We start from the raw sequence: 121896 nt of genomic DNA, 5'->3' as shown, positions 1-121896 counted from the left end.
CCGGCGGGAGCGTCCCCGGCCGCGAGTTCAAGGAGGAACCCGCCCAGACAGGCTTCCCGCTGATTGGCCGAACGCGAGGAGGGCCAGAGGTGATTGGTCCGGCCGGACGCCTCTCCGCGCGCACGCCGCGGTCGCGCCTTCTTCCGCCGCCACAGTCTGGTGGGCGGACGCGATTGGAGCAGGCGCGTCGGCCCGCCCGGGCGCGCCCCGCCCCCGCCGGAGAGCGCGACGTCACTACCCGGCGTGCCGCGCGCGGCGCTTCCCCCACCCGCTAATGTTTTGGCCGATTCAAGATGGCGGTGCAGGAGTCAGCTGCTCAGCTTTCCATGACCCTGAAGGTGCAGGAGTACCCGACCCTCAAGGTGGGGTCTGCGGGCCGGGGTAGCGGCCGCGCTTGGCCGGGGCCCGCGGGCCGCAGGGGTTCCGAGGAGAGGGAGGTGGGGCAGGGTGGGGGCCGGGGCGCGGCCTGGGGCACCGGGCGGGGTCTGGGGGTCTGCGCGTCCGGGCTTCCGAGGTCTCGGGGTCTGCGGAGCTGGTCTTCCGGGCTCCCCGGGGCCTGGGGGTCTGCAGGGCCGGCCTCCCCGGGGTCTGGGGGTGGTCTGCGGGGCTGGGCTCCCCCGGGTGTGGGGGTCTGCAGGGCCGGCCTCCCCCGGGTCTGGGGACCCGCGAGACCGGCCTCCCGGGCTCCCTAGGGCCGGTGGGGTCTGGGGTCCTGCAGGCCCGGCGGGTGTGGCGTGTGGCCGCCCATGCCCCTGCCCGGCCTTAGAGGACTTCGTGGCAGGGCGTGGAGCGCGTCTGTCTGGCGCCCCGCTTCGCCCTCTGGAGTCCGATTGTGGCCCCTTCATCCTAAAGAAAAAAACAAACAAACAAAAAACACAAAAAAAGCATGAACTGCCCCAGTGACATTTCCGGCGGTAGGCAGGCTGGTGACTTTGAGGGCCGGGGTGGAGGCCGGCGTTTCCAGGGTGTGGGGTCGCGGGCGCAAGAGTGCCCGATGTGGCTCGCGGTGGGTGTCCCGGAAGCTTAACGTCAGAGGGTGTTGGTATGTTGGCTTCCAGTCGCTAATTAGGAGCCTACAGGGAGAGACCTAACGACCTAATGGGAACCCATCTTGTGGGGCGTCACCAAACCTGAAAGACAGCCCTTGCCACTCGGTTGCCGGTTGTGTGACCTTGGATGGCCACTTAGCCAAGTCGCCTTCCTTGAGCCTGAAGCCCGCGGCTCTCATAGGAGGGGCTGCACTGGCTCCTTACCTAGTTCGCAGAGGAGTTGATGAGAACAAAGCATCAGGAAACAAGTTCCTTAGGAGACGAAGGCCGCGACATTCCCAGGAGAACTGTGGCTAGGCATTTGTGATTCCAAATTCCTTTCCTGAGAGGCCGGGTAGCTTTTTCCTCCTCGTGGCAGAGCCCAGAGCCCAGTGTCCCCATCCACCTCAGTGGTGACAGGTGGCGGCGATGGGTGCGGTGAGCGCTGAGCCCGGGGAGGGGGGCGGGGGGGGGGCTGGGTTTGAATACTGCCCCGCCTTGCTCGTCACTTACCGAGAGACCACTCTGAGATCGAGAGACCACTCTGAAATCGTTTACTCCTGTCAGAGGCGTGATCGCAGCAGCGTCACCTTGGGTGAATTGAGGGACCCCGCAATGCTTGCAGTGGTGCCGGCACTCTTTGGAAGGTACACGGGATAGCTGTCGCTATTCGTCGGAGGGTCCTGCACAGTCCTCACCAGAAAGCAGAAGTGAGGCTTTGTTGCTTTTCTTTAACCGGCTGTGGAGCGGTGGTGTTTCTCGGCGCCTTGTCTGACCCAGGAGGACAGGAGAGCGCTGTTGACACGAACCAGCTGCCTGTTCGCCAGGCCCTTTCGAGATTAGGTGCTGGGCGGTGGTATCTCCAACTCCTTGAAGGCCCTGTGGCTCACATCGTGCCACCTGAGGCCCCGAGCAGGCATCATTTGGGTTGATGTTTATCTCCCTCCACCAAAAACAAACAAAAAAAGGCTTTATTTGGGGAGCTGTTGATTGCTGGCCTGTTGTCTCACTCAGTCCACCACCAGGCCTGTCGTGGGGCTGACAGAATTGTGGCAGAGTTCGTCATTTGTGGTGCTGGCTGGTGAGTGTGGGCAACATCAGGCAGGAAGGGATTTCCCTTTCGAGTTCTTTCTGTTGTTTCACAGCCGTGAATGTGATTTGATTTCTAGAATTATTAAATAGTCTTTGATTAAAAATAGTCCTGCAGGTATTCATACAGGTGAGGAAATATTGTAGTGTCATTTCGAGTGAGCTCACCAGATTGAAAAGAGTTTTACTTCTGCTTTAGATGGATTTTTTTCGGGTGCGCTTGCGGGGCTCGGTCAATTAAGCCTCTGAATCTCGAGTTAGGCTCGGGCATGACCTCATGGTTTGTGAGTTTGAGCCCCCATGGGGCTCTGTGCTGGCAGCGCAGAACCTGCTGGGGATTCCCTCTCTCCCTGTCTCTGCCCCACCCATGTTTTTTCTTTCTCTCAAAATAAATAAACTTTAAAAAAAAGGATTTTTCAAATGTTTTTGAGAGCACGCACACGCACGCAAAAGAGAGCATGTGGGCAAGCGAGAGGGGGAGGGGCAGAGAGGGAGAGAGGGAGAGAGAGAGAGAGAGAGAGAGAGAGAGAGAATCCCAAGCAGGATTCTGCGCTGACAACACAGAGTCCCACACCGGGCTCGGTCTCACCAGCCAGGAGATCACGACCTGAGCTGAAATCCAGAGTCGGACACGTAACTGACTGAGCCACCTGGGCACCCAGCTTTAGAAAGCTTTGAAATTTTTTTTTAACGTTTATTTATTATTGAGAAACCGAGAGAGACAGAGCATGAGCGGGGGAGGCACAGAGAGAGGAGGAGACACAGAATCCGAAGCGGGCTCCGGGCTCCAAGCTGCAGCACAGAGCCTAACGCGGGACTCGAACCCACAAACCGCGAGATCGTGACCTGAGCTGAAGTTGGATGCTTAACCGACTGAGCCGCCCAGGCGCCCCTAGAAAGCTTTTAGATGAATTTTTGCGATCAGAGAAGCTATTTCCACCATATCCTCTGACAGATTTAGATCACCTATGACAAATTTTCTGTTGACACGTGTGTCCCTGTTGAGAGTTAACATTTTTTTCTAGAAGTTTTCGGGAGTGATTCCTAGTGCATGCACCATGAGGAAGTTTCGCCGGGAAGCTAGGGACCCTTGCCTTAGGAACGCACGCTAATACAGAATTCCAGAGAATTGCACAGAACGCTGGAAGGCCTGACACTTCGGAGCTGTGCCGGTCACAGACACAGGTGCCGCGGGCGGGAGGGACACCGAATCCACGCCAGGGCGAGGGGAGTGAGGGCTGAGGGGCCGGTGCTCGCTTCTCCGGTTCAAGGGTGCGTTGTGCAGCAGGGTGGGGGGAGCAGGGCCGAGCCCCCGTTGCTGTCCCGACGGCCGTTCCTCCTCACACGTGACGGGACAGGGGTCTTCGCGATTCAGAACATCGGCCAATCGGGCCAGGTTCCCCACAGCCTCGGGGCCGGGAGGGGGCTCGTGGGCCCTGGTGGGCACCGCGCTCATCCGCTGGCGAAGCGGGGCGAGAATGGCATGGCCGTGAGGCGCTGCTGCCCGCACGTGCCCACCCGGGCACCCGCTCCTTCGGGAGCCCTCCGGTGTGCGGCGGGCGACGTGGCCAGCACAGGCGCGTTCGGGCTGGGCGACGGCGTAGCGGGGGCCCGGCAGCGCCTCTAGCTTCTGCCCACCAGATGCCAGCGGCATGCCCGCAGGATGCCTCCAGGTACTGCCAGACGTCCCGGGGGGGGGGGGGGCAGAAGCGCCCCGGTGAGAGCCACCGGCCGGGAGTTGCTCTGCGGAACCTGTTTTTATGTTCTGACCACAGCAGGGAGAGGGGGGTCGGTGGGACACGAGCCCTGTGTCCTGGGCCTGGTGGAGGCTTTTCCTGTCAGCGCCCTGAACCAGAGGCCCTGCTGTAATTGCATTTTAAAAAGCGTTCTCTCATAAGAGTACCTTATGTTTATTTTCCAAATCATTCTGATCATCCTGTTAATATTTTGACGCATTCTATTTTTTTTTTTCCCCTCAGAGAGCTGAACTACGATAATTTTTTAGAGACCTTTACCACTACCCAAGTTAGGCGGGGTTTTCATCACAGCCCGGGAGAAGGGGTCTAGAACCGGTCCTTGGGAGACCTGGCTCCGGACCCTGATTCCTCATCTGGAGTCTCGCCTGGGACCTCGTCCGGGCCCTCCCAGCCAGGGGGTCCCCCACCTGAGCCAGTTCAGTGCCCCCTCCCAGCTGGCCCCTCTCCCTAACTCGTGACAGGCTGGGACCTGGGGCAGTGCTCCCAGCGGGGTCTGTGGGCCTACCTCCTGGGTCCCGGGTCCTCTATGGCAGTGTTTCAGCGTCCCGGGCTTATGCCAGCGCGAGGCCCAGAGTTCCAGCTTTCGGTGAACTTTCCCAGACTCAGCTGGGGATTTAGGGACTGCGGGTTCTCAAGTTTGAGGAAGGGTGGTCAGCACGAGTGTTTGGTCTTAAGGGACAGATATCCTGGGGCGCCTGGGTGGCGCAGTCGGTTAAGCGTCCGACTTCAGCCAGGTCACGATCTCACGGTCCGTGAGTTCGAGCCCCGCGTCAGGCTCTGGGCTGATGGCTCAGAGCCTGGAGCCTGTTTCCGATTCTGTGTCTCCCTCTCTCTCTGCCCCTCCCCCGTTCATGCTCTGTCTCTCTCTGTCCCAAAAATAAATAAAAAACGTTGAAAAAAAAAATTAAAAAAAAAAAAAAAAGGGACAGATATCCTGATTGTGCTGAGCCCTAGAGAGTGGCAGTCGGCTGGGTCTTTACTTCCTTTCCCTTGAGATCGTTTGGTTGACCGAGTGAGCCCTTCCCTCCCCCAGAAGGTGGTTGTATTACTTGAATCCGGCCTGGGGCCTGGTTCCCTTCCTCTGGTGGGACCTCCAGAGCCTTCTGGAGTCCCATCTGCTCTTCCCTGCAAGAGCCCCGTGTTGCCTTCGCCTTCCAGAACCCCCCAGAGCTAGAGCGTAGTCGAAATCCTCCCAGCCTTCCGCTCTGGTCTCTGCACCGCTGCTCAGATCCTTGACCACAGACAAGACACTTGGGGGCACAGGTCGATGTGCCCGCTCTGCTCATGATGCTTGGAAGCAGCCTCGTGCTGGGAGAGGAAGGGCTGTGGCAGCTGGAGGCATGGGAAGCCCAGCGCCAGGCAGGCAGCAGCCAGACGTCCTGGGCGTGAGGTCCGAAGGCAGGGCTTGCTGGTACCGCCCCCCTCTCGGAGCCCCCCTCCGCGAGGCACCCCAGGGTAGAGGTGCCAGCTCCTTCGGCCCGCACTCCTTGCTGCTCCCGGAGAACTCTGTCCCCATCCTGGTGCCACCGGGCTTGGCGGGAGGGAGCTGTTAAACAAGTAGGTGCCAGCCTTTCAGATCCCGGAACCGCGCGTGGAGTCAGGCGAGCGTGGGGCCGTGGGGGGTGCGATGGCCCTCCGGGGGCGGCCAGGGCACGCGCACTTGGGGGAAAAGCTCCGCGGGCTGTGTTGGAGCCTAGGCGGACCCTGGCACCATTGGCATCCAGTCCCACCGGAGCCGTAGGGCCCAGGATGTCCCCAGAGCCTCACGGAGGTTGTGACAGCGGGGCCCCGAGGGCCCAGACCTCCCCACGGACCGCGTGTGCGGCTCAGCAGGAGTGGGGAGCAAGCTGGGAAGACCCCCGAGCACTAGAGGAAGGAGGAGGCCGGCCGGTGTGTGTGACGCGGCACCCCCCTTGGGGCTTTGGATGAGTGGGGCCGCTTGGTGCTGACCTAATCAGGGCAGGGCACGGTCTCCAGAGGTAGCTGCTGGTTTTCACGGCTGTGCGTTGTTTTAGTCTTTACACTTGGGGGCCACTCTTGAAAGCTTTCTGAGGAAACCGATGTATTCGCTGTTTGGATAACAACTAAGTAATAGTAACTAAGTGTTGTTAAGTAGTTTACTAAGTGAAGTGTGGCCGAATGTGGCTAAGGGAGGAACACACCCAGCTGTGCAGATGGCCTCGCTGACTGCCCCCTCCTCGTTGTGCCCCCCGCTTCCCGCACGTTCCTCCCAGCTCCTCCCACACGACGGTTGCCCCCCTCCCCTCGTGGTCCGCTCGCCCTCCTGGCCCGTGGCTCCCACACTCTCGTCTCTTCCCTCCTGCCTCTGTTTCCCCTTTTCGCTGGCTTGCTCCACCAGCGTGCACACGGCTCTGGTCGCCCCGTGCCCTCCAGCGGCTGCTTCCTCTCTCTGCCCCCTCCTCCCGCATGTCTGTTCCGTCTGAGTCAGAAGTGCCCCGAGGCCACAGTCCCCTCGCCTTCGGTATAAGTGCCAGTCGCTTGCCTCCTCCTCTCGGCCCCCGGGGCGCCATTCTCTCGCTTCCTCTCACGGTTTGTCTTCGGCAGATGCCTTTGCTCTTCCCTTGGCATCCTCCGGCCCGGGGTGACCGTGGCAGCCGCCAGCCCTGGGGAGGTCTCTGTGCCGCGGCCTGCCACTCCCGCCTGGCCTCCCCTGGACTCCTGCCTGCTGGGTCTCTTCGTACATCTGGGCAAGGCCTGGAGGACACGGCCCGCAAAACCATGCCCTGCCCTGCTCCTTGGCCCCCGGCCGGCCCATCCCATGTGGAGCCCGCGCTCTCCTGCCGCTCGTTCAGGGTCCCTTCAAAATCTGGGGGTGTTCCTGACGCCTGTGTTTCCCACGATCCTTGTGATCCCCTGCTGTTCTGCCCTGGCTGTGGGACCGCGGCCGCCGTGGCGCGGGCAGCACAGAGAGGGAGAGGAGGGGAGAAGGTGCCAGCTCCCTCCATGGGGCCTCCCAGAAGTGCTGTTCAGCATTTGTGCTTAAGCTCGGAGGCCAGGGCTTGGGCTTGGCTGTATCTAGCTTCAAAGGGACCTTAGAAAAAACAGCCTGGCTGTGGGCTTGTTGCTGCCCTGGGCCTGAATGAAATTGGGGTTTGTGGCTCCTGCTGTGATCTGTCCCTTCCTCTGTTTTGCTTTCTTTATGGCTTTAATCACAGCCTGACGGAACTACCTCTGTCTGCTTGCTTTTGTCGGAGGCCCCATTAGAAGCCATGCTGCCCGCCGGCGCTCTGGCCGGGCCTCCCGTGATCCTGATGGTGTCTCCCAGGGAGCACCCACTGATGGTCCCTCCTCCCTGCACAAGGTCCTGTTGGGCCCCCAGGACTGCACCCTGGCCAGGTTTCTCCCCAGCTCACAGCTGCCCCCTCCTCCCGTCTGTGACCATGCGCCGTCTTGGTGATCGTGTGTGATCTCGTGCGCTCCGAGGACGCTCTGTGCGTACCAGTCACTGCCAAAAGGTCATCTCCCCCACCCCGGAGCCCAGGGTCCAGGGTCACCTGGATCTCTGTGACGTAGCTCAGCATGAGTAGATCCGAACTTCTTAACTTGTCTGCCTCCTCCCCGTCTTCCCGGTCTCAGGCTAGGGCCGTGACCCCTCTGTCCTCACAGCTTAACATCTGTATGTCGTTCTGTGGCTCCCCAGCGTCTCAGAATCTCCTGCAGCTCACTGCCTTCCTCCTGCCACCGTGGCCGCAGCCCCCATTGTGTCTGTGGGTTGAGGTGGCCTCCTAACCGGTCCCTGCTCTGCCCGAGCCCGGCACAGCTACCACAAGGCCACCCCAGACAGCACCTTCCCTGTTCTCCGTGGGTCCAGAGTGGGTTTGGGCCCCGACCCCTGCCTCTGCCCCCACTTCCTCTTCCTCACCCACCTCTGCTCCCCTGGGCATTTGCCACGGTGGCCTCCCTGCTGCTAGAAGATGTGCTGGTGGCTCCTCAGAGCCTCTGTACCCGTTTGCTTTGCCCGGAACCCTCTTCCTCCAGGGGGTCATCTGTCTTGCTCCCTCACGGTCTCGGATCTTTGCTTCGGGATCTCCCTCAAGGTGGGATCACCTTATTTCAACTGGGAGCCTCATCATCTCCCTCTCTGTTTTTCTTCTTTGCCATTACTGGCATCTGAGACATTCTGTATTTTGCTTCTGTCTGTTTCTGACCCCTGGGATTGTAAACTTTGTGGAGGGCAGAGAAGAAATAATTCATTTAACAAGTGAACCATTAGGGGCACCTGGGTGGCTCAGTCACTTAAGCATCCAGCTTTGGCTCGGGTCATGGTTTCGTGGTTCATGAGTTTGAGCCCCGTGTCAGGTGGAGCTTGAATCCCTCTTCAGGATTCACTGTCTCTTCCTCTCTCTGCCCCTTGTGGGACGGTCTCTCTCTCTCTCCCTCTCCCTCTCTCTCTCTGTCTCTCTCTCTCTCTCTCTCCCTCCCTCCCTCCCTCTGCCTCCCTCCCTCCGCCTCCCTCCCTCCCTCCCTCTCTCTCTCCTTCCCTCCCTCCCCCACCCTCTGTCTGCCCCCATGGGATGCTCTCTCTCTTTCCCCCTCTCTCTGCCCCTCGCTCACTCGTGCTGTCTCAAAAATAAAAACAAACAGGGGCGTCTGGGTGGCTCAGTCGGTTAAGCATCTGACTTCGGCTCAGGTCATGGTATCACGGCTCGTGGGTTCGAGTCCCACGTTGGGCTCTGTGCTCATAGCTCAGAGCCTGGAGACTGTTTCAGATGCTGTGTGTGACTGTCTGCTCTTCCCCCACTCGTGCTCCTTGTCAAAAATAAACATTATGAACATTTTTTAAAAAGATAAGTAAGACATTAAAAAATGTTTTTAAATAAAAACAAACAAAAAAGGAAATGAACTATTAAACATTATTTTGGCATTTCTGTCCAAAGAAGTAAAAACTGAAACATGAGTAAATGTAACTCCGAATGGATGAGACGTGTTTATGTACTCAGAAAACACAAGCAAACTAACTGGAAAATTACTACTCCAGTTAATGAGAATGTTTCACACAGTAACGGGCACACGAAAAATACCCCCAAATCAGTCACTTTTCTGTGTCAGCAATAACCCGTGAAAGCGCCTCGTGGAGAAGCGCCTCGTGGGGAATGTTGTTCACGATAACAAAACGGCAACAGAGATAGTCTCACAGTGAGCTTTGCCGGTGATGGACACCGAGGAGACACCACGTGGTTTCTCAGGAAAGGCCTGGAGGACGACCTTGGCACCGGCAGGGAACGTCGTGTCTGTCGGAAGGACGCTGACGGCTGAAGATGCCCCCGATCGCATACTTCTTACTTGTAATCGGAGGCGCCCGTCGGGCCGGGCCTGCCCGACGCCGAGGCACGTGCGGGCCTCGTGCAGAGCTGCTTCCGGGTCCCCGTCGCAGCTAACCAGCCGGGAGGCCCGCGCTGCCGGAGCCACCGACGCGAGCGGATGGCGGGGCCTGCCGGCGGGTGGCGTCGCCTTGGGTGGGCGAGCCCGTCCTGAGGGCCGCGGGCGCTCGACCACGTGGAGCGCGGCCCCGGTGCTCCCACCGCGGTGGTGCTGCTCGGCTGCGCCGTGCGCGCCGGCTGACTCGTCTGACTCGATCTGGAGCTCGCGCCGCTTTCCTCGTACCTCCCTTTCTAAAACGGGCCGGCGCGGGAAGAGATCTCTGCGAGTGCCCAGCGGGCGGCAGGTGAGACGGTCGCGCACCCGGAGAAGAGGTCATGGGGGCGCTGGCTGTGCTCTTCCCCCTTCCCCGCGATGGCCCCCGGAAGCTGACGGCAAACGTCTTTTTTCAAGAAACCCACTGGAAACCGGACGAGCCTCCCCCGGGGTGTGTGCAGCGCTCGGGAGGTCAGCCCAGGGAAGCAGGGAGCTGCTGTGATTGGGGAGACGTCTCATGCCACACGCAGGAACGTGAGACAGAGATCTCTGGGATGTAGAGAGATGTCTCCCGCCATTCAGGGCTCAGTCGAACGCTTTAGAAGATGTCACTAGCTTTGGAATAAATACGTCGAGACCCCTCGTGAGGTTTCTTCATTGTGAAAGATAAGGCCTGTGCCGTTGGGGAAATACTTCCTTCCTGTGCTGGTAAAAATGGCTGCAGACGTTATGATGACAAACTAAAGTGCGTTTCTTTGTCAGCAAATACTGTCAGCAGTCCCAGAGCAAACACTGGAGAAGGTTTGAACAAACACACACTCAGGCAGATGACATGGTGTAGGAGGATCGCTACAGAGCTGGAGGGAAGTACAGATGTTTTCTACAAAACTTAACTTACGGTGTTTGCCAGATTCTGTTTCAATCATGAAAACAGGAAGGATACTTTTTATGAGTCACCGAAGGGGAAAAATGTACTGGAGGAAGTATAATTTAACATCAGCTAACTAAACAGAAATCCTGTGATCTTAGAAGTTGTCATGCAACATATTAGCAAGGAAAGACTGAGTACATTTGATTAATACAAATTTAAATCCTGGGGATACCCAGATAAATATAGAACCAGAATTTAAAAGCAAATAACAATTTTATTTGGGTGCTGGGTGGCTCGGTTGGTTGAGCATCCGACTTCGGCTCAGGTCTTGATCTTGAGGTTCGTGGGTTTGAGCCCTGCATTGGGGTCTGTGCTGACAGCTCAGAGCCCGGAGCCTGCTTCCGATTCTGTGTCTCCCTCTCCACCCCTCCTCCCCCCCTCAAAAAATGAATAAACACTAAATAAAAAAGCTTAAAAAAATAAAAGCAAATAACAATTTTTAAAAAATTTACCAAATATGAACCATAAAGAACTGATTCACATTGATGAGAAAGATCCAAAACCTCTTTTTCTTGTTGAATGTTGGGCAAGGAGCACAAAGGGAAAATGGATCGGGTCGAACCATGTAAAATTGCTATTTTGTAGGTTAAAAAACGATGGCTGAACAGGCTATGACATGAAAAGAGGTTAAAAAAAAAAACAAAAAACTTTCCATAAAGAAAAAAGCCCAGGATCAGATGGCTTCACTAGTGAATTCTAGTAAATGTTTAAAAAAGAATTAACACTGATCCTTAAACTCTTTCTAAAAAAATAAAAACGAACCTTTCCCAACTCATTCTGTGAGGTCAGTATTACCCTGATAGCAAAATCAGACATAGATATCCAAGAAAACTATAAACCAGTATTTCTTATGAATGAATATAGGTGTTAAAATCCACAACCACATGCTAGCAAACTATATTTGACAACATACAAAAAGGTTTATGTACCATGACTAAATGGGATTTACCCCGGGAATGCAAGGTTGGTTCAACATGCAAAAATCAACGTAACATACCACGTTAATAAAGGGCACAAGCCATGTGATCATCTCCATAGACACGGGAAAAAGCACATGACAGAATCCAACACTTTTTCATGATAAAAACCCTCCATTTATAGGAAAAGGAGAGAACTTCCTCAACTTAATGAAGAGCATCTATGCAAAAACCACAGCTAATGTCATGCTTAGTGGTAAAAGACTGAAAACTTTCCCCCTAAGACAGAGGTAAGGATGTCCATTCTGGCCACTTCCCATTCAAATTTGTCCTGGAGGTTGTAAGCAGGGCAGTTGGGCAAGAAAAAGAAATAACAGGCACTCACATTGGAAAGGAAGAAACAAAACTTCATTTGCAGATGAAATGATCTCGTATATGGAAAGTCATGAGGAATACACATACATACCCACACAACTCATTAGAACTGATAAACTAGAGCTAGAGCCGGGTTGCAGGACACAAGATAAGTATACAAAGACGAGTTATACTTCTACACCCTGGAAACGAGCAATCAAAAAGGGCTGGAAAAAATTTTTATAAGAGCATGAAAGACAATAAAGTACCTAGGAATGAGACTTCACCGTTAAGACAGCACTAGACTCATCTACAGATTCGACCCAATCTGTATCAAATATCAAAATACTAGCTGGCTCTTTTGCAGAAATTGAGAAGCCAATCCAAAAATTCATATGGAAATGCAAGGAATCCAGAATAGCCAGGACAGTTAATTATCTGAGTCCAGTCAAGCTGCTATAACAAGAGATCATAGACTGGAGTGGCTTAAACAACAGACATTTATTTCTTACAGTTCTGGAGGCTGGGAGGTCTCAGATCAAGGTGCCAGTACATTCACGTTCCCGGTGACCCTCTTTGGTTTGCAGATGGTTGTCTTGTCACTGTGTGCTCACATGAGAGAAGATGCATGCTGGTCTTTTCCTTTCATGAGGACATTGATCCCATTGTAGAGGCCTCACACTTGTGACCTCGTCTAAAGCTAATTATGTCTAAAGGCCCCAATGCCAAATACCATCACATTGGGGATTAGGGCTTCAACATAGGAATTGGGTGGAGACCCAAACATTCAGCCAATAATGATCTTGAAAAAGAACAAAGTTGTAGGACTCACATTTCCTGGTTTCGAAACTTAGTACAAATTACACTTAAAAAAAAATTTTTTTTTCATGTTTATTTCTGAGAGAGAGGGAGCAAGTGTGAGTGGGGGAGGGGCAGAGAGAGCGGGAGACACAGGATCCAAAGCAGGCTGCAGGCTCTAAGCTGAACTCACGAACCATGAGACCATGACCTGAGCTGAAGTTGGACGCTTGACTGACTGAACCACCCAGGTGCCCCCAAATTACACTTCTTGCTTATTGGCTAAATGGCTAAAAATAGATTCGTGGGCTACAACTGAAAGTCCAGACATAAGTCCATACGTAATTCTCAATAAGGGTGCCAAGAGGGTTCCATAGGGAAGGGAGAGGGTTTTCAACAAATGGTTCTAAGACAACTGGAGATCCACTTGCAAAAGAATGAAGTTGAATTCTTCCTTCACACCATATGCAAGCACTAACTCCAAATGGATCAGAAAGCTAAATGTAAGAGTAAGAACACCTAAAGCACAAGAAACCAAAACAGAATTCTTGGTTGTTGAAGGTTGGACTTCAAAAGTGAAAAGCTTGGGGCGTCTGGGTGACTCAGTCGGTTTAGAATCCAACTTCAGCTCAGGTCATAATCTCACAGTCCAGAAGTTTGAGCCCCATGTTGGGCTCTGTGCTGACAGCTCAGAGCCTGGAGCCTGCTTCCGATTCTGTGTCTCCCTCTATCTCTGCCCCTGCCCTACTTGTGCTCTATCTGTCTCTCTCTTTTTCTCTCAAAAATAAACATTAAAAAGATGTTTTTAAGTGAAAAGCTTGTGCCTCCAAGGACAGAATGATGAGAAATGTTTTCATATCACATCTGATAAGAATCTAGTAGTATCCAGAATCTACAAAGAACTCTTATAGTTCAATAACATAAAGACAACCCAGGTTTAAAATGAACAAATGATTTGAATAGACTTCTCCAGAGAAGATATACAAATGGCTAATAAGTATGTGAGAAAATGCTCTATATTATTAGTCATTAATGAAATACAAATTGAAAACCACAGTGAGATGCCACTTCATGTACACTGAAACGACTGTAATTGGCAAGATGGACGGTAGCAAGTGTTGGATGATGATGTGAACGAACCGGAACTCTTCACGGACTTCTGGGGAGCATAAAAGACACTTTGGAAAGCAATCTGGCAGTTCTTTAAAAAGTTAAACATAGAGGGGCGCCTGGGTGGCTCAGTCGGTTAAGCGGCCGACTTTGGCTCAGGTCATGATCTCGCGGTCCGTGAGTTCGAGCCCCGCGTCGGGCTCTGTGCTGACAGCTCGGAGCCTGGAGCCTGTTTCAGATTCTGTGTCTCCCTCTCTCTCTGCCCCTCCCCTGTTCATGCTCTGTCTCTCTCTGTCTCAAAAATAAATAAACGTTAAAAAAAAAAATTAAAAAAAAAAAAGTTAAACATAGAGTTTCCAGCAATTCCACTCCTAGATATCGCCCCCGAAGAAATGAAGAGATGTCCACACAAAAACCTGTATGGGAATCTTTGTAGCCATATTATCCATAATAGTCAAAATGTGGAAGCCATTGAGATGTCCATCAACTTATGAGTGTGTAAATAAATGGTGAATTTGTGTGGTGGAATACTATTCAGCCATAAAAAGGATTGAAGTACTTACATCATGGTGTGGAGCCTTGGGAACTTGCTAAATAAAGGGAAAAAAGCCAGGGGTGCCTGGGTGGCACAGTCGGTTAAGCGTCCGACTTCAGCTCAGGTCATAATCTCACGGTCCATGAGTTCGAGCCCCGTGTCGGGCTCTGCTGACAGCTCAGAGCCTGGAGCCTGCATCGGATTCTGTGTCTCTCCCTCTCTCTGCCCCTACCCTGCTCATGCTCTGTCTCTCTGTCTCAAAAATAAATAAAAACATTAAAAAAAAGAAAAAGCCAGGTAAAAGGCCGTAGAAGGTATGATTCCATTTATGTGACGTATCTAGGGCGGGCAGATCCGTGTAGGTAGGAAGCTGGCTACTGGTGCTTGGTCGCCTCGCTAAGGGGAAGACTTCAGTAGGTAAGGGATTTCTCTCTGGCTTGATGAGATGTTCTGGAAGTGTTTGTGGTGATAGTTGTACAACCTTGAGATAACATTAAAAGCTAAGTTGTACACTGTCAGAGGGTGAGTTTTATGATATCTGAGTTGTATTTCAACTAAGAATTGGGAAGTTAATGGCAGCCTGTCAGCATTTTGTACAGCCCATCTCAACAGACGATTAGGGAGCCCTCCTGCACGGCACCACCAGGCTCGGGCCGGTGCCGGTGGCCCGTGGGTCCACGTACGTGTGCTGGTCGGCCTTTCGGATGGACCCACAGAATTAGAACGGCCGGGTCAAAGGTTCGGCACGGTTTGGGTGGCGACTGTCAAGTCCCCCCCGCCGTCCATCTGCACTCCCCGCCAGCCGCGAATGGGGTCCGAGTTTCCCCAGACCTCACCCCGGGTTTTCCGTGGCGGCACAATCCAGCGCAGCCGCCCTGAGCCCCGCGTGGCAGTGAGTGCTTGCAGGGCTGCTGGTCCAAATACGTGCTCTAAGTGTGAAATAGAACGTACACTCACTCGTAAAGATTTAGCACAAAAAAAAAAAGTAATGCAAAATGTCTGTAAATATTTGGGGGGTGTTGGATTAAATAAGATCCACTAAAAATCCGTTTCATCCCGCTCTTTTCAGCAGGTGACTGGGTGGGCTCTGCCTAGCAGTCTGGGTGAACTACTAGAAAACTTAAAATTGCACGCATGTGCGACTCAGAGTTGCGTTGGGCGGCCCCGCTCTGTGGCTTTCTCCTTTCCATTTGTCTTTTGTCTGTCTACTTACTCTGTTTCTGAGAGGTGTTTTAAAAAGAAAAAAGCCTTGCTCCGGTGTTTCTTCCCACGGCCATCCAATTCACAGTGATTACTAATACTGTGGGCGTATCCTCACCCCTTACTCTGTTTTCTGTCTCCTGTGCTTTTGTGTGTCTTCTGTTTCCTTTTTGTAAATTGATAAGGTTTTCTTTGTTCCATTTAATTTCCTCTTGTGGTTTGGCAGGCTCACAACCACACCCCAGTCGTGACAGATCAAAAAAAGTCTCTAGACACTGTTGCCGAGTAGGGGGGGGAGGGGGTAGTCGACCTGGTGGAGAAGCCCCCCTCCCACTGGTCCCGGTGTTAGAACATCACCTTCTGGGTCTCGCTTGTCCCTCACCTGTGTCGGAGCTTCAGCGTGCTGCACCCCACATCAGCGGGCACCAGGTTACCATCCCCGTGGGTGGGCGTTCAAGTTGGTTCCGGTCTCGGGCTTAAGAATAAAACTACTATGAGCATTTGTGCACAACTGTCTTTGTGAATACTGTGTGTTCATTTCTCTTGGGATTGCAGTTGCTGAGTGACACGCGTGTGTTTAGTCGTACTAAACAGCCAGACTGTCTTCCCAGGTGCCAGCGATGGCATCCAGGTGTCCTCGGCCTGGCCAGCAGGTGGTGTGAAGTCTTAGGGCTCTCCAGAGAGACAGAGCCGGTAAGGGAGGGAGAAACGGAGAGGGGAGGTGAAGAGAGATTGAGACCGACCGGAAGGAATTGGCTCGTGGGATTACGGAGGCTGAGGTCTGCAGTGCGCAAGCTGGAGCCCCTGGAGAGCCGATGGAGCAGCCGGGGTCAAAAAGTCGAAAGCGCCTGGGGGCCCGGAAGAGCTGACGTCCTAGCTCTGCCGTTGAGTGGGGAGAGTCCCTCCTCCCAGCCTCTTACTCCCTCCAGGTCTGGGTGGATTGGAGGAGGCCCACCCCGCTGGGGAGTCCGCCTGCTCTACTCAGCCCATCACCCAAATGCTGATGTCCATTCATACCGAGAGCCGTGTCTCCCCCAGTGTCTGCGCACCTCGTAGCCCAGTCAGGTTGGCAACACATAAAATTAACCCTCCCAGGGGCGCCTGGGTGACTCAGTCAGTTGTGCATCTGGTTGAGTGTCTGGTTCTTGACTTCAGCTCACATCAAGATCTCACGGTTGTGGGGCGCCTGGGTGGCTCAGTCGGTTGAGCGTCCGACTTCGCTCGGGTCACGATCTCACCGTCCGTGAGTTCGAGCCCCGCATCAGGCTCTGTGCTGACAGCTCAGAGCCTGGAGCCTGCTTCTGATTCTGTGTCTCCCTCTCTCTCTGGCCCTCCCGCCGTTCATGCTCTGTCTCTCTCTGTCTCAAAAATAAATAAAAATGTTTAAAAAAAAAAAAAAAAATCTCACGGTTGTGAGTTCAAGCCCCGCGTGGAGCTCTGCCCTGGTGGCACAGAGCCTGCTTGGGGTTAACTCTCTCTGCTCCTCCCCTGCATGTGTGTGCGCGCTCTCTCTCTCTCTCTCTTTCTCTCTCTCTCTCTCTCTCTCTCTGTCTCAAAATATTTTTAAAAATGGGATTGTTTTGGTCTTGAGTCGTAAGAGTTCTAAGTATGTTCTAGGTACAGGTCCTTTGTCAGATTTCCATATGGTAAATGTTCTCTCCTAGTCTTGCCATAGTTGTCTTTATTCTTAAATTGTCTTTCAAAGAGCAGAATTTTGTTCTGATAAGGTGTAATTGATCAATTTTTCTTTCATTCTATATCCCTTTAGGAAACTTTGCTTGTCTTAGGGTTATGAAGATTTCCTTCTATGTGCCCATCTAGAAGTTCTGTAGTTGTAGCTTTTGTTTCGGTCCCTGAGTCCATGATCTTCTAAGGGGGGGTTTATGGACCACCTGAGGTATAGACTGAAGCCCTCCCCCTCCCATGTCACTGTCTACATGGTCCTCTCCGCCCTGGATTGCTTGTCTCCTTGGACAGAACACGATGAGGGTCCATTTCGGGGTTCTCCACACTCCGCCGGTCCCTGTGTTGCTGCACGAAGGCCACACTGTCTTGATCGCTATAGCTTCACGGTTAAGTCTTGAAATCAGATAGCATTGTCATGTAGCATCAGTATCAGGAATATCGTTTTCATTGTGGTGAAACGTGACGCGAACTAGCCATCTCAGGCCTTTTTAAGTGTGCGGCAGGTGTCCAGACCTTTTTGCCTTGCACAACTGGAACTATGTACCCGTTTGTCTCAGTCAATCCAAAGTGCTGTGGACCACGTGCTTGTAAGCCACAGGAAGGTATTCTCCAAACTCTGGAGGCTAGGGCATTGGGCCGGTGTGGTTCTGGTGAGGGCCTCCTCCGGGTTGCCGATGGCCACCGTCTGTCTGCATTGTGTGTGGTGAAGAGTGAATGGTCCCTGTTGTAAGGACGCTGATTCCAGTCTTGAGGACCCCACCCGGGTAACCCAGTCACCTCCCAGAGCTCCCGTCTCCATACGCCATCCCACTGGGGGTGGTATTTCAATGCACAAACTATGGGGGACACATTCAGTCCCGGTTGCACATTAAACAGCTCCCCCTGCCCCCCAGCCCCTGGCAGCCGCTCTTCTGTGTTGTGCTTCTGATCACACGGCTCCTCTGTCTCATGTAGGAAGAATCACACAGCTTAGTCTTCTGTGCCTGGCTATGCCACTTGGCACAGTGTCCTGCAGGGTCACCTGTGTCACACCAGTTGTCAGGACTTCCTTTCGTCGGGTGGACCACGTTTTCTTACCCACGCGTCTGTCGATGGACTCTGGGTTCTTGCTCATCTTAGCTGATGTGAACAGTGCTGCTGTGAACGTGGGGTGCACACACCTCTTGGAGACCCTGCTCTCAGTTCTTCTGGGTGCACACCCGGGCCAGATGTGGGCTTACTGGATGGCAGGGGGAGGCAGGCGTGGGCTTGCTGGATTGCCGGGGGAGGCAGGTGTGGGCTTACTGGATGGCGAGGGAGGCGGGCGTGGGCTTACTGGGTTGCAGGGGGAGGCGGGCATGGGCTTACTGGGTCGCAGGGGGAGGCGGGCGTGGGCTTACTGGATGGCAGGGGGAGGCAGGCAAGGGCTTGCTGGGTCGAAGGGGGAAGCAGGCGTGGGCTTGCTGGATGGCAGGGGGAGGCAAGCGTGGGCTTACTGGATGGCAGGGGAGGCAGGCGTGGGCTTACTGGATGGCAGGGGGAGGCGGGCGTGGGCTTGCTGGATGGCAGGGGGAGGCTGGTGTGGGCTTGCTGGGTCGCAGGGGGAGGTGGGCGTGGGCTTACTGGATGGCAGGGGGAGGCGGGCATGGGCTTACTGGATGGCAGGGGGAGGCGGGCGTGGGCTTACTGGGTCGCAGGGGGAGGCGGGCGTGGGCTTACTGGATGGCAGGGGGAGGCGGGCGTGGGCTTACCGGATGGCAGGGGGAGGTGGGCGTGGGCTTACCGGATGGCAGGGGGAGGCAGGCGTGGGCTTACCGGGTCCCAGGGGGAGACGGGCGTGGGCTTACCAGATGGCAGGGGGAGGCGGGCGTGGGCTTGCTGGGTCGCAGGGGGAGGCGGGCGTGGGCTTGCTGGATGGCAAGGGGAGGCAGGCGTGGGCTTGCTGGATGGCAGGGGGAGGCAGGCGTGGGCTTGCTGGATGGCAGGGGGAGGTGGGTGTGAGCTTACTGGGTCGCAGGGGGAGGTGGGCGTGGGCTTGCTGGATTGCCGGGGGAGGCAGGTGTGGGCTTACTGGATGGCGAGGGAGGCGGGCATGGGCTTACTGGGTCACAGGGGGAGGCGGGCGTGGGCTTACTGGGTCGCAGGGGGAGGCGGGCGTGGGCTTACCGGATCACAGGGGCTCCCTGTTTGATTTTCGGGGGACCCGCCACATTGTTTCTGCAGCGGCGGCACCAGTTTACGTCCCCACCGACAAAGCGCGGGCTCCCAGTTTCCCCACACCCTCGCCAAGGCCCGTGGACCCGCTTTTCTGAGGGCCGTCTTCCCCCGGGGTATGGCGTGGGGTCTCCTGGTTCCGCTCTGCATTTCCCTGAGGCTCGGTGATGCCGAGCACCTTTCCGTTCATGGGTCGGCCACGGCGTCTTCTTTGGAGAAATGTCTGCTCCAGCCCTTTTCCTTGGGTGCTGTCAGCCTGGTGTGGTCCCCATTTGTCTACTTTTGTTTTGTTGCCTATACATTTAAGAGTACGTTTTTAGTATTTGCCTCTTATTTTGGGATTCTTTCAAAATCTCTGAAACTTATCGTCCCCATATCCACCTTACTTAGGCCATGGATTTTCTTTTTCCTTTTAAACTAACTACCTGTTTTTTTCCTCTCTTGGTTTGATTGTATTTTTTACTCGTTTCTTTCCCCTCAGCTCTTTCTTGTATCTTGTTATTTCTTCTCATTCATGTGGTTATTCTTGCTTCGTGGAGGACTCTCTGAGTCGTTTCCCTCCGAGAAAAGGCTGTGGGTGCTCAACTTGGCAGTGTCTCCGTGTTTGAAAGTGTCTTAATTTTGCCCTCCTTCTTGAATGATGGTTGCTTGGTTCAGAATCTTCAGCATTTCTGAAATTCCATTCCTTCATTTGGCAAAAGGCCTTTTGGAAGGAGCCTGTGAAGGAGCCGTTGGTGACGGAGCGGCAGGGGGCAGCTGGGGAAAGGCAGGGAGCCCAGGCTGCGGGCCCTGCGGGCAGAGGCTGAGGAGCTTTCCGGGGTCAGCTGCCCTGTGTCCTCCGGCCGGAAGTTGGCCCAGGAGGCGGCTCCGTGCTCTGGGAGCTCCTGCGGCGTGTCTGCGGAGGGGCGGTGGCGGGCGCTCACATCCCTGGCCTCGGTCCCACGCCGACCTCCGGGTGCGGCCCGGGCTGGTGGGGGGCTTGGGCAGATGGGGGTGTGGGCAGCAGAAGGTGAGGCCCTCACAGGGGCCGGAGCACGGAGGGCAGGAGGCCCGTCCTCGGGTGGGAGGAGTGGCGCAGGAGGCACGCGGCAGGGCCATCCGGAGGTCAGAGCCAGGAGCGGCGGCTGAGGGGCTGGCTCGGGTCGGGTCACACGGCGGGCAGGAGAGGAGCACGGCCGGGCTCGGCGCCACCAGCAGTGCTGTCACGTGGTTTTGTTAGCGGCACCCAGAAGCGCATCAGGTCGTCAAGAGAGTAATTCACTTCGTCACCTCACAACATGCGTTGTCGGGTCTGGATGTTGATGACACACTGAAGGTGAATGTCAGGGCGTTGCTGGCTTCCTTTTTGGATACAAGATACAAGTGGAGGGCTCAAGCCTGTGGCACCTGCTTGGGACCCTCCTCTTGTGTCCCCTTTGGCCCCGTGGGACGAGCCTCGGGCCGGGTGTCCCGAGCGGAAGGCGGGATGCTGAGACACGTCACTCCTGTGAGTCCCGTGCTGTCACCCGCCGAGCGCGGGTATGTCGACCACGCAGAGTCTTGCTGGCACTTAGGAGCACGACCGTGTCCAGCGTGGGTGACAGAGCACAGTGGTGCTCTCCTGCCTAACAGCCGCGTGGAGCGGGGACGCTACCGTCACCTGGCGCGTGCTCGGACTGACCGTGTGTGCGGATGTGTGACTTACTCTCTTTTCCTTTTGACCGCGTTTATTGAAGTGTAGTTTTAACATCTGAATCTGAGAGTAAAACTTCGAAGCGTTTGTTACTGTGCATCACGGGATTTGTCTCAGTACATTTTGCAGTAATCCTGTTTATTGTGTCTCACGAAAGTGCCGGCCGGGTCAGGTTAGACACACACCTGTCCTCACACGGTCGGTCTGCGGGGCCGCTGGGGTGGGTGGAGGCTCTAAGTTAAACAGCCCGGGAATCTGAAAGGGAGTCTGCTCGCGGCAGCATCCCAGCAGCACCCGGCTTCGGCGCCTCCTCTGAGGTTGACCGGAGTCGAGCAAGCGCGAGCACCCAGGTCTCTGTGCTGTGCTTTGTTACTCTCTTGCGAGGTACGCGTGGCAGAACTGAGGCTCGGCGCGGGGTGTCTCTTCCCCTGGGTGCGGGGACAGGTGCGTGTCTGCGGCCGGCCAGCCGCCTGCAGCTTCCCCCTTGTCCACGCCCGTCAGGGACCGTGAGATCAGGACAGACCTGGTTGGCCGTCGACCTCACGCAGCTGAAGAGGCGCAGGTGCCGTGGGTGGTCGTGTGTCACCCCACGTTGGGGACGGCCCTGCTCTGTTTCCTCTCAGAGACTCTCGCGTCTTGCTCGTGCCGGACCCAGCGTGGAGGCTGCAGGGGACGAGCCCTCCCCGTGTGGCGCCTGTGGCTTGTCTAGTGGTGTTCCGCCTCTTGGGCTGATAAGACCCAAGGTGTGGACAGGAGTGTTTGCCCACTGCCACTGTGTGCCCAAGGGAGGCGAGGTGGGAGTGGCAGCTGGGACAGGACGGCGGTGGCCTCGCCGGGTCCCGGGCAAGAGTCCTGTTGCCGTGGCCCTCCTTGGCCGGGTCCGGGCCCTTCTGGTTTATGCTGTCACCTTGGTGTCTTCGCCCCTGGGAATCCCGGCTCCTCCCCACCGAGCGCGGTGCCCCTTGGGAGCGGATCCTTCCCCGTGGTCGGGCACCACCGTAGGGAAGGTGTGCACTTGGCGCGGCTTGTCACAGACTTCTGCAGTGACTGCTGGCCTTTGGTGGGTGGGAAGTGCTGGGCCCGCAGCCGGGAGGAGGGCTGGGAGGGGTGTTCTCTCTGGAAGGACACGCCATCCTTGGTGGGTATTAGGGGAAGGCGGTTCACGTAGCAGTTAAACGCGCGCTCACGATTTCCCGTAGGTGCTGGCGCGCCCTCCCCCTCGTCCCGCGTGACCCCCCGCTGTTACGTCCCCGCTGCCCCCACCGGGCCCATCGTGGGCCCTCTGCAGCCCCCAGCACTACGCGTTTGCGGTCGTTTCCTTAACTGTTTGTCATTCTGGATGAACTTGGGGATTAATTACTTTGTCACAATGCACCCGTAAACGTTCTCCAGAAAGAGTGCAGCTGCACTACCTCTGTGGATTTGGGGACAGGACACATCCTCACATTGGTGTCCTCGTCCAGGAACACGAATGGTCCTCGGTTCGCACAGGCCCTTTGTGGGTAGTAGACGTGTGTTTAGACCCCTGGAAGCCTAGGACTTCTGCCTGACGAAGTACCAGGAAGGAGGTCTGGGGTCCCGCACGTAGGACGGCGGGTGCTCACACGCCAGCTGCCTCTCTTCCCTAGGTGCCCTATGAAACACTGAATAAACGCTTCCGGGCTGCTCAGAAAAACATTGACCGAGAGACGAGCCACGTCACCATGGTGGTGGCCGAGCTGGAGAAGACGTTGAGCGGCTGCCCCGCCGTGGACTCTGTGGTCAGCCTTCTGGATGGCGTGGTGGAGAAGCTCAGCGTCCTCAAGAGGAAGGTGAGTGTTGCTTCCGGACCGTCCCGTCTGCCCCCCGGTGCTCGGGCTGCGGCGTGGGTCCGTGGCCCCGGCCTCACCGTGTGCCCGGGCTGTCCCAAAAAGGGGCCGTCTTCTGTGGGATCGGGGCCACAGCAGAGGCCAGGCAGCCCTGAGGTGGGGAGGTGGGCTTTCAGGGCCAGAGTGCGGGAGGGGCGAGCCACTCCATGCCGTGCGTGCCCCGCGCCCTCTGTGGGAATGGCAGGCCGGCTTCCAGTTCCACGCTCCCCTTCCTGTGAGGCCGGGTCGTCCTGGCACCAGAGTGTCCCAGGTGCAGATGGGGAGACAGATGACTTCTTACTTCCAGAATCTCACCTCAGAACTTTGTGTCGGGTTTCTCACGAAGCTGGGAGAGCTAGGAAGGGTGTACGCTACGCCCAGCGAGAACAACCTGGAAAATACCAGAAGCTATTGTAAAACATCTCGCTGAACGTGTCAAAGGGCTCACGAGACAAAGTTTATCGCCAGAATCGGAGGGCAGGGGACAAGAGGAGAGAAGGGCGGGACCCCCTGCCGCCCTGGGGACTGCATCACACAGGTGAGCCCTCTGAGGGCCTTGCTTCCCGGGGCCGGGGCCCGCTAGCACTGCTTGTCAGGTGAGGGTGCCCCAGGGGCAGACATCGCGGCCGGTTTCGGGACAGCCAGGTGAGCCACGACCCCTCCTCTTCAACTTGGTGCCAGCGGTCCCCGCCGGTGGTACCTCCAGGCGCCAGGCGGACCGCAGCGCTTCTCGGGCGGGGGACAGCTTCTGTCAGGGCGTCACATCTGTCGAGTAAGATGACCGGGCACACGAGACGTGTGGCCGAGGCACGGCAGAAACGGTGGACGCCGCGCAGTCTTCGGGGGTACGGTGTGGAGGCTGTCGGGCCCCGCCCGGCTCTGCCGCATCTGAAGAACAGACAGCTGAGACCATCCGCGGGGGACACAGGGGACGGGAAGTGTACAGTGTGAGTGGGTTTAAAGCGAACCAAACAGAACTTCGAGAGATTAAAAGTATAATAACTGAGACGAAAGACCCAAGTGTTTGCTTGTAACAGACTTTTCAACATTTAACAGTCAGACCAAGCTAAAGAGAGAATTTGTGAACTGGAAGGTAGGTGTGAAGAAATTATCTAGAATGCAGCACAGAGAGCAGGAGAACGCGAAAATGCATAAGAGGGTAGGAGGCCTGGGAGAATAGAGCAAAGACTTTGACCAAAGCCAAGGGACGGTGCAGGGGGAATGGCTGAGATTTTCAGAACTGCGGGAGTCGCCAGGTCAGAGTCCTAAATGGGACAAATAAAAATAGACCTACCTAGGATTTCACATTGTGAAAGTGAAAAGAGAGACAGAAAAATCTGAAAAACAGCAGGAGGAAGAAAACCACTTCCAAAGGGTTAGCAGCTACCCTGGCAGCAGGCGGAAGCCGCAGAGGAGCGGACCGTGCCCGAGGAGAACGCGGGCCCGACGAGCGCCAGCTGGCTGTGACACCGGCGCCACGGTCGGTGGCGCCGACCGCACCTCAGGTGCTCGAGAGTCGGCTGCCGTCGCGGACGGCGCTGGCACGTAACACTTCCGGGGAGCCGCACAAAGTGTCACGAGAGGTAGTCGTGACATAACAGGTGGTTTACTTAACTGGGAAGCGAGTTCAAAACTACGCGTCTGGCAGCACAGCAGCAGAGCACGTTGAGCAGAAAGTCGCGTCGCGGAAGAGCAGGTGGGGGCCCCAGAGCCGTGGGTGTTGACTTGCCTCCTCCGGATGACGGATGCAGCCGCACCTGCCTCCGGGGCGTGTGTGGGACCCTCCCTTTGGCCCCGTCACCGGGCGGGCCCCGGGGCCGTCCCCTGCCGTCCTCGTCCTCGGATTTGTTCTTGTTCTTGCCTCCCGTCCGCGGGTGTTGGGGGCGGGGCAGGCTGGCCGCCGCCCCGTCCCGAGCGCCTCTGCGTTGCGTGTCGTGTCGCAGGCGGTGGAGTCCATCCAGGCGGAGGACGAGAGCGCCAAGCTGTGCAAGCGCAGGATCGAGCACCTCAAGGAGCACAGCAGCGACCAGCCCGCGGCGGCCAGCATGTGGAAGAGGAAGCGCATGGACCGCATGATGGTGGAGCACCTGCTGCGCTGCGGCTACTACAACACGGCCGTGAAGCTGGCCCGCCAGAGCGGCATTGAGGTGGGCCTGGGCGCGGGGCGGGGCCGTGGGGCCAGCTCCCTGGGGCAGGTCCTCCGGGTAGAGAGGCCGCCACCCGCACGCACACGCGCTCCCCCTCCGGTGGCTCCTGAAGTGACAGGCGGCTCCGGGGGAGGCCTGCCGAGGACCCCGGGACGTGCGTGCAGCCATGTAGGTTGGCACGCAGGGCCCTTGCTCCCTTTCCGGGGCCTCACAGAGCCGTGTGCACGTTTCTCTGGCCTCCGGGCCGGTTCAGCTGGGGGCTGCCCCTCTGCCGTTGGGCGGCGGTCCCTCTGGTCTCCTGAGGGCAGCGTCTACCGTGGCGGGGGGTCCATAGCACACCCGCCTCCCCACCCACCAGTCTCTGCGCGGCACTCAGTGGTGCCTCAAGCCTGTTCCTCCCACGCTTTTCTTTCCCTGACCTTCCCTGCCCGGTACACCCAGCTCGTGCCTGACTGTCGGGGCGTCCTGTCCTCCTGTTTGCCTGGCATGGCCTGTGCATCCGCGGTGGTCGTTGGGCTTCTCACAGACACCCCGCCCTCCGTCTTCCTGCCCCGTGAGGGAGTGGCCGAACGCTCCTGGCCCCGAACGTGTGCTTTGACGGGGAGAGAGGCATGAGTCAAACAGGATGTGTACGGGGCGCACAGGGCACAGGGGCAGGAGGACTGGTGATTTTCAGAAGGTTGGTTTCGGGGGGCACCTGAGTGGCTCAGTCCAGCTTCTGATTTCTGCCCGGGTCAGGCTCTCACGGTGGTGGGTTTGAGCCTTGTGTGCGGCTCTGTGCTGACAGGGTGGAGCCTGCTTGGTATTCTCTCTGCTCCTCCCCTGCTCCCCCTCAAAATAAGTAAACATTAAGTTAAAAAAAAAAAAAAAAAAAGTTGGTTGGGGTGGGCTTGCAGAGATGAGGGGAGGGTCCCAGGCCCGGGAGCTGCCATATATTTGGGGCGGGTGTCTGAGCCTATGCGGAACTCATCGACTGGGGTTTCCCCTCAACTGAAATGTGTGCATGGTGGGGGGGTGGGGGTTGAGTTGGAGGCATTGCTTTTTTTTTAATGTTTGCTTATTTTTGAGACAGACAGAGCGTGAGTGGGGGAGGGGCAGAGAGAGAGGGAGACACAGAATGCGAAGCAGGCTCCAAGCTCCGAGCCATCAGCACAGAGCCCAATGCAGGGCTTGAACTCACAGACCGTGAGATCATGACCTGAGCCGAAGCCGGACGCTCAACCGACTGAGCCACCCAGGCGCCCCTGGAGGCATTGCTTTAATAGGCTCACCCTGGTTGCTCTGTGAGAACAGACTGTGGGCGGCAGAGGGGGACCGTACTGTGATTCACGGTGATGGCGGTGGTCAGACCGTGGACATCCTATGAAGGGGGCCCTGCAGCATTTCCAGGTGGAACCCAGGCTCGCAGCTGTTTGCAGCGGGAAGTGTAGGAGGACCCTCATGCCCTTGGGTGGGGGGAGGGCTCCCAGCAGAGTAGGGTGCCGTCACCGGCGAAGACGCTGGTGTATCAAGGTTCCTTAACGTTTAACTTCCGTCCATCCCAAGACACCGTGGAGAGAGAGCTTGGGGGCCGCCCGGATGGGGCCGCGCGCCCCACGCGGAGCCTCGGTGTTGGAGGAGAGGCACAGCCCCAGGGCTGTCTTTGTGCGCCGTCTGGCTTCTCACGCGGGGCCAGCACCTGATCGTCTGGGACGGTTTCCAGCTTCCACGCGTGTTGCGCATGCTGGCCCACCTCCACCGTCTGGCGTGGCGCCTCTGGTGTGACTCCCCCAACCCAGGGGCCACGCGTGGACCTCGGAGACCCCATGGGCAGGAAGGAGAAAGATGCGAAGGATCCAGACTCAGAGGCTGCACCGGTCAAACACACAGGTGGACCCTGACACGCGAGCAGGGAGACCGCCTCTGAATTCAGAGCGAAGCTCGCAACCAGAGAGGGAAGTAGACAAAGACGATCCTCGTGTAGGAGACCCAGCGTTTGCCCGTTAGGGAGGTTCTAGAAAAGAGAGAAGAAAATGCCAGAGAAACGGCGGAAGGAGTGGCTCAAGAAGACAGCCAACCTCTGAGACGCTGTGCTGGCCCTCGCCCCGCTTAATAAGTAGGAACACCAGCGTGCGAGGCGTGTGTGTGCGCGGCGCTTACCCGTCAGCTCGTGTCGGGAGGGCGAGGTGTGGGCAGGGCGGGAACCCGGGAGCACTGCGGGAGTCTTAGCTGCCCCCCACCGCCCCTGCGTGAGGACGGAGCCCTCTCTCACTGGGCCGGCCCCCCTCCGAGCTTGCTGTCCTGCTGCTTGCTCCTGCCCTCACCCTAAACTTGGCAGTCAGGACGTGGGGCAGGGGAGCCACGGTTGGGTCTCCGGCCGTGTGAGCTTGGGGATCCGTCCGGTGGCTCCTGACGACTTGGGTGAAGCGGCCCTGGGGTGACCCACCCCAGACTGCCCTCCGTTAAGCTGCTGTTCGGAAACCCGCAGAGCTCACGGGCCGTGTCCAGGGCGCCGACCCCGGCAGCGGCACAACCCCTGCCCTTAGGTCAGCTACTCTTCTGCCCGAGCCTAGCTATTGCCTTCCACAGCGACATGCCCCAGCAGTCCCTGTGCTGGCCTCGGCCTTGGTGTGGCTGAGCCCAAGGGTCGCTGTGTGGTGGCACTCTGATTAGTATGTTCTCTGGTTACTTTTGCGATAAACATCCGGTGTTAACGATACTGCAGCATCGTTAGCTGTAACGTACTGTTTTTCTTTTTTTAAGTTTATCTGTTTTTGAGATTGAGTGCCTACGCATGAGCAGGGGAGGAGCAGAGAGGAGGAACAGGAGAATCCCAAGCAGGCTCTGCACTGTCAGAAAGAATCCCGAGGCGGGGCTCAAATTCACACACTGTGAGATCATGACCTGAGCCAAAACTGAGTCGGACGCTTAACCACCGACTGAGCCACCCGGGCCCCTGTCCAGGATGTACTTCTTAACGTGCAGAAAGAAAGGAAAGTTTCTGGCTTTCGCTTTGGTCACGTTTACTTGAAAGTTCCCGTCTTCTGCCACAGTCCTCCCTTCTCCAGACACTGCTTGTGCGAGAAGCAGGCCGCGGCCCTGGCTGCCGAGGCTGGGAAGCTCGGTGGTGAGCTCCTGACTTGGTTGGCCCCAGGGCAGACCTTACGTGGAGACAGCATGGCAAGAAAGCGGACTTGTCCCACACTTTGCCGTGCCAAGTGGCTCCGTGTGAGGCCTGCCTGAGGACACCGGGATGTGTGTGCAGCCAACGCTCGCCTGCTGGCCACAGGACACTGGCATGCAGAGCAGCACGGTTCCCCCGAGAGTTCAAGGGGGTTCGTGCTGGACGCTTCCCCTCCGCTTAGCGAGACACTGATCTTCAGTAACGGCGTTTGCTCCGGTCGCTCCAGAAGGGGGAGAAACTTCCCGCTTGACATTCGTTTTCCTCACGCTTGTCCCTTTGGTGATGTGCAGGCATCCACTGTCCCTTCCCAGCCTGCATGGCCACATCCTTGTTGTTGGCAGTGCTCCAGCCCCTTGCTGGGGACGTGCAGGCCCCAGGCACCCCGTGGGCTCCTTCACTCTGGCAGACATGTGACAGGGCTAGTGGCTGTACTTACCCCGAGTCCCTCGGCCTGCCTAGATCCGCCAGAGCGCAGCAGATGCGGCTGTGTAGGCTGCTTCCCCAATTGCACAGGCACCAGAGAAGGGGAAAGAGCAAATGTGACACAGAGACCGCCCTACTCATCCACCCTCACTGCCCCTTCTCAAAAATCTCATTCAAATAAATCTTCAGAGGAAAAAAAAAAAGCCCAGAAAATGAGGGTATGGATTCCCGGATCTAATTGTGAAGGGGTGAAATGGGGTCAGGCCTATGTTCCCGCCGGGAGGGGGATGGTTCTAAACTGGGGCTTTGGTTTGGGGCCCACAGCTGCTCTTGGGAGACCGTATGTGGGCGCAGAACAGGCCTTGGGCGGTGTGTTCGGGCCGCTGTGCTCGGCCCAGTGCTGGGGCTGGCGTGCTGGGGCCGCTGTGCTCTGGCCGCTGTGCTCAGCCGGGGCTGGGGCTGGTGTGCTCGGCCCGGTGTGCTGGGGCCGCTGGGCTCAGACGGCCCACAGCAGCCTCCGGCAAAGCCCTTCTGCCAGGCTGGGCCCCGCCGAACCGGAGGTTGCACAGAGCACATGGGCCTGGGTGCGGGGGGTCCCAGAGCCCAGTGCACTGAGCTCACGCCGCTACCCTCCCCTAAGGACTTAGTGAACATCGAGATGTTCCTGACTGCCAAAGAAGTGGAGGAGTCCCTGGAGAGGCGCGAGACAGCCACCTGCCTGGCCTGGTGCCACGACAACAAGTCCCGGCTGCGCAAGATGAAGGTGTGCGGGCGCGGGGCGGGGCTTGCGGGCACGGGGCGGGGCTTGCGGGCGAGCACCGGCGGGAACCAACGCTTCTTCACCTGTTGGTTCAGAGTTCTGTGCTTCCGGTTGGTAGGGTGGGGGTGTGGGGTTTGGGTTTTGGGTAAAATCCCTGAAAAGTGCGCCCCCTCTGCATTACGGTTTGACAAATGGCCTGAGCATGAGGTTCTGAAGGGGCGAGGTGCCGACTGCCTGCGTGTGCCGGGTCCCTCCGGCTCGCCCAGCCCCTCAGTCACCGGTACAGGAGAGCCCCGCCGGGAAGCGTTGTCCACCTGCCAAGGTGCTAAGTGCTAGGTTTTCTTGAGAGCTACAATACAAGCAGCTTAAAAAAGGGACACTTAAATTGCAGAATTTAAACGTGCTTACTGAAAGGTGTTGTCACCATGGGGCTTGCAGAAATGTTTAACTTCTATTAACCTTCCCCTGCCTCCGTTAGAAAAACTGTTTGTTTTCTGTTTTCTAAACCGAGCGCCTTTAACCTCTCCCCGGTTGAGCTTGTCGTGTGCATATAGTCACCAGCCAAGGGTGACGCTCTCTGCCACTCAGGGCCGCCAAAGCGAGCACGACGCGAAGACGGGACGGAAAAGTAGAGTGGCCAGTGGCTCCCCTAAAGAGAGTGAGGATCTTGGTATGGAAACCATAAAAGGAAAGCCAGAATTGGTATGTAACACTTACCCTGCGCTCCTGCTCCAGCCCCCACAGCTGTGCCACACGGTGGGAACCAGGCCAGAAGGAACGTAGGCTTCCCGTCCTGACAGCCAGTTTCTGCAAGCCCCGATGCCTCCAGACAACACTGCTGCTTGGCCAGGGCACGTCCCCCTGGGCCGGGTCTCAGGCGGGGCCTCACAGCCACTGTGGGGGAGGGCGGGTGGGCAGGCGGCCGAGTCCGCGGCTGGCAGCTTCTTGTCACCGGCTTGTGCGCTGGAAAGCACGTGGACAGCCACCCCGAAGTGCGTTGGGCGTGAAGATAGGCTTGTTACGAAGTGCCGGCCGAACAGGGTAGAACAGCGAAGTACCCGCAGCGCCCGTATGTGTGGGTACACGCGTACGCGCACGTACAGGCCGGGGAGGGGCCGTGCTGGACCACAGCAAAGCCCTCGGAGCAGTCAGAGACCCTAGGCGAGAAAACAGATCTGAGACCCGAGTTTCCCGACGGGTGTGCCGAGTGGGCGTCTGTTGACTCTGGTGTCCAGACGCTTCAGGGCCATCGGAGCGGCCGCACACGGACTGCGTGTCCGGAAAGCCAGTGGAGTCACAACCGTGAAGGCGCCAGGCCCCCCCCCCCCCCCCCCCCCAGGTAGCACACGGGGGACGTTATTCAGCCGTGGGCGCTTGGCACGATCGCCTAGAATTGTGCTGTCTTATGCTGGACTCTGGGCACCCGACTTCCAGTTCGTTTGTATTTGCCGATGTCCGCAGTGCAGTCACTGGAGCTGTCGTGGGACGCGCCGTGGCACTCTCACCTGGGACATCCGCCTGGTGGCCCCCCCCCTGTTGTTAGAGCTCCTGGCGTCCCCCGAGCCCAGAGCGGCGATCGTCGGCCGCCCTGGGGAGGCAGGCAGGGCATCTCCCCACCCCCCGGGCTTCCCCCACTTGGCTTCTGCTGGTCCGACCTTGGAAGGGAGCGCGTCAGTGCGGGTGGGACCTCCTTTCTGTTTACAGTTGGTGCCGGGCCCGCCACTCAGCACGTGGCATCTGCTCCATCCATTTGGGGGCCAGGACAGACCGCTGCCTTGGTGCAGAGGGCAGGGGAGGTGGGGTGAGGGCGGGGAAACCGCTTGCCCTGAGCACCTGTGTTGTGGACGTGTTGGGCACCAGGTAGGTGGTTCTCGGCACCTTTGCCTCCGACGGCCTGGCGGGCCCCAAGGTAGGTCCCGTCAGCCGGTGCTCTGCCCTCGTGTCCCTGGAGGCACCCTCGCAGGGGTCCGGCTGAGACCCTTCGTCAGAATGTCCGTGTGCGCGTTCGGAGGCCCGGGTGGGAAAAGTCCACGTGATCGGTAGACTCGAGTTACAGTTGAGACACTTGGGGCTGGCTGACTGACTCACCACGTAGAACTCTGTCCACACCACCCTGCGATCCAGGTACTACAGAAGGCGGAGTGACAAATCGTGGAAAACCCAGAGATTTTCCTATTCCGTTAACTCCACTTACTCTGTTTCTGGTTGGAAATACTGAGTGTTTTCTGAAACCACAACGATACTATAGTTTAAATTACTACTTTTGTAGAATAATCCAGCTTTTCATCTTAGGTCACAGAAGTTAATTTTGCCTGCCTTCACCCATCCCCAGTCGTAGAGTTTGAACCCAAATTGGACTGGCATTGTTGAGATTTCAGAGTTAGCGTTTGGGCTTCCACACAAATGACCGTGCTGGTGCCGCACCCTGTCAGCTGCCCCTCACTGCCCCACGAGGCCCACCGGCCACTGCTGCCCCAGACCTCGCGCCCCCTGTGCCCTCTGCAAATCCCGGCACCCCCGCCCTCCCCAGGGCCTTTGAACTGGCTCTTTCTCTGCCTGGAACACGTGTCCCCGGCGTCCCTGTGCACTGTCCCCACCCCCACCCCACCCCAAGGGTCCTCACCCGTGTCCCTGCTCGGGGACCTGGGTTCTCTCCCCTGCTCCCCGCTTGGCGCTCCTGCTCCCGCTCCCCTGCGAGACACCACCTCCCAGCCTCTCCCAGCCGGGTGTCGGGGCCTCACGTGGGGAGCAGGTTGAGGTGGACAGTGCCACACGGGATCCTGAGGCCAGGTCCCCGGGGCCGAGGCCGAGGCCGAGGCCGAGGCCGAGGCCGGGAAGTGCAGCTGGGCTAGGAGAAGGCTGTGACAGCGTGCCCACAGGCTGACGCCTTCGTGTGGATGAAGCAGCCGGGATTGTGAAGGGGCTGGAAACTTGTCTTCGCGGGGTCGCTCACTTCACGCACACGGGAAGTCGTGCCACGGGCCCTCCGAACCCTCAGCCTCTGGCATCCTCGCCCTCAGGGGCTGCCTGTCCCGCCATCCCCGAGCCTGGCCCACGGGTGCGCACGCAAGGCCCCGGCCCCCTGGGTGCAGGGCTGCTCCCGCCGTGCTGGGGAGCCATGGGCTGCCGCTGAAACTACAGCTTTGGCATCCGTCCCGCCTCCCTGCTGGCTCGAAGCTCCCTCGGCAGGGCGTGCGGCGTGCGGCCCGTGGGCGTGGCCGTGTGGGGACGCTACCCAGGCCTTGTCTCGTCTTTGCCCCCAGAGCTGCCTGGAATTCAGCCTCAGGATTCAGGAGTTCATTGAACTCATCCGGCAGAACAAGAGACTGGACGCCGTGAGGTACGTGGAGGTGGTCTCCCGGTTCTCCGCAGAGGGCAGACTCCCTCCCTGACTTCACGGGGCAGGCCTTCTGGGCTCTGGGGGGTGAAGCACGGAGTGTCCAGCAGGCCTGCCCTGACTGGCTGGGCCCTGCCTGTGACTAGAGGCCTCTCTCACCGTCCCCAAGCAGGACGCTAGGGCCGGGCACCCAGGCTCCTTCTGTCTGGTGCACACGACCGTTCTGACACCATGAGGCCGACTCACCGCGTGGGCACAGGGCCGCGGGTTCTGCTGCGTCCACCTGTCCTGGGACGCTGCCGGCCCTGGGCTGGAGGACGCTCCAGGCACAGCGATGTGCCGTTTAGGGGGTGGACTGGGGGCATGCGTGAGGGCAGAGGGGGGGCCTCTGGGAAGGAGGCTGGCACGCAGGCACGGGGACGTGGGGTCCCCAGGTGCGGCCTGTGCGGGAAGGCACTGCCCTGGGGCCCGACCTGTGGGCTCTGTGTCTCCTGAGAGTCAGAACCCGGGGGGGACGGACTGTCTCTGGGGCCTCCCAGGGCTGTGCCGGGGGCGGGGGGGGGACCGGTGGGCCTTCTGGCGCAATTAGTGTTGCTGGGCTTTGGGTCCGTGTATGCCAGGGTCACTTGGAAGAGCTTGGGCAGGTGCCCTTCTCAGCTGGGTCGCTGCCTCTGGGTGTTCCCTGAGTGGGATTCTACGCTCGGTGCCTCGAACCTCACCTCCGACCCTGTGTCCGTGAGGAGGGGGCCCTGCTGAGCTGAGCTCCCAGCAGACCCTGGCCCAGGGCACACGAGGAGGGGGCTTCTTCGGCACTGAGGCTCCGGCATACACTGTGAGCGCAGACTCTTAAAGGTAAAGCTGCAAACTTAGACGGCCCCAAATGTTGTTTTCTAGACACGCGAGAAAGCATTTCAGTCAGGCCGAGGGGAGCCAGCTGGACGAGGTCCGCCAGGTCATGGGCATGCTGGCCTTCCCACCAGACACGCACATCTCGCCCTACAAGGTAACACGTGCCCGTGGGCCCTCAGGGCTTGGGAGGACTTCGTCTGTGGTCACTTCCACGTTCGGAGTGTGGCCAGCACCCCAAACAGGCCCTTTCCCATCTTGTTCCTGTTTGGCCGGGGAGAAGTTTGGATCGGAACGACTCACGGGGGTCTCAGCCTAGAAGGCCCTTCGGCTCTGAGTGCGTCACCTGCGCCCCTCACCTTTCTCCCTCACTGCCAGTGTCCTTCTTGACCTCCGTCCTCTCTTCGGGGTCTCTGTGGGTCCACGTGGGGTCCGGGCAGGGCGTGGTCATGCAGCATCGCTAACCAATCCCCTTGGCTTTGCTGGGTGCTGGGGCAGGGTGTCTGGCGTCTTGAAATCAGGCAGTGCCCCCTCCCCCCCCCAAAGCCTAGGAGCAGCCCTGGCGATCTTTGATCCACCTTTGGGTTCCTCCTTCTCTTGTCTCGAAAAACATCAACGTGTTCACAGCTGAGTCACTCACGGTCCCGTCTTGGAAGATCTGGGGATTCCAGCAACTTTCCCCCGTTCCTGTGGCTGCTCCCCGTCGGGGTCCCTTGGCCATCAGTCTGGTCACGCCCACACGAGTGTCCTTATAAAGGCCGCTTGGCTGGACCCTTAGTGCTCTTTCTGAGCAGCCTTCTCGTGTTTTGCAACACGGACAGAAGTTTCCAGATCATAAAGTTCTGCTTTCTTTTGGTGGGCAGTTCCGCCCTTAAGTCATTTTTGTCTTCACGTGTGTTACTGTAAATGGGACTTTGCTTAGAGACCACCTCGGTCGGACTCTCAGTGTCCTCGCACATCTCCGTCCTCCGGGGTCTCCGGGACAGCAGCACAAAGCCGCCGCACTCTCTGCCGCCTCTGACAGGGCTGGCCTTTCCTCGGCCTCCCTGCCGCCGTCCCGCTCCTGACCCCCTAGCCGCTCGCCCTCCATGAAGACTGGGGCTCTCAGTGTGGGACCAGTCCCATTGCCGCAGCATGGACTCTGTGTGGTCACACGTCCACACTGTCCCAGCTGTGGCCCCAGTTCTGGGTGTTCGTTGCACAGCTCCTCCCTTGGTTTTCCGTCGTCGTCTGTCTGGGCTCTGTGACAATCCCACAGGCTTGGCGGCTTAGTCCTCACAGTCTCGAGCCTGGGAGCCCTGGATCGTGGCACCAGCAGGGTCTGGTGAGGCTCCCTGCCTCCACCCCCTTCCTGAGCCTATGGCTCCTGGAGGTCCACCTGCCGACACTGTCACGGCGAGGGACACGGCACTCGACCCTGGTGTTCCTCTCGCTGTTGTCAGCCTGTCCCCAGGAGGGAGGGAAGTGAACTGCCTTCCCCGTGGGCTGAACCCGCCTTGTTCTCTGAGCCTGGACGTTGGGCTCTGAGGTCCCACGTGCCCCATGTGGTTTTGTGGGCCGCCAGCGCCTGACCTGGGCACAGCAGAGCAGACCTCGCCCCCACTTACTGAAGTGCTTGGCCGCAGGCCTTCTCCGGGCTGTTGGAAGCTGCTTCTTTGTCCTGACTGGGTGCACACAGTCCCAAGGTGTCAGGCATGTCCTGTGATACAGCCTCTGTTCACAGAGATCTTGGGTGTGATCGCGTGTCTCTTCCCTGCTCTGGAGAAGGTTTGCGAGAAGTGCAGAAGGGGCCTGCCCTTAGTGCGTGAGAAGGCCTGCTCGGGATGGCATCCGTGGGGCCCATGCCCACTCTCCTCCCTGGAGAGGCCTCACGGTGGCAGGAAGGAGCAGGGCCAGTGCTGCCATCGCAGCCGGAGGACCGGAGGGCTGACCGTCTGGGAGACATCCTGGCGGTGTGGAAGAGGAACCACGGCAGCCAGTGCACAGCCAAGGCCGGCTGGGGGTCAGGGAGGATGGGCGGCACAAGAGAGGAAGGCCGGGACGTGCACAGTCTCGGCGGAGGGGCACGGGCCGTCAAGGGAAGTGCTGAGGCGGTGGCATGCCCTGGGGTCCGTGTCGAGGGGGCACAGCCCTGACCCCTTGTGGCAGGAAGTCACAGGTCTAAGTGGGTCACGTGAGAGGCAGGATAAAGTGCTCTGGTCTCGGAGAGGTGGCCACACCAGTGGCCCGAGGCCAAGGGTCTGTTGAGAGAGGGGTTTGCAGAGCCTCTGGACTGTGGGCTTGGTCCTCTGTGGGCTTTGCTGTGGTAAAAATAACATTAAAGACACGTGTTTTTAACATTGGAGTGAAGTGTGCTATTTGCCCCGGACTTGGGCTCCCCGTGGGGCTCCCACCCAGCGGTTGCCTGTGCCTCTGCCTTGACGCGGGGCCCCTGACCCTTGTGCTTGACGTCCAGGGTTTCCCTCCTGTTGGTGTGTGCCCTCCCCTCCCTGCTCTTGTAGGCTCTGAACTTGGAAAGCTCTGGAGACGGGCTCATCAGGCCCGGTGTTCTGTTCTGCGGTTCTCCACCCTGAGCTGGGCTGCTGGGTCCCATGCCAGCAAGTCCCTTTCTGGAACGAGACTTTTCCTCTGGAACCTCAGTGCCTTTATCCGTGCCCAGCTGTCTTTAGACCCACTGAGTCCCCTTCTTGCCGCGAGGCCACAGGACCTGCACCCTCTACCATCCGTCCGCACAGAACACACTGGCGGTCCCGTGGGCAGACGTGGGGTCCGGGCTTCGGGCGCGCTGTGCCGCTCTCCGGCTGGCGGCTGTGGGCTCGTGGGGGCCCACCTTCTGTTGCCAGGGACTGCAGTGGGCCCCGGGGTGCCCCCAGCACGGCTCTGCCCTGTCTCTTCCAGGACCTGCTGGACCCTGCCCGGTGGCGAATGCTGATCCAGCAGTTCCGGTACGACAACTACCGGCTGCACCAGCTGGGGAACAACTCTGTGTTCACCCTGACGCTGCAGGCTGGCCTCTCGGCGATAAAGACACCGTATCCTTCTGGCAGGCAAGGGGCCCCGCGCCAGCTCCGCCCTTCCGAGCCTGGGGTTCCCGTGCCCTTGCCTCCCCCCGGGAAAAGCCGGGGGCTGTGGCCCTCCCAACCCGAGCCCCGTGCTCTTGGCTTGTGTTGTGGGGGCCCCGCTTAGGTAGTCGGGTGGTGGTGCGGGTGTGCCCGGGGCCCCGCTTGGTCTGTGGGAACCCGGTCACGGAGCCACACTTTGTGTTCTCTCGCCCCCAAACGCTGCCTGGCACGCCGCACGCCGACCGGACGGCCGCCAGTGCGCGCAGCCTTCTGGCGGCTGGGACCCTCACCATGCGGAACCGTCGTTGCCCTGTGTGATTCCTGAGCATCCCCTCCCAACTTCTGCGGGTCTGAGCCCAGGCTGCGGCCGAGCGCTTCGTCTTTCTTCACACGGTTCCCACCCCAAGGCCGGAGGGCCCCTCTCGAGTGCAGCACGTGGGCCTCCTGGGACCCCGGGCTGTTTGCTTTAGCGTGTGAGGGGACCGGCCCTGAGGGCCGTGAGTGGGAACGTGCTGGGGTGGCCGGGACGTGCTCTGGCCGCCTCCGTGGGGCCATTTCCCCGCCAGCTGCCGTGTTTCCTCTGCCGTGAAAGAGAGCTCTGGGCTTGTTTCCTGCCCCGCGCCCCTTCCTTAACCCGAGCACAGACAGTGCTACAAGGAGGACGGCAGCTCCAAGAGCCCCGACTGCCCCGTGTGCAGCCGCTCCCTGAACAAGCTGGCGCAGCCGCTGCCCATGGCGCACTGCGCCAACTCCCGCCTGGTCTGCAAGATCTCGGGCGACGTGATGAACGAGAACAACCCGCCCATGATGCTGCCCAACGGCTACGTCTACGGCTACAACGTGAGGGGCGGGGCCGAGGGGCGGTGCTGGGGTGGGGCGTGGAGGGGAGGGGAGGGCCGGAGAGGAGGAGGGGGGGGCGGGGGGGGGGGAGGGCCCTGGAAGTTGGGGAGGCAAGAGGTCCAGGGGAGGGCCTGGGAGGGGGTGGGAAGGGGAAGGGCCCTGGAGGGGGAAGGGCCCCGGAGGAGGGGGAGCCTGGGAAGGGGAGTGGGTAAGGGGCAGGGAGGGGGTGGGGGGCGGGAAGGGGGGAGGGCCCTGGAAGGGGGCTCGGGAAGTGGAGGAGCGGGGCCTGGAGGGGCCGCGGGAGGGTCGAGGTGGCGCCGGAAGTGGGAGGTATGGGGCCTGGAAGGGGCTAGGGGCGGCGGCGCGCCTGGCCTTCCGCCTGCTCTGCGCCAGGTGCTCTGCGCCAGGTGCTCTGCGCCAGGTGCTCTGCGCCAGGTGCTCTGCGCCAGGTGCTCTGCGCCAGGTGCTCTGCGCCAGGTGCTCACGTCTCGGCCCCGCGCTGCCCCCGGAGAAAGCTGCAGGGTCAGGGGTTCGCGGGCAGGGCTCAAGGGGAGCGGAACTCTCCCGCAGCTGGCGGCGGTGGTGGGCGCGCCCGTCTACATGCTCGCGTGCGGCCCGTTGTCTTTCAGTCTCTGCTGTCTATCCGTCAAGATGACAAAGTCGTGTGTCCGAGGACCAAAGAAGTGTTCCACTTCTCACAAGCCGAGAAAGTGTACATCATGTAGGCCGGGCCGCCCCGCGCCCCGGGCCCCCGCGCCCCCGCCCGCCTGCGTTTCTGTTTCTTGCGACCAAAGATCAGTGAGCGACGATGGGCCCCCTAAGAGGAGAGGAGTCAGATCAGCACGCGTGTGCTTGGGGACAGCCTCTCCGCTGGTAGGACTCCGGAGCGCGCGCGAGCTCCTGGCCGCCTTCCCCTTACAAAGAGAGACCTTCTCGGCTGCTTCGGAAACAGGAGTCGGTTGTTTTTCCGAGCCCCGGACCCTGTCTCCGCCCGCCGAGCCCCGGGGCCTGAGCCTGGGCCGGGAGAGGTGCCCGGAGGCGCCAGGACCGCACTGCGGGCCCCAGGACCGCGCGCCGGGGCGGGGTTAGGGTGTGCTAGGTTCAGTGTCACGTCATTCGTGCCGCCTTATTTCCTGCTTGAGAATGTATTCACGTGGAGACCCACTGGACCGAGTTCTGCAGAGGCCTTGCCGATGGCTCCGTACCTGTAGACGTAACGCTGTTCGTTACAGAAGCTAGTAGTTCAGTCGAAGTGACCGCCGGTGACTTTCCAACCCAATGAACCATGTGGTTTACGCGAAACCGTAGAGGTTTGTACTTAGCGCTTATTTTTGCATGTTGATGTCGATTAGCCAATAAACTGTAAACGTAAAACATGTTAATAAAAGGGTTTTCTATTTCTTACGTCTGTGTGAGGTGGAAGCCGCTGTGCACCCCGGTACCCTCACTCCTGTCTGCTCACCCCGGGCCGCCCCCGGTCCAGGACCTTTGCTCGTTTCTGCTCACCCCGGGCCCCCCCCCCCCCCCGCCCCCCAGTCTGCGGCCGCACTGCCGGTGGGGCCGGGGTCCCGGGAGCAGCCCCCGCAGCTCTGGCCCGCTTGTGCCCACATCCCAGAGTCCCGCTCCAGCACGCAGGTGGTCGCCCTACTCTGCTCAGGGAGGCAAGGGTGGCAGGGTCATCCGAGTGGGGTCTCCTGAGTCGCCGGCACACGTTGGCGGCATGCTGCCAGTGAGCGCCAGGCACACACGTGTGACCGTGGGCGGCCTCTTCCAGAGCCCCTACTCGGAGCTCAGGGTCAAAGTAGTGGCGTGGAGGCTCCTCCCTGCCGCGCCCTCCAGTCCTCCAGCCGCACTCTGACCACCACCTGCGCCGCCTCCCCTTTTCCTTCTTCCCAAAGGCGTGTGTACGCACGCGTGTGGCCACGCACCCCGGGAGCCCCTTCCGGTCCTCTCCAGCGACCGCATCCACGGCGAGAGCGGCTCAGCCATGGGGCAGCCACAGGGTGGGTGGAGCAGGGTGGCTGGTCCCCGCTATGCTGGGACGTACAGGCTGTGATGGGTGATGCCACACAAACACGCTCAGGTGCTCTGTGGAGCTGCCGGCCTGCTCATTAATGCAGGAGGCGCCGGTGCCAGCCCGCACCCACCCGCCTCGAGGCCGCCCCACCTGCTCCTCGTCCTCCCCAGAGTCCTAGGCTTGCGGCCTTGTGCTCATGGGAGTTTTAACTGAGGTACGAATCGCATCCGTTGAAACACGGCGATCTTCAGGAAGCGGTGTGAGCAGGTTTGATAACCGTGTGTGCAGGTGTAACCCCCGGGCCCAGGCGGCCAACATTCACCCCCAGACCCCAGGAAGCCGCACCTCCGCCTTCTTCCAGGCTATCCACACCGTTTGGCTGCGTGCAACGAGCACTTGGGCTTTGACCACCAAGGATTAGTTTTGCCTTCGGGTTATATGGAGACAGACGATGTGCTCCTTTGTGCCGTGCTCGTTTCAGCAGGTGCCTGAGGTGCGTCCACATGCCTGCGTGTATCGGCGCTCCTCCCGGGCGGTGGGGTTGCTCCCGGGCATCTGCGGTCATCCTGGCATCGGCGCCCCTCCTGGTGTCCGCGATGCTCCCGGCATCAGCGATGTTCCTGGGCATCTGAGCTCCTCCTGGCGTCGGCGATCCTCCGGCGTCTGCGCTCCTCCAGCCGTCGGCAGTGCTCCGGGCATCCGTGGTCCTCCCCGCATTGGCAGTCTTCTAGCATTGGTGCTCCTCCCGGTGTCGGTGGTGCTCCAGCATTGGTGTTCCTCCCGGGCATCTGCACTCCTCCCGGCGTCAGCAGTGCTCCCGGGCATCCATGGTCCTCCGGTGTCGGCAGTCCTCCCGGTGTCCACGGTGCTCCCACATTGGTGCTCCTCCCGGGCGCTGGCAGTCCTCTGAGCATCGCTGAGGAGTTAACCAGTCCACAGACCCCATAGGCTGTCCATTCTCTTGATAGACCTTTGTGTTTGCATCATTCTTACTCTGAATAAAGCTGCTACAAACATTGCTGGACAATTCTTCGTGGACATTATTTTCATTTCTCGTGGGTAAACATCTGGACATACGGTACCTGCACCATGGTGTTGTATACTTAACTTGACAACTGCCAAGATTTTTCCCAAAGTGGTGATAACAGAGTTCATGCCCATTGGCAGTGCGTGAGGGTTCCAGTTTGTCCACATCTTTGCTGGCATCTGCTGGGGTCATTCTTCCCGTGAGCCGCTCGGATGGGTGTGTACTCGCACCTCCCTCTGGGTTTCATTTGCATTTCCCTGATGCCTAAGGATGCTGAGCCCCTTCTCAGGTGCCGAGTGGTCGGTCACGTGCCTGTTCAAGTCTTCTCCCCATTTTGTATTGGATGGCCTCTCTTGATTTGCAGGAATGCAGTACATATTGCGACACAGCCCCTCTGACACACCTGAGTGCACTTGGTTGCCTGTCATCTGACCAGCAGGGTTGTTTTTTTTTTTTTAAGTTTTTTTTTTTTTTAATGTTTATTCTTGAGAGAGAGAGACAGAGCATGAGCAGGGGAGGGGCAGAGAGAGAAAGGGAGACACAGAATCTGAGGCAGGCTCCAGGCTCAGAGCTGTCAGCACAGAGCCTGATGCGGGGCTTGAACTCACAAACTGTGAGATCATGAAGGCAGACGCTCAACCGACTGAGCCACCCAGGCGCCCCTGACCAGCAGGTAACATTCAATTAATTTTTTCTTTTATGGTTTGTGACTTTTTGTGTTCTTTGAAACATTTGCCCACCCCAAGGTCCCAATGATCTTCTCTTCTGTCTTCTGGAAGATTCAGTTTTACCTTTTGTTTGGCTCTGTAACCCATCACAATGAGCTTCTGTCTGCGGTGTGAGGAAGAGGCTGACGGCCATCCCCCCCATGTGTTCATCCTGTTCTTCAGACACCATTTGTTGAAGGCTTTTTTCTGTCCATCAGATGATAAATCCCCTGGCTGTGTCTCTCTGGGTCTGTTTCTTGGGGTGGCCCTCAGTCTGTCACCCCAGCATCCTGTCATTTCACTGTGGCTTAAAGTACAATACAAACAAGTCCCTTTTGTTCTACATATTTTCTACTTTTTCAAAATAAAATTGTTTTGACTGTTCGCTTTAGTTTTAGAGTCAGCTTGTAAAAGTCTACCCCTAAAAAAGTCTGCTGAGATTTTAACTAGAATTGCATTGAATCTATTGATCAACCTGGGGATTTTCAAGCTGCCACAACACCACCACAGACTGGGTGCTTCAACAACAGAAAATCATTTCCTCGCAGTTCCAGAAGCCAGAAGTCAGATCTGGTTGCCAGCCTCTTCCTGGCTTGTGGACGGCAAGAAGCCGCCTCTCGTGGGCTCCATGGCCTTCCTTCTGTGTGTACATGGACAGAGACCCCTGCCTACTAGGGGGACACCAATCCTGCTGGACCAGGGTCTGTCTCATGATGTCACGTGACCTTAGTCACCTCCAAATACAGTCACCATGGGGGGGGGGGGTGGTCAGGGCTTCAACACGAGTTTAGGTGAGGGGGACAGTTCAGTCCACAATGGAGACTTTAAAATCTCGACAATACTGAGGCCACCGGCCTGTGAACACGGGCTGTCTGTGTCCAGACCTCACCACGTTACAGTTCTCAGTTCTCTTGCTTATCCTAAGTGTTTCATGACTTTACTGCTGTTGTCACTGTCATCTTTAGATTTAACTTCCCATGTGTTCCAGTGTGGTTAACGTATATGTAGCACTGATTTTGTTTATCGATCTCGTATCCTGTGACCTTTCTAAGCTCATTTGTTCTAGGCGCTCTTTGGTAGGTTATAAAGCATTTTCTATGTGCGCGATTGTATCACCGGCAAATAAAGGCCATTTTGCCTTTTCCTTTCTCATCTCTACGGTTTTTATATCTCTTTCTCCCCTTCCTGTGTGGGTAAAGCCTCCAGCACAGTGTGAACTAGGAAGGGAAGAAGGAAGTCCTGGACTTGTTTCAGATCTCAGGGGGAAGTGTGGTCTCCTGCCGGGAAGGACGCGAAAGACGATGTCTGCTGTACGTTTTCATGGGTGCAGTTATCAGGTTAAGGAAGTTCACTCCTTGTTCCCTGAGTTGTCATCATGAGGGCATTTTGAATTTTACCAAATGTTATTTTCTTCATCTAATGAAATTCCTACAGGATTCTTCTCCTTTGCTTTGACAATAAAGGAGACAGGGAGGACTACACGATGGACCTTGAGTGGTGGACCAAGCCTCCCCTTCCTGAGACAAGCATCACTGGGTCATGGTGTAGTTTTATATATTGCTGGATCTGACTTGCTGGTACTTTGCTGAACAAAGTGTCCATAACGTGCACTCTATTATTCTTTTAATGTCTGTAAGATAAGTAGTGATGCTTCCTCTCATTCCTGATACTGGTCATTTGTTTCTTCTTTTTTCTTGATGTCTACCCAGAGGCTTATCAATTTTGCAGATCATTTCAAAGAAACACCTGTTTGATTTTTTTTCCCTCTATTGTTTCCCTGTTTTCCATTTAATTGATTGCTCTTCTTTACTGTTTTCTTCTTCCTGCTTATTTTGGGTTTAATGGCTTCTTTGAAATTTTTTTTTTAACATTTATTTGTTTTTGAGTGACAGAGACAGAGTGTGGGTGGGGGAGAGACAGAGAGACAGGGAGACACAGAATCTGAAGCAGGCTCCAGGCTCCGAGCTGTCAGCACAGAACCCAGTGTGGGGCTTGAACTCATGAACCGTGAGATCATGACCTGAGCCAAACCCAGCTGCTCAACCAACTGAGCCACCCAGGTGCCCCTCTTTTTCTGGCTTAAGGGGAAGATTAGAGAACTGCTTTGGGCCTTTCATTTCTACTATAAACCTCCCGTACATTCTTATGTTGTTTTCATTTTCATGCATTTCAAAATATTTTATAATTTCATTGTGATTTTTTTTTTCCTTTGACCCATGGATTACACAAGTCTGTTAGCTAATTTTCAAATACTTGGAGACTTTCCAAATCTTTTTGTTATTAAGTTCTAATGTAATTCTGTTAGAAAATCTGTGTATGGTTTCGACCCTCTTAAATTTGTAGCGATTTGTTTTATGTCTGCCCTGATAAATGTTCTGTGTGCACTTCTAAACAATATCGTCTGCCATCGGGTGGAGCGTCCTGCCAAGTGCAAACCAGGTCAAGTCCACGATGGGCGGTTAGTGTCTCCTACCCTTCCTGATCTCCTCCCTGCTGGTTCTTAAAGCTTACAGATGAATTTGTCTATGTCCCCTTTACGTCTGCAAGCCTTTGCTTCATTTATTTGTAATTTGTTATCAGGAGCAAGCACCCTAGCTGCCAATATCTCTTATAAAGTCCACTTTGTCTGATGAGGGTCCAGCCACTCTGGCCCTCATCTACTTAGTGTTAGTATGTTACATCTTTCTTGATTCTTTTGCCTCCAATCCAAGTCAAATTTGAAGTGAGTTTCTTGTAGACATTATACACTCGAGTCTTTTTTAATTCAGTTGGACAACCACTGCCTTTCAATTGAGGTGTCTAGACCATTGACATTTAATGTAATTATTATTATTGCTGGATTTAAATCTGTGGCCTTTCTATTTGTCCAGTCTGTTTTCTGTTCCCTTTTTTGTCTTTATTTGACACCTCTAGACTATTTAAACATTATTCTTTTTTTAAAAAAAAATATTGTTTTAATGTTTATTTTTGAGAGAGTGAGACAGAGCTTCAGTGGGGGAGGGGCAGAGACAGAGGGAGACACAGAATCCAAAGCAGGCTCCAGGCTCCGAGCTGTCAGCACAGAGCCCGACGCGGGGCTCGAACTCACAGACCGCGAGATCGTGGCCTGAGCCGAAGTCGGACGCTCAACTGACCCAGCCACCCAGGTTCCCCCACGTTGTTCCTTTTAATCTTTGACTTTTTAGCTACACCTCTGTAGTTCAGTGTACATCTTGAACTTCCCACAAGGGCCTTCAAATACTGTATAACTTCATGTAAACACAAGGATCTGAGAAACTGACTGCCTTTCTCCCTCCTCTGTCCTTTGCCCCAACTATGGCATATTTTCCCTCTACGGACATTCTGCACCCTATGATACACTGTTACGCTTTCAACGAGCAGCCAATGATTTAGAAAAGAAATTTAGAACAAGACAGATCTTCTATTTACCCATATTTGCCGATCCCAGTGCTCCCCCCAGCTTTTGTACATGTAGGTTGGCGTCTGCGTTTGCCTTTCATCTGAAGAGCTTACTGTACCAACGCTGCCTCAGTCGACCTGCGGACGAGGAATTCACTCGGCCTTTCTTTGTCTGAAAGTGCTCTATTTCAGCTTAGTTCACGTTTGGAGGGGTATTTTGTGGCATACACAGTTCTGGGGCGACAGTGTTTCTTTTCACTCTAGGTTTCATGCCATTCTCTTTATGCCTGTGGTGTTCCGGCCAAGAACTGCTGCTTGCTGTTTGTACCTTCGTACGAGGCCCCTTCTCTTCCACTGCTGTTCGTCGCTGCCTTCCCACACTTTGATCGTGACGGCCTTGGGTGGGCTCGTGTTCCTTCTGCTGGGGTTCGTCTCTGAAAGTCCCAGTTGGTTCTACAATATCTTCCAGGCCTCAACATATTCATCTGAGCTAATTCTATGTATTAGGCCTTCAATACTGGCGCCTGTTGGGTGCCTGATATCGTGAAACAAAACAAAGATGCCTGTTCTCGTGGAGCGTGTTTTCAGAGCAGAGAAGGTACTAAGATTACAAACCTCGTGTGACAGGAAGTCTCAGTGCTTTGAGTGCTGCTAAAGCAGAGTTGCCTGAGGAAATGGCAGGAGGGCCCCGGCTGGGAGCGGCCTTCCAGGCAGAGGGGCTGGCCCCCCAGAAGCCGGCCCCCTGGAGCAAAGCAGCCAGCTGGGGGCAGCACTGAGTTCCACCCTGGCTGGGCGAGGTGAGTGGACTCGAGGGGTGTGAGGACAGAAGTGGGGGGACAGGAGGCGGCTGCCGGGCCGCGGAAGCAGAAGGACTGACATCCCATCAGCTAAGACGAGGGCGGTGGGCAGGAGACGGGACCGGGCCGTGCAAACATCACAGGGCACTGGGGTGGACGCGGGTGTCGCAGGAAGAGGATGGGGCGCGGGGCAAAGCGCAGATAGCTGTCTCCAGGAGTCCTGCTGCAAGAGAGCACCAAACCCGGAAGGGCTGGGGGAGAGGCGGCATGCACACAAGGCTCTGGTTAGTTAGGACAGGAGAAACTGCTCTCCTGCCGCTGAGAACAGTCTAGTGGTGCAGGAACACCAAACCACAGCAGACACGGAGGGAGGCTTGCTCGGAGTGGACCGCGGGCCGGGGTCAGGCGCCCCGGGAGGGCCGGCGTGCTTTCCGCTTTCCTTTTCTCTTCCGACGGCCGCTTTTTTGAGAGAGAATTCATGTACCATAACTGCCACCGTTTGAAAACATACAACTCAGTGTTTTGTAACAGTCACGCGCCCCCGTCTCCACGCATCTGCCCTTTCTGGACGTTTTACGTAGGTGGCATCACAATATTTGGCCCTTTTGTCTGGCTTCTTTCAGTGCCCTGCTTTTAAGGTTCATCCACGTTGTGGGGTGAAGGACACACCCTACCGTCTACTGATGGACATCTGAGCCGTTCCCACCTTTGCCACTGAGAGCCCCACTGCTGTGGGCCTTCAGGTCCAGACGGTCCTGTTGCAGTGGGCCCTGTCTTTGGTGATTTCCTCCCGTTCTGCAACCACCGGAGAGCCTAGAAACATCCAACCAGCTCGCTGTGCACCGGTGGAGACCCCCTCAAAGAGCCCAAAGCACGGGGGTGGGGGCCCAGTACCTGGGGTGAGGCAGGCCTTCCTGAAGAAAGGGCAAGACAGGAGCCAAAAGGGGTGATGGCCCCTCAGCCCTGGGGTGGGGGACACACAGCGCGCAGGCTCTAAGCAGGGGCGAGCGAGGCCACCAGCCTGGCCCCTAGAGGACCCTGGGGTGCAGCAGGCCGCACAGGTGAGGAGGAAGCAGCTCACCAGGGCCGGGAACGTGTCAGGAGCAGACCCCCAGGGCCCTGGTCGGCCCGCTGGCCCCCGAGCCCACAGCCGCGGAGCCCGCGGAACCCCAGGTGCGCACAGGCCCGGCGGCACCGGGCTCGGGCCGCACGAAGAGCGAGTCGCAAACCCGAGGTGTCCCCAGACTGAGTGAGGGGCCCCGGCGAGGCCAGCCGCAGCCTGCACTGCTCAGGGACAGGGGCGAGGGGTGTCCTGGGGAAGGACGGAGCCCGGCAGGGGCCCAGGCCAGCGCCTCCACTAGGGGTGTGGGCACCTGCGCGGCGTCCGACCACAGGGCGGGGGACTAGGGACCCGTGCGCCGGCAGGTTCCCGGGGCCGGGTGGTGCCGCCCCTCCCGCGGCTGCACACGCTCCTCCGGGGACCGCCCATTTCCATGCCGCCGACCCCCCACCTCAGCACCAGGAAAAGCCCCGGCCGGACCCCGGCCCCGGGGGGACCCCCCGCCCCTCGACCCCTCTGGGCAGCACGTGGGAAGCGGGGGCGGGGGGGGGGTAGTCTCCGGCGCCCCCGGGAGAAACGTGCACCGGCTCCCACCCGGGCCATCCCGTCGCGATGGCAAGGACTGGTTATCGCAAACCCCTAGGCTACCGCGGCATGGAGACCGAGCTCGCACCCCTCGGGCCCGCTCCGCGTCGCCCTGGCAGCCGGGCACACGGCCCCTTTAAGGACTTGCTGAGCCCGCCCGCTTCCTTTTTCTCTCTCTCCTAAGCCGTCCCGACCTGCCGGGAGCGCGCCTGCGTCACCGCGCAGGCCTCGGCCCCTCCCAGGCGCTCGCGCCTCCAGGGTCAGGGAGAGCCATTGGCTGCCGAGCTCGGGGGCACGTGACAGGAGGCGGGTTGGGCCTCCGCCGGAAGGGGCGGGCTAAGGTGACTGGTCCGCTGGCGCTGTAGGTGCGGTCGTCGCGGCGCTGACCTTCGTGCCCGCGCTGCCTGTGCCAGGGCGAGCCAATGACTGTGGTGATCTGCGGCACGTGACAGGGGCGGGTTCTCCGCCGGAAGGGGAGGAGCGAGGCGAGCGGCCTGGTTTCGCGGTACGTGTCGCGGTCGTCGCAATGCCGGCGAGGGGTTGCGGCCCAGCCGGGGTTCGGAGGGCAGGCCCATTTCCCCCCCGCCACAAACCTCCACGCCCCGCCGGGCGTTTTCCCTCCTTCTCCCCGGGACATGCCCTTCCACCCCGGGACTCCCCGTCCCCCTGCTTTCTTCCTGGGACACCGTCCTCTCCTCTTTCTCTTCTTCCTCCCTGGGACGCCCTTCCCTCTCCCTCCTCCCCTGGACCTCCTCCGGCCTCCCCGTCTGCGTCCTCCCCCGCCTCCCCGCCCCGCCCGCCTTCTCCCTGGGACACCGTCCTTTCCTCTTTCTCTCCTTCCTCTCTGGGACGCCCTTCCCAACCCGTCCTCGTGATGCCATCTCCTCCTTCTCTCCCCTCCCTCCTCCTCCCGGGGACACCATTCCCTCCTCCCCCCACACCGTCCTCTTCTCTTCCTCCCTCCCAGGGTCGCCCTTTTCTCCTCCCCGCACACCAATCCCTCCTCTTCCCCTTCCTTCTCCACGGACACCCTTCCCTCCTCTTCCTCGTCGGGATGGGGATGCCATGCCTTCCTCCTCCCCGCACACCATTTCCTCCTCCTCTTCCCCTCCCCTGGAACACCTTCCCGTGGTCCTCCTCCTCCCTGGGACTCCATTCCCTCCCCCCCCCCCCCGCCCCTTTTCCTTCCAGGACATTCCCTCTTCCTCCCTGAACACTGCTCTCTTCTGGGATGCCCCCTCTTCTGTCCTTGGCTGTGGTGCGCTGGGCTTAGAAACACTGGCAAAGTCCCCCCGGAGGGATCCATGATCAGTGGGAGGTGCTGGGAGGGCGCTCAGGTGAGCGACTCCTTGCTCCTGCCAAGTGTGCATTGAGTGGAGTCAAACGTTACTTTTCGAGAGCTCCTCCTGGCTCCCTGTACACCTGCTGGCCTCCCCCCTCTGAATTAAACAGCCTGGGGCAAGCCTGGCATCCGTGCTGCCCCCAGTCTCTGTCCACGCTTAGTGGCTGCCTTCCCCGGGCCTTCCTCCTCCCAGCCCGCATTCTCCCCTCACCCCCACCCTTCCCTCTTTTTTGTGCACACCTGCTAGGTGCTTAGCATTGGAGTGCTAGGTAGGTGCACCTCTGCTGGCTTGCTCCTAGCCATTAGGCTGGCCCCTGAGTGGGTCTTTCGTTACCGAAGTCTGTAGCGAGAGGCTGCCTCGTGGCTTGGGAGTGAATAGTTGGAAAGGGAAAAAACGCCTGTCACGTTTGGGAAAAGCTAATCTAAGTTTTATTTGCACGGTTATGTTCTGTCGCCAACACGTGTTGCTGAGCATCCATCACTGAGCTCTGATCTGTGTGACTGTAGAGCTCCAGAATTAGTATTTTGTTGTTGCGCTTTTCCTAATTTACCATCGAAGAGGCCTCGTTGGCCGTGCCCGGAATATCACCTCGAATTGTTACGTTTTAGCATCGAGGCCATGTACCAGAGGCAACGGCGTGGGGAGCCCAGCCTTGCAGCCCCCCCGCCACCCGGAATGCCCAGGAACCGGTGGAGCCCAGTAAACGTTTAATGACCTAGAGAACCGTGAAGCGCTAGGGGGTCATTTCTCGCCTCTCCCATACCTATTTCTAGACATGGATCAAACACTTTCAGAGTTGGTAGAAGAGCTCACAACTTCAGGAGAACCCCAACTGAGTCCTGAGAAAATGAAGGAACTGAAGAAAATTTGCAAGTATGTCTTCAGGCTCAGGGTGTCATGCCGATCGATTGCTGGCTCCTCCAGCCTGTGACACCCGGGGGATTGTGGGGCTTCCCCTGGGTCGGTCAGGCCTTCCGCCACCCGCACGTCTCAGCCCTTCCCTGCCCCCCACCATCACCTCTCCAGAGGCTGTGTCCCCAGGACCCTGCAGCGTCCAGGTCTGGCAGGCGGTCACTTTGTGGGGCAGCGGCCCCAGGGTGGGGGAGTGTGGCACGAACGCTTTCTAAAGACTGCCGGTTGGGATCCGTTGAGAGCTTAAGTCAAAACTCGCCGATCGTCCTTATCTTGTATTTACAAAACAGGAAAGTTTAAGTGGCTTTAAGTAGCGACGTCTTTGCACGTTGACAAGATTTTCGGCTCAGGTCTCACTGTACGTCCCACAAAACTCCAAAACGGCAGTGGGTTTTTCTGCAGGGGAACTAACTGGGAAGAGCGACAGGAGGGCGGGCCCCAGAAGCCCCGTGACCTTTCCCTTTTGTTCCAGTCACGTGGCTGCACCTGCAGGGGAGGCTGGGGGCTGTGGTGTCCCCTGGAGATGTCAGCTCGGACTTTGTGTAACGGGCCAGGTGGTGAATACGGGAGGCTCTGCGGCCCATAAAGTCTCTGCCGTGACCACTCAGCTGTGGGCGGTAGCGGCGAATGAGGTGAAGGTGCGGCCGCGGTCGTGTCCCAGTAAAACTTTATGGGCACTGACGCTGGATCTTGTGATTTTCACATGTCATCAAGTATTATTCTTTTGATTTGTTTCAGCCGTTAAGTAGCGTAAAAACCGTTCTTGGCTCGTGGGGCCCGCAGAAACAGGCAGAGGCCCGAGGCAGCATCCGTCGGCCCTGCTGTGGACCGGGGGGGGGGGGGGGAGGGGGGGGGGGGGGAGGGAGAGGGTGTGTCCCCACGCAGAGCACTTAGCGAAGCGTCCCCGGGGAGTGGGCGCCCGGCAGGCCAGCACGGCTGCTCTCCCCAGGTCTTCGGAGGAGCAGCTCCGCCGCGCCTACCACCTGCTCATGGCCCAGCTGAGCCGAGAGCACGCCGAGGTCCGCCTCTCCGCCTTCCAGGTCATAGATCAGCTCTTCACCCGGTCTCATCAGTTCCGGGTGCTGGTCGTCTCCAACTTCCAGGAGTTTCTGGAGCTCACGCTGGGCACCGACCACGAGCAGCCCCTGCCGCCCCCCAGGGAGGCGGCCCAGAGGCTGAGGCAGGCGGCCGCCAGGGCTGTCCAAGGATGGAACGGGAAGTACGGCACCGCCTACAAGAAGCTCGCCTTGGGCTACCACTTCCTGAGACACAGCAAACAGGTGGGGCGGCCTGCCTGGCGTCTCCTGCCGGCCAGCGTGGTGGAGGGGCTCCCGGGAGGGGACGGCAGCTCTAAGAGGGGGACGTGTGGACGGAGCGGAGCCTCCGGTCCTGACTTCCACAGGAAGCGGAAACGAGGGAAACGTGTCAGCTTCTCGGACGCGGCCCTGTTCTGTGGCCCCGAGCTTGAGTCCCGCCTGGGTCTGCTGTGGGCTCTGGCGGTCCTGGCTGCGTGAAACCCGCCGGGCCGGGCCCTCCTCCCCGGCAGCTCCCGCCTCGGCCAGGGCCGCTGGCCAGTCCCCCTGCAGCCTGAACGTGCTGCTGCTCGTCCGGGGCCCCAGGGCCCATGCTGCTTTCCCACGTGGCATGTGCTTCGCTGGAAGTGCTGCTGGCCCTGATCCCGTCGGGGGCCAGTCGTTGCTGATGAGCGCTGAAGTGCTGAGACACGGGGCCCCAGGGGCACAGAGGGTCGTGTGCCGGTGCCGACACGCCTTCTTCTGGGTTTCTGTCTGACTTACTGTGTTTTCCACGTGTCTCGTGTAGTCCAGTCTAACCTCTAATTCCTCAGGTGGATTTTGAGGATGCGAGCGCTCGGACTCTGGCAGAAAGAAAGCGGGAGGAGGAGAAGCAGAAACGCTTGGACAGAATCTACAGGGAGAGGTGTGAGCGGGCCGTCAGGGACATGGAGGGTGAGTTCTCCCCACCCCGTGGGGCTGCAGGTGGGTAGACCGCTGGCCTGACCTTGGCAGCAGCCCCCAGCCCCTCCCCAGGAAGCTCCCGGTGGGCCCGCCTCTCCTGCGCCCCCTGGTGGTGTTGTCTGAGAACGATGCTCCCCATAAAGGTCCCTTAGGTGGGGCAGGGGACAGCTCTTGCTGGCACCCCTACTTCTGAAACCTGACCCTTTTCTGTGCAGCTGGCCCTTTCCACGAGGGGCAGCCAGGGTGAGAGGAGCTCGAGAGGAAGGCCCCAGCTGGAGGCACTTCTGGGCCCCAAGGCAGGTGCTGGCTGGAGTGCGGTCCGGCTGGAGGGCTGGGAAGGGTGTGCGTCCCCACGGCTCTCAGCTGGCCGCTCTCTTCCGGAAGTTCCGCCCACGGTGGTCTACCCCGCTTGGTACTCACGGGGCGCCCGTGAGCCTGCCAGAAGTCCAGGCGTGAGGGTGTTACTGAGGACGTCACGGGGCGGGTGGTGGGGTGCTGCACAGTCGGGTGGTTTCTAAGAGACGACAGAGCCTCCGTACGCCCAGGGCTGGCCTCTGTCTGGGGCAGGAAGGAGGGGCGGGCGGCCCTCCCTCTGACCCTGGGCTCTGCCTGAGGGGAGGTGCTGCTGCTTGTCATCACGACCCAACGGGCAGTTCCCGCATCTTTGCAGAAACGTCTGAGGAGATCCGGTGCTGCCTCACGGAGGTGGAGAGCTGCTTCAGGCTGCTGGTGCCGCTGGACTTGGCCGAGGGCCCGGGAGCCGCCTTGCCCACCGTGGCCTTCGGTGCGTCTGAAGGGGGCGCCCCTTGCCTGGCCGGTGCCGTGAGGCCTGGGGACGAGGAGCCCTGTTGCAGCAAGAGCCTGCTCGCCTGTGCCCGCCCTCCGTCTCCCCCTCCCTGGACCGCAGGGGACTCAGGGGAGGAGGACGAGGACGACGAGGACCGGCGTGAGGACAGCGACGGTGACGAGGAAGGGTTTGTGCGGCGCCACGGACTGGGCTCCCACAAGTACACGCTAGACGTGGAGCTCTCCTCAGGTGACCACCGGCTCCCCTGGGCTGGCCGTGGGCCCTAGGGGTGCTGGCAAGAGCTCAGACCTCCCGGGACGTGGCAGGGCCGGGCCTCCAAGGTTGGGGTCCCGGGCGACTTGAGGCTCTGGGTCCCACGCTCCACCCGGGGTGCTCCTCGAGAGGGGCTGATGAGGCGGCAAGGGCGGGGCTGCTGCCGCAAGTGGCCTGGAGCCCTGCGGGACCAGAGGGTGGCTGTCCGCCCTGGTCTGGAGGAAACGTGTTTGCAGAGCGGCTTCTCGCCACGTTGGCGACGACACAGGTGTGCTGCACGGGACCCGCTGTGGCCCGGCCCCCTGTGCGGGGCGTCGGGTGGGTTGAGAGCCCCTCGGGGGTGTTTACAGAGGAAGGGCAGTCAGGGCACGGAGCTGTGTGAACACCCCACATGCCCAGGCACCTTGAGCCCCACCAGCCCCAAGGAGCTGCCTGCTGTCTGGCCGGGCCTGGGGGAGCACGAGGAGGGTACCCGGCCGCAGAAGGGCTAGGGGGCAGGACACGGAGGGAGGACCCTGGGGCCGAGCTGAGGCTGGGGCCTCCGTCCTGAGAGCTGTCAGGGGAGGGGCTTCAGGGCCGCCACGGGCCGGGCGCGTGGGCTGGGGCGCGTGTGTCTATGAGGACACCGGGCCGGGCGTTGGGGTCGGGCTGAGATGATTTCCGCCAAAATCTTAAAGTAGTGAACGTCTTTCTGTGGCATCAGGCGTGGGGTCCTGGGCGACGCACAGAAGTGCGGGTGGTCCCTCCGTGGTGCTGGGTGACCTGCCCTGCTTCCTCCGGTGACCCCGTGTGCTTTGACCCAGATGGCCTGAGGGTGCGCGAGGACGAGGACAACCACGCCGTCATCCAGTCTGCCCGGGACGCGCTCAAGCTTATCCGAAACAAGTTCCTGCCGGCCGTGCGCTCCTGGGTACAGGTGAGGCCCTTCTCCACCGCGCACACGTGCTCAGGTGCAGGCCAGGGTCAGGGTTGACCTGCAGCGGCTGACCCCCGGGGTGGAAGGGGAGGGCGCCCCGGCCTGCCCCAGTGATGTGCCTCCTTGTCGGCAGCTGTTCACCCGCGCGGGGATTCGTGGCAGGCACTTGGAAGCCGCCATCAACCTGAAGGCGGAACTGGAAACTGCCCTGAGGAGATCTGGGGAGCTGGACATCGAACCTGAGGAGGGGCGCAGGGGGGAGGTGAGTGCTGCCCGCGGGCTGGGGCAGAGGCGACAGCAAGGAGATCTCCTCTTTGGCCTGTGCTCGGTTATCTGAGTGGGAATGACTGGGGCTCAGAGATGTTCTGGTTCTTGCCTCATCGGGTGCTCAGTTCCCGAAATGGAAACTTTGGTTTGGAAGGTCAGAGGGCGCAGCTGAGGCCCCCTGGCCGCTGGAGGGCTGGGACGGGGTCTGGGGCAGGAGGGCGTGGCAGGCGAGCTCGGGGAACAGTCAGAAGGTTCTGGTCGGGAGGGAGGTCCCAGGGCCCCGGAAGAAGAGGAGGAGGAGGCCAAGGGCTGAGCTGAGACCTAGGCCAGCCCTGCTGTCCCCTGAACCTCCCCGAGCGCCCCAGCGGAGCCTCCCGTGAGCTGGTAACAACCTTCCGGGCTTCGGGGTCTCATCCTGTCGCCTGTGTCGTAGCCGAGAACACACAGAGTTAGGATGCCTGCGGCAGACAGAAAATCAGGACTTTTGCTCCAGGCTTGTGCAGAGGGCGGTGTCCCTGGTAGTGCCCCACGGAGGAGCTCCCTGGCCGCAGGGCGGGCTGCACGTGCGCCTGGTGCCTAATTTGGGGAGGGTGGTCGAGGCCGGGTGTGGCTGGTCGTGGCGCCTCACAGATACTGTGTGGTTTGGGCGGGGGGAGCTGGTGCTCTTGAGCGCCGTGTCCCCAGGCAGCAGGGACAGGCCCGCACTTGGTGATGGTGCCCGAGTGAAGGCCGCCAGCCCCTGAGACAGCAGGCATCATGCAGCAACCCTGAGCCTTAAAGACCGTGACTTCCGGGCCCCCCTCCGGTGGGTCTGGGCCAGGACCTGGGACTTAACATCCGAGAGGGATTTGAGAGCCGTGTCCTCTGCGGGTGTCCTCAGAGACTGGCCGCGGGCCAGCAGGGAGAGGCAGCCGTAGCCAGACCACGGTGGGGCGAGCACAGCACCGCTATCTCGGAACCGAGAAGGCAGGCCCCAGAGTGTCCTTCTCCGCCGGGTGCCGGGACCCTGAACCTGGGCTCCAGCCTGGGAGCCGGACACCAGCTTCACCTGCAACCCCAGGACCCCGGAGGGAGGAGGGCGGGGCTGCGCTCCAGGGAGACACAGCTGTTGCTGGAGGAAGCTCTAGGGTGGGAAGAATGGCGTTGCCGGGCTGGGAACAGCAAGTCCAGAGCCACCGAGAGACCTAGGACAGACAGTGGCCGACACCCCCGGTCTCGGCACCTAGTGACCTTGCCCCCTCCAGGGCCACTAGACGCCCTCCAGGCCGCCGCCCTTCGTGTGGGAGGGGCCCGGGAGAAGGGTGACTGCGCAGCGGCCCCCAGAGACCGGCAGAGGGCGATCTTGCCTTTCTCCCGCAAGGCCTCAAGAGGGTGAGGAAAGTTCCTGACCTGGCGCTGAGATCCCAGCCCGGCTTCTGTGGGTACAGCATTCCACGGAGGACCCTGCTCGGGTGTGTGCCCTGAGTAAGAAGTTAGTTTTGTGAAAAAAGATACTCTTCTTGCAACGAAAGAAGGTGGTTTTCTGTTGTCGGGAAGGAGGTGATGTGGTCAGCTCGTTCCCACACGTGCAGAGGGATTTCTTTTTGAACGTGAGGTGACCCGGGGTCACGGTGCCAGAGCGCAGGCTGGCCTGAGAGCAGGGAGGGGTGCGGGGGCCGTGGGGCTTCCCCGCGTGCCCCCTTCGCGGTGCTCTGGGGCCCGCCTCTTTCCTGCCGGAGGCCCAGCTGGGCTGGCTCCCGCTTTCCCTGTAGCAGATGCCCTCGCCCGCCCTCGGGGGCAGCGGAGCCTGGCGGGGCGGGCAGAGCCACCCAGGTGCCTGAAGCTGGCAGGCACCACCCTCGCCTCGAGGCTCTAGGGCCCCCAGGGGAGGAGAGGCCGGCTGCTCTGTCCACGGCTGCTGCAGCCCCGCGGCCTGGGGGCCCATGGGGCTCAAATCTGAGGGCAGGCTGCGGACAGCAGCCAGGACGGGTCATTTCTCCAGCAGAGGCCCCAGGCCGGTGGAGACTGAAGGGCTCAGGCTCCCCGTGTGGAAGGAGCCCTGCCCTGGGTGCCCTGTGGGTGCTGGGCTGGGGCTGTGCCCCCTCCCCCCACCCGCGATCCAGTCAGAGCCTTGATGGTTCCCTCGCTCAGGCAGGACTCACACCCTCGCTGATGTAGCCCCCCATCCCGGGCACTGTCCCCAGGCATCCGAGGGAGTGTCTGGTGGGGGCAGGTACGCTGCTTGTGGCCCAGCAGGTTGGGGGATGGGAGGCCCTCAGTCAGAGGCGCCGGCTTCCGTTCTGAAGGCTGGGGGGCCGGCGAGGTGGGGGACCCGCCGGAGGAGGGGCTGTGGGTGTCCTCCAAACAGGACACTGTTCCTCCGGCGGGAGGACAGCAGGGCGCCGAGGCTCAGGATGGCCCCGGAGGGTGGAGCTGAGTGTGGGAAGGTGACTTCGGAGGCAAGGGAGCTTCACCGCCTCTGTCAGCCGAAAGGACACTTGGAAGACGCTTCTCCACGAACTGATTTAAAAAAGGCACCGCTCCGGGAATCCTTGGAGACGGTCGTCCGCGCCGGCTGGTGGGCCGTGGCGCCTGGAGACTGAAGCGATCGGGGCTGGGGGGGGTGTGGGCTGAGTGGCAGCGCCCCGCTCAGGTGAGCGCCGCTTCCCGGAATAGCCGCGGCCGTATCTGCACATCTGCTCCCGCAGCGGCGCCGGCCTCCAGGGAATTAGGAGCCAGGCGCGCTCCGCCCGGTCCCAAGTAAAACGTCTGAGACTTTGAATCACTGGCCTGGGCCATCCCCCACGTCCCCCACGTCCCCCACTCAGCCGGGGCTCGCCCTGGCGACCGCCTGCACAGTGGCCGAGCCGGGGACGCCGATTCGGTGACAGGGATCCGAGTGTCTCCGAACTAACGACCGATGTGTGGGAGGCCAGAATGGACACTAGAGAGAGAGAGCAAGCGAGCGAGCGAGCGAGCCGGCCAGGAGCCTGTGACTGCGGAAGCCCGACCGGGAAGCCCGGCGGAGGTTCTGCATGTCAGAAGCCGTCCTCCGGTTGTTTTTTGTGTTGCTGTTGGTTCTACAGACTGTTTTCCTTTTGACGTAGTTCCACCTTCAATACGTGTAAGTGTTTGTTCTATAGAGCGTATCTCCGTCCTGCGGGAAGCAGGCCGGGGATAAATCCTGAACGGATCAATGTGGAGCGTCGTCGGGTAGATTTAGTCTCCGGCTCTGCTGTCGTAGGAGAGGTGTAATAATCCGTGGCTGCTACATTTGTTAAACTGATAAAAATCCTTTATAAACTTTTAAATTGCCTGCGGTTTAATTATGTGGCCGAGATCACCAATTATTCTGTTGTGTAATTAACAAAATATTAATTTCCCACCAACCGATATGTCTGAAAAAATGAATTTCAAGCACCCGTTTATACAGACTATCCGCGGTATGGTTTTTAAGAATGCCTGGGTTATGTTTTCTCACCGCTCACCAGTGGCAGCCACATGGTCTGAGCGGCGGGCGTGTCGTCAGTCGTTCTAAAAGCAGATGCAGCCCCGTGGCTCTGTGCCAGCGTCCCCAGCAGACCTGTCTGAGGGAGGAGGCCCCTCGGCCTGGGGCTCCTGCTGCTCTGGTGTCGGACAGGTTTTCTCTGCTGCTGGAGGCACGTGAGTGCTGGCTTCCTGTAGGTGAAAAGGACAGAGCAGGGAACCCAGGGAATGAAATGTTGAACGAGTCAGGCACCCCAGGGAGGCAGGGAAACTAAATCAGCCGGCGGTGGGGACCTTGTGCTCGGCAGGGCCAGTAAACAGCCTTCCTGGTGACGCGGTCCCCTCCATCACGCTGAAGGCCGAGCCGCCGCAGCAAGGGGCTGCAGGCCGGGGGAGGGGTCTGGACGCCTCCTGCCTTTCTCACGAGGACTGGAGCTCCCGCTCAAGCGCCCCCCTGCTCAGAGCCAGCCGTCTCCTGGGGGCCCTGGGGCCCAGCCCCGCGGTGCCTGGCCCCTCCTGTGTGTCTACACCGCACACCCCTTCCTCCGGAACACCTTCAGGTACCAGCCCTTGAGTCCCCGAGCCCGCTCTGAGGTAGATGATGGTACCGCCCCATTTCACAGATGAGAAGACGGAGGCTGGGGGGAGTTGCGTGAGGCTCGGCCTTTGAGGGTGCCGGCCGCCTGCCGTTTTGCCTGCGAAGTTTGGGCTGAGGGAGGAGGGCGCGCGCTGAAGGTTCTCCTCTTCCCGTGTGGACATGGCTCCTTCGGGCGGTGGGAACTGCCCGGTCTAACCAGCAAGCTGCGCCCTCCGCCAGATGTGCTGCCAGGTAGCCCAGGGGAGCGCGTCTCGCGGCCTGCTGAGTCCAGCGGCGAGCCCCAGCGTGGCGGCCGAGGGGAGGGTGCCCACGTGGACCGTGGCACAGACCCGAGTTACCCACCCGGGTCTCCTGGTGACCCTGCAGGGCCTCGCGCCCCAGCCTCGCCCTGGCAGCGGGCTTGCCAGTGTCCTGTGGACCCACGGCGCGGTTTCTTGCACTGCCAGCAGGCTGGATGCAGGGCTGGATCAGACCAGACCGGGGTGGGGGGGGGGGGGGTGGCCGTCCTAGAACCCGGTGACGCACTTCACCAGCTCTGCTCTCGCTGAGCGGGGACCGTGCGCTCTGCGGCCCGAGTGGTGTCGCCGACGGTCCCTGTGTCCTCACTCTTGCCCTGGCCAGTCCCACGCCCCGCTGTCCTCTGCCCTGTGAGCGTGCGTCCCCAGCAGCTGGAGATGTGCATGAGATATTGGCCTGGCTGGGCAATTTGCACGGCCTTCCAGGGAGGGCATTAGCATATAAATAGCAGATGCGATGACGGCCATCACAGCTGAGCACGTTTAATTTTTAGTTTATAAGATAGAATGGGGTTTTAAATGCATGGCCATCAAGCCGCCGAAAGACAAATGCAGGTTGGAGCTCACTTGTCTGACGAGGCCTTACATCATTTTTTTTTTTTAAAAAGGGAAACAGACACACATAAAACTGAACAAAAGTGATTTCTTGGGTGAAAAGTAATTGAGATTGCGCACCAAGTTAATTAGATCGTACAAAATTTATTTAACGGTCCCAGCTGCATCTCGGGCGCGCGTTTGGCGGGCAGACCCGCTCCCGGAGCCAGGTCGCTCGTTCTGTTCCTCCTCAAATAATCAGTAACCCCGATACCCCCACTGCTGTAAGCTGATTGCGTTGTATATTTTAGCCGTTTTATTGCTTGTTTAATTACGATCCCAGAGGCTCATTTTTCTAAATCCTTTTAACCGTGGGTGCGAATCCATTTGTATAAGACCCGCAGAAGACCCGAGGCCCTCCTCTGCGCCTCCCCGTGGCTGCGGACAGGCTGTGCCCGGGAGGTGTCTATCCCCCATCCCTCGTCCCTCGGGTCTGGCCTCTCCCCAAAAGGGCGACGCGGTGCGGGAGGGGGCGTCCCAGGGGCCGCAGGGCTCTGTCCACCTGCCCAGGGGCTCTCCGTTAGGGAAGGTGGGGGGGACGCAGGGGCTGGTTTCTCGAGAGTGTTCGTGGGGTTTATTGCGACAGGGAAACTCAGCTTCTGGCAAACATAGAACAGCTTATGAGCCCACTCGGTTTTGAGGACCACCCACTTGCAACCGGATGCCTCCTTACAGGACGATCCCAGCGGGCTCCCCTCCTCTGCCTCCTGCCCCCAGTGCCTCCCCTTGCCTCATCCAGTGCTGGTTTCTTACCAGCCTGTGACCTTTGACTTTGAGGGGAGGTCCTGCCCCGGGACTGGCTCCCATGGGCTCCTTCCTGCCGGCCTCAGTTTCCCCAAGCCATGCTGCTTCGCCAACGTCTCGTGGAGAGGGCTTTCTGGCCTGCCTGGTGGCGGTGCCCCTGCTCTCTGAACAGGCGTTTGTGTGAGGCCCCTGGGCAGGTCACACAGGTGTCACGGCCGCAGTGACTGTCCTGGACGTGGCGCCCCCTCCACCTCTGGACACCAGATGTCACTGCCCTTTGCTGATGTGCTCAGGGCCCGACATCCAGGGTCACTCTGAGCTCCGGGGGGTTCAGACAGCCGAGCGAACACCGCGAATCAAAAGGAAGTGGAAGCTTTCAAGCGTGGCTTCGATATTGGCGGCAAAGTCCGTGTCTGACTCTGCGTCGCTGTGGTTTGAGTGGGCCACCCGCCACCAGCGGACCGGAGGTGAGCACCCTGCGGTCGAGTCAGCCGCGTTCTTCCGGGGGACCTGGCTGCACAGACCCAGGGGGCGGCGTTCTGGAGGTGGTGTGTGTGCTGCCTGGTGCGGCCTGATCAGTGCTAATTTAAGAACAAAGAGCAGCTCAGGGTTCCGTGTTTCTTCACAGGAATAAACAATTTTAGTTGGGGAGAAAGGGCATAATTCCTAATAGTTAGCTAAGCAGCCGAATATTTTTTAAGAAATGAAAATTTAATAAAAGTCCCTGGTGAAATTCAAGGGTGTGAACAATAAGCATAATATTTTATGAAAATGACCCCGTATTTAAAACCCAGCACTATATGTTATGCATTGTAGCACCCAGTGCACATCTACCTTTTAGAAAATTAAAACACATAAATTCTGTTTAGTGTTTGATACGCGCTGCACTAGCCGAGAACCGTAATGCCCTAAAACCTTGGGCTGCTTTCCACCTTTCATAAATTCCTGGGTAGATTCTATACAAAAATAATTTTCAGGTCCGCGGCTCATTGTTATTCAAACGTGATTGATCGTCGTCATTTGCCCAGCTCGGGAGTTAAGTGCCCCTGTCATTTCCAAAGAGCATAATTGGGACGTTTCACAGGTCAGTGGTGGAGACAGGCTTCCCTTTTGATCAGTGTTAGACTGATAACAAAAATTACAGTTTCCAGTGATTAATGTCTCCCGTGCTTCCCAGATGCACAGCCGTGGGTTGTACCTAAACAAAGTGCATTTGCATCTGATTATGCCTCTCCGGGCGGGCGGTGGCTCCTGCATGGGCGTCCCGGGCCCGCAGGTATGGCCGGGTCACCGGGTCGCTGCCGGGGCCGCCACCAGGCCCAGCTGTGCTGGCAGGCGGGCGCTGCCGGCGTCTGTGACTTGGCCGGGCCTGGTGTGGGGCCAGCCCGAGGCCTCCTGTCCCCTGGGTCACTCAGGCTCTCCGTCCCCTGCTCAGGCCTCCGCTGTGCCTCTGAGGTGTGCTATTGAGAGAGGTTTTGGTGGTGCAGGCGTGTGTCACAGGGCCGTTCTTCCAAGGCTGCTGCTTTGTACCTTCAGAGGCCTGGCAGTCTGCATTCGCGTGACGGGGGCCTCCGTTCTGGAAGTCTCCTCCACTTGGTCTGAAATCGGCTGCGGCCGTGGTGCGGAGTAGGCCGGGCTCCTGCTGGGATCCTCTCCCTCGCGTCCTGTCCTAGGGCCACAGGGGTCACTGAGAAGGGGGGCGAGGAGGGGGCTGCACAGGACCAGCCTCAGAAGCCCGATTCCTGGGTGTGCGGCAGCCTCCGCCTCTGCTCTGCCACGGACTGGGTGCTGCAGAGGGTCCCGGTGCCCCAGGAGCGAAGCAGGCCCTCCGGGCGGGCTAGGGAGCAGGTGGCCCCGCCCAAAGGGAATGGGCTCTTCGGTGGCTCTGTCACGAGTGACTCTTAAGGGCAGGTTATTCCAGCAGCACAGGCACACCACTGTCCCTGGGGGGCATGGCTTGAGCTGGACGCCACCCTCAGCTCGGCCCGGAACCGGGGGCATCTTGCCTCTCGCTGGGGGAGACGTGTCTCACGGGGCCCTGGGAGCACGTCTGCTCCGTGAGACCTTGAAGCCGGGTTTCTTGCATGAGTTTCAAAGGGAACGAGGTAGTGGGGCAGGTTTACGTGTGGCTGGACGTGGACCCCAGGTGGCTGGCCGGTGGAGGAGCCACGGGGCTGGCCTGAGCTGAGGCGCAGGGCCTGGAGGCCATCTTTGGTGTTTGGTGCTGCCTCGAGCCTGTCGCCGAAACCCAGCCCGGAGCGAGGTCTCCCCCTGCAGGATCGGGAGCCTCCGGGCCTCTGGGCTGTTCTCACGCACAGGTGTGTTTCCACAGACGGGCCCAGCGGTCAGGGACGAGGACGAGGACGAGGACGAGGACTTCATAGAGGTCCCAGAGAAGGAGGGCTATGAGGCTTGCGTCCCCGAGCACCTGCAGCCCGAGTGTGGTGAGTGCGGCTGGCAGTGGGGTGGCAGGAGCCGAGGATGCTGGGCCTCGGGCATGACCTCTCGTCTGGGGTCTGGGGCCCCCTGAGCAGGGGAGCCAGCCCTGGTGTGCGCCCTGCCTGGTGACGCTGCAGATCTGTCACCAAAAATCATGCCATCTTCCCCCTCGTGCCCAGGGCCCCTCTCCCAGGCCGGCCCTGTGCTGGGCTCCTGCCGTCCCCGAGTCGGGCAGGTGCCACCGCCCCTTCTGGGGGCACAGTCAGGCCGGCTGCCACGTCCAGGGGCTCGATTCCCGCTTGGGGCAGGGGCACCGGGCGACAGAGACTGCTGCCTCCTCCCTGGTCCCCGGCCCCCGCGTGGCGGAGCGCCCTTCCCTCCTTCCTGACTGTGGAGCCGCGGACGGTGGCGGCACGTCAGGCCCAGGACACCTGTTTGCCGTGGGGCAGAGCAAGGTTGCTCCTGGGCAGTGTCACCCTGTGGTTTCCTTGCCAGCGGCCCAGGGTGGTGGCGCACGGGGCCGACCCCTCTCGTCCAGAGGAGCCAAATAACCGCAAAACAGGTGGATGTCTGCCCGAGGCTGTGAGGCAAAGCGCAGGTGTGTGAAGAGTGTGGGTGGTTGGCAGCCGCTCAGGGGTGGTGCTGTGGCCCGTTAGGGGCCTCACGACCCGAGCAGCACAGCCAGACCCGACGCCTGCCGTCTGCCAGCCAGGTGACCTCTCCCCAGGCCCCCCCCCCCCCCCCCCCCCCCAGTCCGGTCACTTCTCCGGGCCTCTGCAGCCCGTGCCCGAGCGCCTCCTGGGGCGTGCCCGCCACCCTGTTCTTGCTTCCCATGCCTGGGCAGGGTGCCCGGCAGTGGTCGGGCCACGAGCCCCTTGGCCCTGCCTCTGGGGCCTGGGAGCCCACGCTGACCCTCGGCTCGTCCTCCGCTGAGCTCTTAGTGCCGCAGCTGCTTGTCCTGGGCCCTCTGCAGTCTCGCTTTGAGGGCCCTGAGCCCTTCCCGCAGGAGGGAGAGCTTCCCTCTGGCCTGTGGCTTGTGCTTGGTGGCCGGTTGTGAGGAGAGCAGTGACCACAACCGTGGCCCGTGGATCTGCCTCACCACCGAGGGGCTGGCACGTGGTCTGGCCTTGCCAGCCTCCGGCGGGGGTGGGGGAGCTCCCACCACTCCCACTGGCCGGGTGGTGAGCCTCCCTGTTATCCTGCTAATCAAGAGTGGCAGAGGGGGACTGGGTGTCACGGTGCCGCTCACAGGACACTCGATGGGATCCTGCCCTGCCGCTGTGTGACAAGAAAGCCCCGGCCCCACCGGCAAGAGCAGTTGAGCACCGAGCCCAGCTGAGTCCTGCTCCCGGGTTCCCCAGGTGACCACAGAGGGCGAGCGCACCTCCAGGGGTTCTGTCCGCTCGTCTCCCCGGCCAAGGCCCCGGCAAGACAGATCAGCTGTTCCCACTGAGGTATTTCTGGCCCAGAAAAACCCACAGGCCTACAGCGTGCCCCGTCCCTCCGCTGAGCCCCGGAGCGTTTGCCCTGCAGGAGGAGCAGGTTAGCAGAATGCCACCTCCTGTCACCTGCACCTGACACCCACTTCCTCGTGAGGCCCGCGGGGCCCATGTTGGGAGAGACCCCGCCGGTCTTGCCGCCACTGGCTCACCCCTTTTCTGTGGAAGGCTCACGACATGCTGTCTGTGACCCGGAAGGGAATGCTAATGGCCGACGCGGGTCAGGGTCCGGTGCTGTCCGTCCGTCTGTTTGCTAAACTGAGTCCCTTCCCGGACAGGTGGGCTGCCGAGGGCCTGGCCGGCGATGGAGCAGGGGCCCCGGGGACGAGGCCAGCCCCATACAGCCCAGCTTGTGGGGGGGGGGGGGGGGGGGGGCGGGCACAGGGTCCCAGGGGCGGTGAGAGTCCCAGTGAGCTTGGGGTTGGGGCGGGGGCGCTCGTGGCCTGGGACCGGCTGCCGAGACGGCTGTGCGCCCGGGCGGCCCCACCCTCAAGCACGCGGCGAGCCCTTGCGGGCCTCCAGGGCCCTGGGGGTTTCCAGACAGAAGTGTGCCAGGGCGCGGCAGTTCATAACGCTGCTTTATATTCCGTCACTGTTTTTTCAATTAAACGCAGGTGAACCCTGCAGTAGATTCGTCTAAATCCACACGGCTGAGGACGCTGGCACTTTTTCTTTCTCATTCCTTTCTCTGAATTTTCACCAAGGGGCTTTTATCTTCCCCTTAATCCTACCATTTCTGTCAGGACATAATCTCTTTCTCAAATTTACATTTTAATTACAAGGCCAGCTGAACCAGGTAAAATCAATAGTGTCAAGCTCGGCGGCCTAACTCCGCGCGAAGCCGCAGCCTCTCCATTTCCTGCTATCGATTCATCTCTCCCGCCCTGTCTGCCTTCGCGCTCCAGGCAAACGGGTGCCACTTGGTCAATTTAAACAAAAACGGGGATTTGGGCGTTTTTCTGACGCTTTCTGAAGGCGACCGCGGGAGTACCTTTGAGCCACGCTCCCGCTCCCGTACTCGAGTCGCACGCCCCTGGGACGGGCGGGCGCAGCTGGCGAGGCGGGGCGGCCGCGGCCTCGCTCTCCTGGCAGATGCGCGCTCCCGGGCCTGAGGAATGCCGTCTGCTTTTTGGGGTTTTCCTTTGAAAGTGTGTCAGCAAGATTGATTTTCTACAACGACGTGAAAGTGGCAGTGTTTTTTTTCGTGCCCTGAGTATTTACTCTGCCTTAACACGCTTACCCATCTTTTTAATGGTTTAAAACAACAAATCAATGAAAAATATATTTCATTCTTGTAACTCTTAGGAATTCTCGTATCGATCCTTGGGCTGTGATTGTATCCATCTAAATGCCACAGTGCCCACTTACCGGTCTTGCCCACCGCCACCCCCCTGCACCAGGCGTGCGCGTGTGTCGCGGGCACGCTCGCCGGGCCACCGCGACGGGCCCTGCGGCGGTTAGCGATCCACCTCGTCCACGTCCCGAGTGGGGGCGCTGGGGGGGTTTGGGGAGCTGGAGCTAGGGTGTCGTGGTGATGAGGGAGGCTGCTTGGGGTCCCCAGCCTCGGGGGACCCAGCACGCCCGAACGGCTCTGTCCTTTGCTCTCAGCCACGGGAGCCTGAGAAAGGGCAGCGGGCGGGCTCGCTGGTCTTGTGGAGCGAGCGCGGGCAGATGTTTCCCGCGAAGGGCCTGCGGCCTCTGGGGGCCCCCGAGAAACCAGCCGTGCGACGGCCAAAGCCGTCTGCCGCCGCCCACCAAGCTGCAGAGGGCGGGCAGCCGCCTCTGGGCCGAGTCCGTGGGATCCTGCCGCAGAGAGCCCGAGGCCACCTGAGGCGGGCGCGGCCCCTCCTGGTGGTGCTGGCCCAGCGAGGCCCTTTCTGGCGCCCTCCCCAGGGGCCCTGGCTCCCTAGCAGAGTGGCTGGGCTGAGTCGGTAGTCGTGAGTTCGTGGGGGAGGGGGCGGTGCGGAGTGGAGTGTTCAGTGGGACTGTCTACACCACCAGTCTGTGCACTCGGGAAGTGCGCACGCCTGTGCGCTAAATACCTCGTGTCCGTGTCCGTTTCTGACGTCTGGGGTCTCCACTGCCCGTTGCTGTGCACCCTCTGACCGCTCCGTGGCCCCGGGACGTGGTCTGGGGACGCTGCTCCTGTCCGGGGCCCGTGTGCCCGGAAGGGCCCCTGGGATACAGCGTCCCGCCGGCTCGCCGCGTGGGCCCTTTTGGTCTGCCCTGCGAGGGTCCGCAGAGCCCCCGTGCCGACTGTCAGCGGTCCGCGCTCCTTGCCGCCTGCAGAGTGAGTCCTCCCTCACGTCCTCGTTCCCGCTTTCTGCTGACCGGTGGTTTTAGGTGGGTCTGGTGTAGACAGCAGGTCGCTCCGTGTTTTAAGGCCGATCGGTCTGCCTCTCGGCTGATGGTGATCCGTTTAGCGAGTTGTTACTACTTTGCTGCCTGTGCCCAGTTTCTGTTGTTTTCTTTCTTCCACCTTTTATGCGGTAGGATGACGTGTCTTCTGGTTTTGGAAGTATTCGTTAAATGTTAGTGAAATGGTAAGGATGTTAATTTTTCTGAGGGCCGTTTTGAAAGATTCATCCTCTGTCCCATGCACTGCCCTCGTCACCACGCTCGAACGTCTGTCCTGGGCCTTGGTCTGCTGGCCAGCCCCGTGGTCCCCTGACTTTTACAGAGCCAGTCACATCCCCCCCCCCCCCACCCCCCCGCCGGCCGACCCAGCCCAGCCCAGAGCTCCCTCCCCTCCCTCCCGGCCAATTGGCTGCTGCTTCCGGAGTGTTTTCAAGGCAGACCTTCCTGTGTGCTCCCCCCCACCCCCACCCTGCCAAGGGGTCTTGGTGGGAGGCTGCCCCTCAGGCTGGCTGCAAAAGCTAATAGGAGAAAACGCTGGAAGTGTGATTGGCTTTTCCTTCAGTCTCCTGAGGCCTCGCCCCTGCCTGCTCGCTGTCACGTCACAGGGAGCGTGGGTCTTCGAGTAGGTCTTTCCGAGCACCCGCCTCTTCTGTTCAGAAGCTTTGTGGGTCTCCTGCAGCCCCTGTAACTCTAACAGCTGGGTTTCCCCCACTCTCTCCTTCCTGACACCCGGCAGGCCCTTCCGATCTTTCCCACGTTTTCCAGCAAAATAGCGCTGCCTCCTTCTCGGGTCTCTCACCCTCCAGTTGTCTTTCTGTCCTCCTGGGTCCAGGAGCGAGGGCGCTGGTGTCCGTGCGTCTGCTCTCCCCACCTGGGAGAGCCCCCCACCCGCCACCCCGGCTTCATGCCCGCGTGCCGCCTGGGGGTGCCCGCCGCTCACGTGTGCCCCTCCAAGTCCCGAGCTCCTCGGCCCCGGAGGACTGTGCAGCCTGCTCGACCTCTCGTCCTCTGCCTGGGACACATCACTCAGCTCGTTTCCTTCCTTTCCTGGCAACTCACGGTCCTCACGGTGTGAGCCATGCTCGGCCCGCGGGCCCTCAGCCCCTCGGCGGGGAGAGTGCTCAGTCCAGGCCCCTGGCTCCCACAGCGAGTTGGGGGGGTGTGATGTGCTTGGGGTGGAGCGCCCCTGGTGTCCGAATCCACAGTCCACCCCGTGCCTCCCGTGCGCCCTGGGGCGCCGGCCCGCACGGCGACTGGGAAGGGTGGCCTCTGCACCCAGCGGAGAGGGGCACCAGGGGTCAAGGCAGGGCTCGGTAGCGTTGAGGAATCTCTCACCCTGCCCTGGGGACTTGGGGGATCTGGGGATGATCGCCGGCCCGCAGAGGTCGGTGGCCTATTAGCCTCTCTTCTGCCCGCGTCCCGTTGAGGTGTCGGGAGACCCCAGCGCGGTGGCCTCATCCTGCTGGCGGCAGACCAGGCTGTCTGTGGAACGTGGCCGAGGGTTTGGCAGTTGGAGGGTTTGGCACTAACACGTGCGGTCACTAGCGTGTTGTCACCGTGAAATGGGGGCGTGGTGGCCCCCGGGGTCTGTCCGGGGTCGTGGGAAGGGTGGTGGGGAACAACACCTCTCTGTTCCAGGGCTGGAGAGGGACCCGGCGGCACGGGGCTCACAGGCCCAGAAGAGGATGAGGAGGGATGAGGAGGCGCAGGACCCCACCTGTGCTGCCGCCCAGCTGCACACGCTGCACGGACGCTTGCCCCCGCCCCCGAGCCCCAGGTGACCCCCGGGTGCCCCGCCTCTCCCCAGAGCGCGGGCCGTTGTCCTCGAGCTGTTGAGGCCCCTTTGGCCCCTGGGAGGCGGTCCCCGGCGTGCGCCCGGGCCAGGGGTCATGAGGTGTACAGGGGCCCGCGGAGGGCCGTACCGTAGCCACCTTGTGGCCGTGGGGCGTTCAGCTCCCTGCACAGCTCCCCGGGGACGGCTGGGGCCCGATGCCGGGCTTCCCGCAGGCCCAGGTGTCCGCCCGGGAGCCCAGGCCCGAGTGCGCTGACGTGGGGGCCCGTGTCTGTGCCTGGGGAGGGTGGAGGACACGAGGGAGAGGCCGGTGGCTGTGGCCGGCTCCAGGCGTGCACAGTCGGTGTGTCCTGTTCTCGGGGCCTCTCCAGGGCACCTGTGGGACCAGAGGAGGCTGGGAAGCTGGCCGCAGAGAGGGCCCGGGCGCCTGTCGTGCCCTTTGGGGTGGATCTGTGCTACTGGGGCCAGGAGCAGCCGCCGGCCGGGAAGATCTTCAAGTGAGTGAGTGTGTGTGTGTCTGGCACCCACCCCACCGCCCTCGCCCGGCCACGACTCTCGCTCCCTTGCCCCGCAGTCCCTGTGGATGCCAGGAGGGCGTGGGGACGCCCACCACATGGCACGGGTGTGTGGCGGCCATGGAACCGTGTGCAGTGCGCGTCTGCACTCTGTCTGAGGTGCCCTGTCGCTCGTCGTCCTGCGTGGTCTGGCATCACCCCGGGAACGAAGGATGGGCTGCCGGGCCCTTTGTGACCCCTTGCGCTCCTTCAGTGCTTCTGCACCCCAGCCCCTTGTCACGGCCACCCCACCCACCCCTTGCCCGGTGCTCTCAGACGCCCCCCCACGGGCCAGGCCTGGGGTTCTGCCAGGAATTTCTGGGAAGCTGCCCCCCTGGCCGTGCTGGCCTTCACTTTCCCTCTGGGGGCCGCCGACGGGAAGGGGCACGATTTCCATCTGCGTGTTCCCCGGGCTAGTCCCACTCCTGCCGGGCCGGGATCGCCCCTGAGGTCTCTGCTCTGCCGGGCTGCTGGCCTTCGGCTTGTGGCACCTGTGGTCGGGTCCCAGGGTCTCTGCGGCGTGCCCTCCCCAGCCTGCCCGGCCCAGGCCTCGCCGGCCGGGCCGGCCGACAGCCTCCCTGCGGCAGCGCTGAGAGTCTGGTGTTGCAGGTGTCCCTCTGAGCACCGCTTCTGGAAACCCAGTGAATCGCACGTGGAAGTGGACAACGCCAACGTCTCAGAGATGCTCCGGAGCCGCTACATCACCTTCGCGGGGAAGTTTGAGCCCGTGCGGCACCGCTGCCGCGCCCCGAGGCCCGATGGCCGGCTCTGCGAGCGCCAGGACCGGCTGAAGGCGAGGCGGGGGGCCGAGGCCGGGAGGGGCAGGGGAGGGGGGGGTTGCAGTGCGCGGCTCCAGCCTCCCACTGCCGCGCTGGCCGCTGCCGCCCCAGGGAGGGCTTGCCTGTGGCCGTCACGCGTCGCTCAGGCGGGGACTTGTGCCGGGGTTGGGAGCTGGGGCGCTCCGCACTTTTTCCGGCGCCCTCACTTGCTTAACACCGCACCTCCTGAGCCCACTCCGTACGGAACGCGCCGGGCGGGCGGCGGGCGCCGGACTGCCGTGGGCCCCAGCCTCCCCCCCCTCCCTCGGCCCACCCGCCTTCACAGACGTACCCCAAGAACCCCTCCTTTTCGGAGTGTGCGAAGGAAGGGGCATTCCTGTCCCGCCATCCGAACTGCTCTGTTCTCTGCCACAGTGTCCTTTCCACGGGAAGATCGTCCCGAGAGATGACGCGGGGCGGCCCCTCCGCCCGGAGGACAGGGCCTGGGAGCAGAGGCGGCTGCAGCAGCGGCGGCAGGCAGGGCGCCCGGGTAGGTCTGGGGGCTGTGTGGGGACGGCCGGGACCCTCCCCATGGGGTCTTTGTGGCCACCTGCCACCAGCGTGGTCCCGGCTCACGGCGGCGCAACTGGGACACAGCGGGGTGGTGCTTTCGCACAGCTGCCACCTGGAGACGTGGATGTGCTCACGGCCGGAGAAGGCCGCGTTGTTGGCTGGTCGGTTGTTTGGCTTCTGGGCTCTGAATCAGTTTTTTTGTTTTGTTTTTTAAAAATATTTTTTAACGTTTATTTGTTTTTGACACAATGCGAGAGAGAGTGCAGGCAGTGGAGGGGCAGACAGAGGGAGACACAGGATCCGAAGCAGGCTCCGGGCTCCGAGCCGTCAGCCCAGAGCCGGACGCGGGGCTCGAACTCACGCACCGTGAGATGGTGACCTGAGCCGAAGTCGGGCGCTTGACCGACTGAGCCACCCAGGCGCCCCTGAATCAGTTGTAAGGAGGTGAAGAAATGGAGGCAAGAAGAGTTAATTGGCTGAAGCCCGGGCTCCAGGGAGGAGAGCAGTTTGCTTCCCACCAGCCAGACGCACTTGCCCACGTTCCCTTGCCCACGTGTCCCCCGTGCGGACCTTGTGCCCCCTGCCACCCCGCACGACCGGCTCGCTCTCTGCATCGGGGCGAGCTGCGGGCACGTGCAGGTGCATGCGTCTGTGCCCGTCTGGGCAGGCGCGAGTGGGTCCCGGGCGGGTCCTGAGGCCTCAGGCCTCGGGAGGCTAGGTCTCCACAGAGGCCGTCTCAGGGTCCTGTCCCGTAGGCCAGATTCACACAGACAGGACGGTGGACTTGAGCCACGTAGGCACCGTTTTCGGGACAACCCAGGGAACTTGTCTCATGCCGGTACGGGTGTCCACGCCCTGTGCTGGGCACGTGCCATGTGCTGGCTGCCTCCCGGCTTCCCAGGACCCCTGAGGAGCAGGGCCAGGGGGCATCACCAGAAGTGGCCATCACGGGGCAGCGCACGGGCACACTCCCCAGGCCCCTGATCTGTCTCCGTGTCTCCGTGGTTTGTCCAGCCCGGGCCAGTGTCTGGAGGCCCCGGGACTGCCTGGGGCTCTCGCTCACCTGAGAAAGCCCTGTCGCAGACCCAGAGCCCCGACGAAGGGAAGGCGGCTGCGTGCGTGGGGGGCAGCGCTGGCCTGCACGTGAGGGTCCCAGCCAGGCTGTGTTTGTCGTCATTAGTGGGGTTTCTTTCTTTGACAGATGTTAGATTTCAGGCTGACACCCGGGGCAGTGGATGGCGGCGGGGAGGGGCCCCTGACCTGCTAATCCGCAGGGTGAGGCCTTCCCTGGTGGCTCACACTCAGGAGCAAATTAAGTGCCTATTTTTTGTGTCAGCCCCGAAGAGCGGGTGGTTCTCCAGCCCTCGGCGACTTGTTAACAACAGGTATCGGGGCTGCGGCCGCGGGCCGGCGCTGGCCAGTCAGATGTGAAATAGCATCTCTTTACTAACTACAGTATCGATCCCCGCCTCCCTCGCACGCGGGGCAATTTTCTTTTCCCTGGCGCTAACCTTGGTGACAATGCGCGCCGAGCTCCAGGGCCCGTCAGCGCACAGGAAGGCCGCGCGGCCCCGGCTTCTATTGATTTTCTTCAAAGGCTTTTAAATTGGTCCTTCATTTTACTGAGATGCTCATTCCATCTCCACCGGGCGCCGGCATTTTCTGTTGTGTTTAAACAATTGCTCCATTCACCGGGCTCCTAAACTGTGGCGCCTTCTTATTACGGGAGATAAACTGTTTAGACACTTTTCCTTAATCTCGGATTAATCGTTCCTGGGCCTGAATTGTGCGGCCCTGTATTCCTTCACTTCAAAAAATCAACTTGGGGAGGCCTGGCCATCTGTCTGTCTGGGGCGCACAGCCCGGCCCTCTGACCCTGGGCCCTGGGGTTCCCGTCGGCTCTGTGGGCAGGGCGTCCGGCACCCTCCTGCGGGCCAGGGTCGGCGGCCACAGGTCTGGGCACAGGAGGGACATCGTGCCGTCCCGCTCCTGCCCGGGATGGCCTTCCTGGGACGGCCAGCATGGGCAGAGCAGCCCCCACTGGGACCGGGAAGCCGAGACTGAGGTGGGCGGTAGCCGGGCCTTCGGAAGCCGAGGCCGGGAGCCCCCACCATCGGACAGCAAAAGCTCCCCTCGGTTCTGGCGGGTGAGCGTGCCGACCTGGCCTCGGTGCAGCTCGGGGCTGGTGAGGCTGGGCTCTGGGACCGGGTGACGCGTGTTTCCCCTCGGAGCGCTGTCCCCCACCGCGTTGTGTGTCTGGGCCGTGGCAGAAGGCACGTGGCAGGAAACTCAGAGCTGTCTGGGTGAACCGACCCCCGCGTTGCTGAAGCCCGCGTCCGGTTCTTTTTGGACCGATAAGAAAGAAGGCTGTGCCCGCGCTGACCCCTTGGCCGTGGCCACCGCTGCCGCACGCCCCCACCAGCCAGCAGACGGGCCTGGCAGCCATATTTGGGGGCCTGTCCCCCAGCCACCAGCCTCAGCTGCCTTCCTGCCTGAGGGGTCAGTGGATGCACCCGGAGAGGCTGCTGGGTCCTGCCCCAGCCCCCTCCTGGCCTCTGTGGGCACAGGGGCCTGCGGGGCACAGGACGGTGGCGGGGGGAGGGTCTGCCTTGCCCCCCGCCCCGCTATCCCCAGCCGAGCCGGCCCCTACGGCGGGGAGGGGTCGGGACTTGAGTAGGGACGCTCTGGTTAGTGTCGGGAGTTCTCCTAAATCTCGAGGCCTCTTTGCAGAGTGGCAGGACCCCGAGTTTATGAGAGACGTGGAGGCCGCCACGGGAGTAGACCTTGGCTCGTCTGGGTCCAGCGGGAGAGGCAGAGGAAAGAGGAGGAGACGCTGTGGCCTCACCGACCTGAAGCAGCAGGCCGACACTGCCCGTGCGCGCATCGCGAAGAAGGTGTTTGCTAAGTAAGAGCTTCCGGCGGCTTCCTTGCCCCCCACCCCCTGCGTCTGGGGGTGCCGGAGGGGGGTGACTGGACTCCAAGACACTGGCGAGCCTGGGGCCCCGACTCCGTTCTGCCACGCGTTTCTCCCGCTGACCACCAGGCCCCTGGGTGGGACAGGTGCTCCTAGCCAGCAGGGGCAGGGCCTGGAGCCGGTCACCCCGAGGGTCACCGGTCAGCCGTTCCCCTAGGGGTGGGGCTTCGCGGACCGGCCGGCCAGCACATCCTCATTTCCCAGTGAGGGGCTGAGGCCTCAGCGGGGGCTGCTGGCACAGAGCCGGCCCTGTGTCTCCTTGCCCAGCTGACCTAGAAGGGCCGGGCGCTGGCCGGGCTGGGCTCTCTCGAGGTCAGTGCCCAGGGACGTCCACCTAGTGACCGTGGGCAGGGGAGTCGCTCCCAAGGCCGGTGGGACCTGCCACGCAGGTCTCCGCCCCAGCACTTGGCCGGTGCCACAGGGAAGTGGGTCAGGGCCTCGAGCCAGCACTGTCATTGCCTGCTCGCCACTGTGGCTCGCCGGAGCCACCTTGCTTATACAAGGTGCCGCCAGAAGGAATTGGGGTGCTTGTTCAGGAAGCCTGTGAGGCCGTCACTTCCTGGGTCAGATTTAGGCACAGGTCTTAACAGGCACCTCAGACCGTGCCTGCGGGGCAGCCTCCTCCAGTAGACCCTGGAGGGCATTTGGCTCAGTGTCCTGGGCAAGGGAGGCCCTTCTTGCTCTCCTGGCCAGCGTCGCCGTGTACTTGGCCTAAGGGGACGGGAGCACGGCTTCCTCGGCGCCCGCACGGAGCCCCAAGGGGCAGGGGGGGTGCAGCACCTCCTCACTGCTGGCGCGTCGTAGGAGTCGGGATCCTGAGGAGGGCTTGGCCCCCAGCTTCCGGGCACGAAGCTGGCTTCTGGTGGATCAGCCGAGGGTAAAGGGCACCCTGGGTGCTGATGCCCAGAGGAGTGCCGGCCAAGGGGCCTCTGCGCCCGGCACCCTCCCACCACGCTCAGAAGAGCCTTCGGGCTGGCTCCTTGCAGCAGCTTGGTGGCCTAGGGCTCGTCTTGCTGGAGGGCCGGGGTGGCAGCGCCCCTGGGGCCGCGCCCAAAAGTCACGTGGGCACCGGGCACAGGCCCTCGGCCTCACAGCAGCCGGGCTGGGCAGCGAGACACGCCCGATCCGCCACTCCGCGTCTTCCTGCCGCACGTTTGCGGTGTTCTCCTGCGGCCCCACCTGAGGTGGGGGCTGGCTGGGCGGGGAGGGGGCTCGGGGCGGGGGGGAAGCAGGCTGGGTGGAGGCTGGGTCTGGCACTTGGTTCTGGCACTTGGTTCCGGGGTGCAGCCTGGCTCTGGCGAGATTCGGGATCCCGGGAGGTGCTTTGGGGGTTCAGGGAGCCCACAGGGGTGGTGCCAGGGTCGTCGTTAAGCTCTGCACGGGTAGGGCCCAGCTGCTTCGAGCTGCAGGGAGCCTGGGTGGCTGGACTGTGGCAGCCACCTGGGACCGGTGCCTCAGCCCAGCCAGACCACAGTCGGAGCCCAGAGCCCTAGCCGGGGCTCCCTGATCACGCCCCGCTTTGCTTTCCCCACAGGGCAGCCGTGCAGAGGGTCGTCACGGCCATGAACCAGATGGACCGCAAGAAACACGAGAAGTTTGCAAACCAGTTTAACTACGCGCTGAATTAGAGGGCCAGACTGGGCGTGTGTGGTCCCCTCTGGCCGCAGCTCCTCTTCGCCCTGTGCCAGCGCTCGAGGACGGGCGAGCGGGCACGGGACCGGGTCGCCACCACAGCCACCGTTCCTGTGTGTGCTTCGTGTGAGGAGTTAGCGCGTATTCTAATTAAAGTGCCCCAGAGCTATGGACTGTCCCTCCCGCGGGGGTGCCACTGTCCTCTGGGCTCCGTCTGGCCCGAGAGCCTGGAGGACACACGGGCAGCTGTGTCTCAGTGGGGCCTCTTACAAAGCCTGTACGTCTTACGACGTGGCTCAGAGTCGATGGGCCACGTGTGACCCCCGGCCCCCGCTTCCCGGCCTCTCCCCTGGGCGGTGATCGCCCGGAGGGGCTCCAGGAAACCCACACTTCTACGCGCACACCGTTTCTAAGACGAACACGCCGGAAGTGAACCGCTCACGGCGCTGTGCCTCATGCCTCCGACGCACACGTGTGGGGTGGTGGCTCTGCGTTAGAATGCCCACAGCTACCTCACTGCGCCTGTTCTTCCAAGGACTGCGTTACTGAGACAGAACCCGCATACCATAGCATTCACCCTTTCAGGACGTACAACTTAGTGTCACTAAGTGCGTTGACAGTGTTGTGCGACCCACACCACCTGATTCCAGAACTTTGCGTCACCGCGGAAGAAGCCCTGTCCCCGTGGGCAGGCGCGTGCAGCACCTCTGGATTTGTCTGCGGGTTTGCGCCCTTTCTGGACGTTTCACGTGAATGCCCCTCGCGTCCGGCTTCGTCCGCTTAGCCCCATGTCTCCAGGGTTGTTCCGTGTGATAGAATATGCCAGAACTCCAGCCCCTTTTGTGGCCTAGTGATGATACCCCATTGAGTGGATGCCACACCCTGTTTATCTGTTCATCACGGACATGTGGGTCGTTCCACATCGCTTGTCTATTACGAATAATGCTTCCGTGAACGTTTGTGTACAGGTTTTTGTGTGGACATGTATTTTCATTTCTTTTGGGTTTACACCTAGCAACGGAATTGCCGGGTCATATGGCGACTCTGTCTGACTTTTGGATGAACTGCTGAACTGTTCCAACTCAGAGTTGGACCATTTTAACTCAGCTGAACCATTTTACTTACATTCCCACCGCAGCGCGTGAAGGTTCCAATTTCTTGTCTGCGCTTGTCCACGCTTGTTATTATCTGTAATTGGCGTAAAGTGGTGTCTTGATTTGTATTTTAGTCTGTATTTTCCTGATGACCAGTGGTATCGTTTTTTCGTGTGTTTGTTGGCCATGGAAATACCCGTGCAGATCCTTTGACCGTTTTCAGTCGGATTGTCTGTTTCGAGTTGTAAAAATTCTTTATCTATTCTGGATGCCGGATCCTTATATCGTGTGCCAGTATCTTCTCCCATTCTGTCTCACTTCCTCAATAGTGCCCTTGGAAGCACTAAGTTGTTACTTTTGATAACATCCAGGATCTGTTTTTTCCTTTGTTTCTTGTGCTTCTGGTGTGCTGTCTAAGCAGCATGGTCTGATCCAAGGTCATGATATACCCCTATGTTTTCTTCTAAGTGTCCTTATCGGGTTAGCTCTTAAATTCAGGTCAGTTTTGTTTTGAGTTAGTTTTGTATATGGCGTGAGGTAGGGGCCCAACTTTGTCTTTCTGTGTGTGGAGAAGATTATTCTTTCCGACCCACTGAATTATCTTAACACCTTTGCTGATTGTCGGTTGGCCATAAATGTATGAATTTATTTCTGGATTCTCAGTTCTGTTCCAGTGACCTATATGTCCTTATACCAGTGCTGCAGTGTCTTGATTAATGTAGCTTGGTGGTAAGTTTTGAAACCTGAAAGTGAGTCCTCCCTCCAGCTTTGTTCTTTTTCAAGACTGTTTGGCTGGCCTGGGTCCCTTGCATTTCCAAATGCGTTTTAGGGTCAGCTTGTTAGTTTCTGCCAAAAAAAAAAAAAGGCAGCGGAGATTTTGATAGAGGTTTTGTTGGATGTAGGGGTCACTATACTTAATACTTAATACCTAGCTGTGTGGCTTATGCACTCGGGGTCTTATGATCGTCAGACTCTTCCCCAGCTTCTTTTAGCAACGTTTTGTCGGTGTCCACATTTTGCACTCATTTTGTTAAATGTGTTCTCAAGTATTTTATTCTTTTTTTTTTTTTTTTAACGTTTATTTATTTTTGAGACAGAGAGAGACAGAGCATGAACGGGGGAGGGTCAGAGAGAGGGAGACACAGAATCTGAAACAGGCTCCAGGCTCCGAGCCGTCAGCACAGAGCCCGACGCGGGGCTCGAACCCACGAACCATGAGATCATGAGCTGAGCCGAAGTCGGACGCTTAACCGACTGAGCCACCCAGGCGCCCTATTTTATTCTTTTTAATGCTGTTGCAAATGTAACTTTTCTGAATTTCATTTTAGATTGTTCTCAATTTATAGAAACTCAACTGATTTTTGTATGGTTTTGTAGCCTGAAACTTTGCTCAACTCGGTTAATTCCAATACATTAGCACGTGCGTGCAGACTTCTTAGGATTTTCTCAACACGCAGTCACATCATCTGCAAACAGAATGCTTCCTTTTCAGTTTGGATGCCTTCGTTTTTTTCTTTTGCCTAACTGCTTTGGCAAAGGAGAAGCCTCGAGTACAGTGTCGCCAGCGGACATCCTCACCTTGTTCCTGGGCTTGGGGAGCAAGTTTTCAGAGTCTCACCCCATGGTACAGGGTGGGCTATGGGCTATTGAAGATGGTTTTCGCCAGGCTGAGAAAGTGACCTTCTAATTCTACTCTGTCGAGTGTTTCTGTCTTGAAAAAACGTTGCATCTGTCAGATGTCCGTCCATCTGTCTCTACTGAAACGATCATGTGGTTTTTGTCCTTTATTCTGATGATATGGTTTATTATGTTAATTGGTTTTTGTACGTTGAACCACTCTTGGCTTTCATGGGATAAATCCCACTTGGTCGTGATAATTCTTTTTATGTATTGCTGCATTTGGTTTGCTAGTGTTCTGTGATTCCATTGACCTGGTGTGTAGTACTTTGTTAAGGACTTTTGTGTCTGTATTCGTAAGAGATATCAGTGTGTATTTCTTCTTGTGCTGTCTTCGTCTGGCTTTCGTACCAGAGTACTACTGGCCTCGTAGGTTGAATTGGGAAGTGTTCCTTCCTCTCCTGCTTTTTTGGGAACAATTTATGGAAGATTTGTGTTAATTCGTTAAGCATTTGGTAGAATTCGCCAGTAAAGTCATTTGGTCCTGGACTTTTCCTTGTGAGAAGTTGTTTTTTCTTAATCAACTGATTATCTTCATTTATTATAGATCTGTTTAGATTTTCTGTTCTTCCTTGAGTCAGTTTCAGTAGCTTTTTTTTTTTTTTCTTTAACGTTTATTTTTGAGAGACAGCGAGAGACACAGCATGAGCAGGGGAGGGGCAGAGAGAGGGAGAGACAGAATCTGAAGCAAGTCCAGGCTCTGAGCTTTCAGCACAGAGCCCGACGCGGGGCTCGAAGCCGGGAACCGTGAGATCATGACCTGAACCAAAGTCAGACACTTAACCGACTGAGCCACCCAGGCTCCCCAATTTTAGTAGCTTCTGTATTCGTAGGAATACAGAATACGTGTCCATTTCATATAGGTTTTTTATTGTAATTTGTTGATCTCAGTGGTTCATACTATTCCTTTACAGCCCTTTTTATTTCTGTAAGTGTGGTGGTAACATCTATTCTTTCATTCCTGATTTTAGAAAATTGTCCTCTCTCTCTCTCTAAAATTTTCTTGGCCAGTCTAGCTAAAGGCTTACCAATTTTACTATCTGTTCAAAACCCAGCTTTTGGTTTTGTTGATTTTTTTTTTCTTATTTTTTCACTGTTTCATTATTTTCTACTCTATTATTTATTTCGGGTTGCTTTGGGCTTAGTTTTCTCTCTAGTTACTTGAGATAGGTGATTAGCTTACTGATTTGAGGTCTAGCTTCTTTTTCATTAGGTGTCCACATCTGGAAGTTTCCATCCAAGTGCTGCTTTAGCTTCATCGTGTAAGTTGTGTGTGCTCTGCCTCATCTTTATCTCCAAGTATTTTCTCATTTTTCTTGTGATTTAAGAGTTGGCTTAATTTCCACATACTTGTTAATTTCCCAGTGTTTTTCTGTTACTTAATTTCTGATTTCATTCCACGTAGCCAAAGAACACATCATGTATGGTTTCAGTCCTCTAAGACTTATTTTGTGTATGCGCTATCCTGGAGAATGTTCCACGTGCACTTGAGAAACTATTCTGTTGTTGGATGTCGTGTAGACACACGTTAGGTTGAGTTGGCTCGTAGCGTTGCTTACCTCCTCTCCCTCCTTGTTGACCTTCAGCCCAGTTGTTCTACCCATATTGAGAGTGGGGGATTGCGGGCTCCAGCCCTTCCTGTCCAGTCGTTTCTCCTTTCATTTCTGTTGGTTTTGCTTCATGTGTTTTGGGGCTGTGTTGTTAAGTGCACATGTGCTTATACTATCATTTCTTCCTGATATACCGACCCTTTTGTAACACAGCCTTCTCTGTCTCTAACAGCTTTTGTCTCTAAGTCTCTTTTTGTGTGATACCGTACGCCTTCTGGTGGTTGTTTGCGTGGTACATCTTTATCTGATTCTCACGTGCTCCTTATAGGTGGCATGTCGCTGATTGTGGCTTTTCATCTGTTCTGCCGATCTCTGCACTTACAGTGCAGTTTACTCCATTTACCTTTAATGTAATTACGAAAAGAAAGATTTACATGTGTCACCTTTCAGCTTTTCTACACCTCTTTTCATCTCTCTTTTCCCCATTGTCCTTTTCTTGTATGTTGGATGGACGTTCACTTAATCCCCCTGTGCCTTTCACTGGGTGTTTGTTTTTGTTTTGGGGGCAATTTTTTAGTGGTTGCTCTGGAACCTGCAGAGTGACCGACTGAATATGGTCTAGTTTGGATTCGTACCAACTTAATTTCAGGAGCATTTGCTCTAACATAAGTCTGTTCCCTCCCAGCTTCTTTGTGCCATTTTTTTGTCATACAAATTACGTGTTAATAGATTGTGAGCCCGTCAACATAGTTTTGTGATTATCGCTTTATGCAGCTCTTTTGACTCAGATGGGAAAAGAAAACGTTTACAATCAAAAATACATTTATTCTGTCTGCTCTTTGGCTGCGTGGTTGCCTTTACCAGCACTCTGTGTTTCTTCTTGTGGATTTGACTAGTGTCTCTCACTTTAGCCTGAAGGGCTCCCTGCAGTTATTTCCTGTAGGAGAAGTCTGCTAGCAGTGAATTCTCCCCATTTTTGTTTATCTGGAATGTTTTCTTCCTCGCTTCTGAAGAATGGCTTTGCCGGATTTTGAAATCTTGGTGATAGTCTTTCTCTTCTAACACTTTGTGTCATCTCACTGCCTTCTGGCACCCATGGTTTCTCACAAGAAGCCAGTGTTCACCTTCTAGAAGATGCCATGTACACAACAGGTTGGGGCTTCTCCCTGTTGCTTCCAAGGTACTCCTTGTCGTTGACTTTTGACAGTTTGATTGTGTGTCTTTGCTTGTGTTGTCTTTGAGATTTGTTGAGCTTCTTGGATTTAGAGGTGGTTTTTCATCAAATTTGGGAGGTGTGGGGCCACTTTTTCTTCTCCTGCCTCTTTCTCTCTCGCCTGTCATTGGACTCCCATTATGTGTATGTCAGCTGGTTGATGATGTCTCTCTGGTCCCTGAGGCCCTGTTCATTTTTCTTCATTCTTTTTTCTGCTCCTCAGAATGAACCTACTGATCTGTTTTCAAGATCACAGATTCTTTTTCCAACAAAAATCTAATGTTTAGTTGCTCTAATGAATTTTTCATTTCACCTATATTTTCTGAGCCCAGAATTTCCATTTGGTTTTTCTATAATGTCTTTCTTTTTACCAATATTCTCTATTTGGTGAAACACCATTCTCATTGTCATTCTTTATACGTGTCTTCCTTTAATTCTTTGAACATATTTATCATAACCGATTTACAACATTTGTCTAGTAAGTTCCACATCTGGGCTTATTCAGGGACAGTTTCCATTGAGTGCTTCTGTCCCTGTGTATGGGCCACACTTTCCCGATGCCTTATGTGTCATAATTTTTCTGTTGAAAATTAGATAATACAACATGACAACTTTGCAAATCGGATCCTCCCCCCTCCCCCCAAATTTGTTGTCGGTGTTTGTTTAATGTCCTTTCTGGACTAATTATGTAAATCTGTATTCTTTGTTATGCTTGGTCACTGGAGTCTCTGTGGTTAGCTTAGTGATCAGCTAATGATGGAACAGAGACTTCCTTAAATGCTTTGACCCAAGAAGTCTTGTGGTTTTGCAGACAAGCTGTGTGTGCATGTGGGGCTCACTTTGCTCAGCCAGTGAGTTCTCACCGAGAACTCACACTTCCTGCTTGCACAGGGCCTCGAGTTCAGCCGGAGGTGAGAGCTAGGTACTCCTCAGGTCTTCTGAGGTTTTTGGCCAGCCTCTCGTTTGCCCAAGCGCATGTTGCCTCTGTGGGCGGCCGCATCATTAAACAGTGCCACTGATTGTTTGCAACAAACCCACACTCGGCCACTTGAGTCAGGCCAGAAAAAGACCAGCCTGGCGAAAGGATTTTTTCCAGGCAGCAGCCAGACAGGTCAAATGGTGCCAGTTCTCTGAGGGGAGGGCTTCGGGGGGCTCCACACCTCGTCTTCACCTCCCAGTGACTGCCGGACTGATTTCCACAGCCGCTGTGGCTGTGAGGCTGCTGGGTTTCAAGGTCACACTGCAAAGCAGGAGAGGGACTGGGAATCGCCAACCTCCCACCATGACTCAGCCTATCGGTCCAGGTCTCTGGTTAATTTCCAGTCTTGAAAATGTTAGTTTTGGCCGTTTCCCTCGGGTTCTGTGGCATTTTGGGCAGGAAGGCCCTTCCTAGCCCTTGACCGTTCCCAGAGGTCCAGCACACGGCTTGCACACACGCATCCACGACAGCCACGGGTGTCTGTCTGGGTCCCCGGGATCGCAAGTGCGGAGCCCCAGTGGTTGTGCAGCTGCCACTGTGCTAGTTGCCGCGGGACTGCTCCATTCGCTTTCCCAGCGGCAGCAGCCTGCGAGGACGCGGACTCCCGGAGCCCTGGGCACTCAGCGGTGGCGGGGCCGGGTGCTTGCCCCATGGAGCAGTGGCACCTTGGAGTTCTGGTTGATGTGCCTCTTAGGGGGGCGAGCTACTGGGCATTTCTCCTGTGGCAAAGTCCTGGTCGTTTCTCCTTTTCTGGGAGCCGGATGTCCATATCCTTTGCTCGTTTTCCTATTGACTTACTAACTTGTGTGAGTTGTAGGAGCTCTTTACTGGTTAAGACAAGTAGCTCAGGGGCGCCTGGGTGGCTCAGTCAGTTAAGCGTCCGACTTCGGCTCAGGTCGTGATCTCACGGTCCGTGAGTTCGAGCCCCGCGTCGGGCTCTGTGCTGACAGCTCGGAGCCTGGACCCTGCTTTGGATTCTGTGTCTCACTCTCTCTCTTCTCTTCCTCCACTCATGCTCTGTCTCTCTGTCTCTCTCTCTCTCTCTCTCTCTCTCAAAAATAAATAAACATTTAAAAAATTTTAAAAAGAAAACATGACTGCTGGGGCACCTGGAGGGCTCAGTCAGTTGAACGTCCGACTTCGGCCCAGGTCATGATCTCACGGTTTGTGGGTTCAAGCCATTCATTGCTTCGGGCTCTGTACTGACAGCTCGGAGCCTGGAGCCTGCTTTGGATTCCGTGCCTCCCTCTCTCTCTGGCCCTCCCCCGTTCATGCTCTGTCTCTCTCTGTCTCAAAAATAAATAAACATTTTTAAACAAAAGTAGCTCAGTGTGATGAGCCTCGAGTATTTGCCGTCTGCCGATTCTGCGATCGCCATTCGGTGAGGTGGATTTTGTGTGCCTTGCATCTTCCCGACCTCTCCTGCCTCTTGTGTTTTGTGTCCCTTCCCCACTCAAGGATTACGTTAAAAAATGTTCCCACATTTCCCGGTACTTTTTTGGGCTTCATTTTCACATTTTGCTCACTGATCTATCATTGGTTTTGATACAAAATATGAGCCCGGAAACCCAGTTTTCATTCCCGATAGGTGGCTGCTTGTGTCATCCATTTCTAACAAGCTGTCTCTTCTGCAGACGTGGAACACCGCCTTTCTCTTAGGTCGACACCCAGGGAAGACAGAACTTTTCTTGTGTCCCATCAGCCCGCCCGTCTATGTAGTACACGCTGTTTTGATTACTGTAGCTTTGTCCTGCGTTTTTACGTCAGAGATGTCTTTCTGTCCGCTCTGAGGCAGTTAGAAAAGGAGGGGTGCGCAGAGGGAGGAGGAGGGATTTTGTGAGACTTAACTCAGGCCTGAGTGCCTCTGTGTCTCATCTGGTGCTGCCTCTGCCGGAGTTTCCTGAAGGACAGGCCTGCGCGCTCGTGTGTTTCTAGCTGGTGGGAGAGCAGGCCCGCTGGCCTGGTGCAGCGCGGACGCCCATGGCCGGCTTGGAGCCGGGCTGTGGTGACAGGCCCCGCGAAGGGGCTCCCAGCCCAGAGGAGCGAGGGTGGGGCCGTGGCACCTGCATACCTCAGCCCAGGAACGTGGTCCTGAAGGGCACTGCTGCCCCCGCCCGGGCAGGCCGGCAGAACAGCAGAGGGATGGCAGGAGGGACGACCGGCAGGGCCCAGGGAGCATCATTGCAGGGTCGCGGCCTCAGGACTGGGGTTGGACGGAGCTTACAGAAATGGCGTGTCACAGAACCGGCTGCGCAGAATGGGAAACCCCCGAGTGGCCCTGGCTCGTATGTGTGCCTCTCAGGTGAGCGCCCCAAGCTGGTGAGAAGCCACCCATGGTGCCATCGGAGCCTCGTCTCTTCCCAGCACCAGTGCGTAGGACCTCCATTCCCCAGGCTACCTCTTGGCCCAAGTTGGCTGCTGGGGCTCCAGCCATCACAGGGTCTGGAGAAGGAAGGAGGCACAGTGGGGTGTGCCTCCATTTTCTGTGAAGGGCCTTTCCAGGAACCCCTCTTGGGAAGGGAAGACACACACTGCTTGCACGGCCTTGGCCAGACTTGATCATATGGCAGTACCTAGCTGCCCAGAAAGCAAGAAATGGGGATAAGCCTCCAGCTACCATTGGCCCATGTCCGGGCAAGGGGGAGAATCTGCCCTCAGTAGGGCTGCTCTGAAGGGGCCATCAACAGGTGTGGGTGGGACATGCCATCCTGTGGTTGTTACCTGCCTGTGGGGGGTGGGGCCCTGGAATGGACCCGTGTCCCTCCACGTGACAGTGCCTACATCCCTGAGAGTGACCTGCTTGACCCTCCCCTCCCTCCCCCCTCCCCCAGCTGGTGCCCCTGGTGCCCAGGCTGTCTGTCAGCCTTCCCTCCGGGAAGGAAGCCCCCACCCGCCATCCCTCGAATAGCCTAGGGAGGCCCCTCTGAGCTGAGTGACACTTCACAGAGCCCTGTGAACCTCAAGTGACCCAGGGCAGAGACCTGGGGACTCCACATTGGGCCCTCAGGGGGCCACTTTGGGACGGGCCATGTGACAGATGAGGCTGGCTGATTGGGAGCGGGGGCGTGTGGTCACACGTGACTAACCGCGGGCAAGGGAGGAATGGCGGGAGGGGCACTGCGACTGGTCGGGTGACAGCGCTAGACACACCGGGGAGGCCTGTGAGGCTGAAGACATGGCCCCTCTGCTGCGGGGCTGCGGTGTGGGGAGGGGACCACGTGGACGAGGGCACCGCGGCCCCACGGCCGGGCCGGCAGGGTGGGGAGTGAGGTGGGTCAGGGTGCAGGGCCACCAGGGTTTGCTGGAAGACGGTGGGGGGGGGCAGGGCGGGCACGGTCCCAGCGGGGGGGCGGAGCTGCGCTCAGGGTCGCCTCTGTGGGACTGCAGGTGGGGCACCAGGGGTGCGTGGGGCCCGGGGTCCAGCAGAAGAACTGGCAGGCAGTGGGGCCAGGGCCGCGCGGGGCTGAAGGGGAGACGCGGGCGGAGACACCGAAGCGGACAGCGAGTGGAGACAGCTCTTTGGGTAACTCTGGCTTTGGGAGGGCAGCTGGACGCAATACAGGGTCGGCTCGAAGGAGGGTGCGGACCCTAGAGCAGGTTTGGACGCCGCCTAGCAGAAAGAGTGGGTGAGGAGGGAGGGCGCAGGGGTCAGTCCGAGGTGGGCGGGGAGGGCACATGGCGGGATGGGTGGGTGGCCCGAGCCGGCAGTGGGGGCGAGGGGGCGGTGGGGGGTCACGGACAGAGGGAAGTGAACACACTGGGGTGTGCCCGCTGGAGGGTGTGGCCAACAGCTGGGTGAGCCCATGGCCCCCGCGTGCCCAGCTGCCGGCGGGGGGGTGGGGGTGGGGGGGTGGGGGGTGGGGGGGACGGAACAAAGCTGGGCAAAGGGGCTGGGCAGGCAGGCAAGGAATCGGGCAACGCTGGAGGGGGCTATGCGGCGGTGGCCGGTCGGCTAGCGGCCCCCTATCCACTCTCCCCTTTTCACTAGGAGTTGCCACCGGCTCTAAAAAACTACATTTCCCAGCCTCCCGTGGCAAGGAGCGGTCATGTGACCAAGCTCTGACCAATGAGTTGTGAGCAGCTGTGTTACATAGGCTTCTGGGAAAGCGCCTTAAAAGGAAAAGGGGTGTGCCCCTCTGCTCCTTTCCTTCCTGTTTGCTGCCTGGAATGGGGATGTGATGGCTGGAGCGTCACCCTCCATATGGATCTCTGAGGATGAGGACCCAGCCCAGGGAAGCTGTAGCAGATAGTGGGATGGAATAGGGTTTCCAAGGGCTCTTTGTAGGTGTCATGGCTGCCTGGGGCTGCCAGCGGCCAGATTTTCCTCACACAAAACAAAATAATCTTTCAATTTGTGTTCTTTGGATTTTCTCTTTCATGCAGCCAAAGCCAATCCCACTAGCAGGGGACCACAGAGCGCCAGCTGTGGGCTGGGCACGGAGGGAGACGAGGAGGGCTGGGTGGTGTGGGGAGTGGCCTCATGGGGAGGGAGCTCTGTGTCTGCCTGGGCTCGGCAGTTCCTGGGCAGGAGGCTGGGGGTCAGTGTGGTGAGCAGAGCCTCCCCAGCAAGGCCCTCAGGGAGGCCTGTATTCGTCTGGGCTCATACTTGCAGGGCCTGTGCCTTGCTGGACAGGAGACTCCTTCCAGGTGATGGAAACTACGTGGGTGTGTTCTGGGATTACAGATGGATGCGACTGCAGCCAGGACTGGTCCTGGGAGCTCGAGGAGGGGCCATCCCTCGGTGCACTCGGATCCCAGGACTGAGACAGCCCTTCCTGGCACTAACAGCGAGGTCAGCCCCCCGTGGGGCAGGGGCAGTGCTGAGGAATCCGGGAAACCACCACTCCCCTCTGCCTCTAGCTCAGTCTGGGCGCGCTGGAGACGGGGTACCTGGGAGTCTGCCTCATCCTCTCCCTCTGAGGGCAGTGGAGCAGCAGACTCCACTGGGCTCAGCAGGTGGGCTTAGGGGAAGCAGGGGCTCCCTGGAGCACAGACCCCACACCCTCTCGGTTGATAGGCTTGCCTCCTCTGGCCTGTCCTCCCGGCTCGGGAGAAGCGGAGGCTGTGGCTTCCTGCTTTGGCAGCCCCTGAGCCCACTTGGGCTAAGTTCACCGCAATGCTGTGATTTGATTTTAGGCCAAGAGCCTTCTGGAACTTTCTGGAGCTCTGGATCTCCTCTGTCAGCTGCCTACACTCTGGGTACCCAGGCCTCAGTGGTGAGACCAGGGGTGTCCCCACCTCCTCTCCCCTCTCCCGTTAGATTCAGCAGATTTGAGCCCCACTCCTGGGGCATGCTGAGCTCCGCCAGTGGGAGAGCCCCCCTCTTGGGGCTGACGGAGTCAGTCAGCAGGGTTACTTAGCAGAAAATCTCGTGGTGCCCGCGCTGTGCAGGTGGGGAGCAGGGGCGGGGGGGGGGGGGGTTGGCAGGTGGGGTGGAGCCTGGGGCGTGGTGGGCAGGGTGGTCCCAGCTGCCCCTCAGCCGCCCTTTACCCACTAGTGACGGTGAAGCCAGTGGTGGGGGGGCGCTCTCCTCACTCCTACCCAGGCAGGTGGGGGATCGCTGCCGCCCACCCCCACAGCGCCTTCTCGCTCGCAGCTCCAGCCTCAGCCCCCAGCCCTACCCAAAGTGGACGGTGGCGGGCTGCCTGGAGCAGGGAAAAGTTGCGAGAGCTCAGCCGACTCCTCGCACGCGCAGGGGGGTGCTCGCCTAGACACGCGGCCGCGGCTCCCCGGCTCCCTCTGCGGCGCTGGGCTCCGCGCGGACCAGCCCCACGGGCCCCACGGCGCCCCGGGTCCTGCCGCCCCTGCGAGCTCTTTCGGAGTCCAGGCGGGCCGGCGGCCTGCGGCCCCGTAGCCTCGGCTCTCACGTCGGGCAGCCACCCGCCCCGGGGGCCGCCGCCTCTAGCCTCCCCGCGTCTCCGGGGCTCCAGGAACCCGCGTGGGGACCGCGACTGGAGGGGAACCCGCCAGTCGGTGGAGGAGAGGTGGCCGCGCCGGGCTGGAGCGCTGGACTCGTGCGGGCCGGGCTTGCGGTCCAGCTCGGCGCTCTCGGGCAAGCGTCTGGAGCCCGGCGCGCCCCAGCTTTCCTCCGCTGGGAAGCGACGGGAGCTCGTCCCTGCGGGGCCGGGGGAGGATGCGCCCAACACCCGCGGCCCCCGCCCCGCCCGGCTCCGTCGCGCCGGGCTTCCCGCACCCCTAAGGGCCCCCCAAGGCTCCACGGAGGTTGAAGGGGGCGTCCCTGAAGCTAGAGGATCCGGGGTGGGGGAAGGGGAGACGCGGGGACGCGGGACTCTCGGACAGTAGCCTCAGTCGGCCAGCACCGAGCGCGCGCGTGTGGCGGAACCCAGACGCCATCCGACCGCAGCCTTTGGCCACGGGACACCACGCCCGCGGGGAAACCGAGGCCTGAACCCAGCGCCTGGTGCAACAGCCCCCGAGGCGCCTCGGTCGCGCCAAGTACGCACCGACGGGACCGGACGGGACCGGACGGGACCGGCGCAAGGCAGCGCGGGAGCCTGAGGGACGCGGGTTCGGCCTCCTGCGGTTTATTGATTGAGTCAAGTTCAGCAAAGTGCTTCCGAGCGGGCCGAGCCCGGCCCCGACGCGAACAGTCGTTTATAAATTTAAAACTCTCCTGCAGCAACGGGCTATGTACAGAGTCCACGACCGAGGCCTTGCACGAGCGCGGCGGCGGGCGCCTCCGGGTCCCCGTCCGCCGCCGCGCTCACAGGTGCGGCGCGTAGAAGGCGGGCGCGCCGTAGGTCTGCGAGCCCAGCACGAAGGGCGACAGCACCGCCGGGCTCGACAGGAAGGGCAGCTGCGCGGCGCACACCAGGCCGCCGGGGCCGTGCGCCGGGTACCCGGCCGGGCCGTGCATGGCGAGCGGCGCGCCCATGGGCGGCGACGGGCTGAGCGGGCTGAGGCCGCCCGGCAGCCCCGCGCCCGGCCCCGCGCCCGGCCCCGCGGCCCCGCCGCCGCCGGTCGGCGCGCTCGTGTCGGCGCCGGGGTTTTGCTTCTTCCACTTGGTGCGGCGGTTCTGGAACCAGATCTTCACCTGCGTCTCGGTGAGGCTCAGCGACAGCGCCAGGTTGAGGCGCTCGCACACCGACAGGTAGCGCGTCGCCTTGAATTTGTTCTCCAGAGCCACGAGCTGCTCGTAGGTGAAGGCGGTGCGCGCGCGCCGCGGCTTCCCGGACTTGGAGTCCGAGCCCGTGCGCTTCCGCTTGGGCTTGGCCGCGGCCGCGCCCTGCGGGGTCGTCCCCGCGCCCCCCCCCCGCCGCCGCCGCCGCCGCCGCCGCCGCGACCCCCGGCGGGCCCGGGGCTCCGGGCGAGGTCCCGCGGGGGCCGGGGGCTGCAGCCTCGTCCACCGCGCCGGGGGGCGCCTCGGCCTCGGCCGCGCCCGGGCAGCCCGACCCGCGGGCCGCGAGGCCGCCGCCGCCGCCTCCCCGCGCCTCCTCCGCGCCGCGCGCAGTCCCGGCCTCGGGCGCCCCGTCGTCGTCGTCGTCGTCGTCGGGCGCCTCGTCCCCGCTGTCCGCGCTCGGGCTGCGGCCGCCGCCGCCGCTGCTGTAGCCGCTGGCCTCGGCCTCGTCCGCCTTGTAGGGGTCGCCGGCGTCTGCGGGCGGGCGGGGAGCACAGCACAGTCAGGACGCGGCGCCCTCCCTCCCGCTCCCGCCCCGGGGAGGGTCCCCTTCTCTCCGCTCCCCCCCCTCCTCTTCCCCTGCGCGCTTTCGTTCTCCCCCCTCTCCCCTCCCGCGCGCCCGGGGCGCCTCGCTATCCCTTCCTCGCTTGCTTCTCTCGAAGCTTCCCCTGCGCCGAACCTCCCGGGCCGGGCCCGGCCGGGCCGGCCGGGCCGGTGCCGCGCGCGGGGTTTACAGCGGAGTGAAGGCTCCGATCGATCCGCGGGGCAGATACAAACTTAATTAAACTCATTTTGTGTAATGTACAAACTAGTTAACGGCCATTTAATTTATTTCGGCGTAGATTACCCTCCAATTACCGAGAGGCGAGGGCCAGCCAATTACCCAGCATTTTAGAGCTGGCTGGCCAGAGGCGGCGGTGGGGTTGGGGCCGCCTGCAAGGAGGGGGGGGGGGGGGACTCCTGGGGACCAGAACGGGCTGCCCTGGCCCCGATTCCACCTCAAGCCTCCCGGGCCTGGAACTTGGCAGCAGTCCTCCCCGCCGCCGAAACCCCGGGGGGGTCTGGGTCCTGACCAGGAGGTCCGGTCCTGGGCGGTGGGGGTCCGGAGCGGGTACTAAGTCGGGGGTGTGTCCCCGCTAGGCCCAGTCTGCGCAGCAGCACGGCTCCTCCCAGCAGAGGCCCCTGAGGTGGCTGCATTTTGAGTCGGGGAAATTTGCAAGAAAGGGTCTGTCCTGGGCAGGCCCTGGGAGGGCATCCGCGCAGACTCCACCCCCACAGGTGGTGGTACCACCGACCGGCCGACCGTGAGAAAAGCCAGGCAGGTGCCCTACATAGTGCGGCCCAGTCGGCACCGAGGCCCCTGCTGTTGAGTCAGGTTGACATGGAGAACCTGGGAGACAAACGTCAAATTCGGTACCAGCAGACTCCTCCAGGGCAACTGCAGAGGTTAGGTGGAAGTCGGCAGGGCAGGTGGCCTGACCCCCCAGGCACACCCCTTGGTGGGAGCAGGGGCTATCCCCTAGGGGACCCTGAGAGCACCTGGCCATACAGCCCTGCCTTGTCCCGGGGAGATCTGAGGAGGGAGAGGGCCTGGCCTGGCTCCCTCCCTGAAGCTGCGAGAGCCAGGGCCTTCCGCTGGGATGGGCTCCCGATGCGGGTGCAGGCTCGGGGTGGAGACTCCCAGAACCCAGGCTAGGCCCAAAGCCCAGAGGGTTTCCCTCCGGCCGGCCTGGGCTTGCTCCCCCTCCATCTAGACCCCACCTGGAACCGGCAAAGCCAAGTACCTGAGGCCCCCATGCCCCAAGGCTGCGGCCCCAGCCCCGGCTGCCCTGCGCTCGCTCCCGTCCCTGCTCGGCGAGGGGCTGGGAAGTTGGAGGGAGAAAGGGCCGAGGAGGGGGAACCAAAAGCAATCAGGAGCCGGTCGAATGCAATTCTCGATCAATAGCGGCCCCTAATAAGTGTAATAGGTTTTAATCGAGTAATTATCCGAATTTTGACCCTATAATTTAGATGTTCGGGGGGAGTTTGCAAGGTGCTTGAAAGAGATATGCATGCTGCCGTAATGGGATATCGACCGGGCCGGGGGCGCGGGCCGCCCCATTACCGGCCGCTTTCCGCCGCTAAGCACATTTCCCCTTAACTGTAATCGAAGGGATTTAATTGTTTTTCCAGAGATAACCAGCGTTTTGTCACAATTAGTCTGATTTGTCCCAAAAAAAAAAAAAAAAAAAAAAAGGAGGAGGAGGAGGAGGAAAGGGGGAGGAAGGGAGGCCTCCGGGCGGCTGTGGTGGGGGCGGGGAGGTCACGGGCCCGCAGCCTCGCAGGCGCCCTCCTCCTCCGGCACCAACTACCTTCCGAGGCCGGCCCCGCGGCCCCGCTGCCCCGCAGCCCCGGGACCCGCCGGCGGAGCCATCCCGGGAGGCGCGGGGCGGCGCGGGCCCCGGAGTCCGGGTCGGACGGAGCCCCGCGCGCTGCGAACTTCGCACACCGCCCCGGCACCCGGCCGGCCAGGCGCGCCGAGGGGCCCAGGAGCGTGAACGCGTAGATGCGGCCCGTCCCCCCGCTCCCCCCCCCCCCTCCGCACCCGGAGCGGGCCGCGTCCTACTCACGCGGCGGCTCAGCTCCGGTGGCGGCCCCAGCTCCTCCGGCGGCGGCGAGGGCGCGGCGCTCCAGGTCCTCTGAGCGCGGCGGGCGCCCCGGGGCGGAGGGGGCCGGGGCGCACGGGGCCGGGGCGCACGGGGCGCACGCGGCGGGGCCCAGAAGCACACAGCGGCGTCTCCTGCTGTTGAACTTGTTGGGGTCCAGAATGTCCAGCACCGAGAAGGACGTGGGGCGCGGCGGCGGGCCGGGCCGGGCCGCCCCAGCCCCTTCGGGCGCCGCGGGCACCGTGTCGCTGGCGGCGAGCGGCGGGGGTCCCGCGCGGGCGAAGGCGGGCAGCTCGGCGCGCCCGTCCATGGCGTCCCGGGCGGTGGCGGCGGCGGTGGCGGCGGGCGGTGCGGGCCCCGGGCCGGGCCCGGGCGGCGGCGGCGGCAGCGCCGGGCCGTCCCCGGGAGCCGCCGGGCCGCTCGCGCTCATGCCGGCCTCCCGCCGCTCCGGCCGCTCGGGCCCCGCCGGCTACTGGGCTCCCATCCCCGGCGGCCCCGGGCGCCGCCGCACGGCCCGGCGCAGGCGGCCTCGGCTCGGCTGGCTCTCGGCCGCTGCCGCCCGGCGCTGCCTCCGCGGCCGCCTCAGGCGCCCGCCGCGCCCGGCCCGCGCATTTATGGCGACCCCGCCGGCGGCGCCCACGCGCCCACACGCCGCACACACGTGCGCCCGCAGGCGGCCGCGGGGCGCCGCCGCCCTCGTTAGCGCGCGCGCCTAATTGGCTGCGAACGGCCCCGGGCGGAGGAGGCGGGCCCCGCGCGGGACACACGGACGGAGCCCCGGGCCCGACCGACAGACGCGCAGCCCGGAGCCCGAGTGCGGGCCGCGAGCGGCTGTCGCGGTCAGCGGCGCGTCGCCGCGCCTCCGCTCGTCCAGAAACGGTGCGCCTGCCTCCTGGGCGAAGGGGGAGGAGCCGCCCTGGCTTTTAAATAATTGCGGGATCGGTCGGCGGAGGGGCCGCGGAGGCCCCGGGGCGCGCGGGCGGGCGAGCGCGAAGACTCGGCCGGGACATCCCGGCGCGGGACGCGGCGGGCAGGAGGCCTCTCGTCCGGCTCCGGGCCGCGCAGTCCCGGCGCAACCGCGGTCCCCGAGGCCCCGGCGTCCCTCCGCGGCTGGGGCAGGGGGTGGGGTCGTGGCGGGGGGTGGGGGGTGTCCCCGGAGGCAGACTCTCGGCGTCTTCCGCGCGTCTCCAGCCCCCTCCCTCTCCTTCGGTGGACCTCGGTCCCGCCTCTCCCGGCCGCTCGTCTCGGGGTCGCCTCTCGAGTCTCTGAGTCTCCCTGGCTCAGGGTCCTTGTCCCTCCGGCCCCTCCCGCTCCCGCCCCCTTCGCGTCGTCAAACTAGGGCCCGGCCTCGTGTCCCCGCGAGGGGCGGGGCCGGCGGCCCCTGGGTCGCTCATTAGAAGTGGGATCGAAAATGAGGGAGGCCGGACGGCTCTCCCGCCCCCGCCCCCGCCAAATGGGGACGGAAGAATCGTACAAACGGCAGGCGGCCTACATAAGAATCGATACCCTTCAAGTAAGGGGGCATCGTGCGGCAAACTCCTCCACCCCCGCGCCGGAGAAACCAGAAGCCCCGCGGGCCGGGGCTGTATTTGCGCGTATTCACCCACAGCTGCCACGTGTGCACCACCGGGCCCTGCGGCCCTCGGAAGGACCGGCCAGCGTCGGCGTCCGAGGGTAAGACCGCTGCTGCCCCTCGGCGGCGCCCTCCCCCCTCCTCCCGCCGCAGAGCCCGCGAGCTCCTCGACCGTCGCGTCGCCGGTGGGACCCAGGTGGGAGCGGGCGGTGGGAGCGCGCGTGCGAGGGTCTGCAGGGTGTGAGGCTGTGTGTGACGGGCGTGAGTGTGCGCGCGGGCGTGTGCACGAGCGGTGTGCGCGCCACCTCACACTGCGGTCCCCGGAGCCTGCTCCGCGCACAAGGACGGGTCCTTTGCAATTACCGCGGGCAATGATCCTTTGGAAGCAGAAATTAAAAGTTGGGAGAAATAATGGGGGACCAATCGGCTGTAATTTGGGCCCAGCTCGGACATGCTGAGCCTCAGGGAGGCTGGGACTGGGGGGAGGCAAGGGCTCCCCCCTCCCCTCCCTCCCCTCCCCTCCCCCGCGTGCTGGTCCATCCCGAGATTCTAATCAGACCCACAACACTGTGTCCTTCCTTGCCAGGACTTGATTATTCTTTATCTTTAAATTATAAATCACCTCTGGGGGAAGGAGGGTGGATAATCTCTCATCACAGGGAGGTAATTATTTCCTTCCCGCCCCCACCTTCCTGGTGGGACTCTTAGGCTCTCTCTACCCCTCCCCCAGCTAAGTTTGAATATAGATGTGCACACCCCATTCACACACACACACACACACACACACACACACACACACTCATTCAGCAGCAGGCACCATATACAGTCACAGATTCATTCATGAGCACCTGGGCACACCATCTCAGGCGCATGACCCACTAATGCACTCGCGTCCCTGCAGCCAGCCTCACCAGTGCCCACCAGCTCTGCACTGGTCTCGGTCCCCTCTTTGACGCTTTCCGTGAGGAGGGCACATAGGGCCTCTGCCTGGCCAGTCCCTGAGCTGCCACTGCTCCCGCCACGCCCCCCGCCCCCCCCCCCCCCCCCCGGCACAGCATGAGGTGCCCTAGGGGCGGGTCCCAACTACAGACCTCTGACCTGGCTCTACCCCTCATGTGCCTGCTCACACTCCATGCCACACAGCACCTGTCCCCTAGCTACTGCAGGTCACCAGGGAGGCACAAACATGGCTGTCACAACCCCCACACCCTGCCGGGTGGGCAGGGTGTGGACGTGCGTCTGCTCTCACCCCCGTTATACACACTGGACACCTGCAGGTGAGGAAGAGAGATGTGAGGCGTCTCGCTACAACGTTCATTCAACACAAACACACGTAAGATGACGTTTTATGTCACGGAGATGCAGTACAATGTATGGTGAGTATCACTAAAGCATAGTAGAGGGAACACAGTATATTAAATATGATATGTAATAGGCATAATCAAATAACATATTGTAATATACAACCAAGCACATCCACACACTCAGCACAGCAGGAAGTGCTCCCTGCCCAGAGGCGAGGGCTGGCTCAGGGCTGAGTGTTACTGGGACAAAAGTGCTGTGAGTGTCCTGGAGTCTGGAGGTGCCAAGACTCCCTCCTTGGTCCTCCTCTCCCTCTCTCTTCCGTGCTGTCAACAGTCTAATGGGAGCTGCAGTGGTCTGAGTAATGAACTGCAAAGTCTGGCCCAGGGGAGCAGGGGGAGGGCAATGGGGTGTGAGGGGAGGCCTCCAGAGCTCCGTAGGCAACCTCGGGTCACGTTCCCATGCGAAGGGGGCTGCTGTGTGAGGACAAGGCTCAGGGAGATCCTAGCATCCTCTCTTGCCCTCCCCCTCCCCCATCTCTTAAGAAATAGGGGATGCGCAGCACCCACCCACCCTACTCTCTCAGATACCCGGAACAACCCTCCCCTCCCCCCAACTTCAACTCGGAGCGTCTAGGGCTAGCTATAAAGACGTCCTTTTGCTCCTAATCACAATTGATTGTCAATTAGACCCTCATTTGTGCAATCTTTGCCCATCTGCCATATCGGGTTATCTCCAAGCCACCAGCTTCCCTTGCAGGGCCCCAGGTGGGCACTGACAGGTGAAATCAGTGCCTGAGATAGGGATGCCTCTGCCTACCCGGTGGACAGGAGACACCCCTTCATTGCTAAGCCTCCACTCACCGCACATCAGTCAGGACCAGATGGGGTCATTGGCAGGCTGGGATGGGGGGTGTGCACCAAGACAGTGACCGACACGGAACAAGTGTAGAAATCTGGGGGAGGGACTGGGGCTGAAAGGTTTTAAAAGTGGCCCAGGGAACAGTAGTGGGTGGGGACTGAGGTTATGCAGAAGAGGAAGGGGAGGTGTTGGAGGGAGAGGTACAGGGCTGAGCTTCCAGCCGTACCCTCTCCCCAACACCGGAGTTTTTGGGACTTTGGGGTGCACAAGAGCAGGTGGGACACCCCACCACTAACATATGTGCCTATGAACCCCCTACTCAGTGTCTCCACCTGTCATTTGTAGGGGGTTGGATTCTATGTGATTTGTATACCTTCCCCTTGGGAGTCGAGTAACAACACAATCACAGCCTTCGTGTACATGGGGGTGGGGGGTCCTCCCTTCTCTTGCTGGAGAAGCTTTATCGGGCAGGATGGAGGGGCAGCAACGTTCAGGGGTCTATAAGGGCACATGGATGGATAACCCCCGCTTTGTACAACGTTTCATGCAAAGCATACCCCCACCCCAGACTGCCCAGGGCCCTCCCAACATCGCTGTGAAATATGCAGGGAAGGCATTATCACCTCCATCTACACATTAGTGTTCTGACTCCTCGAGTCCATGCCGAGTCCCGCTGATGAGCTGGTGTCTCTGAATAGGCCAACCTCCTGTGCGCCTGTGGGGAGGATGCAGGAGGCAGAGGAGGAGGATGAGAACAGGAGGCTTTTAAGCTCCCTCCTCGTGGAGAGGCGAGAGGTAAGAGGATTCTCCACCCCCTCTGCTCCTCTGGGAACAATTTTGCTCACCCCGAGTTTGAAAAACGAGAGGGGAACTTTCTAGTTATTGATTTCTTTATTCATCTTCTTTAAGATATACCTCTCCTGGGGTCTCCTGACTTCTCGAGCAAGGGTACGCCACACTCAACAACAGAGAAGAGATGGAAACACGGGCGTTTGCCTGCGCCCTACGGACCGCGCAGCCGCGGCACCAGGGGCGTCTTCAGACCCACAGACAGAGCCAAAGCACGTCAGCACCACGGACAGCGCACCCGCCGCCGGGCGCGCGCCCCCCCCCCCCGCGCGCTCGAGCGTTCAGCACCGCGGACAGCGCAAACTGCCACCCACCGCTAAGCTGTCCTCGGTTGTCCACCTGCTGTAACATCTGTGCCCCGAGCTTGGCTCGCTTCCCTGGACTCTAGGATATCCCACCGGAGGACGAGGGCGGCAGGCTGTGTGTGTGGTGTGGCGTCCGGGCACAGTGCGTGCTACCCCCAGCCCATTCACATTGGCCAAGCCAGGGCCAACCAAAGGGTAGGGATTTTTACAAGGTTTTCACTGTCCAGGTTTGAATGCTTCTATTTCTAAGCTGCATGAGTTCAAAGATGAAAAGCACGTAGCACTGGGCCTGGATCATGGCAAGGAGTCAGTCAAACGCAAAGGTGAGGTTTAAACCCTTTAAAACAAAGACAAAATCCTGAATCATCAAAACTGAAAGTGGCTCTCGGGCTGTGCAGTCAAGGGTGCTGTGGCGGGGGGGGGGGGGGCGGGGGGGCAGGGCACCCAACTCCCACATCAGCACTGAGGAGGTGGTGGCCAGCTTCCTCCCTTGGCCACGGAGGACATCCTGGCTCCGAAGAGTTTTCCGACCAGAAGGTAGGGCAGCAATGGGGATTACCACCTCACACATGGGCAAACTGAGGATGAAGACAACTGATCACATGCTCCAATGTCACCCAGCCGGTACGTGGTGGAACTTTGATGTGGATGCGAGTCCTACTGATGCAAAGTGACATAATCAGCTACCAGATGCCAAAGGGAAGGTAGTCCAGGTGGGGCGCCCCGAGGGGTCCTTGCCACTGCAGGCTCTCTCTAGAATGGCCCTTTTTGCCCTTGGTCTTTCCAGCTGCTTTGCTTGTCTGCCACTGGTCCACCTCACAAGGGCGACAAGGATGTCCAGGTTCAGTCCTGCCCAGAACAGCCACCTTGTGTCCCTGACCTACAGAGTTCTGTTAGTACCCAGGGCTCCAAGCGCAGGCATTCTCGCCATCAGTAATCACCACAGCAGTTTGGGCTTTCTATAGATTTTTTACCCGGGGGAATGCTCTAAGCCTCCCTGTTTGAGGTGGGCGGTCAGAAGACCCCTTGTGAGTAGGGGGTCTGGGAATGCCTTGGGCGTGTGGTGTCAGAGTCTCCCGCTGATGAATGCCCTCACCCCTCACTGTCCTTGCCACAGCCTAGCCCTCCGGTCTGTTCTCCATCATCCTGAAGCACAAATCAAATCACATGCCTCTTCCAGAAACACCTGAAGGCTGCCAGGGTCTAGGGCCGGCCTCTGGGCTCTGCGGCCCGGCATTAAGGACTTCCTCCCTGGACCCTGTAGGCTGTCCTGCACAGTCCCTAAACCTGTGCCCTGTGCCCAGAGCTCCTGAGCCCAGTGGTCAACCTGGTCAACCATGTGCCTATATCTGCAGTTCCCTCTTTGAGCAGTGCCCTTGGCCACTTGGCCACGTGCATCATTCCCACGTACCTTAGTGGCAGCACCCCTGGGAGCTGTCTGATTTCCCTGTGTGGAGGCAGACACCTTCCTGAGTGTCCTTCCAAAACCCGAGCTCCACTCTGTCGTGTTTTAACACATCACGGGGTCTTTATCTGTTCACATGTGGCTCTGGCTCCAGACTGTGGGCTCCTGGACACTGTGTGTGTCTCACTCAGCTCTGTGTCCCCCATCAAAGTAAAGGCGGAATGCAAAATGCAAAAAGTGACGAGGAAAATCGGAAGGCACGGTGCTGAGGGGGTGGGGCAAGCACTTCAGCCCACACACTCTACTTTCAGCCCCGCCGTGGTCTGACTTCCCGGTCTATCTCTGGCCCCTGTGAATAGGGAGATGGCCCTGGCTGGGGAGTCAGGGCCCTGGCCGCCTTGGCTCTGTCCTCCACCAACAGACGGGTCTGGTGCTGATTAACTTTCTCCTTGGTGTAGTGGATGAAGGCGGTGTCCCCCGCCAGACCCCTGACCAGATCCCCACTCAGATCCCTGCTTAGATCTTTTTCCAGATCCTTGTCCAGATCTCTGCCCAGATTCCCACCTGGATCCCTGCCCCTGCTGCTGGGAGTGTAAGGAGTTCCAGCTCAGACCCATGAGCTACTCAGAACTGTCCTTGGCTGATAAGAGACTCGTTCCTAGAGACACCTGGGGGGGACACTGTCCCTCCTTCAAGGCTAGACAGCTGTCGGGATTTACACTCCAGGGCTCCGTGCAGATCAGGCCAAGACGAGACTTCTCCAGAAGGCATCCTTGCTGTGTTCTGTCCCTGCCTTTCCTACGCTGCCTCCTGGATTTCTCCTGCCTCAGTAAATCCCAGGTGCCCGAATCCATGCTTCCCGGGCTCTGCTTGGGTCTCACCAGGGGTGACAGTTGGGGATGGCATGGAGACCGACATGGGAAGTCCCTGCCCAGGGAAGGAATTGTTACCCCTGCTGTGCTGTGTGTCTCAGTGCACAGCTTACTTCTGGACCCAAGATGCGTCTGTGCACATGGGCGCCTCACAGTAATGGTTCTTGCCCCTCCCCCCTGCCCCCAGCCCCATCCAATGGGAAAAACTCTAATTAAATCAGAAATATCACAGACTGGATAATTTTTAAAAGTTCATTTTTTTGGGGGCGCCTGGGTGGCGCAGTCGGTTAAGCGTCCGACTTCAGCTCAGGTCACGATCTCGCGGTCCGTGAGTTCGAGCCCCGCGTCAGGCTCTGGGCTGATGGCTCGGAGCCTGGAGCCTGTTTCCGATTCTGTGTCTCCCTCTCTCTCTGCCCGTCCCCCATTCATGCTCTGTCTCTCTCTGTCTCAAAAATAAATAAACATTAAAAAAAAATTAAAAAAAAAAGTTCATTTTTTTTTTTTATTTTGAGAGAGAGACAGAGAGAGAGAGAGAGAATCCCAAGCAGGCTCTGCACTGTCAGCACAGAGCCTGACATGGGGCTCGAAATCACAAACCGTGAGATCATGACCTGAGCCAAAATCGAGAGTCAGACACTTAAGTGACTGAGCCACCCAGGTGCCCCTGGATAATTTAACCAGTTTTTCTTTCCCTTCATCCCCTTACTCGGTCACGGCCTTTCAGTGGGGAAAGTATACCTCCCACCCACTGAAATTATACTTTGGCCACATGACCCGCAGTGGGCAGAAGGGACCAGGAGCCTGCTCTGAGCTCAGGCTTTAAGAGCATCTGTGCTTCTGCCCCTTGCAGCATCCACTGTCCTCTGTGAAGAGATCATGCTCTGGACACTGTTGTTCCCTCAGCTGGGACCAGGAATCAAGGTCTGGAGCCCACCCAAACCCCACCTGATGAGCCCAGTTGGGGGGGGGCACCCAATGGCAGCTGATCATGGTCCACAGGCAGGAAATGGGGATAACGGCTGTGGGCCACTGAGAGCTTTGGGGCTGTTTGTTACACGGCAGTGTTGTAGCAGAAACCGGACTGATACAAGTGGGACCCTTAAGCCACCCACGGCACCCTAGAGTGGAGAAGATGTGGCCTGAGGAGTACCCGCCCACTTGTCTGCTCAGTTCCCATCTCGCCTGGCTTACCTGCCTCAGTTTCTGTGACCAGACCTCCATATGTCCACCAGCTGACCTATCCACTGCTCGCCTATCCCACGAGCACGGGGCGACATCTCTCCAGTCACCCAGACCCAGGTACCAGTGTTTCTTCCCCCCCCCCCCCACATCCTATGGGGGGCTCATTCCTTCACCCACCATGCATTGGGCTACTCTCCATGCCACACCTCTGACAGGGTGAGTCCGGTGGTGGGCATGGGGGCGGAAATGGGCAAGGTAGGCAGGTCCACCTCAAGGAGGGTAGGCAGTTATCCAGTTACCGTGGAGAGCGGGCTGCCACCAGCGGTCCTTCAATTTCCACCTGATAGGCCTTGAGAGGGGGCGGGAGGTCGTGAGGGTGGGTGGGAAGGTCAGGCACTTCCCTGGTCAGGAAGAGTGGACAGTGTCCTGGGAGCCGGGTCGTCCAGGGAGGAAGAAGGGAGAGGGCACCGGGAACTGGGGTGCGAGGAGAGGGCCAGGCAAGGTAAACAGAAAGTGTTCAATAAATGCATGCAGTGAAACTTCCTGCCCAGCACGTACATGCCACAGTCACCCCCGCAGGACGCACTCGGGTCGGGAGGGCATGTGGTGGGGGCAGTCACGCCGCGTAATGAGCTTAATTGAGGTTAATACCTCTTGCACGGCTCCCTGATTATTAAATTATTATCACATGCGTGAATCCTAATTAGAAGTTTGAGTAACACTCCAAGGGAAGCCTCCGAGGAGCGATTCTGGAGCTCCGCTGCCCCGGCGCCCTCCCCGCTCCAGGGGGTGCTCCCCCCCCCCCCCCGCAGGGGGAGTGGGGGAGGGGCGAGTAGGGTGAGGGCGGGGTGAGCACGCCCCGAGGTGGGGTGTTGAGCGCGCTCCCGGTGCCGGTGCCGGTGAGCCGCTGAACTGCGTGGGACCCGGATGGGGAGGATTGGGGGGAGACTCAGGCACGCCCCAACTGCTCCCCCCCACCGAACCCCGCCCCTTGGGGGTCTTTTGCGTGTGAGAGGGTCCCTGCGGCCTGCCTGCTGGCAGTTGCCCTCCTTCCCCAAGCGAAGTTGGTGATGGGTTTGCAGCGGTGGGGGGGGGGGGGGGGGAGGGCGATGGGCGGGAGGGGCTCGCGGTTCCACTTTCCCTCTTCTCCGGAGGCCCCCCTCGCCGACGCCGTTTGGCAGTGCGGCACCCCAGGCCCCCTCTCCAAGGTCACTCCACGGGGTCCTGGCTCCTCGTGGGCACCCCCGCGCATTCCGAGCCCCCGGACCTAACCCGGCCCCCGGGAGGCCCTCAGTGAGTGCACGCGCCCGTTGACGGTGTGCGCGCTCCACACGCATGTGCCCGTGTGTTCATGCGCACGTGTGGCCCTGCATGAGTCTGCTCCGTGGGGGTGTGGGGGGGGGGTGTCCACGTGACTCCGCGTGCGTGTGCCCGCTCGTGTGTGGGTCTGTGCGCCGCGTGTGCCCGGCGAGGGGCTGACTCTGTGGCCTGAGCGCCCTGTGCCCGCGGGTGGGTCTCGGGGGTCGCCGGGGCGCAGCCCGGGGTGGGGGTGGGGGGTGGGGGCCACGCTGCCGGCAAAGTCAGGGCTTTGGGATCCGGGCCGAGCTGCAGCGCGCGTGGATCTTCTCCGCAGCCTCCCCGGCGCTGGACGGTCTCCGGGAAAGAGGGGTGGGGGTGGGGGGCTGCGGTGCGAGTGCAGGGTCCCCAGGGAGAGAGACAAATCAGTCGTTCCTCCCCTCCCCTTGAGAGCGGACTCGCCCCCTCCCCCCGCCTTTCCCCCTCCACTTCTCTATTTATTTTCCTCTCTGTTGCTGAAACATATTGAAGGGGAGAAAAAGGAACATTAAGATCCACTGTGAGCCGTGCGGCGGTTTAACGATTTCAAATGAGCCCCGGCTTGGGTGAGGCCCTGACAATTCCCCGTCAGGATGGCAGATGACGGCTAAAATTACCCGGAATCAATATTCTCACCGGGTGTCCCGGGCTGATAAGCGCGGCCAAGACAATGTTGACTATTAAAGTCGACAGCTTGAGATATTACACTATTAGTTATGCTATTTTTAATAATCTATAATATTTGGGCTATAATTAATTAATTATACGGGTCAGATAATATCTAGGGCTGGAATGAGGTCTGAAGGACCTATTACCGCGGTAATGAGAAAAGAGAAATCTAATCTGGGGACAGGTGCTAGGAGGGCCGGGCGGGCCTGGGACGCGTGCCTGTCCTGCTGGCCTTGCCCCCCGCCAGCCGGCTCCCTCAGAACCAGGGGTCCTCGGGGTCACACGCAGTGGGGCTGTTGGAGGATGGGGTCTCTGACCCCAGGACCCAGCAGCTGAGGGGTGTTTGCCCGTCCTGCTGGAGGCAGGCACCCTGGTCCCCGGCGCCCCCCCCCCCACCTGCCTTCCCATCTTTCTCTGCAGTGAGGGCCCCCCGCTTCCCGACACCCAGGGCGTGCATGCCAAGGCTCGCCTCACCCGCTCCAGCGTCTTCCAGACGACGCACAGAGAACAAAACCCAAACCCGTGGCCTTGGTCACAGAGGCTCGGCCCGCGTCCCCCTCCCCGCTGGGCTCGGCACACCCCCTCAGGCCGCCGGCCGCTGCTGGGCCCCGAGGTCGCCCGGTTCCGACCGCCCGGCTTCGCACCGACACTCGTTTCTGCTCCGGCAGCACCCCCTAAAGGCCCCGGCTCAGCTCTTCCCCGAGACTGCCCAAAGGGCTTGATGTATTTGTTTGCTGGCGGAATGGAGGTATGACAGACACCGGTTCGGCTGCTCCGGAGGGGAGTGACCTTCGGGGAAAAGCCAAGACAGAGGCAGTCGCCTGGAGTGAGCTCCAGCAGGGTGACGGCAGGCCCCGTGCCTGGGTGCGTCCCCCACAGCAGCTGCTGGGCGATGTGCTGCTTCTCCTTGGCCTTCCGGTGCTGCGGGGAGCCTTGCTCTGGGCGGTCAGCCCTGGGGGACACGGCCCTCCCCCACCGGGCTGCTCCACTAAAACCACAGAATGAGCTGGTTCTCAGGCGTCGGGCCCTGAGAGGGTGGCCCCGGGAGGCGTGCGGCTGGGTGCCCACACGTGTCCTAGAAACAGGGTCAGGCTGTGGCTCGGAGCCCGGTGTTCTCTGTCCAGCGGCCTCGGACCCACAAGGAGTCTGGGTACCTTGGCCCTCCGTGAACTTCCTGACCTCTGCAGGGCTGTTGCCTTTGCAAGTCGGTGTCTCCCCTTTGCGGTCAGTTGGCCCCTCGGCTCTGCCCAGATGGCCCCGCTCCTGTCCCCCACCGGCCGCCCACTTTACTGGGCACGGGCGGAGGCCGCACCGTTTGCGGGACATTCAAAGATCCCGCCTCCCCAGAGCCGCACAGCCCCAGGGCCTGGTGAGCACGGGAGCTCAGGCGGCACTTGGCATAGGCCAGCCGGGGTGGCAGGGGGCAGGAGCCCTGGCGTGGGGGCTGTGGCCCCGGCCGTGGGAGGGATGCCACGTGGGCTCCCTGCGGACCCAGACCCGCCCCGCCCGGGGGCCCGGGAAGGATCCTGCTGCCCCCGTGTTCTTTTCTGCTGACAAAAGTAAGCCGCGCTCCTGGAGAAGGCGCAGGGAACCAGAGCATGTTCCGGAACCCGCAGCACAGCAGGACCTCGGCGTGCATCCTGCCGCTTCCCTTGTACCGTGTGTCCTGCTCTTTGAAGACGTGCTCGTGGGCGCTGCGCGTGCAGCTTTGGTCTCGGCTCCCCGCCCCCACTTCACACACCGTCCCTACATGCCGTGGCTGCTCACCTCGAGGGGCCCGGGCTGGCCACCCCTCAGTTAGCTTCCTGCTACTCTAAACACGTGGCTGCGTGGACCCGTGTTTGGACTTTCCTCCCCTCTTTAGGGGAAAACAGACGTGAGTCCCTGGGTTCACGGGCAGGAGCGACTCAACGAGCCGGGACACACATCGTTTCGAGCCAACCCTTCCACACACACAGGGGGCAAACCCGCTCGCCGGAATGTGCTGGTGAGGGTGCCAGTTTTCCTTGAGGAAATGCTGGTCGTGTGTGTTTTTAATGGCCTTTGTCCCTTTTCCATTCGTCCAAGTGTTGGGGTTGTTGTAATAGATTAAAAAACCCTTTGTTATAGACTATGTCGAGTCTACACAGAAGCGCAGAGAAGAGCCGGAGGCACCCGGCACTCGGGCCCAGCAGGCGTCACGAGCCCCCACTTCTCTCTCTGGGACGTTTTAAAGCGCATCTCCGCACACCAAGTGTCTTCGCCTGTAACCATTTCAGTCGATGAAAGGAGATGAAGCGCGTACAGGTTGGAAAGGAAAAACTCAAACCGCCCTGCCCTGTGCAGACCTAGGAGCCGTTCCCAGGGCCACGTGGGGAGGTCAGATGACCTACAAAAGGTTGAATTCCTATGTACCAGCAATCGATCACTTGAGGCTGAAATTAATTAATTAATTAATTTTTTTTTTTTTTTTTGCAATATCTCCAGGTTCGGGAAGTTCCTTCCTAATCCCGGTTTTCTGAGAGTTTTTATCACGAACAGATGATTTTATCAAGTGTTTTCTCTGCATCTCCTGAGTGTCCTGTGGTTTCCTTTCATCTGTTAGTGTGGCGGGCAGGGCGGGCAGTGACGCAATGCCAGGCCCCTCTTGCATTGTGGGAAGGAATGGTGCTCGGTCGTGATGTTTTTATTCTTTCTGTATGTTGCCGGATTCGATCTGCTAACGTTTTATTGAAGATTTTGCATAGATGTTCATGGTTCGGTAGCTTCTTATCTTGTCCTATCTTTGTCTCTTGTTGGAGTTAGAGAACGCTGGCCTCATAAAATGGGAAAATATTATCTCCTCTGTTTTATTAAAACATTTTAAAAACATTTTTTTAAGTTTATTTTTGAGAGACAGAGAGCGCGAGTGGGGGAGGGGGAGGGAGGGAGGGAGAGAGAGAATCCCAAGCAGGCTCTGCACTGTCAGCACAGAGCCTGATGTGGGGCTCGAATTCACAAACCAAATCACGACCTGAGCCGAAATCAAGAGTCGGAGGCTTAACCTACTGAGCCACCCAGGTGTCCCCCCCCCCGCCGCCGATTTTTTAAATGTTTATTTATTTATTTATTAAAATTTTTTTTAACGTTTATTTATTTTTGAGACAGAGAGAGACAGAGTATGAACGGGGGAGGGTCAGAGAGAGAGTCAGAATCTGAAAGAGGCACCAGGCTCTGAGGGGTCAGCACAGAGCCCGACGCGGGGCTCGAACTCACGGACTGTGAGATCATGACCTGAGCCGAAGTCGGCCGCTTAACCGACTGAGCCACACAGGCGCCCCAATGTTTATTTATTTTTCAGAGAGAGACAGAGAGTGCAAGCAGGGGAGGGGCAGAGAGGGAGACACAGAATCCGAAGCAGGCTCCAGGCTCGAGCTGTCAGCCCAGAGCCCGACGTGGGGCTCAAGCCCGTGCATCGTGAGATAGTGACCTGAGGCAAAGTTGGACGCTTAACTGACTGAACCACCAAGGGGCCCCTCTTCTACTTTCTTGGAAAGATTATGTAGAGTTGTTGTTGTTGTTGTTGTTGTTGTTGTCTAATTATTAGCTATTTTTTACAATTTGCCAGTGAAACGCTCTGGGTTTGGAGTTTTCTTCCTTGAAAGGTTATTTACCGTGAACTCAATTGCTTTTGTAGATAGAGGGTTGTCGGGTTGTTAGTTCTTCTTGGGCAAGTTTTGATAGCTTGTGGATTTCAGGGACTTGGCCGATCCGTTGAGATTGCGGAATCTGAATCTGTGTAGATCCTACTCTTCCTTTTAATGTCCATGGGCTCTGTCGTGATAACCTTGTCTTTACTCCTGTTGTTGGTAATTTGCGTCTTCTCTTTTTCCTTCATCAGCCTGGCTGCAGGTTTATCTTTGTAATAGACTTTTCCAAAAAGCCATCTCTTACTTCATTGATTTTGTGTAAATTTTTTCTGTTTTTAATTTTACTGATTTGGGCTTCATCCTTATGATTTACTTTTTTTCTGGTTGTTTTGGGTTTCTTCTTTTTCTAGTTCACTCAGGAGGAAGCTTGGATTATTCTCTTCCCGTATAAACATTTAATGCTATGAATTTCCCTCTAAGCCCTGCTTTAACTGCATTCCACAAATAATTTTGATACTGAAACTTTTCATTTACTTCAAATGTTTTCTAATTTCCCCAGAGGCATTTTCTTTGATCCCTGTGTGATTTACAAGGGCATTAACGTCTGAGCCTCTGGGGTTTTCAAGACACCCTTCTGTATTGATTTCTACTTTAAGTCCACTGTGGTCAGGCACATACTCTGTGTACATTTAATTCTTTTGAGTTTGTTAGGTTGGTTTTATAACCCGGGATCTGATCTTTCTGGAGAATGTTCCATGCACATGTGTAAAGGATAATGTCATTTAGGACCAGTCCATTATTGGCGCTCAGTTCTACCTCCCGAGCTGATCTGCTTGTGCTTGTTCTGTTGACACAGAGGGAGAACGGTTGAGGTCACAACCATCATTGTGAATTTATCTCAACTTTCGGTTCTATCCGTTTTTGCTTCATGTATTGTGAAAGTCTGTTGTTTGGTGAATGCACATTTACGTGTGTTTTTCTTAAGTTTATTTATGTATTTTGAGAGAGAGAGAGAGCCGAAGCAGGGGAGGGGCAAAGAGAGAGGGAAGGAGAATCCCAAGCAGGCTCCACACTGTCAGCACAAAACCTGAGGTGGGGCTTGAACTCACAAATGGTGAGATCATGACCTGAGCCGAAATCCAGAGTCAGACGCTTAACCAACTGAGCCACCCAGACAGCCCACATTTAGGTTTCTGTCTACTTGGTGAATTGATCCTTTTATCATTATGTACTGTCCACTTACCCCTGGTCATTTTCCTTCATCTGATGGTAGTGTAGCCACTTCAGCTCTCTTCCGATTAGTGTTTCCACAGTCTATCCTTTTACACCCTTTAACTTTTAATTTACCTATACAGTTATATTTAAAGCAGATTTGTATAGACAGCATGTTGGATTTTTCTCAGTCCGGTGTAATGATCTCTGTCTTTTAATTGGTGGTTTAGATTATTGATATTTAATATAATTATTTATATGTTTGGATTTGGGTCCAACACTGTACTATCTTTGCCTGTTCATCTCATCTCTCTCTTTTTTATTATTTTAGAGAGACAGAATGCAAACGGGCACAGGGAGAGAGAGAGAGAATCTTAAGCAGGCTCCACACTCAGTTTGGAGCCCAATGACGGGCTCGATCTTACGACCCTTACGACCCTTATGACTAAGAAACTACCACCAAGTCTGAGATCATGAAAGTTTACCCCTATGTTTTTTCCTAAGAGTTTTATAGTTTTGGTTCTCGCGTGGTCTTTGATCCATCTGGAGTTAATTTTTGTATATGGTCTGAAGGGAGGGTCAAGCTTCATTCTTTTGCATGTGGACACTGGTTTTCCCAGCAACACTCATTAAAAAGACCATCTTTTGCCCATCGAATGGTCTTGGGAACGCTTGTCAAAACTCAGTTGACCATAGACACGTGTTCTATTTCTGGACTCTGTCCTAGTCCATTGATCTCTGTCAACCCTCACGCCAGTTCTGTACTGTCTTGATCACCATCGCTTTGTAGTGAGTTCTGAAATTTTACTCTTCTTTTTTCAGGATTGTTTTGGCCACTCTGGGTCTCTTGCAATTCCATGAGAATTTTAGAGTCAGCTTGTCAATTTGTGCAAAGAAGCCAGCTTGGATTCTGAAAGGGGTTGACTGAATCTGAGGATTAGTCTGGGGAGTATTATCATCTTAAAACAATATTTAGTCTTTGACTCCATAAACACAAGATATCTTTCCATTTATTTAGGTCTTTAATTTCAGTAAGTTTTTTGTGGTACTCAGTGTACCAGTGTTTCACCTCTTTGGTTAAATTTATTCCTAAGTATTGTATTCTCTTTGATGCTACTGTAAATGGAATTGTCTTCTTAACTTTATTTTTAGATGGTTTATTCAGATTACAGTTTTAAACCTTATTCCTTTGATTTGCAATTTCACCTCATTTTTCCTCTCATGCTAAAAATCTTGTTTCCTAAGGACCATAACTTAATTACTCACATGCTTCCTACTATGATGTGTCTGCAATCATTTCAAAATAATAATGCTGGTGTTTCTGTTAGCAATAGGATCCCCAAGTGCCGTTCAAGATTTCTTTATGCAAGATTTCTTTATTCTTTTTTGTTTGTCCTTAGAATAAGTCTTGCTTGGCATATCAATACAAATACTGTACATTAACTGTCACTAGAGGTAACTCTTTTTTCTGTGTGGTAAGTTCATTAGTTCCAATTTGCTTTCAATTTTTGTGGATTGGTTCTCTCCTTTTTTACATAAACTTTCTTCTTATTATTTAAAAAAATTTTCTTTACATGTATTTATTTTTGAGAGACAGAGAGACAGAGCACAAGTGGGGAGGGGCAGAGAGAGAGGGAGACACAGAATCTGAAGCCGGCTCCAGGCTCCGAGCTGTCAGCCCAGAGCCTGACGTGGGGCTCGAACTCACCAACTGTGAGATTGTGACCTGAGCCAAAGTTGGACGCTCAACCGAATGAGCTACCCAGGTGCTCCTAAACTTTCTTAGTATTAAAGGCCTTGCAGGGCTCCGGCGCCACAATTACGTGACAGATTATACGACTTCACGGGTGTCGTCGTCCTACCCTCCTCCCTGTCCCGCACCGACCCGCGTCACATGGAGTGGCTCACCCTCACACCCTCTCCCTTCCTACAGCGAGGCCCCTGCTCAGCGGGGTCCCCCAGGGTCAGTGGGACAGCGCCCTTGTGTTTGGCTTTTATATGATGCCCCAGGCCCGTTCACCCTGACCACAGGCCCACGCTTGAAGGCTACTGCCTCCCTCGGTCCTTGAAGTCGGTGATGGAAGCCACCAGGAAATCACAGAAAGGATGCCGATGTTACTACCATAGTAGCAGCCGCCGCCCCTTGGCATGCGGGGCCGCCCCGTGGTGCCGTCCTGACTCCCTCTGTTCCCACGATCGTACGGTTTCCTGGTCAGAAGTCCGTCCTCAAGGCAATGCTTTCGGGCTGTGCGCTCATCCCCTTGACAAACGTTCTGGACCCTGCTGGGCCTGGGCGCAGAGATGACTAGACCCCTGAGGGGCTCGGCCGAGGCCCGTGGCCTGTGCCCAACTCCCGCTGTCCTTCGTCCTCTGTCTGTGGGTTGGGGTCCAGCTGGAAAGCAGACTGTGGGGGACTCAGAGGGAGCGGAGGGGTCACCGCAGGGGGGCCTGGGACGGGTGGTCTGACATCCCAGGCCCGTCACCTCTCCCTCCTCCGGCGTCTTCTCCCTTGGCAGAGAGGCCCTGAGGCTGTGCCGGATTTCCGGGCGAGGCCTGGAAAGGAAGGGGCTTCCACCCTGACCCAGCCACCTGGCCACCCACAGGGCGAGTGAGGGTTCTGGATCCACTTGAATGTTTCCGCCTCGTCTTTGAGGTGTTTCTGCTTGTAGAGCTGGCTGGGACTGGCAGCCCTTTAATGAGTGGGACCCGTGGTAGTCAGTTTGCCGATCTAAAAGTCAGCGTGGGGCAACCTGTGTGCCGGGCGGTTGCAGAATGGGAAGCTTGGCTCTGGTGGGTTTTCCGGAAGCATTTGTGACATCACCTTGGACCTGCCTTCGGCTCCCTTCAATCCTGATGACCTTCACTTCTAATGGGCCCGGTGGCCTCTTCTCAGCTCCGTCAGGCTAACCATGTGCTTCAGAGGGCCCGGAGCGGCTGGTGCGTGTGGGCACATTCCCAGTAAGGGCAAGACCAGGGTGCCCGCCCCTCATTGAGCAGCACTGGGCCAGAGGCCCAGCAGACCCTCCCGGAGGAGGGTGTGAATGGCTGTGATGTTGGCCTTGCTGTCCTTCTGGGTAGCCAGGAGCCTGGCAAGTCCTGGAGTGTCCATCTGTGGGGCCGCCCTGGTCACGTGTGCACACAGGGTGCGGAACCTCTGGCCAAAGGCAGTCCCCAGTGTCCATCTACTGGCCTTGGAGCGGGGACCCGAGCCTGGCCTGTGTGGACCAGGGGGAGATGCTTGGGGAGGCTGCCAGTGAGTGGCCATGAGGGGAGGAGGGGCGCTGGTGCAGCTCATGGCCTGGGGGGCGGGGTGGGCCTGCTGGGTAGAAGCGGGGGGTGGGGGGGTGGGAAGGGGGGTGTGTGTCTGGCCACTCCCCCAGTCTCCCTTTCAGTAGGAAGCAAGGCCTCTTGCAGGGCCCAGCCCAGGGGAAGGGCCCTGTCTGAACTTGGGCGAGAGCCCGTGGAGGCCCCGGCCTTTTCCTGGGATAGGGAGGGGAGGAGGACACGAGATAGATCCCCTCGTGTCCTCCTCCCCTCCCTATCCCAGGAAACTGTTGACAGTTGGATTTTGTCACATGCGCTGCTTTGCGCAGCCAGAGGACTCGCTGAGCAGGCAGCTGGATTCAGGGGCCCGGGTCGGGAGAGGACACGGGCTGAGACAGAAACGGGGTGTCGCAGTGCCGCGTCCCGAGGGGGCGGGTAGAGGGGCCACGGCACTAGAGGCCACGCCATCCTGCCAGCTGCTGCGGCGAGGCCCTGACTCCCCCGGTGGCATGCTCGCCACGTGTCCTCGGCATCCGGGGGCCCCCCTCTGAGCGCACACCCTGTGCTCCCTCACCGGCTTCACGGCCAGGCCCAGATTTAAGGTGGTGGCTGCTGAGCTTGGAGGGCTCCCGGGAGGTGACCGTTCTGGAACCCAGGGAAGGTGACTCAGGCCGGAGCTGGTGTCTGGACGCGAGGTGATGTAAGTGACACCTGCAGTCTGACCCCGGGGTCTGGGGAGGAGAGTCACTGATGACCTTGGACAATCCTGGGGTTGCGGGGGAAGACACCAAAGCCTGCCTTGCTGGCGCAGAAGGGAAGGAGAGGGTGGGCTGACGGCCTGGGGGTCTGCTGAGAAGGGGGCTCGGCGGCCTGGAGCACCGCCTGGTCGCTACCCTGGGCCCTTGCGGCCCCCCGTTGGGGGCTGTTGTTTACACCCTGTATCTGGGCCCCAGGCAAGTCCCTATCGGTCCTGTTCTCCCCTGCAACAACCCCTGTGCACCCCCGCCCCCCCACCCCCAGGGAGCTCTGTGACGGCGGCTGGACGAGGAGGCACCTCAAGCACACACCTGCCCAGGTCCTGTCCTGCTGGTGTCACACACCCGCCCGGGTCCTGCTGGCATGTCCTCAGCGGGTGTTGTCACATCTGTCATCAGGGGACCTCAAGTAAAGGAGGTGGCCCCAGTATCATAGGGCTTCACGTCAGCAGTAAAAGGCCTGCAGAGCAAAACTGAGGCCCCCAGGGGGAAGGGGCCCCACCTGGAGACACCAGCCGGCCACCCGCCCTGTGGATCCCCAGCTTGTCCAGCTGACCCCACAGCACGCAAGCCAATTCCTTGAAACGAACCTCATGACGCACAGATATATCCTGCTGGCCTGTTTCTTTGGAAGCCCTCTGACACGTGGTCCAGGGCATGTGGCAGCGGAACCCGTGGGTGCCGGAGGGTCTGCCCCTGGCAGTATGGGGCCCTCGGGTCGGAGGCCGCATGGCCTCAGGGTCCTCCCGGGCCAGCTCAGTCCCTGGCAGAAGCCTACCGCCCCGAGAGCCTGTCTCTGGTGTTTGGGCGAGCACCGGGCCCTTGCCCCAGGCGCTGGTGAAGGATGCGTGACGGATGAGGGGCGACCCGGGGGCCTGTGTCCACATCGACGCTGAATGCCGCCTCGATGTTGCCGTCGCAGGAAGGACGATACGTGGGCGGGGCAGTCAGCGCAAAGCCTCCGATTGATGGATGAGCTACCAGAGTCAGTTCTGAGTCGTCGACTCTCTGCGGGGAGTGGACCGCGGTCCGCGGGCAGTTGGCGCGTACGTCCTTTCGTAGCAAAGTGTGGCTCCATTTCCGAGCCGAGGTTGTTGGGCCCTAACCTGCTGTCTGGCGACAGGCCGGGCCTGAGTGTGCACTCAGATGGGCTTGCACAATCGATGCGCTCACACTAAGACTGGCACAAGATGGGCAGGCACGGGGGGTGCTGGTGCTCAGGGGCGTCTGTGCTGGTGTGACGGTGGGTCAGTTTGGCTCCAGATCCGGGACTGGGTCCTAGGAGGGACAGGGCCTGGGGCGAGAAGCCGTTTCTCTTCTGTGGGCTGTCGGGGCCCTGGCCAGTGCCTGCCCCCTGCGCACAGACTGCCGCCTGGGTTCGGCTCTTCTCCTCTTGCCCCAGAGTCCCCGGGCCCCACACCCCTTGCCTGTCTCCAGTCTCCACGTCGCATCCTTTCCGGGACAGGCCGTTTTCCTGGGCTCAGTCCTGCCCACTGACTGCCCGCTGGACAGGCCCCTCTGGGTATCCTTTCAGCGGCTCAGATCCCTTTGTCCAATCACATGTCCCCAGAATCTCCTGGGTCTCCCACGTCCCCTGTCTGCCCCCGGGTGGCATCACCTCCTCACCTCCACATCTGACCGGCGCTGGTCTTCACGCCCTGGGTGTCCCCCACCATGCTCCCCAGCCCCTTTCACCTTGTGCGTAAGTGCATGTAAATCGGGTCGTGCCCCTTCCAGCATCCCCGCTGCCCCGCTGTGGCCTCCGTGCCTGGCGTAGCCCCCAACCTGCCCCTGTGGCCACCTGCCTCCCCCACCGAGGGAGAGCCTGAGGTCCCGCAGCCCCTGCCCCTGCCTCCTGCTGGAGGGTACCTTTTCTCCATGGCCTTTGCTGACCCCCACCCAGAGGGGGTGGCACCTCACTAGCAAGGACACTCAGGACCAGGATCCGTGTCCCAGCGCCTGGGCCAGTACCGTGCAGGACGGACGAGTTGATGAACGATGGCACAGCTTGGCCATTCTGCGTCCAGTTCAGATGGAGGCAGCCCGCTGGCCCCCCTGTCCTGCCCAACTGAGCACGTGGCCACGTGGGGTCCAGTGAGATGGCCGGTGGGCCCCCACACCGTCCACGATGGCTGGGGTGGGACATAGGTGATCCCAGCTCGCTGCAGTGGCTGAGGTGCCCTGGGATACCTTGGCCAGCAGGGTGGCTTCTGGCACCGTGAGCCACCACCCTCGTGTTGCTTGGGGTCCTAAGGATCTGCTCTGCCCACCATGGTTGAGGTGGAGACGGCCCCCGTGTGGGCACCCCCCACCCCCCCGCTGGAGCCTAATAAGCGGGTTAGTTCACGTCCTTGTAAGTGATGTCTTTGTGCAGTTGGGGAGCCAGAAACAGGAGGTCCCATAAAAGGCACTTTTATTTCTGTTGCCATGAATAAAATAAGGCCTGGGAGCCAGGGCCGCTGCTTTATAGGGGCCGTGAGTCCCCTTCTCTGCTTTAAGTGTCTGTCACATTAAGGGAAAAATACGGCACGCTGTCGCCTCCTGTAGCAGGGTGGGCCCAGCTCCCAGACCTCCAAGCCTGCCTCCCTCCTGGGGTCTGGGTCTGGCCCTGAGGCTGTGCCCCGGCTTCCAGCCCGGAGGGGGTGCTGGGGTTGGCCAGGAGCATCCAGGCCCAGAGCAACCCCCCCCCCCACCCACCTGCCCGCTCCCAGGCTGAGTGCCTTTGCTGTGCATTGCAGAGTCAGAACCGGTCACTCAGAAGGTGACAGGCTCCTGAGCTCACCCCTGAGAGCAGGGAGTGGGGGTCTGTGGAGAAGTAGCCTCAGTGCCCCCAGGACGGGAGGACGCGTGGCCACACACTTTGTGGGCTGTGCTGGGGTCTCCAGACTGAAAGTACACCCTCCCCGAAACCTGCCTCTTGGGATGGGGCCACAGCATCTTGGCGTGGTGGGGGCGGGGGGGGGCAAGTGAGAGACCTGGTCCCAACCAGGACAGCAGGGACTTCGAGCATGACCAGGGCAGGCCACCCGTGCACAAAGCTGCTATAGTATGGTGCCGGCGACCCTGTGAGGCAGGAGCAGCCCCACCATCATCCCCAAGGCTGGGTGCCACCCTGTGCAAGTCCTTGGGGGGCCCTGATGATACGTGAGTCAACAGACACCAGGGCAAAGCCAGGGAGGGGGCTCCGGAGTCTGGGTGGTCAGGGCTCGAGTCTTTGCTAGATGTGCCCAGTGGCACCGGTGGGAGAGGTCATTTCTTACAGAGGAAGATTCTCTGATTGACCGGGAGCATTCGCTGGCTGGGTTGGCAACAGCTGGAGACACAGCCAGACTGCAGAGAGAGAGGCGACGATGGGAGGGGAGAGTCAGAGACGGAAGAGCAGGGGAGACAGGGAGCTGAGACATCAGAGAGCAGGGTGTCTGATCTTCCCAAGCCCGGCCTCACCCCGACCTTTCTGTCGGTCTGACCTGAGTTGCATTTCTGTGCCAGGGATCCAGAGAATTCCAGCCTTATTCTGGCAAGACCCCCTTAACTCTCCAGATGTCCCCAGGCGCCCTGTGTAAAGGAGCCCTGTGTGCCTCTGGGCATACGTCCAGTCTCAGCTGACCTCCTGGGACTGATTTTTCTCCGTCAAGCTGCCTCCCGCCTGTGTTACAGGTGCATTTCTGCACATCACTGACCACCTGGTTTGGGCTCTTGGGACAGTTCAAGCTTTGCGGGTGCCCTGTGGCTGACGGGCATGAGGGCAAGGTACTGGTTAGGAGCCTTAGTGGCATGGCTTACACCCCACCTAATCCCTCGCTCTGAGACCTGGGCACATTCAGTCACCCCCATATGGGGCCAGCCAACAGCACACATGTCACAGTATTACCGTTGCCCTTGACCAGACCTCAAGGCAGGGAGAAGGAGGCTGCTGGCAGACAGCAATTCCCATTGAAGTAGCAGGTGTGAACGCAGGTTGAACACAGGGGAGTGTGAATGCAGGGAGCGTGAATGCAGGTGTGAGCACAGGGTGAGTGTGAACGCAGAGTGGGTGTGAATGCAGGTGTGAACACGGGGTGAGTGTGAACGCAGGGTGAGTGTGAACGCAGGTGTGGATGCAGCTGTGAACACAGGGTGAGTGTGAACACAGGGTGGGTGTGAACACAGGGTGGGTGTGAATGCTGGTGAGAACACAGGGCAGATGAGAACACAGGGTGGGTGTGAATGCAGGGCGGGTGTGAGTGCAAGGCGAGTGTGAATGCAGGTGTGAACACAGGGTGTGAACGCAGGGTGGGTGTGAATGGAGGTGTGAACACGGGATTAGTGTGAACACAGGGTGGGTGTGAACACAGGGCGGGTGAGAACACAGGGCAGGTGAGAACACAGGGTGGGTGAGAACACTGGGTGGGTGTGAATGCAGGGCGGGTTGAATGCAGGTGTGAACGCTGGTGAGAACACAGGGCAGGTGAGAACACGGGGCGGGTGAGAACACAGGGCGGGTGAGAACACAGGGTGGATGTGAATGCAGGGCGGGGTGAATCAGGTGTGAACGCTGGTGAGAACACGGGGCAAGTGTTGAAGTGCAGCAGTGCTCCAGAAAGCATGCCTGCTTTGCTTCCTCGGTGGCTTTGGGGCTGCATCTTGCCTCCACTGCTTAGGGGGTGACAGGGGGGTGCTGGCCCAGCAGATACGCGTGCCAAATGGATGCGCCTTCGCCGAATGGATGGATTTAAAATGACGGTTCTGGCGTAAGTGGTGTGAAGTCAGACGTCACTGTGTTGGCTCTGGGCCTCGCCGCTCATCGTTCCACACTTTCCTTTCTACGTCTGCCCACACTTGACTGCGGCTTGTCTGGCACCGGTTTCCTCAGAGCTCAGAATTGTGTGTCCAATGGCATGCCCTTGGTGGTGTTTCTCCCACCGTCCCATTGGCTCCACCGTCACTTTCCGTGTCCGTGTTATGCCAGATGCTTTGCACGTTTTATTCGTCGGCCTAAAACAACCCAGCCAAAGAGGTGTTATTATTCCCACTTGAAACCAATGATCCCCACGGTCTTGAGGTAGATTAAAAAAAGCTGCTCAAGGTCGCAGAGTTTTTAAGGGGAGGAATTAGGATTTGCACTCACATCTATCTGCCTCTGGAGCCTTTTCTCACGACCACAGGGCACAGCTCCTTTGGGCCTCGGGCCCAGTCTGGGGCAGGTGTCCCGGCACCCCTCCCCTCCCTTCTACCCTGTGGTCATCCCAGGTGCCGTGGCCACTCCAGGTCACCCTCGCCGGATTATGGAGAGGCTGGAGTGGGGGCTGCCAGTTGGAGGAAAGCGGTGGGAGATGCAGAGGGAGGGGCCCCTTTGAGCGCTCCAGTAGGGGCGAGTGACTCCCTGGGGACGGACAGAAGGGGAGAGAGACCTTGGATCTCTCACCCTTCCCCACGGGAGAAGCACGGGTAACCGGACCGGTCACACTGCGAAATGGAAGGTGTCGGGGGGGCCCTGTTTACCGGAGGGTCGGGTGGGGCCTCTCTCTGCTCCTTCCCTCCCGGTGCGGCAGTGGTCTGGGTAAGGGGACTTCGGGCCCGTGGGAACCGGAGTCCCGCCTCCCCCGTCCCCTGCCGCAGGTGATGGCAAAGTGTCCACCTGCTCGAGCCCGTCCTGTCTTCCGGGCCCTTGGGCGTGCCGCTCACGGCGCTCAGCGTGGTCACGGTTTGTACCGTCACTCTGTTCTGTCGGCACCATTCCGTGGCGGTGTTCCTGTTTTCTGTTTACGCTGAACTGACACCGTGCCTGCTTCCACTCCTTCCCCCACAGTCTGTCCACCCCCTCTTTCCTCAAGGTTGGTGTCTCGTGGTTCCTTCCAGAAGGACTCCGGGGACCGTGCGCCAGGGGTCACCGCGTATCTGAAAGTGGCCTGGTGCTGGAGAGACAGTCATCTCTGGTTTGCTTTTTTCCCGGAAGAATTTGGAGACCGCTCCTCCGTCGTCTGTAACACTGAATTGTTTCTCTGGTGCCAACCTGTTTCTTTCGAGGTGACTCTATCACGCTTTCTTTTCCTTTCTGGCTTGGCTGTCCCAAGCGCGCCTGGATCCTCGAGTCTCGGTGTTGATCGATCCGGGTCAGTTTTCCCCAGGGAACAGTGCGTCCTTCCAAATCTTTCTTTGTTCAGTGACATTTTCTCTGGTTTAAAAAATATACTGGAATTCACACTTTGTCCTGTGTTTTCGTGCGTGCTCTCAGCGGGTCGCAGGTAAGGGTCAGTGGCCCCGCCCCAGCCCCGCCCCCGGCGTCTCTTCTTTCCCTTCCCCTCGTTTGTGTGGTTCCTGCCAGGGCCCGTCCTTCCCCGCTCCCTCCGATGTGCCCGCGTGTGAACCCACAGGTCAGGGGTGGCACACCAGAAAGTTGCGTTTTGGTCTTTCTCCTCCTTCCCGAGATCTGCCTGCTCGCTTTTCATTTCCTTCCCTTGTCCTCTTTCGGGGGCTTGGCATTTCCGTCCCAAACTTGATTCATCTCACGAAGGCCACTCGGTCTGCAAGTCGGCTGGCTTTCACAGAGAAGCGTTCGCTCGAATTTTCTCTCTTCGGGGCAACATTTGGCGGGTAAGTGTTGTGGCGCTTGTCTTTCTTCTCTCCCCTCTCCGCCTCTGCCCCAGGCCGGCCTGCAGCGTCTGGGGCTAGAGTCTGTCCCGGTCCCCACTCGGTCCCCACTCGTCTGAGCGGGGGACGCCCGGTGTCTGGAGGCAGAGGCTGGACGCAAAGCGGCTGCCAAGGTCTGGGCCGTGGCCACCACCGAGCGCTCGAGCTGAGGACCCGGACCCGGGAGGCTCCAAGGAGGGGGTGCCCACCGCGGCCGCGGGTGCCCACTGAGACCCCTCGCCCAACAAGACCCAGCCCTGTGGACGGCCCTCCCCGTGGGACGGGGGCGGGGAGGGCCCCTAAGTCCAGTTTGGTCCCGGTTCTGAGGCGGCCGGAGCCGGTGGCCCGAGCCGCAGCGAGAAGGGCCTGGGGTCACAGGGAGACGACTGGGTCCAAAGGGACTTCATGGTTGGACCCGGTAGCGACGACCGCCTGCCCCGGGGCCACCGTGGCGGACCTGAGCCGAGACCCCGGCCCGCCCACGTCTGAGCACCCCCCCCCCCCCACCCCCAGTGAAGACCGGGCACGGGGGACGCGTAAACTACAGGCCACCAGGGGTCGCCGGGCGGGGGTCATCGAACAGGCACTGGCTGGCCCAGTCCCGCTCACCCTCGTGCGGGCCACCAGCGTCCCCGTCCCTGGTCACTCCCGGTGCAGCAGTTAGCCCAGAGTCACCCCAGAGTGGACACTGCCCCAGACACCTGGGGCGGGGGGTGGCAGCTCTCCTCCAGCCACTGAAGCCCCTGCCTGCGGACTGTCGGACTGTCGCTGAGCCGGCTTTTCCGTTGGGAGGGGGACAAGGATTGCTCCTAGTGTTCGCTGCTCTCACTGTTCACTGTCCCCATGCCTGCCCTCTCCGCCCCTACCATCCCCACACGTGCCCTCTCCACCCCCCCACCTGCCCTCTCTACTCTTGCCCCTCCTCAACCCCCACCTGACCTCTCCGCCCCCTACCCTCCCCCCACCTGCCCTCTCCACCCCCTACCCTCCCCCTGCCCTCACCCCCCACCTGCCCACTCAGCCCCTCCCCTCCCCCTGCCCCCCCACCTGCCCTCTCTGCCCCCTCCCCTCCTCCCTCACCATCCCCCACCTGTCCTCTCCTCCCCTCCGCCCCCTCCATTGTCCCTCCCCATCCCCAGATGTCTGCCCTCCTGTCCTCACCCCCACCCTCACCACCCCCCGCTTCATCCCCACACCCCCCCTCACTGCCCTCTGCACCTGCCCTCTCTGCCCCCTCTCACTGTCCCCCTCACTGCCCCTGCATTGTCACCTGACACTCTCTCCATTTCCCCATTCCCTCGCTCACCACAGCCAACCCCCTTCCCCTCCCTGCCTTCTCTGCCCCCTCACTACCCTTGCTTTGTGCCCCCTCTGCCCTTGCCATCCCTACCCCCTCCCTCACTGCACCCCATTGTCTCCACACACATACACCTGCTCTCACCCCCCTCACTGCCCCCCCTGCCCCTGCATTGTCCCCCCCTCTTTCTTCACCCCGCCCTCACTGCCCCCTCCTGCTCTCTCCACCTATCCCCCCCCACCTCCCCTCACTGCCCTCCCATTATACCCACCACTCTGCCCTGGCTGTCCCCCCACACCTGTCCTCTCCACCCCCCTTTTGTACCCCCTCCCCAGCTGCCGTCTCCGCCCTCCCACCGATACCCCCCACTGTCCACCCCCCCTCTGCCCTGCAGTCCCTCATTGTCCCCTCGCCCACAGCCCCCTCTAAACCCCCCACCTCCCCCTGGGCCCTGGCCCCCATAGAGCGCATCCTGCCAGTCCTGAAGGCTCAGGCTCCCTCCCACCAGACCCTTAGCCCCTGTCTCAGGTCAGGTCTGAGGCTCAGTCCCTCCAGGAGCGTCCCTGGACTGTTCTCTCCACATCCCTGGCCTGGGCCCCATGTCCCCTGCACTTGGGACAGCCCTGCCCATCGGGCAGCCCAGGGCCCTGTTCCTGCCTCTTGGAGGGGTTCCCCGAGACTAACAGACTGGGTGGTAGAATGCCTTTCCCGAACCCAGGGCGTGTGGAGAAAAGGGGGTGCCCTGGGGCAGGACCTCCTGTCAAGGCTGCCCCCGCCTGGGGCCTCCTTGTCCTCAGGCCTCTGCAGGTGGAGGGCGCTGGGCTGGGTGCGGGTCCACCTCCCCCTTACTCCCAGACGGGGGGGAGGGGGGGGAACTCCTGCAGGACAGGACGCTTGGCGACCCGGCACTCCACGCTGCCACGTGTGACCCTTGGGCTCCATTAGTGCCCTGGATGTGGCGGCTCAGGAGGGTGGGGGCGTGGGGAGGGCAGGAGGGACACCTGGCCATTCTCGGTGGACACACGGGGGTGGGTGGTGCCAGACGGAGCGGGCAGGTGGCAGAGTCAGCCCGCGGGGACCTTCCCGCAGCTGCAGCCGCAGGAAGCGGGGTGGGCTCGCACTCCCGGGCTGGCTGGCGGGACCCCTGCCCTGGGCCCGGGGGACACGCGGCTGCAGCCAGAGGCGGCTGACAGTTGAGTCTCTGCAGAGCGGGACGGTGGCCAGTGTCGCCCACAGCAGGCCCACCGCCCACACTCATAACTATTGTTAATTAAGACTGTCTCCATTATAGGGCTAATTAACAATTAGCATAAACATAATTAGCCAGCTCTGACATTTAACTCATTACATTGTTTAAATAATTTTCGGAAATTGCCCTGAGCGGCATTCTGTCAGCTTGCCATAATGGCGCCACTTTGTCATGTAAATTAAGCGACATTGTGTTGCAGCCGTCCTGGCTCTGTGGGAGATAGTTGGGCCCACGTGGCAGGTCCCGTCCTGAGCCTGGCGGTGGCCGGCCCAGTGGGAGCCGCAGTGGGGAGGGGAGGAGAGCCCTAAGCCTGATCCCCTGACCCACGACCTCCCTGGGCTGGGCCCCGCCGGCCTGTGAGCGACCCAGGACAGCTGGTGTGGAAGGGCGGTGGGACCCCTGGCACCCCTGGGTGTCCAAGCCCAGGGCTGAGGGAGACCCCTAGGCGTCCTGGGCACAGTTCCAGGGCCTGTGGAGGTGGCCTTGGCCCAGCTCTCAGCTTCCAGCAAGTTCCCCGGGATCAGTAGACTCTGGAGAAGCCCTGGCAAATGCTGGTCCCCCACCCCCACTCCACTGCCAGAGCCCCCTTCCAGCCCCTTCCCTGCAGGGGCTGCATCCGGCCTCCTAGCACGTGCTGGGGAAATACATTGAGATGTCCCCTAGGATGGCAGTGGCCTCCCCCCCCCCCCCAGGACCCTGGCGCCCCTGCCCTCCTGGGGGACCCTCCGCCTCATCTTCTTTCTGACAGTCCTGAAGTCTTCCCTCCTCTCCAGGACAGCCGGCAGCCAGCCCCAAGGTCCCTGTGGGGAGGACCGGGGGTACCCTCAGCCCAGGGCCCAGACCGACCGTCCCTCCTGCCCACCACCAGTCTCCCCTTCTGAAGAGGTGGGGTTGGGAGCAGCCGAGAACCAAGAACGGGGCGCGGGTCTGACCCCCTCTCCACCCCAGGGCTCCTGCTGGCTCTGACGCGGGCTCCCTCCCTCCGTCATTCACCACTTCCTTCTTTGGTTCAACCAGGGGGTGGGAGCTGAGCACAGGGCCTAAAGTGCCCCTGGCCCCTCCGTGCCGCCTGCCTTGAGGGTGAGCCTGGCCTCCAGGGACACTGGCTTCTCCACGTGTTCACACCTAGCATCCTGCCCAGTTGGCACCAAATGGGGCCCGGGCCCTGGCCTGTGGGCAGGGGGGAGGGGGGCAGAGCCGGCGGGGACTCCTGACACTCAGCTGTGTGAGCCTCTCTGGCCGGGCTAGGGACACCCCAGGGGCCCTCTCCCTGGAGGCTGAGAAGTCACTCGGCAAGTGCCACGCCGGTCTCCACTGCCTCTTCCTGGACAGGCGCCCACTGAGGCCCGCGGCCCCTGGGGGACGGCCCGGCGCCCGAGCGCGGTTCCTGGCCGGAGGCAGGGTGTGGGTCTCCAGCCCCGAGAATGACAACAACAGTCGACAAACGAAGTCCGCGACTCCAGAAGTGACTGTCCATCATCAGCTTCCAAGGCAGAAAGGAGTGGCCCGCGGTGCCCAGGCGGCTAAATCAAATGGCCCCGAGACTTGTTGGGACCAGTTCTGGCTGTTAAGTGCTTGTCAGCGCCCACAGGCCTCTCCTGACTCTATAAAATTCCCAAGAATTATAGGAGCGCCAGGGTCACATAATTCATTGCACAGTAGATTTAACCTGGCGGCCAGTAATTCATATTTGTGGCGATAATATTGTTTTCCACTTTCCGAGAGTTATCGCCGTGTCTCCCTTCCAGGTCACTATGGATATCAAAAATCAATTTGGAAAGATGGATACTGTCAGAGAATAAAGCACGACGGCGGCGGCCTCCCCCTCTCGCCGCCGCGCTGAGCAGAGGACGCCTCTGTCCCCTGCGCTCCTGAACCTTGGCGGGGGCTCTCATTGCTTGCCAGCGGGGCCTGACCTCGCGGGGCGCTTTGCTTGCAGGGGTCAGCTTCTCCCCAGGCTCCCCTCCCTGCCTCCCCTCCCTGCGGACCGGGCCTGGGCTGAGCTGTAGGGTCTGAGGCTGTGGCCTTTCTGGCCGGCGTCCCTGGGTCCTGTTCCCATGGGATCACAGGCAGGGTCACTGGCTTTGGTTATGTGCCCAAGGGTTTCCGGGGCCAACTTTGGAGGCTGCCCCCCCACCCACACCCCCGCCCCAGACCTACGGGCTGTGACGCTGAGGTGGTTCAAGCAACAGTGAGATTTACCCTCTAGGAGGCCACACCCAGGCCTGCCCTGAGTGGGGGTTCCACAGGGTCCCACACGGTGGACAGGGCTGGGCCCCAGCTGGCTCTGGGGGCCACAGATGCCCCAGACCCCTGCTGCCTGGGAGAGCCTCCCTCTGGGGAGGCAGGAACTGAACCCCGGGGCAGGAGGGCAGGCGCTGGAGCTCCCCATACATGGAGCCTGGGGAGGAACGCGGTCCATTTTTCAGCCCCGGACAGGGGTGGGAGAGGAAGAGGAAGAGGAGAGGGTTCAGGATAGGACCCCCAGAGAGGAGTGGCTGGATGGGGGGCGGAGGGATGGCTGAGCGGCAGGGAAGGCCAGTCCTCACAGAGGGCAGATGTGTGAAGGCCGCCTGGCCCCACGCCTGGGCCAAAAGGGGTTTCGGGGACAACCCCGGGACAGTGGCGTCACCGGCTGGCCCCTCCTGTGCTGGGAGGCTGGGGTGTAGCCCTGGGCCCAGCCTTCCTTGGGGCCACCCCTGAGCCCAGAGTGGCCCCTGCAGGCAGACGTGGCCCAGCCCAGACCCCTGTAGCAGGTGCCCTCTTCCGCTAAGGGCCGACGGGGGCACTTTGCTGGACCCTGCAGAATCACCGCGTGCGTCCCCCGTGGCGAGGCCTGAATCCCAGCTTTGGAGAGGGCAGAGGGCAGAGTGGAAGACCAGGGAGCTGGCAGGCCTCACATAGCACACGGTGGCCCCCCAGCGTCTTCCCCATGACCCACGTCCCCAGCCCTCAGGGCCGGCCCGGTCTCCGGTGTGTGCTGAGCCCGGAGCATGTGTACGCACTAGGAAGCCCATGTCAATGCAGGCTGTGAGTGTGCAAGCCAGTGTGTGGGGGTGGTTGGGTGTGTTGGCCTTGTGAGTGTGTGTTTCGCAGCCTCCCCTGGGGACTGCCTGCTCTTGTCTCCTTTCTAGTCATGAAAGCCCTTGTGCGGGGTCCACACCCGCCTACGCTTGGGGGTCCCGGGAGCAAGCTGGAGCTCAAGGAAGTGATTGCTGGTGGAGCCCTGAGATCGCTCCCGGAGGGCCCGGTAGTCAGGCCTGCCCGGCCTGGTCTGTTGTCGCCTCGGAGTGGCCACGGGCTTCAGCCTGCTCTCTGGACACACGGGCTGCAGGGCCAACCTCACGTCGGCGGGCCCCCCACACACGTTCACAGCACCTCCCGCTCTGCACCGCACCCCCGTCCCCATCCCCACCCCAATTCCCAACCTCATCCCCGCCCAACCCCACCCCCAGGCCCCCTCTGCCTTTTCTCCTCCTACCGTGTCACATGCTGACCTCCACTGGTTCTCCCACCTCGGGGGCCCCTCCCTCCTCGGGGGCCCCTCCCACCTCGGGGGCCCCTCCCGCCGCGGGGACCCTCCCACCGCGGGGACCCTCCCACCGCGGGGACCCTCCCACCTCGGGGACCCTCCCGCGCCAGACTCTCGCTGCAGCCTCAGCCGGTGCTGGACGGGAGGAGGCCAGACACTGTGAGATCTGCAAGAGTGATGGTCCAGTGGCCGGAGGAGACCCAGGATTTGGGGTGGCGCAGAGGCCCTCGAAGTGGTCCCAGAGCTGCAGAGGGAAATGGCACCGGCCTGGGTGCTCGGCGCGGGGGGCGGGGCAGCCCGCCTAGCCC

General features: G+C 59.6%; 3 protein-coding genes and 1 long non-coding RNA gene across 8 annotated transcripts; 3 read left to right on the top strand and 1 right to left on the bottom strand.

The window, feature by feature from the left end:
- The first annotated feature begins 213 nt into the window (after positions 1–213).
- Positions 214–38325, top strand: MAEA (macrophage erythroblast attacher, E3 ubiquitin ligase). Of its 3 annotated transcripts, XM_058723235.1 has the most exons (10): positions 214–362; positions 22275–22457; positions 24437–24640; positions 28867–28989; positions 29575–29688; positions 32250–32326; positions 33218–33326; positions 36068–36201; positions 36876–37071; positions 37701–38325. In XM_058723235.1, the coding sequence occupies exons 1-10, from the start codon at positions 294–296 to the stop codon at positions 37794–37796; spliced, it is 1305 nt and encodes a 434-aa protein (XP_058579218.1). In that variant the 5' UTR covers positions 214–293; the 3' UTR covers positions 37797–38325. The 3 variants fall into 3 exon arrangements, with proteins under 3 accessions (XP_058579218.1, XP_058579219.1, XP_058579220.1); XM_058723236.1 differs by lacking the exon at positions 29575–29688; XM_058723237.1 differs by lacking the exons at positions 28867–28989; positions 29575–29688; positions 32250–32326 and having other exon boundaries at positions 36880–37071.
- Positions 38326–47013: 8688 nt separating this feature from the next.
- On the top strand, positions 47014–74722 carry UVSSA (UV stimulated scaffold protein A). 3 transcript variants are annotated; one of them, XM_058723232.1, is made up of 14 exons: positions 47014–47168; positions 48780–48879; positions 49868–50198; positions 50765–50885; positions 51565–51930; positions 52758–52870; positions 53004–53132; positions 61167–61278; positions 66769–66907; positions 67294–67419; positions 68086–68269; positions 68670–68784; positions 71538–71712; positions 73316–74722. In XM_058723232.1, exons 2-14 carry the CDS (start codon positions 48782–48784, stop codon positions 73407–73409), a joined length of 2103 nt encoding a protein of 700 aa, XP_058579215.1. In that variant the 5' UTR covers positions 47014–47168; positions 48780–48781; the 3' UTR covers positions 73410–74722. The 3 variants fall into 3 exon arrangements, with proteins under 3 accessions (XP_058579215.1, XP_058579217.1, XP_058579216.1); XM_058723234.1 differs by lacking the exon at positions 47014–47168 and adding an exon at positions 47184–48000; XM_058723233.1 differs by lacking the exon at positions 47014–47168 and adding an exon at positions 48050–48274.
- Positions 74723–86650: 11928 nt separating this feature from the next.
- On the bottom strand, positions 86651–90139 carry NKX1-1 (NK1 homeobox 1). Its single transcript, XM_058719732.1, is given in 3 exon segments — positions 86651–87214; positions 87216–87538; positions 89674–90139. Coding segments are annotated over 3 exon segments (1353 nt in total).
- Positions 90140–94524: 4385 nt separating this feature from the next.
- On the top strand, positions 94525–102852 carry LOC131506249 (uncharacterized). Its single transcript, XR_009258827.1, has 4 exons — positions 94525–94922; positions 97727–97797; positions 97999–98175; positions 102172–102852. It is a non-coding gene; the product is annotated as an uncharacterized LOC131506249 (long non-coding RNA).
- Positions 102853–121896: the final 19044 nt, after the last annotated feature.

Source organism: Neofelis nebulosa, chromosome 3 (genome assembly GCF_028018385.1).
Source record: "Neofelis nebulosa isolate mNeoNeb1 chromosome 3, mNeoNeb1.pri, whole genome shotgun sequence".
Classification (NCBI taxonomy): Eukaryota; Metazoa; Chordata; class Mammalia; order Carnivora; family Felidae; genus Neofelis; species Neofelis nebulosa.
Note: the sequence above shows the minus strand (reverse complement) of the source record. Positions and strands in the feature narration are given on the sequence as shown.

Bases quoted from the DNA above. Each gene is read 5' to 3' on its own strand.
- MAEA (XM_058723235.1), top strand. From the start codon at position 294: ATGGCGGTGCAGGAGTCAGCTGCTCAGCTTTCCATGACCCTGAAGGTG. The intron at 29,689-32,249 runs GTATGTAACACT...CTTTGCCCCCAG, and splicing joins TAAAAGGAAAGCCAGAATTG to AGCTGCCTGGAATTCAGCCT. The intron at 36,202-36,875 runs GTATCCTTCTGG...ACCCGAGCACAG, and splicing joins CTCTCGGCGATAAAGACACC to ACAGTGCTACAAGGAGGACG.
- UVSSA (XM_058723232.1), top strand. From the start codon at position 48,782: ATGGATCAAACACTTTCAGAGTTGGTAGAAGAGCTCACAACTTCAGGA. The intron at 48,880-49,867 runs GTATGTCTTCAG...TGCTCTCCCCAG, and splicing joins GAACTGAAGAAAATTTGCAA to GTCTTCGGAGGAGCAGCTCC. The intron at 66,908-67,293 runs GTGACCCCCGGG...GGGCCTCTCCAG, and splicing joins CCCCCGCCCCCGAGCCCCAG to GGCACCTGTGGGACCAGAGG.